General features: G+C 56.3%; 3 protein-coding genes and 2 non-coding genes across 27 annotated transcripts; 4 read left to right on the forward strand and 1 right to left on the reverse strand.

Annotated features, from left to right (window-relative positions):
• The first annotated feature begins 13,888 nt into the window (after positions 1-13,888).
• Positions 13,889-13,982, forward strand: TRNAI-UAU (transfer RNA isoleucine (anticodon UAU)). The gene is made up of 2 exons: positions 13,889-13,926; positions 13,947-13,982. It is a non-coding gene; the product is annotated as a tRNA-Ile (tRNA).
• Positions 13,983-30,126: 16,144 nt separating this feature from the next.
• On the forward strand, positions 30,127-30,220 carry TRNAI-UAU (transfer RNA isoleucine (anticodon UAU)). Its single transcript has 2 exons — positions 30,127-30,164; positions 30,185-30,220. It is a non-coding gene; the product is annotated as a tRNA-Ile (tRNA).
• Positions 30,221-37,750: 7,530 nt separating this feature from the next.
• LOC104151798 (C-signal) lies at positions 37,751-46,824 on the reverse strand. Of its 7 annotated transcripts, none has more exons than XM_068956435.1 (6): positions 44,075-44,293; positions 43,700-43,751; positions 43,097-43,284; positions 42,595-42,753; positions 42,083-42,202; positions 37,751-37,990 (listed from the first exon to the last, which is right to left on the reverse strand). In XM_068956435.1, exons 1-6 carry the CDS (start codon positions 44,219-44,221, stop codon positions 37,904-37,906), a joined length of 753 nt encoding a protein of 250 aa, XP_068812536.1. In that variant the 5' UTR covers positions 44,222-44,293; the 3' UTR covers positions 37,751-37,903. The 7 variants fall into 7 exon arrangements, with proteins under 7 accessions (XP_068812536.1, XP_068812538.1, XP_068812540.1 ...); XM_068956439.1 differs by lacking the exons at positions 37,751-37,990; positions 44,075-44,293 and adding exons at positions 41,585-41,799; positions 46,173-46,824; XM_068956438.1 differs by lacking the exons at positions 37,751-37,990; positions 44,075-44,293 and adding exons at positions 41,585-41,799; positions 45,956-46,337.
• A 10,494-nt stretch (positions 46,825-57,318) lies between these two features.
• On the forward strand, positions 57,319-65,068 carry LOC104151800 (C-signal). Its single transcript, XM_068956440.1, has 6 exons — positions 57,319-57,536; positions 61,092-61,143; positions 62,619-62,806; positions 63,366-63,524; positions 63,839-63,949; positions 64,764-65,068. The coding sequence occupies exons 1-6, from the start codon at positions 57,390-57,392 to the stop codon at positions 64,875-64,877; spliced, it is 771 nt and encodes a 256-aa protein (XP_068812541.1). The 5' UTR covers positions 57,319-57,389; the 3' UTR covers positions 64,878-65,068.
• Positions 65,069-75,068: 10,000 nt separating this feature from the next.
• On the forward strand, positions 75,069-120,050 carry RIPOR1 (RHO family interacting cell polarization regulator 1). 17 transcript variants are annotated; one of them, XM_068955331.1, is made up of 25 exons: positions 75,069-75,493; positions 76,334-76,820; positions 105,732-105,858; positions 108,603-108,752; positions 109,272-109,350; positions 109,710-109,733; positions 110,296-110,349; positions 110,736-110,888; positions 110,975-111,038; positions 111,131-111,174; positions 111,387-111,512; positions 111,937-112,085; positions 112,336-112,465; positions 112,734-112,874; positions 113,840-114,655; positions 114,881-115,020; positions 115,446-115,620; positions 115,835-115,970; positions 116,143-116,304; positions 116,453-116,611; positions 117,057-117,253; positions 117,366-117,449; positions 117,872-117,962; positions 118,223-118,286; positions 119,082-120,050. In XM_068955331.1, exons 3-24 carry the CDS (start codon positions 105,758-105,760, stop codon positions 118,243-118,245), a joined length of 3,198 nt encoding a protein of 1,065 aa, XP_068811432.1. In that variant the 5' UTR covers positions 75,069-75,493; positions 76,334-76,820; positions 105,732-105,757; the 3' UTR covers positions 118,246-118,286; positions 119,082-120,050. The 17 variants fall into 17 exon arrangements, with proteins under 17 accessions (XP_068811432.1, XP_068811428.1, XP_068811436.1 ...); XM_068955327.1 differs by lacking the exon at positions 118,223-118,286 and having other exon boundaries at positions 75,070-75,493; XM_009686818.2 differs by lacking the exons at positions 75,069-75,493; positions 76,334-76,820 and adding an exon at positions 98,740-98,914.
• Positions 120,051-121,896: the final 1,846 nt, after the last annotated feature.

Consider the following 121,896-nt stretch of genomic DNA (forward strand, 5'->3'; position numbering starts at 1 on the left):
GCCCGTGCTGTCGGGCTTTGTTGTCTCAGGCTGCTGTGATTTGTGCCCAGCTGTGATTTTCTGCTCAGGGACTTTCCAGGTGCAAACCTGTGTCCAGCAGTGACCAGCCTCCCCGCCGACCGCCACCTTGCACTCCCTGGGCCTTCCCGCTGCAGGGTGCCTGCTGCCCAGAGGCTCTGGTTGAGGGCCTCGTTCTCAGAAAGAAGGAGGAATGCCTGCAGAGTTGCCTGGGAAGGCTCGGGCTGCCACGGCAATTTGTCTTCCTGACCGGCTGTGGGGGGCTGTGGTTGGAGGGGTTGGTCCCCTGCAGGGCAGGGCTGGTGCCCACCGGTGGGTGCACAGGCAGGCTGGGCATCTCCTCCCTGGTGGTCTAGTGGTCAGGATTCGGCACTCTCACTGCCGCGGCCTGGGTTCGATTCCCAGCCAGGGAAAGGCTTAGGGTTAGGGCTAACCCTATTGCCACAGCAAGCGAGGCCTTTCACCTGGGGGGCAGCGTGGAAGGAAGGGGACCCTATCAGACGCACAGGAGCTCTGAGCAGGCACGAGGAACAGGGCGTTTCCTCTGTTGCAACAACAGCCATCCTGGGCTTGCCTGTGCAGCCAGCTCCAGGGCAGCCCTGTCTTCTGCCAAATCCCCTTGCAGAATACCCTTTCCTTAGGGCTCCTGGGAGGCGCTGGGTGACAGAGAAAAGGTCTCTGGGTCTGCGGGACGTGACTCACCTGCCGCAGGAGCTGCCTTGTCTTTCAGTCCTAAGATCCCTGCACTACCCAGTCCCACAGAGGCAGGAGCAGGCGACTCTGCAGTGAAGCTTTGCTCTGCACATGCCAATGAGAGACCCTTCCCATGCTTCCTGGTGCAGACGGGGCCAGAAGGCCCAGGGAGGAGCTGAAATGGGCTCCTGGGCCCATGGGCAGGGTGTGTGGAGCATTGCTGGTCAGGGCCACTGAGGCCCTCAGGGCCCTGACAGCACCCAGGTGTCGCGTCCTGCTGCTACGCCACAGGGGACTCGCAATAACAACCAGTGCTTAGGCCCTGCTGATAGTCACAGCCTGAGCCAGCCCTTGGTTCTGTTACGTCCTGGACAACTCCGGTCACTTTGAAAGAAGCCCTGGAAACAAGCCCACCTGCCCCCCACACTCAGCCATGGCACAGGTGTTCCTCAGTGCAGCGAGATGTTGGTGCACAAGGGGTGGCGCTTAACGCTCCCAGACCCGATTTTGCATTCGCACGGCCTTTGGCACGGTTTGGAGACGGTCCTGGCGGACTCTTGGACAGTGCCCGGGGGGAAAGGAAGTAGCCGTTGCTGAGAGCACAGCTCACCGAGGCAGCACACAGGTGCAGCAGTTTGAGCCAAAGGAGGCTGTGACCTCTCGCAAGCTCTAACAGGCTCCAGCGAGCTCTGTCAGCCATTCCTGAGCACAGGGCGCTTGGAGCTCTAGTTCCACCTAGAGTCGTGATGAGGGAAGGTCAAGCAGCCGTCCAGCAGGTGCCAGCGAGAGACCTGTACCACAAGCGCTGGGCCCAGTACAAGAAAGACATGGCCATGCCGGAGCGAGTCCAGCAAAAGGCCTCCGAGAGGCTTGAGGGATTGAAGCATCCGTCACACGAGCAGAGGCTGAGAGAGCTGGGATTGTTTAGGCGGGAGACACAAAGGCCCAGAGGGGCTCTTGTCGGTGTGTCTAAATACGCGATGGGGGGAGTAAAGAAGACGGAGCCAGACTCCAGAGCCCAGGCAGACTCCAGACTCCAGAACCCAGAGAGGCTGTGGTATACCTAACCAGCACCAGCCCTTGCTTTGCCGAGGCTCCTCTTTATTCCTTCCTTCCTTTATCCCTTCCTTCCTTCCTTCAGGGCAGAGCTCAGCACAGCCCCTGCGGCCAGCAATGGCAGCGCAGCGTCCCCATCTGGGGCCACCACACTGGTGAGCTCCCCCTCCCCGCCCCCGCCATGGCTCTCGCTGCGCCACGGCGTGGGGTGGGGGCAGCACCCCAAAACAGCCAGCGCAGCTGCCCTTGGCTGAGGTGGGCAAAGCCTGGCAGGGTCTGGGGGAGGGTGTCGCGGGAGGCCTGGCAGCCTCTTGGTGACGCGGGCTGGGGTCACAGTGGGACATGCCGCATCACAGCCACAGCTCCCCTCCCGCCACGGGGCCCCTCCCTGCACTTCCCTGCGAGGCCTGGGCAAGCCCAGCTTTCGGGTGCTGCTCTCGCCACCGCTCTTCTCTGGAGGAGCTGCTTTGCAGCGCAACGAGAGGGCGAAGGCAGGCCACGCAACACTGCTGGAGCCTGCCTGGGGAAGTGCAAAGGAGGAGGAGGAGAAGTTTCCTCCTCACTCTCCTGCTACAGGGCCTCATTGAGCGTGAGGGGGCGCAAAGATGGAGAACCTGTGGCCAGACGTGTTCCCAACGCTCAGGAATCTCAGCCGCTACGGTAAGGCTTGCAGGAGGTATTTCCTGACTGCTGTAGAGCATATCAGCTAGGAGAAGAGCTATGGAAAGGCTGGGCTCTGTGGGGCAGGGCTGGACAGGGCTAGTGGGTGCCACGAGAGACCAGTCTGCACGTCCCTTGGTGGCCCAGCGGTGAGTTTGGCAGCCGGGACTCCTGCAGGGGAGACACCTGGGGCTGCCCTGAGCCTGGGCGACTCCTGTGGGCACGGCACCGTCCTCTCACTGGCGTGGAAAGCTAGTCCCCGTTTCCCTAGCGGGCGGGTATGCCTTTCAGGCATGCCCACCTGAAAGGACAGGAGCCTCGCTTAGAAGTGGGCAGAGGTGTCCTCGCAGCTCAGCTCTGCAGCTCCCGCCACGTGGAGCGCCTTGCGTGTTCGGAATTGGGGTGGCGGTATGTTTCGTCTCACCTGCACCGGTCACCTCCTTGGTGAGCAGGGTGCTGAATGGTTGTGCGCTTGCTGACTTGGATTTTTCCCTTGCTTTCCAGAGATTGTTACCATTTGGGACAGCGTCTCTGAATACATTCTAGAGCACTTGGCAGAGAACAAGGTGGGTCTTGTGGCTCGGTCCTCCCCTCCTGAAACGCTGACGGTTTGCCTTGTCCTGACACCCCTGTGCCACGGCGTGCCGTTGCTTCCCTCCCCTGAAAAGAGAAAGAGCACCCCCGCAGGACACTGTCCTGGACAAATGTGCCACAGAGCAGCTTCTCTGGCACCGGCGGTAACAACGGAAGTCCCGATAAAGCAGAAGAGAGTGCTGGGCACTTTCTGGGCCTTCTCCCTTCTCCAGTGCCAGCATGGAAAAACCAAAGCCTGGCCCCTGTTCCAGGGTTGGTCCCTGCCGTTGGAAACCCCTCCGACTGTAGGTAGGGGAGGAATGTTGGCTCTGCTGTTGCTTTCCCAAAGAGATTTGGGGGGCGAGCAGAGGAGCAAGAGGAAAGAAAGGTCTGGAGTGTGTGCTTTCCCTAGTGCCCCATCTTGCCCTTTGCATGCTAGGGGTGGGCAGGGCCCAGGGCAGCATCCCCACGCTCGGGCAAGCCCTCGGTCCGTTTTTCGTCTCCAGGCTGCTTATGCTTGTTCCTTCTCTCCCGCTGCTGCTCTCAGGGTGTCAAGGTATTAGGAGTGGGGATATTCTATGTCCTTAAACACTACGAGTGCTCCGTGAACGGTGAGCTTTCGATTGTTCGGAGACCCATGTTCCGTATATCGGAGGTTGTTGCCAAGGAATACCAGGCCAGGTGCGCTCAAGAAGATGTTCCTGGTAAGAAGACACGTTAAAACCTTTGCCTGCCCTTGCGCCGAGCTTGAGGCGCATGCAAACTGCTCTGAAGACATGACTGAATGCCTCCAGCTGGCCTGAGAACAACTTCAGCTTGTTCAAGCTGCAGAGGCCAGCCAGGAGCAACTGCTCAGAAAGGCTCCCTGGGTGTCCTTTCCTGGTAATATGCCTTCAGCCGGGTGCGTGGGAGGGATAGGACGCTGGCCCCAAAAGCGGAGACATTTGCTGACTACGAGGCGGTGGGGGTGGGGGTGGGGGTCGGGGTGGGGGTGCGGGGGGGGTAGAAGAACCCTGTGGGCTGCTGTGCCGTCCTTGCACTTTGCTTCTTCCTTGCGTCTACTGACATGGCATAGGCTTAGCCAGAGGGCACTGGCTGCGGGCACAGTCACAATGGCCTGGCACCACGCACTTTCTCATGGGACCTGCACCCGTCTGCCCTACTTGTCCTGCCCTCCGGTAACGTGGTCCTACCAAATGGTTAGTTTCCCTTTTTTATTCCTGCACTGGCAAAATCACTGCTGCCCCCTGAGCACCTCAGTTTGCAGGCTGCTCTGACTCTTCCCGGAAGGGACTCCATAAACCGCTCCTAGGCGCTGTAGCAGAGGATTCAAGAGCCTGCTCTGAGGCAGCGCTGTCTTGCCAGAAAGTGTTGTCGCCTTGTGATTGGAGCCCGCTGCCCTGCTGCAGAGGTGACTTTGTTCCTCCTTTGCTGCTGTCTAGGTGACGTAAGAATCGTCCCTCTGAGGTACGAGGATCTATCCGTGTGTGCCCACATGCCTTTTACAACGGTGCAGTGCTGCATACAGGAGACCGTGATGGCGTTCTTTCGGGCCATCTCAAAAAGACAGGCCGTGGACTTTGTCTTCAAGGCCATTGGCATTCTCTCCGTACGAGACCAGGAAGTGACCATGAGATTTTACGATGACTTCCTCCTCACCGTGGATGGCACTGGAAAGCTGCTAGCAGCTCTGCTCGGGGTAAGTCGAGCACTTCCCCGTGCTACGCCTACTTCTTCTGGACACCTGTCAAAGGACGACTGAACTGATCTCTGTTGGCCTGCCAGGACCTTCCCGGCCAGCGGGGCAGCCACGGTCTCCAGCCACGCCAACTCTCTCTAGCGTCCGTCTCTCGTACGCAGTGGTCTGGGCGACAGAGGCGAACGTAGGACGAGCTGCCCCGCGTTAGGCCAAGGCTCTGGCTGGCCCAGCATCCCACTCTCTGTGCTAGAAATGATAATGGCGAGGCTTTTACGGGCTCAAAAGTAGGCAGTTTCTGGGGAAAGAGTCTACGACGCAGGCAGGTATCTGTGGCGCTTCCCCTCGCAGAAAGCCATGGTTGAGTGCTGGGCCGTCTGCACTGACCAGCCCTTCCCAGTGTCCCTGGCGTCCCACTGCCATGAACGGCTCTTTTCTGCCCCAGGCCTGCATTCACGCTCTGCTTGGGATGGTCACCCTGTCCCAGCCTGTCTCCTCATCCCAGCCCAATGCCCTTCCCCAGCTCTCTCGTGTGGCACTCCCGGTTCTTACCCACTGGGCAAAGGCAAAGCAAGGGCTGGGTCTCTCTCGCTCCTCTTCCATGCTATGGATGCAACCACCCAAATCCTTGGAGAGCCTGTGAGGCTAACACCAGGTCCGAGCCAGGTGTTCTCTTTCCAGGAAGGCTCATAGCAAGCCAACCGGCAAAACCCGGCCCGCAGAGACCCTGGCTAATCGAATGCCTTCTCCTGTGCCTGACTTCTCCACTAACAGAGAAGGCGCGTCCTCGTTGACTGTCTTGACTCTTGCCCTTGCGAAACACCTGGCAGTGAGGTCCCTCAGTCTCAGCTCTGAGCTGTGCATCTTCTGCTTTCCTAGTTGAGGGCTAGCATTTGGAGAGGAAACTTTGTTTCAGGGTGTCCCCGTGGCAGCATCTGCCCTGAGCACAAGAAAGATTTGCTGCCTTTAGGAGCAAGGCAGTCATGTCGCCGGAACGCTCTCACGTACCTCTGTCTCTGTTTCAGGCCCCAGGGACGAGACCCCTGGTGGTTTCAGGAAGAGGAAGTGTGGCTTTTCGCATGGGTCCCGGCAGTGTCTTCGTGTTGCCACAGTACGTTTGTGGAGTAGGTCTCAGCTCCTGCTTGGTGAATAGGAGGAGGGGAGGCGAGATGGTCTCCAGGGGCAGCAAGGAGGCCTGGAGTACACTTTCTCCGCGTCAGGATAGGGAAGCCCTGGCCCAGACTGGTGGGGCCTCTCGTGTGCGCACACGCCGCGGAGGTCTGGCCTGTGCCTCTCCGGTTCCTCAGAATGAGAGTTCTCAAGGATGTTGCGTACTCTGCTTTGGAAAGCTATGGCCTTGGCAGGCCTTCTCAAAGCTCTCTGGCAACGGACTGTGAATGCGAGCGGCAAAGGGAGCGTGGTGCCTTTTCTGCAGCCTGGCGTCTTCTCCTTTCCAGATTTGATTTGACGCTTCCGGCTGAAAAACAAGAGGCGGAATCTCCCTCCCAGGGATCCCTGAAGTGCACTGAAGAAGAAGGGCAGATGGACAGAACAGGTCATGTCACAGCTGACTTGTGAGAGAGAAGGGAGTGTGCATGCGTGCGTGTGTTCATGCGTGTGTTCCCTTTGTCCTCAGCAGTAGGTGGTTGGAGCCCTGGTCAAGATGCGGTGCCTGGGAGAGTAGACTGCCTCTTTGTGCCTCTATTTACCCCTCGCAGCAAATCTCAAGTGACTCTGGATGGCAGGAGGTCTCAGGGTGGCCCAACAGCAACAAATGCAGCTGGTGCCGCTGAAGGGCAGTTTTGCCCCGGGGTGCTGCGCCCTGGTGGATAGCGCAAGCTCCTCTTTCACTTTAGGACGTTTGGCGGCGAGGTGTCTATGCTGGAGGGGAAGGGAGGGGGGGTCTACCTCTCTGACGGATCCCGGGCACGTGAATGTGGGGAGAAAGATTGCCTGGAGATGACTGTCAACAGGCTGCTGGCGTGTGCCAAGGACATCCTAGGGAGCAAGACCTCTTGGAGAGCGTGGCTCCAAGGGGATCAGCCTGTTTGATCCGATGCTGGAGCACATCTGCCTGTCCCAAGTGCTCACAAAGACGCTTGCTGAAGAGCCTTCTCCTTTCCTACTTCCAGGGAGTGCTCCCGTTGCGTGCCTCCTCTCTCAAGAAAGGCCTGTGCCACCCGCGTTATCTGGCGCCGGCCGTAAAAAGCAGAAGGGGCGGAAGAGCAAAGGAAGCAAGTCGTCGGCCAGGTGAGGCTCTTGGAGAAAAGGGCTGAGGGTGCCCTTGTGCTCTTGGAGTTCTTCGAAGGGGTTGCTTCTTCCGTACACTCTGTCAGTGTGACATCTGAAGGGCGGCCAACAAGTCTTTGCATGACTTGGTCTTCCTAGATTGACGGCAAGCCTGTCGCAGGTTTCTGCGAGCCTCTGGTGTCAAGCTTCTCTCTGGTGCCTTTCTTGTTTCCAGGACGGAGACTGAGATGTCGCCTGTGAGACCAGCCTCTTCCTCCAGAGGGTCTCGGAAGGCCGCCAAAGGCCGGGAGGCAAAGGACAGAGCGCATAACAAGCAGACTGAGGGAAAAGGTAATGTCACAGCTGACTGGTGAGAGAGGTGTGTTTGTTTTCCTTTTGGCCTCCGCAGCACAGGGCTGGAGCCAAGCTGAAAAGGCGATGCCCGGCGGAGTAGGCTGCTTCTCTTGTGCCTCTGTTTACTCATCACGGCAGATCTCAGGGGACTCCTCCTGGAAGGGGCTCTCTGGGCAGTCCTGCAGCACCAACTGCAGCAGCTGCCACTGCTGAGGGGCACTTGGCCCTGGGACTCCATGCCCTGGTGTGTCTTGCAAGCTGCTCCTTAGTTGCAGGAGTCTGTCTGTGCAGCAGCATTTAGGAATTTAGGAAGATCCCTCCGCGCTCTGCGCGGGATCAAAATCCTGCCTTGAGCTGCCAGTGGCGGAGGGGGTCTACCTTTCCCAGGGAAGCAGCGCGCTGGAAAGTGGGGAGGAAGACCACGTGGAGATGAGTGGCGACAGGCTGCGAAGCTGTGCCAAAACGTGGCTTCCTTGTGGAGGCTGGTAATTGCAGGCCTTGTGCTGTGCATCTCCCTAAGCATGTCTTTGGGCTGGATGCGCCAGAAGAGCACGTCTGTGCATGTGAGCGCCTTAGAGATGTGCAGGAATCTGTTCCCCTTCTCGTGTGGAACTATGCCCTCCAGCCCGCAGCCGCCCCAAAGGAGAGGGTACCATGAGGTCACCAGCACCTCCCAGCCAAGCCCCGCTTTTTAAGCCTATGGGCTAGAGAAAGCAGGAGAACAGCCACAGTACTCCAGGGCAGAAGGGTGCCCTGCAGAAGTGAAGAGCTGGACAGAATTCTGTGTCAGCAAGGGCCTAAGACCTGCTCGGGAGCAGAGCTCCGAGGCAATCGGGCTCTTTGATCCAAAGCTGGAGCACAGCTGCCTGTCCTTCTTGTTCAAACGCTCACAGAGATGCTTGCTGAAGAGTCTCCGCCCTTCCTACTTCCAGGGAGTCCTCCTGCTGAGCGCCTCCTTTCTCGAGAAAGGCTTTCTCCGCCCACGCTATCTGGGGCCAGCTCAAAGGGAGGGAAAGAATGGAAAACCCGGGCAAACAAGCCAGCTGCCAGGTGAGGCTCTTGGAGCAAAGCATGCCGGTGACCGTGTGCTTTTGGCATTCTGGGAAGGAGTTGTTTCCGTCGCACACGCCGTCGGTATGAACTCTGAAAGGTTGTCAACTCGTGTCACAACGACCGATGTCGATGCAAGAGGTGTTGCAGCAGCTGAGAAGTTGCAGCAAAGCTGTTCTGCTTTGCTAGACATTTCAAGGGACCTCATTTGGTTGCAGCGTAGATGAGAGCACTTCCCAGAGGAACGTGAAAGTCAGACCATCCTCCCCCACCAACAGAGAGCGGTGTCCGTTTTCCCTGGTTTTTAGGTTGGATTCAATTCACTAGAAGCCTCCCCTTTTCCCATTTCACCCCAAAACAGAGTCTTTCTGACCACCTCACGGCCTTTAGTGCCCCTAGCAGGAGGCGGCTAGCGGGCTCTGCAGGCTCCGGGCGTGGCAAATGGCACTGGTTTTCTCCTCGTGCCATCCAGAGAGGGCCCACACCTGGGCATCCAGAGCTTTCCTTAGGGCCTGTAGGGCCCTCACTCTTGACGGGATCACAAGGGCTCAAATACACCAAATGCTCCAGCAGCACTGTCTTGTGCTGCAGAGGCTGGCACGCCGCTGCTTGTGAGCACAAGATGGAGAACGGTCTCATCCGGGACTCCGATAACCTCACCCGGCTTGTGTGTTTTCAGCCTGCTGCAAACAGTTCGGGAGAGCTCCTCTCAGGTGGACGAGGACAGCAAGCAGCAAGAACCTCGTCAAGCCAGACCTCGGACTGCAATTCCTGTTTGCAGGCAGCCAAACAGGGCAGAACAGGTAAGCCGAGGAGTGGAGCCGTGGAGGTCTCCAAGTCCGAGTGGTACTGCTGCCCCCCAAAGAGCAGGCCAGGTGGCCATGGTCTTTCAAGCTTGCCTGCCCATGCCTGGCAGGGAGAAGCTGCTGCAAAAAGCCAAAGGGGAGGAGCAGCAATGTGCTGTGGTGGGGGCATGGCTGGGTCGCCCCCTCCCTTGAACTTGCGGGGAAGAAGGCCAACCACAGGCGGGGCTGTGTTTGCAAGAGTGTAGCCAGCCGAGTGAAGGACGCCACGAGTCCTCTCTCTTCAGCCCTTGGGAGACCTCACCTGGAGCCAGCCCTAGGTCCAGGGTGGGGCTCGACCATGCAAGAGAGGCTCTGGAATGCTGGAGCAAATCCAGCGGAGGCTCCCAAGCTGGTCAGCGGGCTGGAGAACCTGGTGTCCAAGGGAGAGGTGGAGAGGACTGTGTTTGTTCAGCCCATAGAAGAGAAGGCTCAAGGGTCCATCTCCTTGCTGTCTGCAGCTACCCGGGGGAAAGGCTAGAGGTAACTTAGCCAGCTCTTCTCAGAGGCGCACAGTGACAGGGTGAGAGGCACAAGACGTAGAGTTGCAAAAAGGCAGATTCCGGCTAGCTGTTGGGAGGCGCGTTTCCACCATGAGGGTGGTCAAAGTTTGGAACAGGGCCCAGAGAGGCTGTGGGACTTCTACCCTTGGAGTTATTCAACCCTCAGGTGGACACAGCCCGGGCAGCCTGCTCTAACTGGCCCCGCTTGGAGCGGGGCCTTGGATGAGAGTTCTCCAGAGGTCCCCTCCAACCGACCCCGTTCAGTGGTTCCGTGCTGGGGTCTGACTGGTGGAACCCCACGGGAGCGTTTGATTTCACGGTTGCAGCGCTGAAAAACGGTCATTCCTTGCCCTCATTCACCCTGTCACGAGCGATGTCAGCAAGAGAGAATGGAGCCAGCAAGCAACGGTGGTGAATCCCGGCCAGGGTCCCTGCCTGCGGCAGTGCTTGGCATGGGGGTTTCTGAGGCCAGAGCAGAGCAAGTGTGCGGGAGGACGCACAGGCCCCGCAGTTGCTGGCTTCTCCAGGGCTGAGAGGTGAGAGCGCCTGAGGGAGGTCAGAAGCAGCCTCAAATTTGTCCTCTGGCCCCAATGCAGGCTTGGCGGCATCAGGAAACGCTGCCCGAGGTTCAGCCACACTCACCAGTGCCGTGGCTTGGGAAAGAGGAGAGCGCTGCTGCCTTCCTGCCCCGAGCTGAGGAGAAGAAGAGGAAGCCAGAGAGGCTGCCGCGGCTGCGCAAAGAGTAAGTGCGCGCCAGGCCCAGCCCCGGCCTGGAAAACTGGAGTGGCAGCACCTGTCCGAGGTGTGAGGAAGCCCATCTTGGGAGCCATGGGGCTGGGTATGGCGTCCCCTGATTTCTCCTGGCATGGCAATGACCTGGGCTGGACCCTGGTGCCAGGCAGCCCCAAGCTGCATTGCCACTTGAAGGCTGTGGGTACCACCAGCGGGAGCGTGCGTGCAGGGGCTGGTCGAGGGGAGAGGCAGGAGGGCCTCAGCCAGAAGGGGAGAGGGAACTTTCCCTGCTCTTGCAGGCAGCTTTCTGTACGAGCAAGCCACACCCTGCAACTCTTGGAGACTTACCAAGTGCGTCGGGAAGAGTGGAAGCAGAGGGTAGAGCTGAATCGGCAGCGGAATTCCCAAGAGAAGCACTTCCTCTGGTAAATTTCTCCAGCTGGGGGTGCTGTTTCCCCTTCCCCTGCACTGGCCTTCCCTCCACACCCAGGAGCACCCAAGGGGAGGGGAGGGGAAGGGGGTCCGGTCTTTCCCTGGCACCCCTCGTGGGAGAGCAACAGGCTTTGCAGGCTGTGGCCTGGGAGCAGGCACCCTTCCAGCCCAGGGGCAGGGGTTGGGCACTCAGCGGTGGGCTTTCCCTGTGGGACCAGAAAGTTGTGGCTGCCGACGATGAAAGGATTCCTCCAGCGTTTTGGCTCTCCCTTTTCAAACCGCACGCTCCATCCTTGTCTCCCCAAGGCTCCACACCCGGACACCTTGCCCTGTGGGGATCGAGGCCGGCTTGGTGCAAAGTCCCATCCCCGCCTGACTCCTCCGCAGGCTGATTACCGGCACGTGGCACCTTGTCATGTCCTTGCCTTGGACACTAGGGCCCCTGTCCCGTTCCAGAAAGCATAGAGATGCCAGCAGAAGCAGACCCCAGAAGAACCGCCCTGCCCTAGGCCTGCAGCGTTTCCGTGCCCTTCTCCCTGTGCCTAAAACCAAACGGTTCCTTTTTAATGCCCTAGCACTGGGCAGCAGATGGCTCTGCGGGATCAAAGGGAGAGATACCAGGACTTGCTGGCTGCGCAGAAGACGTGTGAACATTGCTGGAAAGTCTGGAAGCGTGGTCCTGAGCCATCTTGCTAGCTGCGGAAGCCTGCCTGGGCCTGAAGAGCGACCAATCCCAAGGCACTGCAGCTCCAGGGCCAAGTGGAGGCCTGTCAGCGTGGGAGCTCCCTCGGCTGCTGTCAGCGTTGTCTCCATTGCGGCCATGGAGCTCTTAGCAAAGGGGATGTTGAAATCCACCTACAAGGGCCAAAGGAAAAAAAAAGTGGCGTGTACTTGTTCACGGCTGGAGTAACCAGCCTGTGCCTCACAAAGGACAGTGCTGCAGGACAGATGAACAGAAGAGCTGTTAAACCCCCCATGTGCTCCTCCACAGTTTTTGTAGCGCCGTAACAGAATAACGCCCGTACACAGACCGCAGCATAGAGACACGCGTGCCACAGAGCGGGTGTGCAAGCAAACCACTGCCTCACTCATTCTAAGGACAGCGCGCGCGCACACACACGCGCCCCTTTCTTCCTTCATTACCCTCCCTAGGACACGCTCAGAGCTCACACCTCTCACTCCCCAAGACCCTCACGCACAGCCAGGACTGCACCGCCAGAGTGCACATGCACCAGCCCAACACATCCCTGACACTGCACACGCATCCGCACACATGCTCACGCTCTCCACACGCACAGAGACACTGCACAGCGGACACACCCCTCACACAGCATGGTGGCCAGGACACACGTACACCTGATGGGCCCACAGCCCCAGGGGTGCTATAGGAGCTGCAGCCCTTCTCCGGATTGTATGGGGAAAGGCTAAGGGCAGAGGAGGAGCTGCTGTGGGGTAGAGCGGTGCGGCAACCTGGGAGTGCAGATGCCTGGCTTTTCTCTGCAGCTGCAGTGCTCTCCAGCCAGGCAAACCTGGGATGGGCCATGTTTGTCCCTGGGCCTCCGTCGGCCCTTGGCTGCTCCTTGTGGCGGCCCCCCCAGGGCTGTGCTCATGTCCTGGTGGGCGCACGGTGTCCCCACCAGCCACCTCCTGCCTGCTGCCTGGAGGTGGACGTGCCTCATTTAGACCTTCCTCCTCTCTTGCCGCATGGCTGCGGTTGGTTTTTTTAGCGCTTTCTTGAATTAGGTTTTCAAAGCAGCACCTAGTAGCTTCTTGTAAACTACAGGCAGCTCACAGCTGCTTGACTGCCCTGTCAGCCTTTTTCAAATCCTGGGCTCCTTGAAGCCTGTCCATGCGCCTCCTCTGACCCGGGAACACAGCATCTCCCTGCCCTTCATCAAACACAGGAAGGGGCTTTGTGGATCCTCCCAGAGGAGCGGGTGATGGCCGTGTCCTTTCGGTCTGTTGCTGGGAGAAGCCTCTTCTTCGGTCGTCTTCCTTGTCCCAGTAACGCCTGATGCTCCAAACACTGCACTCTCCCTGCAAGTGCTGCCTCTTACTAAGCACCTGCTTCACTGGCAGACATTCGGCGTAGTAAAGAGGCAAAGGCTTTGGACCGCCTTGCTGCTGCAGGGACCAACAAATTGCCAAGGAGGTCCAGAAGCTGAGTACTCAGCCAGTACTGTTTTGCCCTGCCTGTGCGCTTAGTTGGCAGCTTTCCCTGGCCATGCAACTCATGAAGTGGTGCTGACCCTGATTTCCAGAAAAGTGCTTGTCAGTTTAAAAGAGAAGAACTGGTTTTCAGTGGGGAGTTGGAAGGGCGACGTTCTGCTGCTTTGGGGGACTGCCCGCTGGCTTTTCTGGTGCGGTGACCCTTCTGTCTCGTCTCGCTCTGAGAGCTCCGTGAGGTCCCTCTTGACCCTCCCTGTGTGGAATAGCTACAAGATGCTGCTGCAGAGACTACTGGACTCTGACAGCCAGGCAGGGGTTAGGCCAGAGCCCAGATGCCCTCAGGAGCAGAGCGCAAAGCCAGAAGCCCGTTGGCTCCCCCACGAGATGTGGTTTGGGACCAGTGTTCCCTGCTGCTGCTCTCCGTGTCCTTCTTGGCTGCCTTAGCCCCTCTCCAGCCTCCACTCCCATTGGCCCAGCATGGCTTTGGCTGCTCTGGGTCTGCCCTTACTCACGGTCCCTGTGGCAGTCGGGTGTCCTTCTTCTGCCTCCCCTCGCCCCCTCCCCCGGCTGTCTTCACTACAGGGGCTTTCTGATGCACTCAATGGCCTCACAGGGCTGCCACAGCAGCGACCTCACTGTCCCAGCCCTGGGTCGCCTGTGGCCTCCCTTTTCCTGCCTCTAGCCAGCTAAACCCTGCCGAGGGGCACTTTGCCCTGGCACTCCGTGCCCTGGTGAATGTTGCAAGCCTGGCACGCAATGGCTGCTCCTTGCTGGACGAGACAAAGAGGAAAGCACTTGAGGTGCCCGGTTAATGCTGAAGAGCCATGGTGATCGCAGGCAACAATGGTTGCTCGTGGGCTCCAGTCCGCCTCTCCAAGCGTGCTCCAGTGGCGCAATGGGCCAGCGCGCAGTACTTATACAGCAGTGCTAAGCGGAGGGATGCTGAGGGTGTGAGTTCAAGCCTCACCTGGAGCATGGGCTTTTGATCATGCACTGCCTCCTCTTCCCTTGGGCGGTGCAGCTTTCTAGCAGCGACATCTGTCTCAAGCCAGACATCCCGGGACCTGCCAATACAGACACCTTGGAACACCAGAAGCGCTCGGGGCCGTTCCAGGCTTGACCTGGGCTCTGCCCGCATAGCACTCGGTTTGGGGCCCCGGAGGCAGAGCTGGGCTCTCCTCCCTTCTCTTCCGCAGAGGATCCAGACCCCACTCAGGGCGCAGATGCTAACATTTTCCTTTGCTCTTCAGCATTTGCCCTCCAGGCGGACACTCTCCCAGCACCAGCTGCCCAGCCTCACTGTGGCAGAGCCTTCCTAGCCAGCCTTTCCCCCTGCAGCCAGGCCAGGAGGAAGCACTCCTGGCTCTCTACACGCGAGCACTGCGGTGGAGCTGCAGGCAAAAGCTGCTGCCTCACAGCGCCTCTCACTCTGCAGCAGGCAAGGGAGAAAGGCAGCTCTGCCTTTCCAGGGAGGGTTTCTTTCCCACAGCCAGCTTACAGCTTGGCCGGAACAGGACTTAAGACTTCCAGCATGGTGGCATAACCTCAGAAAAGTCACACGCTCCCCCTGAAGAAAAAAAAAAAGCGACTTCTTTCTCCCAGGGAAGAGCTACTTGTGTTGGGGGTCTCTATGGCGTGGGATGGCAGTTGCGGGTGGGCTGGGGCTGCAGGGCAGTTTGTGTGTGGAGCTGAGAGTGCCCTGACTGCAACACAGAGAGCAAGGGCAAGGGAAAGGAAAGGTGAAAAGCTGGGCACTTTCCAGGCAGAGTCTCTCAGTTCTCAAGCTTGGCCTGGAGAACGGAGAAGCTTGACTGCTTTCCCAGAAGCAGGGGTAGCTGTCACGGCAGCCCCCCAGCAGAAGACACTGCACGATCACTAGAAACCAGGAAATCATTTTAGGCACGAGCCCACTGAATGTTTGGAACAGAGAGCACAGAAGAGCTTCCTAGGCCATGGCATCTTTGGAAACAAACCCCTTGGCCTACCCTTGCGGGTGCCTCCCGTGTCTTTTCCAACTCTCCTTTTCACCCGGCGGGCTTTGCAAAACCATTGCTGTGACTCGGATTCGGCCACAACGCAGAGTACTAACCACTATACGATCACAGCTGCCCATGTGATTGCCTTTCCTCCTCGGGCCATTTGTCCCTCCTGCCTCCTGCCCTCCTGCCTTCTGCCCTCCTGCAGAGCAGCCAGAGCTGTCAGGTGACGGCAGGCTAGCAGGGAGAAGTCAGAAAATGCGAGTCTGTGTCCTTGCAGAGCAGCACCCGAACAGCGCAAGCCCTCATGTGCCTCCCTGGGAGAGGGGAGGCAAACTCACGCTCTAGATTCACCTTTTCAGAAGTCTCAGTTCTTGGGGATGGCAAAGAACTGGACTGAAGGCAGTTACGGGGCATGTCCAGGGGCTGGCGATGAGGAAAGGACAACTCTGCAAAGAGCGGCCCCGCGTAGCCAGCTGGACAGAGGGTGGTGTAGGGGGGAAGGCAGGTGCATATCACAGGGGATACGAACTGCTCCGTGCCCAGCCCTGGCTCTTTCTGCTCAAGTGTCCCCTCCACCACGCACCCTGGGGTGCAGTGTGAGCCTGTGGGCGCACCTCCACAAAGAGCGACGGTCCTTTCCCCACTTGCTCTGCTCCTGCTGCTGGGAGAGGTCCTGGCGAGAGGTTGCAGCTGCAGGAGTGCTGCGCTGGGTGGCGGAGGTGGCTCAGCAGAAGGGAGCTGCTCCTCGCCTGAGCTACGTTGCAGCCATGCCCGGCCCTGGCTGCCATGCACCTCGCTGACCCTGCCCTTCCCTGGCTGACCGGGCTCCAGAGCTTGGCCTCAGACCCGTCTCAGCACTTTGGACTTGGCTGGCAACCACTGCTCTGTGCCTGGCCCTCGTTCCTGACACTCAACCAGCTCTCCCTTCTTGCTCGGGTGCTGAGGGCCTGTGCCCTGCCAGGGAGGTCCCTGCCTCACTGGCCTTGCTATGTCCCTCGCAGCCTGCTTGCCTGCCCTCGGAAAGCAGCCCGCTCCCACTGCTGGCTGCCACCTGCAGCAAGAGCGTGCTCACGTTTCGCACTGTGCTGCAAGGACAGCCGGAAGGGGCATCGGTCCCCTGGCGAGAGGCAATCCAGACTTCCCCCAGCCCAACCCATGCACCAGGACAGGAGTGTTGCAGTCTGGTGGGTATAGGTGAGTGGTGCAAGGAGCTGGATTTTGGCTCCGGTTTCTTGGAGAGGTGGGTTTGAAGCCCGTGCTGTCGGGCTTTGTTGTCTCAGGCTGCTGTGATTTGTGCCCAGCTGTGATTTTCTGCTCAGGGACTTTCCAGGTGCAAACCTGTGTCCAGCAGTGACCAGCCTCCCCGCCGACCGCCACCTTGCACTCCCTGGGCCTTCCCGCTGCAGGGTGCCTGCTGCCCAGAGGCTCTGGTTGAGGGCCTCGTTCTCAGAAAGAAGGAGGAATGCCTGCAGAGTTGCCTGGGAAGGCTCGGGCTGCCACGGCAATTTGTCTTCCTGACCGGCTGTGGGGGGCTGTGGTTGGAGGGGTTGGTCCCCTGCAGGGCAGGGCTGGTGCCCACCGGTGGGTGCACAGGCAGGCTGGGCATCTCCTCCCTGGTGGTCTAGTGGTCAGGATTCGGCACTCTCACTGCCGCGGCCTGGGTTCGATTCCCAGCCAGGGAAAGGCTTAGGGTTAGGGCTAACCCTATTGCCACAGCAAGCGAGGCCTTTCACCTGGGGGGCAGCGTGGAAGGAAGGGGACCCTATCAGACGCACAGGAGCTCTGAGCAGGCACGAGGAACAGGGCGTTTCCTCTGTTGCAACAACAGCCATCCTGGGCTTGCCTGTGCAGCCAGCTCCAGGGCAGCCCTGTCTTCTGCCAAATCCCCTTGCAGAATACCCTTTCCTTAGGGCTCCTGGGAGGCGCTGGGTGACAGAGAAAAGGTCTCTGGGTCTGCGGGACGTGACTCACCTGCCGCAGGAGCTGCCTTGTCTTTCAGTCCTAAGATCCCTGCACTACCCAGTCCCACAGAGGCAGGAGCAGGCGACTCTGCAGTGAAGCTTTGCTCTGCACATGCCAATGAGAGACCCTTCCCATGCTTCCTGGTGCAGACGGGGCCAGAAGGCCCAGGGAGGAGCTGAAATGGGCTCCTGGGCCCATGGGCAGGGTGTGTGGAGCATTGCTGGTCAGGGCCACTGAGGCCCTCAGGGCCCTGACAGCACCCAGGTGTCGCGTCCTGCTGCTATGCCACAGGGGACTCGCAATAACAACCAGTGCTTAGGCCCTGCTGATAGTCACAGCCTGAGCCAGCCCTTGGTTCTGTTACGTCCTGGACAACTCCGGTCACTTTGAAAGAAGCCCTGGAAACAAGCCCACCTGCCCCCCACACTCAGCCATGGCACAGGTGTTCCTCAGTGCAGCGAGATGTTGGTGCACAAGGGGTGGCGCTTAACGCTCCCAGACCCGATTTTGCATTCGCACGGCCTTTGGCACGGTTTGGAGACGGTCCTGGCGGACTCTTGGACAGTGCCCGGGGGGAAAGGAAGTAGCCGTTGCTGAGAGCACAGCTCACCGAGGCAGCACACAGGTGCAGCAGTTTGAGCCAAAGGAGGCTGTGACCTCTCGCAAGCTCTAACAGGCTCCAGCGAGCTCTGTCAGCCATTCCTGAGCACAGGGCGCTTGGAGCTCTAGTTCCACCTAGAGTCGTGATGAGGGAAGGTCAAGCAGCCGTCCAGCAGGTGCCAGCGAGAGACCTGTACCACAAGCGCTGGGCCCAGTACAAGAAAGACATGGCCATGCCGGAGCGAGTCCAGCAAAAGGCCTCCGAGAGGCTTGAGGGATTGAAGCATCCGTCACACGAGCAGAGGCTGAGAGAGCTGGGATTGTTTAGGCGGGAGACGCAAAGGCCCAGAGGGGCTCTTGTCAGTGTGTCTAAATACGCGATGGGGGGAGTAAAGAAGACGGAGCCAGACTCCAGAGCCCAGGCAGACTCCAGACTCCAGAACCCAGAGAGGCTGTGGTATACCTAACCAGCACCAGCCCTTGCTTTGCCGAGGCTCCTCTTTATTCCTTCCTTCCTTTATCCCTTCCTTCCTTCCTTCAGGGCAGAGCTCAGCACAGCCCCTGCGGCCAGCAATGGCAGCGCAGCGTCCCCATCTGGGGCCACCACACTGGTGAGCTCCCCCTCCCCGCCCCCGCCATGGCTCTCGCTGCGCCACGGCGTGGGGTGGGGGCAGCACCCCAAAACAGCCAGCGCAGCTGCCCTTGGCTGAGGTGGGCAAAGCCTGGCAGGGTCTGGGGGAGGGTGTCGCGGGAGGCCTGGCAGCCTCTTGGTGACGCGGGCGGGGGTCACAGTGGGACATGCCGCATCACAGCCACAGCTCCCCTCCCGCCACGGGGCCCCTCCCTGCACTTCCCTGCGAGGCCTGGGCAAGCCCAGCTTTCGGGTGCTGCTCTCGCCACCGCTCTTCTCTGGAGGAGCTGCTTTGCAGCGCAACGAGAGGGCGAAGGCAGGCCACGCAACACTGCTGGAGCCTGCCTGGGGAAGTGCAAAGGAGGAGGAGGAGAAGTTTCCTCCTCACCCTCCTGCTACAGGGCCTCATTGAGCGTGAGGGGGCGCAAAGATGGAGAACCTGTAGCCAGACGTGTTCCCAACGCTCAGGAATCTCAGCCGCTACGGTAAGGCTTGCAGGAGGTATTTCCTGACTGCTGTAGAGCATATCAGCTAGGAGAAGAGCTATGGAAAGGCTGGGCTCTGTGGGGCAGGGCTGGACAGGGCTAGTGGGTGCCACGAGAGACCAGTCTGCACGTCCCTTGGTGGCCCAGCGGTGAGTTTGGCAGCCGGGACTCCTGCAGGGGAGACACCTGGGGCTGCCCTGAGCCTGGGCGACTCCTGTGGGCACGGCACCGTCCTCTCACTGGCGTGGAAAGCTAGTCCCCGTTTCCCTAGCGGGCGGGTATGCCTTTCAGGCATGCCCACCTGAAAGGACAGGAGCCTCGCTTAGAAGTGGGCAGAGGTGTCCTCGCAGCTCAGCTCTGCAGCTCCCGCCACGTGGAGCGCCTTGCGTGTTCGGAATTGGGGTGGCGGTATGTTTCGTCTCACCTGCACCGGTCACCTCCTTGGTGAGCAGGGTGCTGAATGGTTGTGCGCTTGCTGACTTGGATTTTTCCCTTGCTTTCCAGAGATTGTTACCATTTGGGACAGCGTCTCTGAATACATTCTAGAGCACTTGGCAGAGAACAAGGTGGGTCTTGTGGCTCGGTCCTCCCCTCCTGAAACGCTGACGGTTTGCCTTGTCCTGACACCCCTGTGCCACGGCGTGCCGTTGCTTCCCTCCCCTGAAAAGAGAAAGAGCACCCCCGCAGGACACTGTCCTGGACAAATGTGCCACAGAGCAGCTTCTCTGGCACCGGCGGTAACAACGGAAGTCCCGATAAAGCAGAAGAGAGTGCTGGGCACTTTCTGGGCCTTCTCCCTTCTCCAGTGCCAGCATGGAAAAACCAAAGCCTGGCCCCTGTTCCAGGGTTGGTCCCTGCCGTTGGAAACCCCTCCGACTGTAGGTAGGGGAGGAATGTTGGCTCTGCTGTTGCTTTCCCAAAGAGATTTGGGGGGCGAGCAGAGGAGCAAGAGGAAAGAAAGGTCTGGAGTGTGTGCTTTCCCTAGTGCCCCATCTTGCCCTTTGCATGCTAGGGGTGGGCAGGGCCCAGGGCAGCATCCCCACGCTCGGGCAAGCCCTCGGTCCGTTTTTCGTCTCCAGGCTGCTTATGCTTGTTCCTTCTCTCCCGCTGCTGCTCTCAGGGTGTCAAGGTATTAGGAGTGGGGATATTCTATGTCCTTAAACACTACGAGTGCTCCGTGAACGGTGAGCTTTCGATTGTTCGGAGACCCATGTTCCGTATATCGGAGGTTGTTGCCAAGGAATACCAGGCCAGGTGCGCTCAAGAAGATGTTCCTGGTAAGAAGACACGTTAAAACCTTTGCCTGCCCTTGCGCCGAGCTTGAGGCGCATGCAAACTGCTCTGAAGACATGACTGAATGCCTCCGGCTGGCCTGAGAACAACTTCAGCTTGTTCAAGCTGCAGAGGCCAGCCAGGAGCAACTGCTCAGAAAGGCTCCCTGGGTGTCCTTTCCTGGTAATATGCCTTCAGCCGGTGCGTGGGAGGGATAGGACGCTGGCCCCAAAAGCGGAGACATTTGCTGACTACGAGGCGGTGGGGGTGGGGGTGGGGGTCGGGGTGGGGGTGCGGGGGGGGTAGAAGAACCCTGTGGGCTGCTGTGCCGTCCTTGCACTTTGCTTCTTCCTTGCGTCTACTGACATGGCATAGGCTTAGCCAGAGGGCACTGGCTGCGGGCACAGTCACAATGGCCTGGCACCACGCACTTTCTCATGGGACCTGCACCCGTCTGCCCTACTTGTCCTGCCCTCCGGTAACGTGGTCCTACCAAATGGTTAGTTTCCCTTTTTTATTCCTGCACTGGCAAAATCACTGCTGCCCCCTGAGCACCTCAGTTTGCAGGCTGCTCTGACTCTTCCCGGAAGGGACTCCATAAACCGCTCCTAGGCGCTGTAGCAGAGGATTCAAGAGCCTGCTCTGAGGCAGCGCTGTCTTGCCAGAAAGTGTTGTCGCCTTGTGATTGGAGCCCGCTGCCCTGCTGCAGAGGTGACTTTGTTCCTCCTTTGCTGCTGTCTAGGTGACGTAAGAATCGTCCCTCTGAGGTACGAGGATCTATCCGTGTGTGCCCACATGCCTTTTACAACGGTGCAGTGCTGCATACAGGAGACCGTGATGGCGTTCTTTCGGGCCATCTCAAAAAGACAGGCCATGGACTTTGTCTTCAAGGCCATTGGCATTCTCTCCGTACGAGACCAGGAAGTGACCATGAGATTTTACGATGACTTCCTCCTCACCGTGGATGGCACTGGAAAGCTGCTAGCAGCTCTGCTCGGGGTAAGTCGAGCACTTCCCCGTGCTACGCCTACTTCTTCTGGACACCTGTCAAAGGACGACTGAACTGATCTCTGTTGGCCTGCCAGGACCTTCCCGGCCAGCGGGGCAGCCACGGTCTCCAGCCACGCCAACTCTCTCTAGCGTCCGTCTCTCGTACGCAGTGGTCTGGGCGACAGAGGCGAACGTAGGACGAGCTGCCCCGCGTTAGGCCAAGGCTCTGGCTGGCCCAGCATCCCACTCTCTGTGCTAGAAATGATAATGGCGAGGCTTTTACGGGCTCAAAAGTAGGCAGTTTCTGGGGAAAGAGTCTACGACGCAGGCAGGTATCTGTGGCGCTTCCCCTCGCAGAAAGCCATGGTTGAGTGCTGGGCCGTCTGCACTGACCAGCCCTTCCCAGTGTCCCTGGCGTCCCACTGCCATGAACGGCTCTTTTCTGCCCCAGGCCTGCATTCACGCTCTGCTTGGGATGGTCACCCTGTCCCAGCCTGTCTCCTCATCCCAGCCCAATGCCCTTCCCCAGCTCTCTCGTGTGGCACTCCCGGTTCTTACCCACTGGGCAAAGGCAAAGCAAGGGCTGGGTCTCTCTCGCTCCTCTTCCATGCTATGGATGCAACCACCCAAATCCTTGGAGAGCCTGTGAGGCTAACACCAGGTCCGAGCCAGGTGTTCTCTTTCCAGGAAGGCTCATAGCAAGCCAACCGGCAAAACCCGGCCCGCAGAGACCCTGGCTAATCGAATGCCTTCTCCTGTGCCTGACTTCTCCACTAACAGAGAAGGCGCGTCCTCGTTGACTGTCTTGACTCTTGCCCTTGCAAAACACCTGGCAGTGAGGTCCCTCAGTCTCAGCTCTGAGCTGTGCATCTTCTGCTTTCCTAGTTGAGGGCTAGCATTTGGAGAGGAAACTTTGTTTCAGGGTGTCCCCGTGGCAGCATCTGCCCTGAGCACAAGAAAGATTTGCTGCCTTTAGGAGCAAGGCAGTCATGTCGCCGGAACGCTCTCACGTACCTCTGTCTCTGTTTCAGGCCCCAGGGACGAGACCCCTGGTGGTTTCAGGAAGAGGAAGTGTGGCTTTTCGCATGGGTCCCGGCAGTGTCTTCGTGTTGCCACAGTACGTTTGTGGAGTAGGTCTCAGCTCCTGCTTGGTGAATAGGAGGAGGGGAGGCGAGATGGTCTCCAGGGGCAGCAAGGAGGCCTGGAGTACACTTTCTCCGCGTCAGGATAGGGAAGCCCTGGCCCAGACTGGTGGGGCCTCTCGTGTGCGCACACGCCGCGGAGGTCTGGCCTGTGCCTCTCCGGTTCCTCAGAATGAGAGTTCTCAAGGATGTTGCGTACTCTGCTTTGGAAAGCTATGGCCTTGGCAGGCCTTCTCAAAGCTCTCTGGCAACGGACTGTGAATGCGAGCGGCAAAGGGAGCGTGGTGCCTTTTCTGCAGCCTGGCGTCTTCTCCTTTCCAGATTTGATTTGACGCTTCCGGCTGAAAAACAAGAGGCGGAATCTCCCTCCCAGGGATCCCTGAAGTGCACTGAAGAAGAAGGGCAGATGGACAGAACAGGTCATGTCACAGCTGACTTGTGAGAGAGAAGGGAGTGTGCATGCGTGCGTGTGTTCATGCGTGTGTTCCCTTTGTCCTCAGCAGTAGGTGGTTGGAGCCCTGGTCAAGATGCAGTGCCTGGGAGAGTAGACTGCCTCTTTGTGCCTCTATTTACCCCTCGCAGCAAATCTCAAGTGACTCTGGATGGCAGGAGGTCTCAGGGTGGCCCAACAGCAACAAATGCAGCTGGTGCCGCTGAAGGGCAGTTTTGCCCCGGGGTGCTGCGCCCTGGTGGATAGCGCAAGCTCCTCTTTCACTTTAGGACGTTTGGCGGCGAGGTGTCTATGCTGGAGGGGAAGGGAGGGGGGGTCTACCTCTCTGACGGATCCCGGGCACGTGAATGTGGGGAGAAAGATTGCCTGGAGATGACTGTCAACAGGCTGCTGGCGTGTGCCAAGGACATCCTAGGGAGCAAGACCTCTTGGAGAGCGTGGCTCCAAGGGGATCAGCCTGTTTGATCCGATGCTGGAGCACATCTGCCTGTCCCAAGTGCTCACAAAGACGCTTGCTGAAGAGCCTTCTCCTTTCCTACTTCCAGGGAGTGCTCCCGTTGCGTGCCTCCTCTCTCAAGAAAGGCCTGTGCCACCCGCGTTATCTGGCGCCGGCCGTAAAAAGCAGAAGGGGCGGAAGAGCAAAGGAAGCAAGTCGTCGGCCAGGTGAGGCTCTTGGAGAAAAGGGCTGAGGGTGCCCTTGTGCTCTTGGAGTTCTTCGAAGGGGTTGCTTCTTCCGTACACTCTGTCAGTGTGACATCTGAAGGGCGGCCAACAAGTCTTTGCATGACTTGGTCTTCCTAGATTGACGGCAAGCCTGTCGCAGGTTTCTGCGAGCCTCTGGTGTCAAGCTTCTCTCTGGTGCCTTTCTTGTTTCCAGGACGGAGACTGAGATGTCGCCTGTGAGACCAGCCTCTTCCTCCAGAGGGTCTCGGAAGGCCGCCAAAGGCCGGGAGGCAAAGGACAGAGCGTGTAACAAGCAGACTGAGGGAAAAGGTAATGTCACAGCTGACTGGTGAGAGAGGTGTGTTTGTTTTCCTTTTGGCCTCCGCAGCACGGGGCTGGAGCCAAGCTGAAAAGGCGATGCCCGGCGGAGTAGGCTGCTTCTCTTGTGCCTCTGTTTACTCATCATGGCAGATCTCAGGGGACTCCTCCTGGAAGGGGCTCTCTGGGCAGTCCTGCAGCACCAACTGCAGCAGCTGCCACTGCTGAGGGGCACTTGGCCCTGGGACTCCATGCCCTGGTGTGTCTTGCAAGGTGCTCCTTAGTTGCAGGAGTCTGTCTGTGCAGCAGCATTTAGGAATTTAGGAAGATCCCTCCGCGCTCTGCGCGGGATCAAAATCCTGCCTTGAGCTGCCAGTGGCGGAGGGGGTCTACCTTTCCCAGGGAAGCAGCGCGCTGGAAAGTGGGGAGGAAGACCACGTGGAGATGAGTGGCGACAGGCTGCGAAGCTGTGCCAAAACGTGGCTTCCTTGTGGAGGCTGGTAATTGCAGGCCTTGTGCTGTGCATCTCCCTAAGCATGTCTTTGGGCTGGATGCGCCAGAAGAGCACGTCTGTGCATGTGAGCGCCTTATAGATGTGCAGGAATCTGTTCCCCTTCTCGTGTGGAACTATGCCCTCCAGCCCGCAGCCGCCCCAAAGGAGAGGGTACCATGAGGTCACCAGCACCTCCCAGCCAAGCCCCGCTTTTTAAGCCTATGGGCTAGAGAAAGCAGGAGAACAGCCACAGTACTCCAGGGCAGAAGGGTGCCCTGCAGAAGTGAAGAGCTGGACAGGATTCTGTGTCAGCAAGGGCCTAAGACCTGCTCGGGAGCAGAGCTCCGAGGCAATCGGGCTCTTTGATCCAAAGCTGGAGCACAGCTGCCTGTCCTTCTTGTTCAAACGCTCACAGAGATGCTTGCTGAAGAGTCTCCGCCCTTCCTACTTCCAGGGAGTCCTCCTGCTGAGCGCCTCCTTTCTCGAGAAAGGCTTTCTCCGCCCACGCTATCTGGGGCCAGCTCAAAGGGAGGGAAAGAATGGAAAACCCGGGCAAACAAGCCAGCTGCCAGGTGAGGCTCTTGGAGCAAAGCATGCCGGTGACCGTGTGCTTTTGGCATTCTGGGAAGGAGTTGTTTCCGTCGCACACGCCGTCGGTATGAACTCTGAAAGGTTGTCAACTCGTGTCACAACGACCGATGTCGATGCAAGAGGTGTTGCAGCAGCTGAGAAGTTGCAGCAAAGCTGTTCTGCTTTGCTAGACATTTCAAGGGACCTCATTTGGTTGCAGCGTAGATGAGAGCACTTCCCAGAGGAACGTGAAAGTCAGACCATCCTCCCCCACCAACAGAGAGCGGTGTCCGTTTTCCCTGGTTTTTAGGTTGGATTCAATTCACTAGAAGCCTCCCCTTTTCCCATTTCACCCCAAAACAGAGTCTTTCTGACCACCTCACGGCCTTTAGTGCCCCTAGCAGGAGGCGGCTAGCGGGCTCTGCAGGCTCCGGGCGTGGCAAATGGCACTGGTTTTCTCCTCGTGCCATCCAGAGAGGGCCCACACCTGGGCATCCAGAGCTTTCCTTAGGGCCTGTAGGGCCCTCACTCTTGACGGGATCACAAGGGCTCAAATACACCAAATGCTCCAGCAGCACTGTCTTGTGCTGCAGAGGCTGGCACGCCGCTGCTTGTGAGCACAAGATGGAGAACGGTCTCATCCGGGACTCCGATAACCTCACCCGGCTTGTGTGTTTTCAGCCTGCTGCAAACAGTTCGGGAGAGCTCCTCTGAGGTGGACGAGGACAGCAAGCAGCAAGAACCTCGTCAAGCCAGACCTCGGACTGCAATTCCTGTTTGCAGGCAGCCAAACAGGGCAGAACAGGTAAGCCGAGGAGCGGAGCCGTGGAGGTCTCCAAGTCCGAGTGGTACTGCTGCCCCCCAAAGAGCAGGCCAGGTGGCCATGGTCTTTCAAGCTTGCCTGCCCATGCCTGGCAGGGAGAAGCTGCTGCAAAAAGCCAAAGGGGAGGAGCAGCAATGTGCTGTGGTGGGGGCATGGCTGGGTCGCCCCCTCCCTTGAACTTGCGGGGAAGAAGGCCAACCACAGGCGGGGCTGTGTTTGCAAGAGTGTAGCCAGCCGAGTGAAGGACGCCACGAGTCCTCTCTCTTCAGCCCTTGGGAGACCTCACCTGGAGCCAGCCCTAGGTCCAGGGTGGGGCTCGACCATGCAAGAGAGGCTCTGGAATGCTGGAGCAAATCCAGCGGAGGCTCCCAAGCTGGTCAGCGGGCTGGAGAACCTGGTGTCCAAGGGAGAGGTGGAGAGGACTGTGTTTGTTCAGCCCATAGAAGAGAAGGCTCAAGGGTCCATCTCCTTGCTGTCTGCAGCTACCCGGGGGAAAGGCTAGAGGTAACTTAGCCAGCTCTTCTCAGAGGCGCACAGTGACAGGGTGAGAGGCACAAGACGTAGAGTTGCAAAAAGGCAGATTCTGGCTAGCTGTTGGGAGGCGCGTTTCCACCATGAGGGTGGTCAAAGTTTGGAACAGGGCCCAGAGAGGCTGTGGGACTTCTACCCTTGGAGTTATTCAACCCTCAGGTGGACACAGCCCGGGCAGCCTGCTCTAACTGGCCCCGCTTGGAGCGGGGCCTTGGACGAGAGCTCTCCAGAGGTCCCCTCCAACCGACCCCGTTCAGTGGTTCCGTGCTGGGGTCTGACTGGTGGAACCCCACGGGAGCGTTTGATTTCACGGTTGCAGCGCTGAAAAATGGTCATTCCTTGCCCTCATTCACCCTGTCACGAGCGATGTCAGCAAGAGAGAATGGAGCCAGCAAGCAACGGTGGTGAATCCCGGCCAGGGTCCCTGCCTGCGGCAGTGCTTGGCATGGGGGTTTCTGAGGCCAGAGCAGAGCAAGTGTGCGGGAGGACGCACAGGCCCCGCAGTTGCTGGCTTCTCCAGGGCTGAGAGGTGAGAGCGCCTGAGGGAGGTCAGAAGCAGCCTCAAATTTGTCCTCTGGCCCCAATGCAGGCTTGGCGGCATCAGGAAACGCTGCCCGAGGTTCAGCCACACTCACCAGTGCCGTGGCTTGGGAAAGAGGAGAGCGCTGCTGCCTTCCTGCCCCGAGCTGAGGAGAAGAAGAGGAAGCCAGAGAGGCTGCCGCGGCTGCGCAAAGAGTAAGTGCGCGCCAGGCCCAGCCCCGGCCTGGAAAACTGGAGTGGCAGCACCTGTCCGAGGTGTGAGGAAGCCCATCTTGGGAGCCATGGGGCTGGGTATGGCGTCCCCTGATTTCTCCTGGCATGGCAATGACCTGGGCTGGACCCTGGTGCCAGGCAGCCCCAAGCTGCATTGCCACTTGAAGGCTGTGGGTACCACCAGCGGGAGCGTGCGTGCAGGGGCTGGTCGAGGGGAGAGGCAGGAGGGCCTCAGCCAGAAGGGGAGAGGGAACTTTCCCTGCTCTTGCAGGCAGCTTTCTGTATGAGCAAGCCACACCCTGTAACTCTTGGAGACTTACCAAGTGCGTTGGGAAGAGTGGAAGCAGAGGGTAGAGCTGAATCGGCAGCGGAATTCCCAAGAGAAGCACTTCCTCTGGTAAATTTCTCCAGCTGGGGGTGCTGTTTCCCCTTCCCCTGCACTGGCCTTCCCTCCACACCCAGGAGCACCCAAGGGGAGGGGAGGGGAAGGGGGTCCGGTCTTTCCCTGGCACCCCTCGTGGGAGAGCAACAGGCTTTGCAGGCTGTAGCCTGGGAGCAGGCACCCTTCCAGCCCAGGGGCAGGGGTTGGGCACTCAGCGGTGGGCTTTCCCTGTGGGACCAGAAAGTTGTGGCTGCCGACGATGAAAGGATTCCTCCAGCGTTTTGGCTCTCCCTTTTCAAACCGCACGCTCCATCCTTGTCTCCCCAAGGCTCCACACCCGGACACCTTGCCCTGTGGGGATCGAGGCCGGCTTGGTGCAAAGTCCCATCCCCGCCTGACTCCTCCGCAGGCTGATTACCGGCACGTGGCACCTTGTCATGTCCTTGCCTTGGACACTAGGGCCCCTGTCCCGTTCCAGAAAGCATAGAGATGCCAGCAGAAGCAGACCCCAGAAGAACCGCCCTGCCCTAGGCCTGCAGCGTTTCCGTGCCCTTCTCCCTGTGCCTAAAACCAAACGGTTCCTTTTTAATGCCCTAGCACTGGGCAGCAGATGGCTCTGCGGGATCAAAGGGAGAGATACCAGGACTTGCTGGCTGCGCAGAAGACGTGTGAACATTGCTGGAAAGTCTGGAAGCGTGGTCCTGAGCCATCTTGCTAGCTGCGGAAGCCTGCCTGGGCCTGAAGAGCGACCAATCCCAAGGCACTGCAGCTCCAGGGCCAAGTGGAGGCCTGTCAGCGTGGGAGCTCCCTCGGCTGCTGTCAGCGTTGTCTCCATTGCGGCCATGGAGCTCTTAGCAAAGGGGATGTTGAAATCCACCTACAAGGGCCAAAGGAAAAAAAAAGTGGCGTGTACTTGTTCACGGCTGGAGTAACCAGCCTGTGCCTCACAAAGGACAGTGCTGCAGGACAGATGAACAGAAGAGCTGTTAAACCCCCCATGTGCTCCTCCACAGTTTTTGTAGCGCCGTAACAGAATAACGCCCGTACACAGACCGCAGCATAGAGACACGCGTGCCACAGAGCGGGTGTGCAAGCAAACCACTGCCTCACTCATTCTAAGGACAGCGCGCACGCACACACACACGCGCCCCTTTCTTCCTTCATTACCCTCCCTAGGACACGCTCAGAGCTCACACCTCTCACTCCCCAAGACCCTCACGCACAGCCAGGACTGCACCGCCAGAGTGCACATGCACCAGCCCAACACATCCCTGACACTGCACACGCATCCGCACACATGCTCACGCTCTCCACACGCACAGAGACACTGCACAGCGGACACACCCCTCACACAGCATGGTGGCCAGGACACACGTACACCTGATGGGCCCACAGCCCCAGGGGTGCTATAGGAGCTGCAGCCCTTCTCCGGATTGTATGGGGAAAGGCTAAGGGCAGAGGAGGAGCTGCTGTGGGGTAGAGCGGTGCGGCAACCTGGGAGTGCAGATGCCTGGCTTTTCTCTGCAGCTGCAGTGCTCTCCAGCCAGGCAAACCTGGGATGGGCCATGTTTGTCCCTGGGCCTCCGTCGGCCCTTGGCTGCTCCTTGTGGCGGCCCCCCCAGGGCTGTGCTCATGTCCTGGTGGGCGCACGGTGTCCCCACCACCCACCTCCTGCCTGCTGCCTGGAGGTGGACGTGCCTCATTTAGACCTTCCTCCTCTCTTGCCGCATGGCTGCGGTTGGTTTTTTTAGCGCTTTCTTGAATTAGGTTTTCAAAGCAGCACCTAGTAGCTTCTTGTAAACTACAGGCAGCTCACAGCTGCTTGACTGCCCTGTCAGCCTTTTTCAAATCCTGGGCTCCTTGAAGCCTGTCCATGCGCCTCCTCTGACCCGGGAACACAGCATCTCCCTGCCCTTCATCAAACACAGGAAGGGGCTTTGTGGATCCTCCCAGAGGAGCGGGTGATGGCCGTGTCCTTTCGGTCTGTTGCTGGGAGAAGCCTCTTCTTCGGTCGTCTTCCTTGTCCCAGTAACGCCTGATGCTCCAAACACTGCACTCTCCCTGCAAGTGCTGCCTCTTACTAAGCACCTGCTTCACTGGCAGACATTCGGCGTAGTAAAGAGGCAAAGGCTTTGGACCGCCTTGCTGCTGCAGGGACCAACAAATTGCCAAGGAGGTCCAGAAGCTGAGTACTCAGCCAGTACTGTTTTGCCCTGCCTGTGCGCTTAGTTGGCAGCTTTCCCTGGCCATGCAACTCATGAAGTGGTGCTGACCCTGATTTCCAGAAAAGTGCTTGTCAGTTTAAAAGAGAAGAACTGGTTTTCAGTGGGGAGTTGGAAGGGCGACGTTCTGCTGCTTTGGGGGACTGCCCGCTGGCTTTTCTGGTGCGGTGACCCTTCTGTCTCGTCTCGCTCTGAGAGCTCCGTGAGGTCCCTCTTGACCCTCCCTGTGTGGAATAGCTACAAGATGCTGCTGCAGAGACTACTGGACTCTGACAGCCAGGCAGGGGTTAGGCCAGAGCCCAGATGCCCTCGGGAGCAGAGCGCAAAGCCAGAAGCCCGTTGGCTCCCCCACGAGATGTGGTTTGGGACCAGTGTTCCCTGCTGCTGCTCTCCGTGTCCTTCTTGGCTGCCTTAGCCCCTCTCCAGCCTCCACTCCCATTGGCCCAGCATGGCTTTGGCTGCTCTGGGTCTGCCCTTACTCACGGTCCCTGTGGCAGTCGGGTGTCCTTCTTCTGCCTCCCCTCGCCCCCTCCCCCGGCTGTCTTCACTACAGGGGCTTTCTGATGCACTCAATGGCCTCACAGGGCTGCCACAGCAGCGACCTCACTGTCCCAGCCCTGGGTCGCCTGTGGCCTCCCTTTTCCTGCCTCTAGCCAGCTAAACCCTGCCGAGGGGCACTTTGCCCTGGCACTCCGTGCCCTGGTGAATGTTGCAAGCCTGGCACGCAATGGCTGCTCCTTGCTGGACGAGACAAAGAGGAAAGCACTTGAGGTGCCCGGTTAATGCTGAAGAGCCATGGTGATCGCAGGCAACAATGGTTGCTCGTGGGCTCCAGTCCGCCTCTCCAAGCGTGCTCCAGTGGCGCAATGGGCCAGCGCGCAGTACTTATACAGCAGTGCTAAGCGGAGGGATGCTGAGGGTGTGAGTTCAAGCCTCACCTGGAGCATGGGCTTTTGATCATGCACTGCCTCCTCTTCCCTTGGGCGGTGCAGCTTTCTAGCAGCGACATCTGTCTCAAGCCAGACATCCCGGGACCTGCCAATACAGACACCTTGGAACACCAGAAGCGCTCGGGGCCGTTCCAGGCTTGACCTGGGCTCTGCCCGCATAGCACTCGGTTTGGGGCCCCGGAGGCAGAGCTGGGCTCTCCTCCCTTCTCTTCCGCAGAGGATCCAGACCCCACTCAGGGCGCAGATGCTAACATTTTCCTTTGCTCTTCAGCATTTGCCCTCCAGGCGGACACTCTCCCAGCACCAGCTGCCCAGCCTCACTGTGGCAGAGCCTTCCTAGCCAGCCTTTCCCCCTGCAGCCAGGCCAGGAGGAAGCACTCCTGGCTCTCTACACGCGAGCACTGTGGTGGAGCTGCAGGCAAAAGCTGCTGCCTCACAGCGCCTCTCACTCTGCAGCAGGCAAGGGAGAAAGGCAGCTCTGCCTTTCCAGGGAGGGTTTCTTTCCCACAGCCAGCTTACAGCTTGGCCGGAACAGGACTTAAGACTTCCAGCATGGTGGCATAACCTCAGAAAAGTCACACGCTCCCCCTGAAGAAAAAAAAAAAGCGACTTCTTTCTCCCAGGGAAGAGCTACTTGTGTTGGGGGTCTCTATGGCGTGGGATGGCAGTTGCGGGTGGGCTGGGGCTGCAGGGCAGTTTGTGTGTGGAGCTGAGAGTGCCCTGACTGCAACACGGAGAGCAAGGGCAAGGGAAAGGAAAGGTGAAAAGCTGGGCACTTTCCAGGCAGAGTCTCTCAGTTCTCAAGCTTGGCCTGGAGAACGGAGAAGCTTGACTGCTTTCCCAGAAGCAGGGGTAGCTGTCACGGCAGCCCCCCAGCAGAAGACACTGCACGATCACTAGAAACCAGGAAATCATTTTAGGCACGAGCCCACTGAATGTTTGGAACAGAGAGCACAGAAGAGCTTCCTAGGCCATGGCATCTTTGGAAACAAACCCCTTGGCCTACCCTTGCGGGTGCCTCCCGTGTCTTTTCCAACTCTCCTTTTCACCCGGCGGGCTTTGCAAAACCATTGCTGTGACTCGGATTCGGCCACAACGCAGAGTACTAACCACTATACGATCACAGCTGCCCATGTGATTGCCTTTCCTCCTCGGGCCATTTGTCCCTCCTGCCTCCTGCCCTCCTGCCTTCTGCCCTCCTGCGGAGCAGCCAGAGCTGTCAGGTGACGGCAGGCTAGCAGGGAGAAGTCAGAAAATGCGAGTCTGTGTCCTTGCAGAGCAGCACCCGAACAGCGCAAGCCCTCATGTGCCTCCCTGGGAGAGGGGAGGCAAACTCACGCTCTAGATTCACCTTTTCAGAAGTCTCAGTTCTTGGGGATGGCAAAGAACTGGACTGAAGGCAGTTACGGGGCATGTCCAGGGGCTGGCGATGAGGAAAGGACAACTCTGCAAAGAGCGGCCCCGCGTAGCCAGCTGGACAGAGGGTGGTGTAGGGGGGAAGGCAGGTGCATAGCACAGGGGATACGAACTGCTCCGTGCCCAGCCCTGGCTCTTTCTGCTCAAGTGTCCCCTCCACCACGCACCCTGGGGTGCAGTGTGAGCCTGTGGGCGCACCTCCACAAAGAGCGACGGTCCTTTCCCCACTTGCTCTGCTCCTGCTGCTGGGAGAGGTCCTGGCGAGAGGTTGCAGCTGCAGGAGTGCTGCGCTGGGTGGCGGAGGTGGCTCAGCAGAAGGGAGCTGCTCCTCGCCTGAGCTACGTTGCAGCCATGCCCGGCCCTGGCCGCCATGCACCTCGCTGACCCTGCCCTTCCCTGGCTGACCGGGCTCCAGAGCTTGGCCTCAGACCCGTCTCAGCACTTTGGACTTGGCTGGCAACCACTGCTCTGTGCCTGGCCCTCGTTCCTGACACTCAACCAGCTCTCCCTTCTTGCTCGGGTGCTGAGGGCCTGTGCCCTGCCAGGGAGGTCCCTGCCTCACTGGCCTTGCTATGTCCCTCGCAGCCTGCTTGCCTGCCCTCGGAAAGCAGCCCGCTCCCACTGCTGGCTGCCACCTGCAGCAAGAGCGTGCTCACGTTTCGCACTGTGCTGCAAGGACAGCCGGAAGGGGCATCGGTCCCCTGGCGAGAGGCAATCCAGACTTCCCCCAGCCCAACCCATGCACCAGGACAGGAGTGTTGCAGTCTGGTGGGTATAGGTGAGTGGTGCAAGGAGCTGGATTTTGGCTCCGGTTTCTTGGAGAGGTGGGTTTGAAGCCCGTGCTGTCAGGCTTTGTTGTCTCAGGCTGCTGTGATTTGTGCCCAGCTGTGATTTTCTGCTCAGGGACTTTCCAGGTGCAAACCTGTGTCCAGCAGTGACCAGCCTCCCCGCCGACCGCCACCTTGCACTCCCTGGGCCTTCCCGCTGCAGGGTGCCTGCTGCCCAGAGGCTCTGGTTGAGGGCCTCGTTCTCAGAAAGAAGGAGGAATGCCTGCAGAGTTGCCTGGGAAGGCTCGGGCTGCCACGGCAATTTGTCTTCCTGACCGGCTGTGGGGGGCTGTGGTTGGAGGGGTTGGTCCCCTGCAGGGCAGGGCTGGTGCCCACCGGTGGGTGCACAGGCAGGCTGGGCATCTCCTCCCTGGTGGTCTAGTGGTCAGGATTCGGCACTCTCACTGCCGCGGCCTGGGTTCGATTCCCAGCCAGGGAAAGGCTTAGGGTTAGGGCTAACCCTATTGCCACAGCAAGCGAGGCCTTTCACCTGGGGGGCAGCGTGGAAGGAAGGGGACCCTATCAGACGCACAGGAGCTCTGAGCAGGCACGAGGAACAGGGCGTTTCCTCTGTTGCAACAACAGCCATCCTGGGCTTGCCTGTGCAGCCAGCTCCAGGGCAGCCCTGTCTTCTGCCAAATCCCCTTGCAGAATACCCTTTCCTTAGGGCTCCTGGGAGGCGCTGGGTGACAGAGAAAAGGTCTCTGGGTCTGCGGGACGTGACTCACCTGCCGCAGGAGCTGCCTTGTCTTTCAGTCCTAAGATCCCTGCACTACCCAGTCCCACAGAGGCAGGAGCAGGCGACTCTGCAGTGAAGCTTTGCTCTGCACATGCCAATGAGAGACCCTTCCCATGCTTCCTGGTGCAGACGGGGCCAGAAGGCCCAGGGAGGAGCTGAAATGGGCTCCTGGGCCCATGGGCAGGGTGTGTGGAGCATTACTGGTCAGGGCCACTGAGGCCCTCAGGGCCCTGACAGCACCCAGGTGTCGCGTCCTGCTGCTACGCCACAGGGGACTCGCAATAACAACCAGTGCTTAGGCCCTGCTGATAGTCACAGCCTGAGCCAGCCCTTGGTTCTGTTACGTCCTGGACAACTCCGGTCACTTTGAAAGAAGCCCTGGAAACAAGCCCACCTGCCCCCCACACTCAGCCATGGCACAGGTGTTCCTCAGTGCAGCGAGATGTTGGTGCACAAGGGGTGGCGCTTAACGCTCCCAGACCCGATTTTGCATTCGCACGGCCTTTGGCACGGTTTGGAGACGGTCCTGGCGGACTCTTGGACAGTGCCCGGGGGGAAAGGAAGTAGCCGTTGCTGAGAGCACAGCTCACCGAGGCAGCACACAGGTGCAGCAGTTTGAGCCAAAGGAGGCTGTGACCTCTCGCAAGCTCTAACAGGCTCCAGCGAGCTCTGTCAGCCATTCCTGAGCACAGGGCGCTTGGAGCTCTAGTTCCACCTAGAGTCGTGATGAGGGAAGGTCAAGCAGCAGTCCAGCAGGTGCCAGCGAGAGACCTGTACCACAAGCGCTGGGCCCAGTACAAGAAAGACATGGCCATGCTGGAGCGAGTCCAGCAAAAGGCCTCCGAGAGGCTTGAGGGATTGAAGCATCCGTCACACGAGCAGAGGCTGAGAGAGCTGGGATTGTTTAGGCGGGAGACGCAAAGGCCCAGAGGGGCTCTTGTCGGTGTGTCTAAATACGCGATGGGGGGAGTAAAGAAGACGGAGCCAGACTCCAGAGCCCAGGCAGACTCCAGACTCCAGAACCCAGAGAGGCTGTGGTATACCTAACCAGCACCAGCCCTTGCTTTGCCGAGGCTCCTCTTTATTCCTTCCTTCCTTTATCCCTTCCTTCCTTCCTTCAGGGCAGAGCTCAGCACAGCCCCTGCGGCCAGCAATGGCAGCGCAGCGTCCCCATCTGGGGCCACCACACTGGTGAGCTCCCCCTCCCCGCCCCCGCCATGGCTCTCGCTGCGCCACGGCGTGGGGTGGGGGCAGCACCCCAAAACAGCCAGCGCAGCTGCCCTTGGCTGAGGTGGGCAAAGCCTGGCAGGGTCTGGGGGAGGGTGTCGCGGGAGGCCTGGCAGCCTCTTGGTGACGCGGGCTGGGGTCACAGTGGGACATGCCGCATCACAGCCACAGCTCCCCTCCCTCCTCAGCATGTGGAGGACAAGAAGGTGATCAGGAGTAGTCAGCATGGATTCACCAAAGGGAAATCATGCTTGACCAATCAGATAGCCTTCTCTGATGGAATGACTGGCTGGGGAGATGAGGGGAGAGCAGCGGATGTTGTCTCCCTGGACTTCAGCAAGGCTTTTGACACTGTCTGCCATCACATCCTCCTAGGTAAGCTCAGGAAGTGTGGGTTGGATGAGTGGACGGTGAGGTGGATTGAGAACTGGCTGGATGGCAGAGCTCAGAGGGTTGTCGTCAGTGGCGCAGAGTCTAGTTGGAGGCCTGTAGCTAGCAGTGTTCCCCCTAGGGGTCAGTACTGCATCCAGTCTTGCTCAATGTATCCATCAATGGCCTGGAATAAGGCACAGAGTGCACTGTCAGCAAGTTTGCTGATGATACTAAACTGGGAGGAGTGGCTGACACACCAGAAGGCTGTGCTGCCATTCAGAGGGACCTGGACAGGCTGGAGAATTGGGTGGAGAGGAACCTCTGGAAGTCCAACAAAGGCAAGCGCAGGGTCCTGCACCTAGGCAGGAAGAACCCCATGCACCAGGACAGGCTGGGGGTTGACCTGCTGGAAAGCAGCTCTGCCGAGAAGGACCTGGGAGTCCTGGTGGACAACAAGTTAACCATGAGCCAGCAGTGTGCCCTTGTGGCCAAGAAGGCCCAGGGTATCCTGGGGTGCATTAGGCAGTGTTGCCAGCAGGTGGAGGGAGGTGATCCTGCCCCTCTCCTCAGCCCTGGGGAGGCCTCCCCTGGAGTACTGTGTCCAGTTCTGTTCTCCCCAGTACAAAAGAGACATGGCACTACTGGAGAGAGTCCAGCGGAGGGCTACAAAGATGAGGAGGGGACTGGCGCATCTCTCCTATAAGGAAAGGCTGCGAGAGCTGGGCCTGTTCAGCCTGGGGAAGAGAAGACTGAGAGGTGATCTCATAAACGTGTATAAGTATCTGAAGGGGGAGTGTCAAGAGGATGAGGCCAGCCTCTTCTCCGTGGTGCCCAGCAACAGGAGGTGCTCCGCTGGACTCTTTCCAGTAGCGCCATGTGTCTGTTCAGCCACAGTCTGTGCCAAGACACAGTGTCAGTGGGTATAGCATAAGAGTACTGCTTTCCTTGCTATTTCAGGGTCTACTCCGGCCTTGGCAGGCAAGTAGTGACAGGGAGAATGGGCACAGGGTCAGTTACCCATAGCGCATGTCTCCAGACACTCTGAAGAGCTCATAGGGCTTCTCTTGACACCTTCTTTTCATAGAGGCTCTGGGAGCAGCCAGGATGTGTCTGTGGACCACCCAAGTCAATGCAGGTATGAAGACTGGCAGCCCCTGTCCATTACCTTCAGCTGCAGCTGGAGGGCCTGACAGAGAAAGGGGCTGGAGGCCAGCACTCACAGGCGCCCAGGACTGGAACCCAGAGGCAGAGACATTGTCATGGGATAGGAAAGGGCAGAATAACCAGAATATCAGCCTGAGCAGGAGCTGACTGTGACAGGGGAAGGACAGAAAACAACTGTGAAGTTGCCTGGCTGTGTAAGGTGCACAGGTGGAAGGATGTCATAGCAAGGACAGAGCAAGGAAAGAGGACCAGAGGAGAGCCAGAGAGGGCCAGGGGTCAGAGTATGTGGAGAAGTAGGAAGAGCTGGGTTATTTAGCAAAGGCTGAGCACATGAGGAGTCGGGGTAGGGGGGCAGAGGCCAGACCTGTTTTCCACTGTCTGTGGACAAAAGACTCAGTGGTCAGTACTGGAGAGGGCTGGGAGGGAAGAGCCCAGAGTCTGCTGGCCTCCTAGGGTCTCCTCTTCCTCTTCCTGCCTCCCTCCCACCAAAGTCTGGGAGGCCAGTGAGGCCAGGCAGGCTGGGCAGGAGTGGAAGGCCCTCTCCAGCACAACTGGCTCTCCTGATTGTACAGGGCACAGCAGGTGGGAATGACGCACACAGTATTGACCAGGCAGACACTAGGCACCTACCACCCTGTAGTCAGCCAGCTGCATGCAGGGCCCAGCTGAATGGACTATATGGCTTGGGGCCAGCATCAAACGGCTGTATTACCCAGGATCATAGCTGGGTAAGAACCATTTGCTGCAATAAGCAACAGCCCTCGGCCTCATGCAGGGTAACATCTGAGGGGAGCGGTTGTCTCTGGCCTCACTCACAAGTGGAGCCTGCAAAGGCACATATTGTGTTTGTGGCCAGACCAGGTGACCACAGGGTCTACAGATGTTCCACTGTGGTCCCAAAGCTCGCAGGGCACCAGTATAGAAGCCTGGGCAGTTGGTGGTGGCCATTGGTCTGGCCACATCCTGTCCCTGCAAAGATACAAAAGGCGGTCTAGTGCCAGAAACCCCTGCTGTTCATCATCCCATGCACATAGCATTAGGTGATCCTACAAGTGGGGAGTGGTGTCCCAAGGCCCAAACTAATTTTCTATGCTGGGGAGTGTGTGGAGGACAAAGACTGAATTTTCTGTCTTCGTCCCTGCTATTGTGTTTATCAGAGATGTCCAGGCCTCAGCAGTGGTCTCCCTCTTTCCATGTGACCAGATCCCAGAAAAGGTGTCAGGGCTATGCAGTAGAGGGCTGCCCCAGACTGGCAGTTCTGCTGGTCCTAACCTGAAGAAAGAGAAGGGTACTCCATGGGCTGAGAAGAGCAACAGTACCAACAGACAAGCAACCCAAGGGCATGGGGACTGTGAGCCCTCCTGAGAAGCCTGTGGCACAATGAAGCCACACACAGGGGGCAGTTCAGCAGGGAGCAACACAGGGCAGGTACATAGCATGGCCCAATGCAAAGGCCTGTGGATATGCTCTGAGCCAAGCCTGTTCCAACCAAAAGGCAGGTGAGACGTGACTGCTATAGTAGCATACACATAGGCTGTGCTTCAGTAGTTGGCTTCTGCAACAAAGAACATGCCCTGGCCCATTTGACTGATTAGTCCACATGCACTTGTCAGCACAGATGTACTGTGGCTCTCAAGGACAGTAAGCTGGAAGTAGGATCACTTTGCTCGCCCCCTCCTTGACATTCCCACACATTTCTGCAAAGCTGATTGCCTCCCTCTGTTATGCCTTCATGTGCACAACCTGTCAATGATTGACTAGACAGCTGCCTGTTAGGAAATAGCTTATGCCCAGCAAGGCATCAAGAAGAAATATAATCCTACTGTCTTTGAGCACCTCCTGTTTTGACATTATCAGTACGATACCAATAAACACACACACAGATTTCTTTTAAGGTTTCTTGTTTCAAATCTCGATATCCACTTTCATCTCATTCATATGTGTGTAGTTTTCCGCAACAAATCCCTTGGCAGAGAGGCCTGGAGGTGGACAGCATGTGCCAGCCAGAGCAGTGTTGGTTGCTGCAAGGACAAAGGGTAGAACTACATCTTTGGTGTCAGTCTGGTGCTCAGATTTGTTTATTTTTATGACAGATTGTGGGTGATTCCCCTTGCCCCCTCCCCCCCCCACCCCTGCCCAACCTGAAGAAGCTCCATTCTGCCATCACAAGCTTTTGCGCTTTTACAATGGCAACCTGTTACCACCAGCAGGCTTCTTCTTGCCTTCAGGCGGAGAATTCCCCAAGATAGCATATAACCCCCTGGACGTGACCCAGCCCTTCACTGAGGGCAGAGAGGACTGTTACTCTCCCTGCCTGTTCAGTGCCCAAAATCCAAATCTGCCCTGTTGCTGCGGAGCTATGCCACCTCGCTTCCACATCCAGACACCTCAGTGCTGAACTCTCCCATGTTGGTCCCTCTCCCTCTGTTAGTGTGAGATTGTACACCTCCTCTTGCAAGTTGTTTCTCTGGGTTTGTGTATGCCAGAGAATCTTGCTTTTTCCCCTCTTAGTTGGCAAACTGGAAACTGGGACTTGTAGCAGATAGCGTATTGCAGTAAAGTGATCTTGCCCTTGTCCAAAGGGTGCTACTGTCCCCAAGTGTTCAGATTAGTGATAAAACACAGTATTTCTTTGACATCTCCTATTTGACGTAATCAATCCAGACTTCCCAGGTTCTTTCTTCCTTACTCATTTTGAAAGGAATTCATCTTATCTTTTCAGCTTTGCTGAGCTGCCTTCCCACTGGTCATGAGCACACAGCTCTCTGTTGCAGACAGTCATAGGCCGTGAGGCTTCAATGCATTATTTCTGTGGCAATCTTTGCCAGCCTCAACCAGGTTTATTGTCTCCAACAGCTGCTTGTGTCATGTGTGATCACCAGTCAATCAGGCCCTGTTCCCCCAGTACCCTTTTGACATGAGAAGGTATATCACTGCCTGCACAGAGCCAGATGCCTGGTAAGTTATGGTTCAATAGAAGTAGAATTGGTACAGTAAAGTCAAGCTAATGGACAATGAGCTTTAACAGGTCCAAGAAAAGGCCAGAAAAGCCACCAGAAAGAGTACTGAAAGAGGTAAGGAAGTCCAGATGTTTTAAAGGTGTACATGAGCATGACAAATTCATGTAAAGACATCAAAAATCAAAGCTGTTAACCAAATCAAGCTATTGCTCCAAGCAGGATTTGCTGTTTAACTTCCTGCTTCTACTCATGTATTACACCAGAGCTCATGTTACACTGAGCATAGCACATAACATTGCCTCTCCTTTTGTAGCTCGCTTGATTTAGCTGAATTAAGAGGATTATCAGCGGCAAAGAGTTCAGAGTGACGCAGTGGCCTTTGCCTCAGTGAATAGTTTCTGAATTGCCATTTTTGTGAGCTTTTAGAATCAGCTGCCTGTCTCTGACCTTGTCTGAGTCCACCAACCTCCATGTGTTCTCCTGTCTCATTTGCACCACTCCCCATGCTGGGGAAGGACCACCTTCAGGGCAAACACAGATGTTGTGGACTTTTCTCATCTGTATAACTGGTACTAGACTGCCTGGTGATGCCGAGGCTGTCTCCAAACCTGGACTGGTGTGGATACCTGGGAGGAAAACACATTGAGACCATCTCCTGAGGACCTGGCAGAAGAGACTAAATTGGCCACAGGGTTTTCAGGACTGTGTGCAAGCACTTGGGTTATCCTGGTTAAGCTCCTGATTGGTGTTGACGTTTGGATAAAAGGGATCCTGGTCCTTGCTTTGTACCTGGAGAACCAGAGGCCTGCAGTGGGCTACAGCTAGCGGTGGTATGCTCATCTCTGGTCAACCAGGTTCAGACAGGAGGAGAATGAGCATGTCTATGCAAGTCATGAGGGCAGGTGGGAGTGTATGCTAGTAATACAGTCATTGCTCAAGGGTCCCATCTGTTTTCTCCACAGTGTAGTGATGGGATCATTGTACTGTTGGCCAGATATGGACCATAAAGCATCAAAAACACACCTCAGCCAGAGAGCAATGGAGGAGACAGTGGGAGCAGTGGAAAGATGCCCAGGGGGTCTGGGAGATTGGCTTTTCCAGACCTCTGCAGGCTTTCAAAATCCTGGTGACAGCTTGTAAGGGGGGAATTTAGGCCTGCCAGCTGCTCTGGGAGATGCTTGCCTGAATTTCTGAGTCACAGATGAGACTGGATGCACTTTGCAGTTATCTCCCAGAATTTGAAACCAGTTCCCATTGCTACTAGAAGACCTGACAAAGCCATGCACAAATATCATGTGTATTCCATGTTTTCCATCTTTCTGTTATGTGTGGCAGCAATAGCTTCTGCACGTCCCCTCCCAGAATTGCTGCTTTCCCAAGGTGCCCATTTTGATTCCCTGGTCCCTGCTGAACTATCCCAGGAGTAAGAGCAGAGCTGGGTGCCATGATATATGGTCCTGAGGGGGGCACTAGACTATCAGTTATTACCTAGCAAACAGTGTCCAGGCCTTTGCTGGTTCCCTGCAACAGCTTCTCCCCCCCACAGACTGCTCAGTAACATAAAACCAATGTTAGAAAGTATTTGGGAAGGAACATGACAGAGGACAGAAGACATCACAATCTATCCCATGCTGTACCCACATCTGGAATACTGCATGCTGCTCTGGCTTCCCTCTCTCAAAAGGACAGAGCAGAATGAGGGAGGAGTGTTTGGAAGGGATGGGATGGGGCTTCGCTGAGCAGATATACAGACCGGCCTTTGGAAAGCAGAGACTGAGGATCTAGGTCTCTTCTGCTTGGGAAAAAGATGGAGAAAAGGACATTTGCAGCAATTTTGCCAAATCACACCACTTATAGGAAAGAGAGGTAGGAAATGCTTAGCTCACTTCTCAAAATGAAGTAATGTGTGGATACCCCAGGAAGGAGACCAGGCAAATAAGTTACAGCTACCCAGCAGCAGCCCATCTTCACATAGACCATAATTACATGGCCATGGAAACAAAAAAAGACTGGATAAAGGATGAGAGAAAGCCCTTCTCCCTCAAACCCTCCAGTGCTCATGGGGCAGCCCCTGCTTCATGCATTGCAGTCTCTCTTTCTGTAAGCTGACTCCATGATAGACTGCAGGAGACCTGCCTGTCCCCCAGGAAGTGCTACCAACTTTGGAATTAATAAACAAAATGGTTTCCTCATTAATGAGCCTGCAAATGGTTTTCCAGTTTTCCCTGTACCAGATACAACCTCAAGTTTACCCTTGAAGTGTCTGCCTTGATAGAGAAATCTGCAGAGCTGGGACCTCATCCAGGAACATCACTGGAAAGTGTATGTGCATGAACACATGAGTGGAGACACTTGGGGAGAGAAGAGACAAAACTCCTGTCTTGTAACACTGCTCTTTTTCCTAGCAGACCCATGAGAGAAAAAGGAATACAAATAATTTGGGGATAACACCCTCTGCACCCTCAGGGCTAAGAGCAGAGGCACCTCCTCGGCAGGATGATGGCCACGCCCCCTGGGAGAGGAGATCTGAAATTCACTATCCATTAGAGGCAGAAAGAACTCTGAGGAGTTCTATCAGAGGACTAGCAAAGACCCTTACACTAACTTTAAAAGTTAATAGGAGAAGAAGAGGAAGGCCCAGACAGTGCTACTTACTGCTCAGAGACACAGGTTTATTGATTACATGGACACAGTGCATTGCAGCAGCAGCAGAGGGACCTGCTGCCAGGATCCTGGCACAATGCTGGACTGGTGTCTCACCAGGACACTACTTTCCCTTCCCAGTCCAGGAAAGTCCCGGTATCCTTCTCGGACAGGGTGGAGAGCACATTCAGCATCCCTTGAACGCTCATATCCACTGTCAGTGGGGGCTGCAGGGACAGAGAAGAAATACAACTGTGTTCCCAAGGCCTTCTGAAGGTCTGACCTGGTTCCTGCCTGGGCCACTCTCTGGGGTAAGTGGGGTGAGGAGACACCAGCACTTTGCAAAAAGAGTCCCTGTCTGTCATCTCCTTCTCTCCTGTGCCTCAAGCTCAGGGCATTGTCCAGACAGCTCCACTAGAGCCCACCGGGTCTTAGGATGTTCGGTACACAGGACTCTCTGGGCTCCTGAATGATGAGGTTCTTCTGGACCTGACTCAGAAAAAATCCTACCTTGTGTTCCGCTGTGCTCCCCATGTCTGTTTGCACCCATCCAGGGTGGAGAGCAGCACAGAGGATGCCATGTTCCCGGTACCCCAAGGACTGGCACTTGGTGAGCATGTTCAGAGCCGCCTGCAGAGAGACACCACAAGGATCACGGTGGGGAGGAGAAAGGTCCCCTCCTGCAGGAAACATGTGCAGACCCCAAGGCAGGGGCAGAGGAGGGTAGGTGAGGAGAGCTCCCTGGGATACATAGTGCTGCCACAGTCTCCATGCACAGACACCCAGACCAGCTGAAGGCTGGTCCCTGCATGGCCCTCTGAGAAGGATGCCGGGAACTGGGATACAGCATCTCCCGGCAGGAACAGAAAGGGGCCCAAGAGCCATGAGAGGGAGAAAGGGACTCCCAAGAACTGCTGCAAGTGGAGAGAGGTAGAGGGAGGGAGGGAAGTCACAAGAGAGTTTGGAGGGAATTTTGAAGAGAAAAAATGTGTGGGGTCATGCTCAGCACAGCATGGCAGTACCTTGCTGCAGCGGTATGCGATACATTGCCCATAATCCCACACAAAGACTTCTTCAATGGAGCCAGCAGAGCTGGACATGTTGATGATGGCTGCCTTGCTGCAGCTCAACTCAGAACCCGGGCTCCCCTGGGCAGCCTTCTTCAGCAAGGGCAGGAATGCCTGTGAGGAGAGGAAAGAAGGGCCCACGCAGATGTGGTTCAGGAGAGAGGACCTGCTCCTTCCACAGTGCGCCACGTCAGCACCAAGTCAGCGAGCAGATTCCTGCTCTCGTGGCCTCAGACCACCAGGTTCCTCCTCCTTGGCACTGGCCCATGGCTCCATGCACTCCCCATCTGAGCTGGAGAATGCCGGGACAAGAGACCATTGGGCACCAGAGCAGAGACCAGGCCCTGCCCTTCAGCCCTTTCCAGCTGCCTGGAATGTCCCGGCTTGGGGAGCTGGGGCCGAGAGGAAGGGATGTTCCCTGGAGCTGAGCTGCAGTGCCACAGGTGGGGGTCCTCACCTGGCTCACCAGCAGGGGCCCAATCGTGTTGGTGGTGTAAATCTGGGACATGCTCTCCAGCGTCTCAGTATCTAAAAAGCTCAACTTTGCAATCCCAGCATTGTTGATGAGGAGGTTCAGCCCAGAGCCCTTCAGGTGCTCCCCGACTCTGGCTGCAGCTGCCTGGATGCTGGCGGGGTCGGTGACTTCTGCAGAGCCAACACAGGGGGAGGTAAGCGCCCACTTCCCCTTTGTGGCTCCTATCACGCCTGATCCAGGGGACAGGAGCCTCGTCTGCCCTCGGGGAAGTGCTGGGGCAGAAATCGGGGCAACTGGAGGAAATAGTCCCAGAGGAGAGAGGAGCCCAGGGCCACAGGGCCACTGCCAGGCAGGGAGGCAGGGTCCCAGCATAGCTGGAGACAGGCCGTGGGCAGGAGTGACAGCAGCAAGCCTGTTTCCCCCACAATGTGCTGGGACTGGCACGTTGGCACAGCTCCCACCTCGCACTGGGGTGTACACAGCATCCCAGGCAAGTAGCAGGGCTGTGGGAGGAGACAGTGCTGGTTAAAGAGGGGAGCCTGGGCAAGGGACCCTCACCCCTAGGGCACAGCCAGGAGCACCTACCAAGCGGCATGATGACCAGGTTGGGGTACTTGGAGGCCAAATGCTGTAACTCCTGCAAGAGAGGGAACAACATGGGCACAGAGAGTCAGGGACGGCTGGACAGAGGGCAGCTCTCAGCCTCTCCCAGGCACAGCCACTGTCATTCCTGCTCTGCCCCTGCACTGCCCCGTGCCCAGCACCCTACCCTGGATACCCTGCTCCAGTCAGATGGGGCTCCGTGCCTCCTGCACAGGGCTGCCTTGTGCCCTGGCAACTGGGGAGCAGGGTTGCAGCTCCCCATTTGAGCTCTTACCCTGGCCCCAATAACGCTGTCCTGGCTGTGTGTGCTGTCCTGCACTTCCATCCCTCAGCAAAGCCAGCTCCACTGAGCCTCACCTGCGCTCGCTCTCCCTTGGGGTCCCGGCAGGCTGCAAAGACACACTCGGGAGGGTTTGGCATCTGCAGGAGCTGCCTGACAATTCCAAGGCCAATTCCTCGATTGGCCCCAGTGACTAGAGCAGAGTGGACACAAAGCCCTGCCATGCTGCTCTTCCTGCCTCTGCTCTAACTTGCATAGTTCACTCAGTTCCCTAATGCTACTTATATCTTGTTCAACTGCCACCCCACCCACTTAGGGCTTGCGCAAAGCCTCTGCTCTAGGGTCAGTCTCTCCAGCTTTTCAAACTCTCAAGGACACAGTTTCTGGCTGGGAGCCAGCCCTCATCACCGCAAAGGGCAAAAATCACTTGACTGCTCAGCTGCCTGTAGCTTGGCCCTGTGAAGCAGGAGCAATCAGCTACTCTGCCTAGGAGAAGCTGTGCTGAGTGAGGAGAGAGGGAGCAGCATGTGGAAGGGACGCAGGGTGCCCCAAGGCTCAGGTGGGCTTGAACAGCTTCACAGGCATTCTGCAAGCTAGCTGGGTTTTCTGTGTCCTACCCATATAACACCAGAAGCAGCTTGATCTCATTCCCCTTCTGCTGGTTTCCAGAGCTCCTCAGACAGAGCTGCAGGAGGCTACTCTGCTCTCCCCTGTCTTCTGAGTAAATTTCCCATCCCTGATTGTCCCATAAAAGACCTGCAGAGCAAGCCACTAGCATTGCCTTCTCGCAGAAGGAAGCGGACCCTGCACAGTCCGCACATCACCTCTCTGCTGTTCATGTACTCCATCCCTTTGGATGCTGCCTCCAGCCTTGACTTCCCCTCTGGGAGTTGTGACACACAATCCCAGTGTGAGCGTGCATCTGTGCCATATCAGAGTGCAGAGCAGCTGCTCCACGAGAAATCATACTGCAGAAGCAGTCTCGAGCAGAGCAGTCCTTCTGCCAGGGCCGCAGGAGGACTCAGGTGCCCTGGGTTGTCTTCCTGCAAGGATAAGTGCCTCGGTCAAAGCCCCCCTCTCCATGTTGCCCATAGGAGCTGGGTGCAGATAGCTCCACATTAGCATTAGTGAAGCCTGGTACTGCCACCAGGCTGACTGTGCTGCCCAATAGCTCGGGCCAGGCACTACAGCCAGGACGTGCAGTGCGGGAATGGGGCGGCACACACTTTTTGTGCACCTGCTCCCACAAGTATCTCTGCACTGAGATCAACTGCAAAGAAACTCAGAAACCTCTTGGCAATCCACTCAGCGCTTTCAAGCACTGAGTCCCAAAACCATGGAAGACTGAGGTGCTGGGTAGAAAGGCAGCAGTGGAGTCATTGACACTGCTAAGGTGTCTCCTTCTTCCCCAGGATATCTTGGCAGGAGTGTTAACCAGTTGCACTGCCAAGTGAGTCCTCATGCTCCCACAGCAGCCCCTTTCCTCCTCCCCACTCCTGCCTGCTTTCTGGGGCTAGGCTGGCAGACTCCACAAGTCAGCCAGGTCCTCCTTGCCACTCTGGGGCAATGCTGCCTGGGGTGCCCTCACCAAACCCAGTCAGAGGGACATGGCTTGGGGCCTGAGAAAGGGATGTCCACCAGAGGGTCCATCTCTGCCTCCTACTCAGTCCTACACCTGGATCTGACTCAGTCCTGCTCCGAGCATGCACCCTCATGTTATTGTTGCATTCACCTTCCCCTCCAAACAGAACATCTTCAAAATACTGCTGTGCCCAAGTTTGTTCCTGGGGACCCCACTGCACTGCAGGCCAGCTGCACTGTCACTATGATGCCACCAAAACAGGCAGTCCTGCCACGCTGCACCCATCTCACTGCCCTGTGCACTCTTATTTGAGCAGCAGAGTTGTGGTCTGGATCAGGGAACTGATCCAAAATGGAAATTAATTAGGCTTGTTTACCTCTGTCTCCATAGGCCCCTTCCTTCCTCGCTGCCCATTCTTGCCTTCCCTCCAGCCGTGCTGGCATAGGCCTTGCCAGGAGTGTGGGAGGTCTGTGTGCTCTGGCTGCCTCTAGTTGCAACGCAGAGCGCAGGGGGCTGCCACCAACTACATTCTGAACAGTTCCCAACAACACCAAAAGTACAAGGCTCCATTACCGTGGCAGTGTCCACTATACCTCTTTGTGTCTGACTTGGCATGGTCCAGCTGCCTGAGAGATCGTCTTCCTTTCCTAGCCTGCTTTCTCTAGACTCTCCTCCAGGCATTGGCTCAGGTGGTCACAGTCCATGTTTATCCAGAACACGACAGATCAGTGGGTTTTTTTGAAATCAGCATGGACCTCATTTAGATCTGGACTTTGCACCTTTGACAAATATTCTCAGCTGTAGTGATCAAGTCTCTCCCAGATATGCACATAAATCAGTAAATGTTCCTTTTTCAGAAAGGCATATTTACCAAGTACCATTTAGCAGTTAAGTATTGTAAGGACAACTTTAGCCAGCACAGACATGCCACAGATCATAATGGAAAAATTCCCATTTCAGTTTTGCTGTAGTCATAAAACAAATTCTCGCTTTGGCTGTTTGGCTGTTGAAATATCATCTCCTCGCTGGTGTGGTGAGATAACTGAATTTTGCATGTTCTTTTACAGCATTTCAGACTGATATACTAAATTCCTTTAGTAAACCTGCTCTGCCAGCCAGATCAGGCCCACTCTTCTCTCTCCAGCTCCAAGGGGGTTCTGTAATTTCCCCATCTCCTGGGATACACAAGTTGATGATAGCTCCAGTCTTTTCCTGCTCCCACAGCAAGTTTTGTCACGATATGTTCACTTGCTTTCACATCCTCTGGGTAAAATTTACCATTTTGTTTGCTTACCATAAATCCTAAAATAAATCTCAGATCATGTGGTAGAAATGCACACAAACACACAATGCTTTTCTACAGGAATTTCTGGCATAACAAATGAAAAATAATATTTATCAGCAGCCAATATACAATATTTCCCCTTTTGGACTGAGTGGCAAATGTTTCCTGCTAACATATATGTTTAGTTCTTCTGCTGTTATTCATAAGTCTTAGTGTACAGGTTTCTCTAAGCAATGGCCAGTGAGTGCATGCCCTGCTTCTTGGTCTGAATTCCCAGCGCAAAATACCCTTTCAGCTCCTCTTTTAGCCTCTACCTGAGGCCAGGAAACTTTTCTATGGACACCCTGTAAGATGGTTAGGCTCTTCTAGCCTAAGCTGACTCTTCAGGACTCGCCTCTCTCCTGAAAGACATCTTCTTCACACATTTTAACCCTCTAGCACTTCCGTGAAAGTACTTCTTGCTAACGCTGGAGGGAATATTATGTTTCTAGCGCTGCTTTGAGTACATTTTGTCTTGTACTGTATCAGCATGGTAGGCACTCATGTATTTCATTCACTTAGTAAGACATCCTTGTCACAGTCAAGACTAGAGTTTTACCCTTCTCCCTTCTGCTCTCTGTAGCTTTTTTTTTCATGACAATATCCTTTTTTCTGGCACCACAGTACTTTCTGCACCAGCATCCTATGAACTGTTGTTGCTTTGACAGTCATCAGGTACTGCGCTGTTCAGCTTCTTGGTGAAAAATTCCTCCATGTGAGCATGGCAGTAGCAATTGGATACCTCCCTCCTGTGCATCAGCAGCCTGTATTTGTGAGCTGACAGAATCAATTGCAGATATTTCCTCGTCTCCTTGCCCCAGGTCCCAGCCATCAGTCAGCATGTATTAGTTGTCCTAGCATTTGCAGCTCTGGATCGTTTTCTGTGAATTCTCTCTTTAAGCTCTGTGCATTTCTTTTTTCTCCAGTTTCTGTCCTGAGGCCAGTCAGATCTTATTCTATTTTTCTGATTCTTCAGATTGGGCTGACACTTCTTTTGTCTAGCAAATTCCTACTGCTTATCAACAGCAAGAATCGCTGGATCTTCACGCTGTCTCTCCTCATGAGTTTTGTCTCAGACTGATCTCAGTGAGCGTAACCAGTAATCTCTCACAGTAACCAGTGAGAGTAGCTACTGAAATTTCAGTTGTGTTCACACCCATCTAGATGTTTGCACATAGGGCAATTCCAGTGTTGCTTATGGAAATATGCTGTTCTTTGTTAGCCTGGGGAATGGGTGACAGAATGGGTGACAGAATTATCTTAATTAATATACCATGTAAGTAATAATAAATTAAATATTCAGTTTATTCACTCCACTGTGTATTTAGGGCAATTTGGGGCCATGTCAGCACATAATAGTCACTTGCTGAATAATCAGTAGATAGAAATGAATAAAGAGCTAAGTAGGCGGTGGGGTGGGACTTACCTAGCCCTGCCACTGCCTGCAGCATGAAGCTGGGCACATCACACCCACTCTTTATGACTCATTTCTCCATCGATAGAAGAGGACTAGTGACACCCCATTGTGAAGGGATTTGTCAGTGAAAAATCCTATCTGGGTTTGAGGTTTCTTTTATTTTCATCCACTTGTTTGCTCTATTTGTCATCTTCCAACCCAGTATTTCCCTGCTTTAGAAATATGAGAAAACAAAGTCTTTGAAAGGTGCTATTAGAGTGTCAGGGAGCAGCAGGAGTGGGCTGCACCAAAAAGGCAGGCAAGTGGGACCTGAGGGACACAGCAAGGCTGGCAGGTTAGGGACTTCCTCAACAGGGCACAGGCCCACAGCACCCAAGCAAAGAGGGCAGAGCTGTTTGAGTGACAGGAACAAAGTGGTTCCAGCCAAGTCCAAAGTGCTGAGGCAGGTCTGAGGCCAGTCAGCAAGGGAAGGGCAGGGTCAATAGAAGTGCATGGCCAGGCCCAGGCATGGCTGCAACATAGCTCACGCAAGGACCAAGGGGGAGGGCTGAGTTTAAATGCAGCTCCTGAGCAAAGTGGGGAGGTCTCAGTGAGGCTTCTCATGGTCCTCTTTTACAACCTTGCTGTTTTCCTAGCAACCTGATCCCAGGTTACAATCGCGCTGTATCAGAGCTAGCCTTGAGCCCTGACACCCAAACCCCTGGTAGGGAGGAAAGAGGATGCAAAGCACGCAGGACTGATATAGCAAACAATGTATTGACAAGAAAAGAAACTAAGGCTGAGGTAGGTTTCTGAGTGGCCTCTGCTCTATGCCTTGTGCTGCTGTTTGCCCCAAGCATCATTTAATAACCATCTGATCAGGTAGCAGGGTACACCTACTACAGATCATGTCCCTGCTCTTCCCTGTGGCGACCACATGAAGAAAGGCTTTTGCCTGGCTCAGGAAGCCAGTGAGTGAGTGAGCGAGGAGGAATGGTTTGCTTACATTAGTTGCAAGAGGTGTAAAAACAGCTGGCAACTGACTCTTCCTTAAGTATCTGCAGTGAGGTAGAGTCTGCAAGTGTCGTTCCATGTCATTTTGAGACAGCTGTGGGAATTGCCATGTCTCTAAAGCTCCTGATGGATCTACAGGGAATCATAAGCCATTTTTGTCTATCTTGGGCAGTGTGTAAAGCCATTCCTCTCTTTCCAAGCCCATGGAAGGCTCTCTGGTCCACACTCCTGAGGTCTGAATTCCACCAAAGTTCCTGAGCCAGGGGTTTCTTGTAAGCAGTGCAGGATCATTTTCTTTCAATAACAATTCTAATATGACACTTGTGAGGCTTAGTTATAGGTGCTGTTGCTGCTGCTGTTATGTCTATGGGAATCTCTGATACGGTTTTTGAACTCTACTGCACTTCTAGAAATTTTGCAATATATTAAAATCATGCCAATGTGTAGGGGCAATACAGATCTTTAAAACCAACTTTTCAGTGTCTTTGTAGGGAGAGGGGGGGAGTTCTGCCATATGTAAGCATTCTCTATGATGTAGGGTGGCTAAACTGCATTCAGGATGTTGTAATGATTTAGGCCTATGAAATAACATTTAAAATTAGAGAAGTGGTTAAAGCTGTTAGGTTTCAGTCCGAAGACCTGATGTGCTACTGTTGTGTTCAATTCAGATTTTGTGGCATACATGTTACTTCCTTATGCTTTCAAATAAGATCAGGCTTTTTAACACTGTCATTGATGCAAGATGGACTTTGGTGTCACCTGTCTTTTGATCTTTTTGACCTGAAATGCTTGGGATTTTATTTTCCTCCATAGTAACATGTGTTGCCAACAAGGAAAGCACTAACACTACTAAGAGAAAAGTTTGCATTGGCTTCAAAGTCCAGTTGTAATGTTAATGGTTATGAACATCCCTATATGAGCTTTTGTATCTTTGGGCTTTTATATTTCCTGGCTACAGACTTTACTGAAGCAGTACACTGCACTGAAGATAAAAGTAATAGCTGCTTTTCAATAGACAGTTGAAATTAAAATATGTAAAGTAGTAAAGATTTTTATAAAACTGTGGGTTTGGCTGTCTTGTTAGTAAGCTAATGCCATCTGTGACAGTCTGATTTTTGTTTAGAAGTTCAACCTCTCCAGCACATTATTTATATTTCAAACTGGACGTTTCCACCAAACCCTTAATTAACTTTGATGCCAAAGGTTGAGACTTCATCAAGTGTATCAAGTAGGACTTCAGACTACTGGCATAAGGAGTTAATGATTTATATATGAAGTTCATGACTTTTGAGAGAACCAAACAAAGCCTTTTAAGGAGCTAGGAACCTTTATCTTAACACCAAATCTAGAATTGCATTTGTGAAGGACATATACCTTGTTACTGTACTGGGATTCTACGAGACAGTTAACATATAGTGAGTAATGGAGAAATAATAGGTGTAACTTACTAGGATACTCTATATAAATAACCTCAAAAAATGAAGTAGATGAGTCTGATAATGTATTCAATGATGGCAGTGGTAACGGAGGGGCAGGACTGGAATAGTGTCTAAATGGTATAGCCTTTGAAACAGAGGAGCACTGCTAATTTAGAAATTTATATGGTTCTAACCTAGTGTCTGGGAAGTGAACAAAATAGAGAACAAAGCCAAAACTTTTGCCTTAGCTTTGGAGCTTGTTAAAATAACATGAGAAAACACTCCCCTACCCTACTACCAAGGGATAGTTTCTCATATCAGTCACTTCTCAAGCTGATAAAAATTTTTAGGCTACAAACACTGAAACAGATCTTTGTCCTCCCTTCTCTCAAACAAGTGTTAATATGATAAAAATTCAGCCTTGCATGTAATGAAGCTGAAGTACATTACTGAACATTGAATAACAGTTCATTTATTTATCTAATCCTCCACTTAGCACTGAACTGCATACTGTATTTCTGTAGTGCACAGTCTTAGACTGAGCGGTGAACAATAGGGAAGACACATCAAAATATAAATTTTCATAGTGAGACTCAAATGACTTACAGTAACTATTTTCCCAAAAGGTGCATCATGGCTTTCACAATAACATCTACGTATAGCTAGTACCACTATGGCCGTTAAAAAAAAAAAAAAAAAAAAACGGTTCAGGTAATAAATAACAAATAAAGTATTATTGAAAGGACTGTGTCTTGGCAGCATGGCTTGTTGTACTGTAGAAGATGGCTGTAATGCATCTGGGTTTGGATAAAGAACTCTGTTTTTCTGCTTAAACCATGGCATCACAACGAAATAAAGTTTGAATATGTACTGTGTATATACAGAGAGAAAGAGAGAGAGAGAAACATTTCTATTTGTCTCAAACTAATTTGTAACTAACTGATGAGGAGGTACTGTTGAATTACTGTAAAGCTTTAATGAAATGTGTAAGATCTCTTCACATACAGGTTCTCCAGGCCTTACAGAACCACCTGCTGAACCTTGCCATTCCCTAGAGCCAGGAGAATGGGTGTATATTAAAGTGTTCCAGTGCAAGAATGCCATACAGCCATGGTGGAAAGGACCCTACCAAATGCTGCTAATCACTAACACTGCACTGAAGTGCGAGGACTTGACTAACTGGATTCACACTGCAGTGTAAGAGAGTTCCACCCCCCCAGAAGAAAATAGATCTCTTTTTCCAAGGAACACAGATCACTCAGTGGATAAGTCACCATTTGTATCTCAGTCAACTTACAGAATTTAAGATCTAGGTCTAGATAGTTATTGATAGATTTAAATGTTTTGGTTAATAATAGTTGTGAAGAAAGCTGATGTGTTGCCCAGGTCAAGGGCAACAGGACCCACATATAGGCCCTGTTCACTGTTACGTTTCCAGGCTGCCCAGGGCTGTCAGTCCCAATACTGAGCCACTATCTGCAGAAGTTGCTCTTGGCTAGGGCACCACAGTGGCAATCTTTTTGTCTTCTCCACACCCAAAAGCTTGATTCCATCTCACTCCCATCCCTCACCAGTGTGTCCACAATGCAATATCCAGCTTAGGGCTGAGTGGTGACTTTATATCTGGAAATAATGAGCCCATTGGATGTCCTGACTGGACCATGAGAGATGGAGGAAACTTGCTGCTCCAGTAAGTTTAGTAAACTGTAGTGGCCTCTTCTCTTCAACCTAACATGTGATTCTCCTGTCACTTTTGTATTCCTCTGCCATTTTTTTGCTTCCCTGACTCATTTCTTCTCTCCTCTTCTTCTGGTTTTGACTAAGAAGTGTCTGACTTCACTGAGTGGAGCACGTTTTTCTCTGTGATATGGCAGTCACCAGTGCTTCTAGCCTGATCTTGGCTGATGTTTAACCCTGATGATCTCCTTATATTTGGTTAGAAGGATATTAAGACAAGATAATAGGCCTTTCTTAACCTGATCACCTACAGAAAGGAGGGTTAGGTAACGACATGGATGGAGAACTAGTCTCTTCTCTATGTGTATGTCCTAACTTAATAACTCTTGACTCCATTGAACTTTTGAGCCAAGTTTGGCAGATGGTGAAGGTCCAAGGACAGCTTAAGTCCTAGCATTTAGTGAAAAGATGCAGCCACACAGAAGAGAGGACTCTTAGTGCCTCAGCTGTAAAAAAAACTTTTGCCAGACTTACTTTGCACCTCCTTAGATATCAAGACCAGTCAAAGAAGATACACTAATATGTGGGAAAATTTGCTGCCCCTTCTCACCTGACAGTTTAAAAAATGTTGACCAACACATTATAACTGCTGCCTTTCATATCCCAAGCACAGACAGAGCACAACAGGTTTAGACTGATTTTCAGACAGTGAGCTTGATTCAATTGCCCAAATAGAGATACAAGTCCATTGACCAGGAGATCTTGTGATGTACTGCACTGCCCTGACTGTTTTAACTCTGTCAGGAAAGGTACAGACAGAAAGCACAGAGACAGAGCCTTCCCTGCAAATACAAAGAGAGAGTGCAACAGCTCTGGCTCAGTCACTGCACACGTTTCTCAGGAACTGACTTCTATTGCAAGAGAGAGGAAAAAAAATGGTTTGGGTGCTGTCTACTCTGAACTAGGCTTGCAGAGGTCAGCATAGCCATGTTCCCTGCAGGAGGTCCTTCTGCATAGCTTGAGAAGTCTGTTGGACACATCTGACTTCTGGTCGAATGCCCAGGGTTGGCTGGCATCAAGGATGGCAGGCAGAGCCTTGAACACCCTTGCAGAGATCTCAGCAAAGGCTATGTGGTGATTTTTTCAATTAAATGTTTCCCTGAAAAGGATTTACAGTGCTCAGACTCTCCACACTACCTGACTTAGGCCACAGGATTTGGATCCAGTGCCAGCTAGGAGCCTCAAGCTGGCTTCAGAAGCACTTTTCTGGTGTAAATCCATCTCATAAGAGCAGTCAAGATGCCTCAGCCACCTGCAGGTGGTGGCACAGCAGTGCTGGCAGCGCTGGGAGCCAACCAGGCTGGCAGACACACACACTACCATGCCTAAGAGAATACAGCAGGCTACCACTGGCCTCTTTCCTACCTCCTTCAGGGAGGAATTGGATGCCCTGAGGAGGACCTATGGACAACCTGGCAGGAATTTTTTTCCCCAGTATTATATTTACTAACAGGGATGTCTGAGAATGGGCTCTCTTATGTGACAAAAAGATACACCCGTCTTACAAACACTTACAGCTTAATGACCAGCTTGTGAGTTTCTTGGATGGACATCAATAGGTTGTAATGACAGAACGAGGCAAGGCCAGCAAGAGCACTTGGCATTTATCACCTGATGGATGGTGATGATGCTGGAGAAAAACCTTCCTTTCCAACCTCTCTTCTCTCCTAAAGCCAAAATGTATGACCTTCCTCCTAAAAGTATTTTACCAGCCTCCACTGGCTGGTCAGAGGTGAGAGCCCAAACTCTCAGATAGCAGGACCGAGATATTTAACTGAAACCCTAACTGAAGAACATACCAAAGACAGACATGGAAAAAGCCCTTAAGCCTGTAGTAGGATTTCTTCCTTTGTAGGGAATGGCTCAGCCCCATCTCCTGTTTCTGAGGATCGCCACTTCCAGCAATGGGACAGGATATTAAATCTAAGGTCACATGGACATCAGCGGCTGCAGTGAGAGACGACTCTCACAGTGGGCAGTGAGGGGTTTGTAGAGACATAGCAGAGCTGTGTTCACAGGAAGCCAGTGATCACCAAGATCAGAGAGGGGCTGAGGGTAGCATGGCAGTTAAAGAGGTAGAACAAGTGGTGGAAGAGAAGATGAATTCAACCCAAAATGTGTGCATGCCATTAGGCAGACACAAAAAGACCAATGTCGCAGAGTAGCAAGCTTAGTATCCATAAACTTCAGCTTCAACATAGCCTAGCTTTTAGCAAGAAGTGAGGAACCATGAATGGAGAACAACCGAGGAAGCAATACCCTGAAGAATAAGAAATGAAAATGCTTCCGCTAATTAGCAAGTGGGAAGAAGCTCACCTAGCAAAATAAGGAGGTCCCTGATTAAAGAAAATGTGCCTAAAGAAAATGTTTCATGAAAACAGGAATAAGTTAATAAAAGGACTCAAGATCTCTCTAAGCTACTGTAAAACATAAGTGCAACAAGTAATCAACAAGTTTGACAGTATGTAAAAGTTTAATTAGCACAAAACACTTGTGTACTCTGTGACTATTCTAGAAAATTCCTCTACTCAAGTGGGTCATAAAAAGGTAAAAGGGAAAATCCTGTATTTGCTTTGGGTTTGGGAGGCTTGGGATTGGGGGGGCAGGCTACCCCTGCAGTCTTTTTAATTAAACTTGTGAAAAAAACCTAAAAATGTGCCTTCATATCAAAGAAGTGAATATATAACACAGACAGTAACCCAAGTTCTATAATCCTCTATTTTGAACATGGAGAACTGAAGCATAAAAGTGAGGTAGGGAGTGTCCATGTTGAGAAGTATTCAATTTCAGATGCCTAGATCATGCTTTTTTTCATGGTTCACATTATCTATGTTTAGAACAGAGCCTCTATTGCCCTCAACAGTGGCTATGCATGCTAAGCATTTCTGTACAACAGAACACAGGCAATCCCTGTTTCCAGGGCTCTTCAAAGCGAGTATCTACAAAGAGTTGGTTAATGTGATTTGCCCACAACACACAGGATCTCTGTGGAATAGGCCGCTAAAAACCCATTCCTCAGTGCAGTTCATCAAGACTGTTTATTTGCACCCCTCCTAATTTTCTAAACATCTTCCAGTGTTTGCAACAGATGGAGCAGGACTCCTGGTGACAAGTCACCTAATGCATGGCCTGAGTACATAATGAGGCAGGAAAAGGAGAGCAGGACCTTGATTAAAAACTATAATATAATGAAGGTTTCTGCTTTTCAGTATTCATTGGCAAAATCAAAGACTTCTTTTTAGTAAACTCCAATTTCTGTATAGCTGTTTAAAACCAAAAGGTTCTCAAAGCATTTTTATATCGTAAGGCAAACTGGGGAACAGAGGCACAGCAATGTCACTGAACTGCAGTGGAGCAGAATGCAGTTAGCACAAGCCACCTGATGGTCTTTGCAAATTGATATGATATCATTATTTATTTGCTGGTTTATTTATTAATAACAGAGTTGTTTTGTCTAGTGTTTGTCAAATAAGAATGAAAATCAGCAACATAAATAATAATATTTATAAATATATGCATATATATGAGTTGCTCAGTGATTACTTCACTGTTGAGCTTCTCACTGTACAATCACCATGATGGGATTTTAATGCTGTTCGTGCATGTAGTTTCCCATGTAATAGCTGAAACTAAAACAAAACAGGAAACTCAACAGGAAACTCCACCACACCAACAGCCACCTGGGCAGACAGCAGAGTTAAAACAGGTAGGTCCCTTCCACACACCATCCTCCAACATTGATTCTTAGTCTCTCTTCAGCTCTCCCTTTCCAGCTCTCCTCCCAGCCCTAGTGCTACCAAACCTTCTTCTTGCTTTATTCCTTTCCCTGCCTTTGGTCTACTTTTTGAACCAGGTTCCTGATGCCCATCAGCAAAGGAGGCAGGGAAAGTCTCCCAGAGCACCTATGTCCTTGGACTGCAGCATACTTACTTTATGGATGCACAATCTGATCAGCATGGAGAGGGCAAAATCAGCCCTATAAGAAACAGCTGTGGGCTATAAGAAACAGCTGTGAAATACTGGGTACCTTCCTGAGAAATTGTAAACCCCTGGGTCAACATTGGGACTTTTACCTTCCCAGGAGTGTGGATCTATCACATCTCTATGCCAAAGCTGCTGGAGATACAACCTAGCTTCAATGCTGGAAATTCCCTCCTTCTCCCCTCCATCTCAGCCATGGGAAGATCTGGAGCCCCCTCTAACCTGCTGGGAGAGCTCTAGAAAATCCCAGCCCCCTGAAATTCCCCCAATAAACCATTACTCCTCCCAGTGAGGATCCCAGGCCACCCTGGCAGCTGCTGTTTCAGGGTAAGTAAGGGCAGGGAGATGTGAGCAGCACCAGGACCCTGTTTGACGTGTGGGAAAAAAGGAGATTAGGGCATTATTCAGTCTTTCGCGGGTAGCTGTCTTTGGGACAACAACCCCAGGCCCACATGGTACCATTGGGAAGAGGCAGTAGGGAGGCAGGGGTTGTGGGCTGGTGCTGGGCTCACAGCCCAAGGCTGCATGCCTCTGCCCTAAAGCTATGCTCAAGGCCTCCTCAGGTGATGTTTCAAACTCAGCTTGTCTGTTTCAAACCCTTGTCTTGAGGAGGGAGACTTTGGTCTGGCGTGTCCAGCCGTGGGGCACACGAGGTCGCAGGCTGCACACCTGGGGCACCTGGGCTTCGGGGCTGCTGGGCCAAACCCTGCTGGGCAAACCTGCCCAGCCCGACACCTCCCAGGGCCCTGCCGGGGCGCTTTCCCCTTCCGGTTGTGCCGCGGGAAGCGCCGAGGGGCCAGGCCTCGTTTCGCCTCGCCGAAGAGCCCCAAGCCCCGGGCCGCCGCTCCTCCCTCCCCGGGCACCGCGGCGGGGCGGGGCGGCCCCGGGAGGGTCGTACCCGGCTGGGCCCGCCCCCGGGAGCCGGAGGGCGAGGGAGGGTATGGCGGCGCTGCGGGCTCACACCGTGTTGCTTACCGGCTCCAACCGCGGCATCGGACTGGAGCTGGTGAAGCAGCTGCTGGGCGGGTCCCGGCCCCCCACCTGGATCTTCGCGTCGTGCCGGGACCCCGAGGGGCCGCGGGCCCAGGTCAGTGCGCGGTGCTGCGACTGCCACTGCGGCCCGCTCTGCCTCGGGCCGCGGCCAGGCCGGCCGCCCCGGGGCGGGCAGAGCGCCGCGGCCCCGGGGCTGGGCTCTGGCTGCGTGGGGGGCCACGGGCAGCTCAGTGGGCCCCTGCAGCAGCTGGATGTGCCAGCAGGCAACACCCTTCCAGCGCCGTCCAGCCTGCCCTGCTGCTGTGGGGCTGGGCTGCAGGACAGCCCTGGCTGTGGGACAGGCTCAGCCGAGGGTCGCACTCCAGCTGTGGGCCAAACTTGACTGCAGTTGGGCCCCACCCGTGGTCAGACCCTGCTGCAGGTTGTACTCCAACTGCAGGTCAGACTTGCCTCAGCTGCGAGTCAGACCCCAGCTGCAGGCTGGACTTGGCAAGCCGTGTGTCAGGGGTGCCTCTGATTCAGGGTCAGGCTTTGCCCAGGCCCAGCTGCAGGCCCAGGGTGCTGCATTGCCCTTGGAGCTAGGCTGGCTGCTGTATCTCCTCCCAGGAGCAGGCAGAGGGAAGGGGATCGGGAGCCGTACTGTTAAGCAGCCTGGAGGTGTGCAGAGCTCTGCCTTGCAGAGCCTTGTGCTCTGAGCTCACTGGCTGGATCCAGCCATGCACTGGCTTCTGACCGTGTTGGCAGTATCTCAGGGCACAAGCAGTTGCAATTAGTTACGTGCTCAGATAACTTCAGCAAAAAATATCATGATCTCAGGGGCCTAAAGCGTTGCACAGGAATCTCGTGCTTCCACTGAGTCCTGCCTGTGGTGCATGTTTGGTATGAAAGTGCCTGTGGAAGTGTCTTATGCAACTGGCAGAGGGGAGAGAAGAGAAAGCCCATGCTGTTCTTGAACTCCCCTGCTGAGCTATTTGAGAGCACATTGGCAGTGCCACAACCAGTCCTCCTCCTTTTCCCATGCATTGTGGCCATTGCTTCAGCTTGTGCAAGGTAGAGTCTGACTGTGGCTATTGCAGCGGTCTGATCTCATGAGTCACGGTGACGCTGCTCTTGCCAATTCTGTGATATGTTACCAATCTCCACAAAATCTGGCAGCTGATGAGCTGACAGCCCATGGAGTCTGAAAGCAGCCATGGGACCTTCCCTCCCCTGCTTTCCGCCTCACTGAAAAATGAGAGATGCGCACGTGTTTCAGAAGGAAATAATGGGAACAAAGCAATGATACTTCCAGTTTCCCTTACTTCCACCAAGGCCAGCTTTGTTCTTCCTCCATTTAGTTAGACCTGCTAAAATATCAAAAGAGAGACAACTGCTCTGACAAGGACAAGCTTTGGCTGATTTTTTGCTGCATTTTCTCACAGCTTGGCTCTGTGCAGGGGCCAGCCTAGAGCATGCAGGAAGCACACCTTAGAAAGTCCTTGAGATGGTGTATTCTTCTCATGCTTGCTGCCTGCACTATTCTGACTTGTGGGTAATCATAATGCAGTGAGACTAACGAACCCTGCTGCCAGCCCAGGGGCACAGAACTCCTGCTGCTGTTTGTACGCAAGCTGGATGGGTTAAAGCTAGCTCGGGTCTCTCATTTTTGCCCCGTTCTCTCTCCATGCATGCTGGGCTTGAGCAGTTACTGATGAGAGCAAATGACTTGTTTGCAGGGCTGGACTGGAGCTGATTTCTCCCAGAGGGTCACTGTGCATTGCTCTCAGGCACAGGATGCTTTAAGCCTTGTCCAGCTGAGATAGGGTGAGGGCAGCATTTTCAAGGTGTTACTGAAGTCAGTGACTATGAGGGACAGAGAGTGGGGTGACCCTCCACCAGCTCAGAGCCACGCTCACTCCTTGCGCCCCTTTATGGCTGGATCAGATGTTGGGGGGTGAGTGGGGCTAGATTTACCCAGGGAGCTGTGAGGTCCTTGAGGCCAGTGGCTGGACAAAACACTTCATGGGAGGAAAAATGCCTTTTGGCCACTGCAAACCCTGTAGAAGTATTTTCCATCACTTCCTGTGCCCAGAGGGAATGTGAGAACGCAGAGCCTGATGATGAAGCACAGAGCCCCAGGGGACAACTGAGCTTGGACCACCGCCAGGACCAGTGACTCTCCCACTCCACGCTGGTAGGATGAGCCCCAGGGATCATAGCAGCTCATGGGATGTTGCTGATTTGCATTTCCTCTCTAGCATTCTCTGTGGGTTTGTCTGTTGGAGATTTTAAATAGTTGTAAAAGATAAATCATTTTGGCCAGGTTGAATGTGCTGGTTTCATTTCAGTCATTTAAAACCTGCTATAGTGGAAGAAAGTAAAAAGCTGTTAAGGAACGCAAAGCTGAAAGTTTCATTTTGGGTTTTATCCTTTTTGAAAAGGGCTTCTGAACGCTTTACCTTTGGGCAAAAGTAATCAATAAAAATTTGAAAAGTGCTTCATTTCCCTTGAGTGGGTGAGATGTAGTGTCCAGAGCAGAGTGGGTCCTGGGGTTCTGCTATTTGGATCCAGATAAGACTTCCCCAACCTTTGAGCCTTTTGAGTCTGACAAGGCACTTAGGACAGCGCTCCTACCCTCTTTGGTCAGTGATGCTGAACATGGCAAAACTCAGGGGCTGATGACCTGGGAGCACACAAATCCTTCTTGGTCCAGGGGAAGATCTGTGGAGATCTTGCCCAGTCCTGCAGCTCCCTATTTATTTTAAACCTATTTTCTCCAGGTTTTCACAGACAAACCTTGTCTGTTATACGATAAAATACTGTTTTAATACTGTGTTTTAAGCCAATTACAAGAAAAGGAAGGGGCAAATCTCCAGGTCCATGTAGGGGGGAAGCAGACGTTGTTGTCTGTGTAGTTCTTGTCCCTTCCCCATCTTCATGCAGGTCTGTGTCTGGCATATGTGTGAAGGCGCTTTCGATGCAGGTCCCAAAGCTGCGTTTTGCTGCCTTCGCATTCATCAGCCAGGCCTGGCTGTTCAGCAGGGCCCTCGTGAGATTGGAACGGGCATGGATCAGCACAGCCCCCTGCTCTTTAGCTAAAAATACCTGGATGAAAATGCAGGGTCAATGAGTTGCTAGAGGTAACTATGATGCTTGTGGTGAGAAATGTTGAACAAATAGGAAAGCCAAGGACAGAGCAGTACAGGGGCCAGTCACCTGCAGCAGCAAGGATGATACATAGCGTCAGCGTCAGGAATGCACTCCTGCTCGTTCCCAGACCTGCAACACTTCCAGCAGCCTCTGGGAGACTCTTTTGTCCTTATTCATGGTTGGTTTGCATCATTTCCCGAATAAGCTGGTCCTCAATAATTTGTGCCCATCCTTTGCTGTCAGTCTGGCTGGGTTGTGCATGTAGACCCTCGCAGCCTTGGAAAGAGTGGCCATAGCATCTTGCCGTTGTGACTGCATTGCGCTCTGTGTACGTGGCTATTGCCTTGTGGAGCTTAGGAAATAACCTGAGCACCTAGAGAGGCCCCATGTCCAGCCATTCACAAGTGTTGACTAATCTCCTCCCTCTGGCCTGGGAGGGAAGGCAAGACCCACTGGAAGATGTTTCCCTTAGAGTGGATGATTGCTGGTGCCCTAACTGTTTCCATGTTTCTTTTTGTAGGAGCTGAGAGATCTGGCGTCCAGGCACCCAAACCTGGTCCTTGTGAAGCTGGGTAGGTGCGCTCTGCCTCTGAGTGGATGCATTTGCAGTCACTGCCAGCCACACAGGCCCCATTTCTCCCTTCTCTCCTTCCCCACCTGCAGGCTCTATATTGGTCTTCAGTTTTTAAGAGCTGTCCAACACTTTGGCTTCAAGTGCCATTTTTGAACGCCCTGCTCTTCTGGACCTACCTCAGCCCCTGCATCTCCCTGCCCTCAGTACCCTGCTCCTTGGAGCCCCCTTGTCCTGTGGCCACAGGACTGGGAGGCACTTGAGACCAGTCCTGGGCACCTCCAACTCTGCTAGCAGAGTTGTTGCTTCCTTGTACCATGATGCAGCTGAGCCGCGTCGACCCCAAGTCCCAGATATGCCTGCGAGACCTGGAGGGCTCTGGGAGGAAGGCAGCTGCCTTGGAAAAGCTGTGTGGCTGGCCCAGAGCCTGCACAGGCCTATAGGGTCCTGCAGAGCAAGCCTGCAGTAGGACCCGACACAGCCCATGTCGGGGCTGTTCCACCTTTCGCTCTGCCTCACAGCTCTTCAGAAATTGCTTAAGGAAGGACTTTGTCCACTGATGGGAGGCCATGGCTGCTGGTGCCTATCGTGACACAGCAGGGAAGGCACAGCAGCACTTGCCACCATGGAGCTGTCTCCAGGGTGGCTTTGCCCTGTAGGATGCCCCGGGGGGAGCCCTTGGGCTGATGGTAGTGGAGCACCCTGAGCTCACTCTGTGGGGCAGAAGTGACAGCTATGAGACCTGTTGGGACCTGTGGGTTTCAGAATGCTCTGAGCTGGTTGCACAGCACCATCTGGTGTCCACAGATGGGAGACCACGAAGGTCAGGTCTGCTTCTTCTCCCTTGGGTAGACCCTGGATGCAGACGTTACAAAGATGCCTAGCATTCAGAAATCAGACTTTCCCCAGGCAGGGACAGTGCTAACCACAGTCAGGCCTTTTTCTCGAGCACCCTTGATAAGTCCAGTCAAGATGCACCTGCTCACAGCCAACTGCAAGTGGTGCCAGGAGCAGCTCCTTTTGTCAGGTTGTGCTCCCTCATGTGTGAGAGTGTGCTGTCCTGGGGATTCATTCCTCTGCACCAGGAGTCCAGTTTGGAGCCCTCCCCTGTATGGAAGGGTCCAACCAGCACTGGACAGGCCAGTTAGCATCCTTGGCCTCTGTGAATGGCTCTCCCAGGAGAGCAGGTGTTGCCATAGGACAGGCACTGCTTTAAGACTGCAGCCTGTGCAGCCGACCCAGGGCAGTCTGAGTGTGCCATGGTCTGGCCATCCACCACGGCTTAGCTCAAGGCCAGGCTGTTCCCCCTGCCCAAAAAACTCCAGTCTGAGATTTCCACAGGAGCATCCATCTCTGAGCGTTGTTGGTCCTCAGTCAGCCCCAAGACCTCTCTGGCTCTACAGGGAAATGGAGACACCTCTGCCTGGGGAATATTGGATCAGCCATGGCTCCCAACCCTGTCATCTCTCTCTGCAGATGTTGCCAATCCCTCAGCCATTATCGATGCAGTGAAAATCGTGGAGGGGAAGCTGAATGGCGCAGGCCTGAATCTGCTGATAAATAATGCTGGCATTTATGCCCCAGTGACACTGGAGACGGTAGACTCTGAAGAGATGATAAGGGCATACAAGACCAATGCAGTGGGGCCGTTGCTGATGGCCCAGGTAACCTTGGAGACAGAAGTCACTACAGAGGGGGAATTTGAACCTAGCTAGGGCTGCAGCCTGAGATACAGAGAGCATGGCTGCCTGTGCATCTCTGGAGGAGCACGCAGCTGGTTGAGGCTTGGAGCGAGGCAGCACAGACCATGCAGGACAAACTGCCTTTTTTTCTCTGGTGCTACGGAGCAAGAGCATTAGGCACTGCTCCTCTGTGCTGAAATCAAAGCCAAGGCAGGGAGCTAAACTGCAGCCTTGTGCTTCATCCTGACAGCAGTTTCTTAGTGCAGGAGCTTCCCCTTGGGATTGGAGCCGTTTGGCTGGGAATCTGGGCCTGGCCTCCATTTCCTATGTCTTTGGCCACACATCTCTGTTGTGGTCATGACAGAGATCCCAGATTACTTTGCAAAGGGCCCTGGGAGGGAGGAGGCATGGCCACTGCAGCAAAACACCCGGGCTCCCACTGTTCCTTCTCATCCTTCCTGTTGCGGAGAGGCTGAGCTGCAGTTGCCAGAAGTGGTGCTCGCTCTAGGCACAGGCACCTCGCAATGCTGCTTCTCCCCAGGCTTTTCTTCCCCTGCTGAAGAAGGCTGCCCAGGAAAGCATGGACAAGGGACTGAGTTGCAGCAAGGCAGCCATCGTCAACATCTCCACCGTCATGGGGTCCATCGAGAAAACTTCTGAGTCCTTCTTCAAGCCTGTCATCTCCTATCGCTGCAGCAAGGTATGGAGACCGGGGCCCTGCCTGCCCTCGTGAGCTCAGCAGGAGCAAGAGCCAGACCTTGCCAGGCCTGGTCTCAGGGCAGCACCTGAGCTTGCAAGATGGAAGGCTTAACTGCCAATTGCAGCCTGAGCTCTCTGGGCATCTCCATGCCTGGCCACTGCCCACTGAGGGAAGACACACGCTCTGTGTTGTCTCCTGGAGACCCGGCATAGGTTTTTCTCCTTCGCCTTGAGGCAGACTGTCAGAGTGTAGCCTGGTGCAGGCATTTCAACTGGTAAGCTCTGCCTGCTGCTTATGCTCCCTATGTCTTCTAGGCTGCTCTCAACATGCTCACCAAGTGCCAGGCTCTGACCTATGGAGAGACCGGGATCCTCTGCGTGGCGCTTCACCCTGGCTGGGTGAAAACTGACATGGGCACCCAGGAGGTGGGTTCTGGCTAGGCAGGGGTGAGAGGGCCCCACGTGCAGGATCCAGCCCTGCAAACTCACACTGGCCTCAGGTGGCCAGGACTGCTCTCGGGAGGGGGGAGGCATATGAGAAGGAGCTGCTGCCTGCTAGGCCGCAAGTTCCCTCGGTCTGTGCTGAGCCCCTGCAAAGCCTGTATGCTCTGCCTGAGAAATACTTCACTGCAGAGGCATTCTGGAAAATAGCATCAGCACATGCCCTGTGCCAGGGCAGCACATCTAGGGCTAGCAGGAGGTCTGTTCAGGGGGGAAAGGCTTTGGACAGGCCCAGAGAACAGCAGAGAACCTGGATTCAATGGAGCAGGGATGAGCAGAGAAGCACTTTCTTATCCTGCACCTCCTTCCTCAGGGAGCTGCAGGCCCAGGAGGTCTCTGGTTATCCTATTCACACTGCAGGATCCCTGTTTTGGGGAGGGCTGTCCCTGCAGCCCTGGAGGTTTGAGAAGCCTGCATTTAGCATCACACTTGCAGCAGGATGTTTTACATGACCTCCTTGGCTAAGCCAATATGTGTGGTTACTGTCCCTGCTCGCAAAGCCTGCAGCTGGCTTCCTAGCCCAAGCCACCTCTGTCCGAGCTGCCCATGAGCATGTGGTACCTGCTTTCCATTCACATAACTGACCTGTCCCCCCTCCTGTGGCTCTCACACTGAGTCTGGGCAGAAGGAGCCTTGCTGTGGATGTGCCCAAGCTGAGTGCATGCTGGTGGATGGCCAGCATTGGCTGTGGCATCTCAGTCCTGCTCCTCACCCATGTCCTTTTGCTGGATCATTGCAGGCTGACCTGACAGTGGACACAAGTGTGCGGGGGCTGCTCTCTGTACTGCCGATTCTGTCCGAGAAGCACAACGGGAGCCTGCTCAACTGGGAAGGCAAAACTATTCCTTGGTGAGAGGCAGCACAGCACACACTGCCTGCCCCAGCAAGAGAGCACGCAGTGGCAGGGGGCTCCAGGTGTACTGAATCACCTGCTCTGTGGCCTTAAACCCAGCTACCTGGGATGACCCCGCCCCACCCCACTCTGGTCATGTGGAGCAGTCTGTGATCCCTGTGTTGGAGTTACTAATAAACACAGTGCAGCCAGCCTTTAGTACCTGTGCTTTCTCCCAGCTGCGGTGTCCCTGCCGAGGCTGTCTCTGCCCTGGCCTGAAGCTGCTAGGGAGAGGCCTATATAAGAACCAGGCCTAGAGCGTAGCTAACAGAGACAGCAAACAGACGCAGCAGTTTGCGCAGAAGGGTGCCAGAAGGCACCTTCGTTTCCAATCCTAGTATTGTACGCTTCCTCAAATATGGTAATGACATGCCACAGAGCACATTCCCCAGTAGCTGCTGGAGGCGCTGCATCAGCTGTGTCAGAAGCTTTGACCCAGACAGACCCTCAGACAGCAGATGCTGCTCTACAGATCTCAGGCTGCAGGGAGCGCTTGGGGCCTTTCCGTGAGGCCTGGGCTGACAGTCAGCTCTCCTGCTGAAGGTGTGCTATTGTTAACGAGTTGTATCATCAGGTAAAGGAGTTACGGGAGGAAGGCAGTGGGCTGCGTAGCATCTGAGAAGATGAGCAAGAGATAAACAGGGTATTCTCGGAGACCATACAGCTCCAGGAGTCCAAACCCCCCCACAGCAGTGGAGTTCCCAGATGGCTCTGTGCCATGTGAAATGGTACATCACAACACTATAGAAGAAGGCTGGAAACTGGTCACTTCTCATAGGAAGAGAAAGGCTCTTGCTCCCCCTCAAGACTTGCAGTTGAGGAACAGGTTTAGTGCCCTCCAAGCTGAGGAGGAGATGGGCATGGCTTCAAGGGAAGCAACTGGGCTGACAGACCCCATGCTATGCAGGAACAGCCGGAAAAAGTGGCGAGCGATTGTTGTGGGTGACTGCCTGCTGCAGGGGACAGAGGCGCCTAACTGCTGAACTGACCTCTAGAGAGGTTTGCTGCCTGCCAGAGGCTCAAATACAAGATGTCATGGAAAGACTGCCAAGGTTTGTCCATGCATTGGACTATTCCCCTCTGCTGCTTTTTCATGTGGCCACTAATGTTACAAAGGGCAAATTGGATACCATCAAACAGGATTTCAGAGCTCTGGGAATGGTGGTCAAGAGTCTGGGAGCCCAGGTCATTTTCCCCTCAATCCTGCCAGTGAGGGGGAAGGATGGGAGGAGGAGTAGACGGATTCTGCAAGTTAACAACTGGCTGTGCCGCTGGTGTTGGCAACAGGGTTCTGGTTTCTATGACCATGGGACCCTGTCTGAAGATTGACAACTGATGGGGAGTGATGGGATCCACCTCACCAAGCGGGGCACGTGTGTCCCCTTTGCCAACAGGTTGGCCAGCCTGGTAAGGAGGGCTTTAAACTAGGCAAGATGGGGGAAGGGGAGTGTTATAGAGACAGGGTAGTCAGCAGAACGCGGCTCAAGTCAGGATGCCTCCGGCGAGTGCATGCAGCCAGGGAAGTGCGCACAGGACATGACTATGGAGGACGTGACTCTTGCACCCCTCCTGGGAAACCTGCATGCTCGATTGGCTCTCTGAAATGCCTGTACACCAATGCACACCAGCATGGGGAATAAACAAGAAGAATCAAGAGTTCTATGTGCAGTCGCAGGGCCATGATCTCATTGCAGTTACAGAGATATGGTGGGATAGCTCACATGACTGGAATGCTGCCATGGATGGCAATGTGCTTCTTAGGAAAGATAGGCCAGGAAGGCAAGATGGTGGATTTGCTCTTTATGGGAGGGAGCAACTGGAATGTATGGAGCTCTGCCTAGGGGTGGATGAAGAGCAAGCTGAGAGCTTATGGGTAAGGATTAAAGGGCAGGCTAACATGGGTGACACGGTTGTGGGGGTTTAATACAGGCCACCTGATCAGGAAGAAGTCGATGAGGCCTTCTACAGACAGCTGGAAGTAGCCTCATGATCACAGGCCCCGTTCTCATGGGAGACTTCAACCACCCTGACATCTGCTGGGAAGAGAGCACAGCTAGACACAAACAGTCAAAGAGGTTCCTGCAGAGCATTGTGGATAACTTCTTGACCCAGGTGGCGGAGGCGCCAACGAGGAGAGGTGAGCTGCTAGACCTTGTACTAACAAACAAAGAAGGTCTGGTTGGAGAGTGAAGGTTGGGGGCAGCCTTGGCTGCAGTGACCATGAAACGGTGGAGTTCAGGATCCTGCGAGGAGGAAGCAGGGCAGTAAGTAGGATCGCAACCCTGGTCTTCAGGAGAGCTAACTTGGGCCTCTTCAGGGACCTGCTTGGAGGAATCTCATGGGGTAGGGCCCTTGAAGGAAGGGGGAGGTCCGAGAGAGCTGGTTAATATTCAAGTATCACTTCCTCCAGGCTCAAGACGGGTGCATCCCTCTGAGGAAGAAGTCCAGCAAAGTGGGCAGGAGACCTCCATGGATGAGCAAGGAGCTCCGGGCAAAACACCAACAGAAGAAGGAAGTCTACAGAATGTGGAGAAGGGGACAGGCCACTTGGGAGGACTATAGGGACATTGTCAGAGTGTGCAGGGATGTGACAAGGAAGGCTAAGGCCCATTTGGAATTAAATCTGGCAGGGGATGTCAAGGACAAGAAGAAGGGGTTCTTCAGATACATCACTAGCAAAAGGAAGACTAGGGAAAATGCTGGGCCCGCTGCTGAATGGGGTGGGTGCCCTGGTGACGAAGGATACAGAGAAGGCAGAGTTGCTGAATGCTGCCTTTGCTTCAGTCTTCACTGCTAAGGCCAGCCCTCAGGAATTCCAGACCCGGGAGGAAAGACAGAAAGTCTGGAGAAGGGAAGACTCTCCCTTAGGCGAGGAGGAGCGGGTTAGAGATCATTCGGGCAAACCTGACATCCACAGAACCATGGGCCCCGATGGGATGCACCCACGAGGGCTGAGGGAGCTGGCGGATGTTATCGCTAGGCCACTCTCCATCCTCTTTGATAGGTCCTGGAGAACAGGAGAGGTGCCTGAGGACTGGAAGAAAGCCAGTCTTCCAAAAGGGCAAGAAAGAGGAGCCAGGAAACTACAGGCCTGTCAGCCTCACCTCCATCCTTGGAAAGGTGATGGAACAGCTCCTCCTGGAGGTCATCACTAAGCATGTGGAGGACAAGAAGGTGATCAGGAGTAGTCAGCATGGATTCACCAAAGGGAAATCATGCTTGACCAATCAGATAGCCTTCTCTGATGGAATGACTGGCTGGGGAGATGAGGGGAGAGCAGCGGATGTTGTCTCCCTGGACTTCAGCAAGGCTTTTGACACTGTCTGCCATCACATCCTCCTAGGTAAGCTCAGGAAGTGTGGGTTGGATGAGTGGACGGTGAGGTGGATTGAGAACTGGCTGGATGGCAGAGCTCAGAGGGTTGTCGTCAGTGGCGCAGAGTCTAGTTGGAGGCCTGTAGCTAGCAGTGTTCCCCCTAGGGGTCAGTACTGCATCCAGTCTTGCTCAATGTATCCATCAATGGCCTGGAATAAGGCACAGAGTGCACTGTCAGCAAGTTTGCTGATGATACTAAACCGGGAGGAGTGGCTGACACACCAGAAGGCTGTGCTGCCATTCAGAGGGACCTGGACAGGCTGGAGAATTGGGTGGAGAGGAACCTCTGGAAGTCCAACAAAGGCAAGCGCAGGGTCCTGCACCTAGTCAGGAAGAACCCCATGCACCAGGACAGGCTGGGGGTTGACCTGCTGGAAAGCAGCTCTGCCGAGAAGGACCTGGGAGTCCTGGTGGACAACAAGTTAACCATGAGCCAGCAGTGTGGCCTTGTGGCCAAGAAGGCCCAGGGTATCCTGGGGTGCGTTAGACAGAGCGTTGCCAGCAGGTGGAGGGAGGTGATCCTGCCCCTCTCCTCAGCCCTGGGGAGGCCTCAGCTGGAATACTGTGCCCAGTTCTGTTCTCCCCAGGACAAGAGAGACATGGCACTACTGGAGAGAGTCCAGCGGAGGGCTACAAAGATGAGGAGGGGACTGGCGCATCTCTCCTATAAGGAAAGGCTGCGAGAGCTGGGCCTGTGGAGCCTGCAGAAGAGAAGACTGAGAGGGGACTCATCAATATGTACAAGTATCTGAAGGGGGTGGGGGGATGTCAAGAGGATGGGGCCACACTCTTCTCCGTGGTGCCCAGCGACAGGACAAGAGGCAGCGGGCAGAAACTGAACCACAGGAAGTTCCATCTGAGCATGAGGAAAAACTTCTTCACTGTGAGGGTGACAGAGCACTGGAACAGGCTGCCCAGGGAGGTAGTGGAGTCTCCTTCCCTGGAGATATTCAAAACCTGCCTGGATGTGATCCTGGGCAACGTGCTCTGTAAAGGACCCTGCTTGAGCAGGGGAGTTGGACTAGATGATCTCCAGAGGTCCCTTCCAACCTCAACCATTCTGCGATTCTGTGATTCTGCGATTCTGTGGTCCCTGCAAAAAATAGCCTGGCATTATAGCATTCTGTCTGCCTTACCTTGGGCTGCTCTGAGCACAAGAAAGGCCCCAGGGACTATTTAACTAGCCCTAAGCCCTGTTATCTTCCTTGGCTGCTGAGTGCGTATGGTTCATCCTGGTCTCTGACATGCCTCCACCTAAAGCCTGCCACTGGTACAGCCTCTTTGCTGCAGACGTCTTGAGGTAACTTTGAGCTGGACACAAGGTCCTTGAGAGGGGCTTTGGAGGCTGGAATGAGAGGCCTGTTTACACCACACTCCAGTTTTGCAGTTTGAGGCAGGCAGCCATTCCAGTATCAGAGCCACAACTGGGTGCAGTACCCCTCACTGAAGGAAATCCAGTCCTATTGGGAAGCACAGCTTGGGAATGGTGCTTCTTCTGCCAATGGAGATGCTGAGCATCTACCTTAATAACTGACTTTCTGCAGCAAACAGGGCTTCTGCATGAGTTGCGCAGCCCTGGACTGCATGAATTTGCCCAGGAGGTGGTAGCATCCCCAAAGAAAAGGACTTTGGGGCCGTATTTGATTTTACCAGCTTCAAAAAACTGGAGGGCTCTGCCCCTGCCTGCATCTTGGGGGAAGAGCTTTTGCTTAGGAGGATCTTGGGAAAAGAAAAGGAGCGGGGGGTTCCTTCAAAACCAGGCCAAGTCTCAAGTGGACAGAACTACCTGGATTACTGGAGAGGAAAGCCCAGAGTTCTCTACTGCTGCTTCCTCCAGAGGCTACCACATCTGCTGGCCAATCTTGAGGTGTGGCTAAAGCATTGCTCTCCTGCTGGTCCTGGGCTCCTCTGGGGTCATACCTCACCACAGGAAGGATGGGGCTTGCTGGGCAGCACCAGCTGTACCAGAGTTTTGAGGCCTTGTGCTTCTCTGCACGAGTTCCCCGTTTCCAAACCATGAGTGTGAATGCTGCAGACTCCCCTCACCCAGACTTCACCCTTGCAGATACACAGAGCATGAGCAGCAGATTGCTGGGCTGGGGCCATGACTCTGCCGCGCTGAGGTGAGCTGACAAGCTCTAGCACAGGCTTGCCCCTCCCTCCCAGCAGCCTTGTGAATCACAGGCAGTGGAGAGGTTTTCCTCACTGGCCCCAGTTTCTCCCAAGCCACTGGCAATTTGGCAGACTAACCTTTGGAGAGACCAGGAAGGGGGACAGCATGGATCACCTGCAGCCTGACTCGCAGCCTGTGCCTAGGAACCCAGTGTTCTGCATCCCATGGGCTATCCCTGCTTTGCTACAGGGATGGGGTTCCTGTGGCTGGAGGTAGCAGTGCTGCCAGACCTCGCGGGCTTGTGACCGTGGCTCCACACACCACCTTTCCAGTGGCCCCAGGCAGCCACGGTGCCCAGTCAGGAATGGAAGGAAAGGCGAGCTGCCCCTAAAGAATTCAGGGGTGCTGGCAGCACCCCTGGATGGTGAGAGAGTGCCTTACCTTGCAGGCACTTTCTCTAGCAAAAGGACAGTTTCTTTCTGGAACAGTTGCAGGAGCCAAGAGGCTGTGTTCCAGCCCCATTCGCTCCCAGAGCTGGGGCTCCACTTCCCTATCCCTTTCATGGGGTAATATCAACTCCCACCTGGCTGTGCCAAAGGAAGTCAGGCCCCTGGGCTGTTTCGAGTTTGCTATTTGTCTTCCTGATGCCCAGGCTGTAAATTGCTTTGCAAGGCCTGTGGTGTGCTTTCCAAGGCACTTGGGAGACAGTGCTGTGTGCTGCCAGCAGAGCTTCTGGGAGTGGTACCCACACATGAGGTGCCCACCACTGCACAGAGGCACCCTGGCAGGGAGACACTGGCCTCAGCTTTTTCCTCCTGCCGTCGGCATCCATCCAAGCAAACTGAGCTGTGCCAGGACTCAGAGTAATGTGGGCACCCCCAGCTCAAGGCTGCTCCACGCTCAAGGAAGCACACAGCAGTCTGGCTACCCATGCAGATGCTTGTTCATCTTTGCTGTTTTCCTTTCCAGACCCACCTCATATCTCTGGCCAGAGGAACCAGTGCCCATCTGGGCACCTCTCTGGGCATTTGTAAGTACTGTGATTGCAAAAGGAGGACATGGCTCCTGCAGTGAGAAACATCCCTTGTACGAAACAATGTGGCCAGAGGACTGGAGCATGGGAGGAGGCTTGATCCTGCAGCTAGTGGATATGGCTGCACTCAGCCCTTGCCCAGCACTGGTTCAGAGATGTGGCCAAGCCTTTATCAAGTGCCCCTCGCACCCTTGGGCAGGAGCACTCCTGCCCTAATTGCTCCACACAAGCCAGCTGGAGCTCAGCTAGCCACTTTGGGCTGGCTCAGCGCATATCTTTCCCATGTTTATCTCGCCCTGTGAGTTTTCTCCCTCCCGCCCCATGCCATGTGCTGGGTGCTGGTAGATGGGCTATGCCAGGGATCCCACCATTGCTTGCAGGCAGCTTATCACCTGTGAGTCCCCTCTCCTCCCCAACATCATTGCCAGCCCCAGGAGACAGATGTAGCTGCTCTCCTGGCCATAATTGGATAAATGAGGTTGCAGGAAGGTGGGACAGGCTCCATCAGCTCCACTGCCAGGACTATCTGCAGTGCTGCTGATGGTCTGCCCACTGGGGCACAGGATAGGTGCCCATGTGCCATGGCAGTGGGGGTTTGGCTGAGCTCAGGCCAGATGCTAGAGGCTGGCAAATCTGTGAGCATCTCTGTCCCCAGCCTCTCTGGGAACACAGACATCCCAGCATAGGCAGGTTTCCTGGGAAGTGGGCAGCCCTGTGTGCTCCAGGAGTGCCCAAGGTGGGGGTAGGAGGTATGAGAAGCTGTGCAGATGAAGCCCACTCTTGCACTACTAGAAGCCCAGCCACTAGATATGAGAACAAGACTCAAGGGGGTGCTGTGTGTTGAAGCACCATGAGCAATGGCCTATAGAAAGCCCAGCCCAGCAGAGCCTTCCCTTCCAGCACTTGGACATCCCCTGTGCAGGAGGCTAATTGCCATGCAGTGGCAGCAGGTCTGTCAATGTTGGTCTCAGTTTTCAAGCAAACAGGAGACTGAGGCAGCACTGCCCAGACTGGACCTCTGCCCCCTGTTGTGTCTTCTAGGGGACCCAGAAACATTTTCTCCCAACTGGGAGTCACCTATGGGTGCTTTGTCATCCTGAGCTAGGCCGGCTACTCCCCAAGCCTTAGAGTAGGTTCATCCCAGGGAGTACGGACATGTCCAGAGCTGAGTTTCCAAGAGCTATGCCAGCCATGGTGTCTCAGAAACCGGGGATGTCCAAACACCTTGCTCTGGGATGCATGTTCCCCAGGAAGGCTCAGAAAGAGGCCAGATGGGCAGATCTTCCTGCTCAAATGCTTGCCAAGTGGTGTTGGCTTTTCCTTTGCTTATGTTCCGGGTGTTTGTGCTTTATGCAGCTAATTATCTCCCCATTTCCTCTCCTGCCTGATGTTTCCTGCCTTGCTCACTCCCTTTTCTCCCTTTTGTTGGCTTTGCCCTTTGTATTGGGCTTATCTCACAGCTCTGGGCAGTGTCAGATCTTGGTGCTCCCCTCGCCCGCCCGCAGTGATTGGCGAGGGGCACTGAGGCTGGTCACATACTATGGCCTCTCCACTCAGCTGCGCTCCCTTTCCAGGACAGCAACAGATTTCTTGCTCAGCATGCCCACAGTTTTCTCCTTCATTCATGTCTGCCCTTTCTGGCCCCTGCTGTATAGTGGAAGGATGGCTGGCAGTGCCAGTGCTTTAGTGGCAATGAAAGACAGCAAGGGCCATGGCTGAGCATCCTTGGAAGGCCTACTGCAATGTGCAGCCCCCATGCACCATCCTTTCACAGGAGTGCAGGACAGACACATTAAGGGCCAGCTCCACCAAGCCACCTAGCACTTTGTAGGCACACAGGCAAGCTGGGAGAGAGCAAGAATGGTTCAAGATCCATCTGCTTTTAGCAGCTGAAAGGAGGGTCTCTCTAGCATGTCTCTAATCTGAAGCTACAGGGCGGGTGCAGATTGGATCAGAGTTTTGCCCATCCTCTAATATGCACATCTGCACAGAGGACCCTCATAAAATTCAAGAAAAGCAAGTGCAGGGTCCTGCACCTAGTCAGGAAGAACCCCATGCACCAGGACAGGCTGGGGGTTGACCTGCTGGAAAGCAGCTCTGCCGAGAAGGACCTGGGAATCCTGGTGGACAACAAGTTAACCATGAGCCAGGAGTGTGGCCTTGTGGCCAAGAAGGCCCAGGGTATCCTGGGGTGCGTTAGACAGAGCATTGCCAGCAGGTTGAGGGGGGTGATCCTGCCCCTCTCCTCAGCCCTGGGGAGGCCTCAGCTGGAATACTGTGCCCAGTTCTGTTCTCCCCAGGACAAGAGAGACATGGCACTACTGGAGAGAGTCCAGCGGAGGGCTACAAAGATGAGGAGGGGACTGGCGCATCTCTCCTATAAGGAAAGGCTGCGAGAGCTGGGCCTGTTGAGCCTGCAGAAGAGAAGCCTGAGAGGCAATCTCATCAATATATACAAGTATCTGAAGGGGGTGGGGGGGTGTCAAGAGGATGGGGCCACACTCTTCTCCGTGGTGCCCAGTGACAGGACAAGAGGCAATGGGACAAACTGCAACACAGGAAGTTCCATCTGAATCTGAGGACAAACAGCTTGACTGTGAGGGTGACAGAGCACTGGAACAGGTTGCTCAGAGAGGTTGTGGAGTCTCCTTCCCTGGAGATATTCAAAACCTGCCTGGACACAATCCCTGGCAATGTGCTCTACAGAGGACCCTGGGTGACATACCTCTGCTGGGAGGTTGGACTAGATGATCTCCAGAGGTCCCTTCCAACCTCAACCATTCTGCGATTCTGCGATTCTGTGATTCTGTGACCCAGCTCCAGAGTAATCCAAGAATTTGCCCTCTCAGCTGATAGTTGCACCTGCAGTGCAGAGATAAAAACAAGAGACGATGCTGCAGAGAGTTCCCCAAGCTAGCTGGGAGCACAGACTTTCAAAGCATTTCTGCCTATAATGGAGAACAGCAAAGAGATGATGGTGAGAATCTGGCCTCCTCGCAGCCAGGTCCAAGTCCTAGAGGGGCTGCAGTCACCAGGAGGAGCTGATAGATTTGCAGAGCAGCCTGAAGTTGAAACCGAGGTCCCAAGAAAAACAATCTGTTGAAAGAGATGGACAGTGAGGATGGTACTGCACAGCTTGGTCACCATTACGGGGGCATGCTGGATACAGCATGTGGGGAAATCTAGACCAGATGGTTCCAGAGAGCTCCTTCACATGGAGGCTGTGCAGAGTCTGTCTCCCTAAGCCCCACTGGCATCCTGAACTGAGCCAGCACCTCCATCACTCACCACAAGGCAGAGCAGCTCTGGCTGCCTTCTCAGGGCCTATAGGCCACAGGGGTGTTCAGGAGCAGTCATATGTCTCTGTTCTGGTGAGTCCGGTGCTGATTCAAGGCCCAAGGACTGACTTCAGAGAACATCTTACTGGTAGGAAAGACCCATTTTCCAGGTCTTCCACCAGCTGCCTCCCTTCAGACCAAGAGCCGCTGGCAAAGACCTGTTGCCCCAGGAACTGGGGTCAGAAATGCCCATGGGGTCAGGATTGAAGTAGAAAGGACACAGGGAGCCCCAAAGGAACCATCTAGGGCAGGGATCCAGAGGCAGGCTCTGGATCAGGGCAAGACTGTCTTAGAGAGGAAGCCTCCCATGTGTGAGCAGGGAGAACTGCATGTGGCAGAACCTTTGTGAAAGCAAAGCCTGCTCCAGGAAGAGACAGGTGAAAGAAGAGATTGGGAAATGAAAAGGGCTGCTCCTGTAACATGGATCTGACTGCCACAGCTCTGTGGGAGGTGGAGCAGCAGACGGGAGGAAGGTCAGAAACGGCCAGCACATGAGGAAGTGCTGGGAGACGCAGCCTGGCAGGCAAGAGGAGTGACAGCCAGTGTATCCAGGGCAGCTGCTGGTCTCAGCAGCTCTAGATGCAGCAGATCTCAGCCGGCCAGGGAAGGACAAGGAGCACAGGCAGACAGAGCTGCAGGAACTTCAGCTGGACCTGGAGATCCCACTCACGTAAGACTGCACCTGCTTCCAGCTGGAACAGCTCTTCATTTTGCCAAGGTGTGGGCACTGTCCATAGCATGGGCTAGCAGGATGGGGAGTGTGGACTTCTCTGCACTGGGAGCACTGCACCCTTGTGGCTCAGTGCCCTAGGCAATCGTTCCCAGAGCTGCAATCCTGGGGTCCAGTGGGATAGCAGACTTTCCATTGCTTTAAAGGTGGGCTTGTCCAGGGCCCTGGTGCTGTCTGAGGGTGCCTGATATGGCAGCAATGCTAGGAAAAGCAGAGGAGGGTGCTGGGGCACAGGGCTACCATGACAGCACTGGGACCTGGCCGAGTGCACGCTGCATGCTGCACGGGAGGAAGCACATCTCGGTCCCTGCGGTAAAAGGGCTGCCAAAGAGGCTGAGTGGGGCCAGCAGATAATGTGCTGAGGCTTCCTCCTGCACTGCTGCAGCTGTGGAGCCAGGGTTATTTGGCCACTATCAGGCTCTGCAGGGCCCATGTGCATCCCCTCTCCCCCTCACATATTATTGTTAGCTGGGAGGAAGCAGCTCACCAAATCCCACTTCGAGGTTAACTCCCTGATGCCCAGCCTGCTGCTCTCTGCTCCATTTGTCTGGAGCTGAGAAGGCTCCCTTGCTAACCCGGCAGGACAGTGCAAAGCCTATTGCTGGATCAGTAGCAGAAGCTTACAGCAGAAGTACAGCAGAAGCCCAGCAGCACCCTCCTGGCAGGTCTACCCTAAGCCACGCTGCCTTCCAAGAGTGGGCTTGCCAGTCCATATCCCAGCAAGGATAGCAAGGAAGGATGCTTGCACTGTTGTCTCTCTGGGGGAAGAGGAGGTCCTGAAGGATTAACTCACATGTCTTTCCCTTCTTGTTCATTTCCCCATTGTAGTCATTTGAATCCTGCCTGGTGCTTCCTCTGGAAGCCTCTCTGGCTGGCTGGAGAGGCACCACAGAGGTGACGGCTTTACATTGAGGAGTCCCAACTTTGCACAGATTTAACTCAAATACTTCATAAACAGTTTGGAGAAAAGCTCTTTTGAGGACAAAAATTGCAACACTTCACCTGCTTCACTTAAAGAGCCAGGACACACCTGGACTGTGTGGTCTCTGGAGGAGGTTTTGCTACCTACAGCTTCTTGGATAAACAAAGATCAGATACCATCTCAGCAACTTTCTCCAAGCCACCTCATTCTCCTGCAACTGATCAGTGCCAGATTTGTTCTCCCCTTCTTGTCTGGTGGGGAAGAGGGCTCAGTCCCCGCATCAGCACAGCTTTATCTTCTACGCTGTGGCCGTATCCTCCCAGTGCTGGCCACTGCAGAGCTGTGTTTCTTAAGCATCGGTGTCCGTGTGGCTGAGGCCAGGCAGGAGCAGAGGTATGTCACCCAGCTGCTGGGCCTGGGAGGGTTGTCACAGAGCTGCTCTGGGCTGTCCCACTGCCTCCCCAACAACATGCCAGTGCTTGGGGACTGGATTGTCCAGCCCCACTTGTCTCGCTCACAAGGCCAAGCCTGAAAGCCTGAGTAAGGGAAACCCATGTGGGGCAGCTTGCCTGAGTCTACATGCAGCTGAATTGCAAGCCATGAGAATGGTCAACTTCCACACAGCTGAATGTGGGCATTAACTCTGAAGTTGAGTTATGATCAAGGCAGCAGCATCATAGCTGAACTTCTAGCTAGCATATATGGGTTGCAACAGGGTATTTGTCCTCCCTCACACCTCCTTTCACAGCTAGAGGCTCCCTGGGAGGCTGGCAGAGCTGGGCAGAGCCATGCCGTTGCCACTGGCATGCTAGCACAGCCCACAGTGCCACGAAGTGGGTGATGCTGCTGGAGTGGGCCCTTGGCATCCCCTCTTTACCCTGCCGGCATCACAGGAAACAGGTTCGCGCTGGCAGACAGGCTGGCTAAGTCACTGCTGGCACCACCATGGGGTGCTACTCCCAGCGCTTACTTCTCTGTCACAGCTGAGAAATTGCCTGGCTCCAGGACTGGGGCCTGCCAGCTCAACCCTTGTGACCCTTGCTGGCCCACATAGCTGAGCCGCCCTGGATCCTGTGGCCAAGAGCCCTCAGTGGTCTGGGCTGGGATGCAAGGAAGGCCCCAGAAAATGGCTCAGGCCCTGGCTTTGGCCCGCATTGGGGGGCTCCTGCTTGGTAGAGCCTGGCCCTGCTCTGTAGGGTCCTGCTGTATAGCCTGCTGCAAGTCAGCCCCTCCCCATGGCAGCAGAGGCCCATACAGGGCACAGCAGTGCAGTTCTCTCCCGTGATCCCTGGTGCTGCTTGTCCCCCAGCACTGGCCAGGCCTGAATTTCCTGCTGTCGCAGAACAAGTTTCCGGGAGGCTGCGCCCTGAGCTGGAGGTGTGCCAAGCTGCCAGGGTGCCTGTCATGAGCCATGTGCCTGCACTGGGGGCCATGTGGACAGGGGACAGGGATAAATCGTCCAGAGCACGCCACAGGCTGAGACAGCCTCCAGGCCTCTCGCCTGCCAGGGCTCAGCCCCAGAACAGGACATGGCCCATGGAGTCAGGGCAGTTCTCCCCATTGCATATCCCCCTCCGCATCCCTCAGTCCCCAGCACATCACCACCCAAATGCCTCTGTGTGACCCCTCTGGAAACCTGTGGACTGCACAGATGTTCCCAAAGACTGGGGTACTCACCTGATGCAGCCTGGCACCTGTCCAGACGCATGGTTTCTGTCACAGCCCTTTCGAAGGCCAAGGAGCAGCACAACAAGGCAGCCAGGAAGCCACCCAGATTGTTTGGCCCAGGACGTGAGCCCGGCAGTACTGCTGCTGCCCAGCTGGCCTGCCTCTGTGTTCAGCCCTGCTCCCCAAGAGCGTTTGTGCCCACCTTCTTGGCTTGTTGGCACTCAGGAAAGGACTGGGACCCAGTGGTGGCAAGGAGACATATGCAGGGGTTGGCATAACCAGTTCCAGGATGCCCTGCCGTCACTTCACCCAGGTCAGCATCTCCCACCCTAGAACGCTTCTCTTCTCCCCCTGCAAAAGGCCCTGCAGGGTGGGCATGCTGGCACAAGGCATCCTCTCTGCCTTGTCCCCATGCACCATGGGGTTCAGCCCTCTTTGCACAAGGCTGCTCAAGGACCCAGGCTGACCTCCCTGCTTTGCAGCCCAGAGTAGGGGTGTTGTGGCACTTTCTTGAGTTTAGGAGTTGCTTGGCCAGGTTTTCATTCCCACTAGCAGCACAGCATTTCAGGAGCTCAGATCAGCTTTCTCTATAGTGTCACCCTGCTTGGAGCCAGGGAAATGACTCTGGAGAGGAACTTGGCTTCTCCTGTTTGTTATTACAGGATAAAATTACTCTTTAAAGTGGAGCCAGTGCTGTCAGGGCTGCATACCATCCGGGAACATCGCTCGTTCCCATCAGCTCCAACACGCTCCTTGTTATTGTGCTTGCTCAGTGCCGCTGCACTCCCAGCCCTTGGCACAGCGAGGGGGACACAGATGGGAGGGATCTAAAATGGTGCTTAGAGGCTTTCTTCCTGTCCTGGAAAAGCTGAAACCAGAGGCAGAAGACCTCTCTCCAGAGAAGGAGAGCTCTCCTAGCTCTGGGACACACAGGGAAGGAACAAACAAAAAACAAGGCTGGGAGCAATGGGATGGCAGAGGAAACTGGCTGTGCCCAAGGTATGCTGGAGGTCTCTGCTGTCCTCCAGGAGAATGGCTGGGGATGCTGCCCTCACTGGGACTTACCGCGGGACCATTTCAAGGGAACACTGCTACTTCCCACCAGGGAAATTGCTATGCACAGGCCAAGTGGCAGTATGCCACTAGCACCCATCTCAGCACTCTGGCTGCTGGTCTGGCATCAGCTCACCAGGCAGAGCTAGCTCTCGAGAAACAGCCAATGGGACATTTGGCCAAAAAGAGGGATTGTTTCCCCTTTAGAGCTGTAGTCCCCATCTTTGGTGGTCCCAAATCCAGGAGACCTTCCTTCCCAGTGACCTGACAGGGTCTCAGCCTCACTGCTCTCAGAGGCTTGCACTCATCAACTGCAAAAGCTTTCCACCAGATTGGCATGCTGGCTGGCAGCAGGCTCTGGGCACCCCGCCGGCGTGCCAGCAAGATCCCTTTACATGTGGTTAGCAGGAATGCTCTGCGTTGGCTTGGACCTCCACGGGTGTCAGGGAGCCCTGACCTGCCAGACAAATGGCTGCATGGAGGGGAGGTGCCTCACCATCCTTGGACTTAGCAGACATGGGAATTCCTTGGCAGTGCCCTGGCAATCCTGGCTACTCTCGACCCTCCAAAAGGGGATGAGGGCTTGCAGGGCTTGCTCAGGGCTTGACACCCCTATGCTCAGAAATGACGTGTTTGTCGGGTGGAGGGGAAGGGAGCTGGCCCAATGGAGCCGAGCCAGGGAAAGCTTCCTGGCGGGGAGCTCTAAGCTCCGGTGCCTTTTGCACTGCTGCAGATGTCTCCGAGAGGGATGGAAAACAGAGGCCTGTGCAATCCATTTACAGCTGTCACTATGCGCATTCCCCCAGCCCACGTCCACCCGCCATGTGCTGGCCTAGGCCTCCTGGCAGCTCTGGAAGGAAAATGCCAGCTGGCTACGTAGCGCCAGTCCCCTGACACTTAAACCCCAGCGGGGTGACAGAGGGAAGCATGAGTCATCCCTGGCAGGAGAATGTTATAATTACACATGTAAACAGAGAGCTGGCTCCAGGACACCAGCGCATGTGATGGATAGAGGGGACTGGCTGGAGCCACAGCCCTGGCCTGATGGCACTGACACATGTGTCAGAGGCATGTGAGAGGGGGCAAAACCTGTCAGACTTGTGGAGAGCTGTTTCCATCCCATCCTAGGGCCCAGGGGAACAGCAATTTGGAGGGGGGATATGGGGGCAGGATCCGTGCTACTGGCACATCTCCCTTGTATTATCCCTGTTCCACCAGCAGCTTTCAGTAAGTGACTTTGTCCCTGGTCTCTGTATGTCTGGATGATGCCACTTTCCTCTAGGGAGGCCCTTCCCAGTGGTAACCAGTGGGGCCTGGCAGGGCAGATCACTAGGTGCTTCAGTGTCAGATCAGCTCAGGGGCATGTCACAGGGCAGCTCCCTGGGCCCTGAGGTCTTGGGCCACATGCCACAGGGCAGGAGAGCATGCTGTGTCAGTAGGATGGTCAAACAATGAAACAGGTTGCCCAGAGAGGCTGGGCCATCTCCTTCCTTGTACGTTTTCAAGAACAGACTAGATAAAGCCCAGAGCAACCCAGCCTGACCTCAGAGCAGACTGTTCTTTCAGCAGTAAGTCCCTTCCAACCTGAATTATCCTAAGATCCTATGATGACTTCAGGGATTAGGGCTGAGAGGGGTTAGGAGGTGCATCTGAAGACAAAAAGATCTGGAGAAGGATGGAGATAGGGGAGAAGGATGGTGACAGCGGACAACAGAGAGCACTGTGCAGTGACATGTTCAAGTCGCTGTTGCTAACTTGAAGGGGGTCGCAGGCCATCCCTGTGGGTGATGCAGGCCAGTGCTAGCCCTATTGGGTGCAACCAGTGGTCAGGGTGGTTCTTGTGCTTTTTAGCTGGTGGGAATCACAACAGAAAGTTTTGTAGTATATATGTAAGCGTGTGTTTGTAAGCATGTGTTTAATGCAATGGAGGCTTAAGAGAACAGTATTGTACAAAATAAGAACAGTATCAGTTATTCATTATAAAGATTGTATCATCAGTATGAGAATATTTAGTTGCTATAGTCTGAAAAACAGAAAAAATGGCCATTTCCTTGTAAGAGACTTTGTAACCTTCTCCTGTGTGCTCCTTCTTAAGCCCAGCCCGCTCTTCCACATGCCCAGCCCATGAACTGGGGGGGGGGGGGGGGGAGGGAGGAGAGCCCCCCAAGGGCAACTGCACAGACCCATGTTCTCACAGATCCCATGGGTTGTGCTGCCCAAGCTGCTGCCCCAGGAGGCTGGGAAAGCCAGTTCTTGGGGCTGAGCGTGTTCTCTCATTTGTGTTGATGCATGGATTCAAAGTGTATGAGATGAGTGCTGTCCTGTTAGAGGGCCACCCTCGTAACCCTGCCTGCCCAAGGCGTGCAAGGCCGCGAACACCAGAACGCGTGGCAGAGTTGGGCCCCTCCGCGCAGCCCTGAGGGCTGGAGCACCGTGGGGATGGGTCTGCCCGAGCAGCCCTCACCGCCTGCATTGCCGCCCTCCTGACCGCCGGCACCGAGGGCGCGGCAGGAGCCAGGGGCAGAGGCTACGTGGCTCGTGGCCGCTGTTCACCGGTAGCCGTTGCCTCTCGGATGGGACCTACACGGCTCCCACCTGTGCCCAGAGAGGCAGGCGGGTGGCAAGGCTGGGGCGACAGGCCTGGCCTGGCCTGGGGGCCTCCACAGGGCCGGGGCTCGGCCATGGGGCCAGCCAGGCCAAGGCCCAGGCGGCGCCGGGGCGAGCCGGCGGCCGGGCCTGGGGCAGGGGGGCCGGGAGATGTGCGGGGCTGGGCTGGGGGCCGGGCCTGGCCGGCGGGGCCGGGCGAGCCGGGCAGGGCCCCACCCATGGGCGGGCGGCGCTTGCTGGCTCCTCCTTCGCTCCGCGCCGGCCTGGGGAGCGCGGCCGGACGGCCTGGGGAGCCGGACGGTCCGGGTGGCGGCGCTGGGACCCTGCGGCCATGTGAGTGCGGGCGGCGGCGGGTGACCGGGCTGGGCCGGCCGCGGGGCCGCGGCCCTCTTGGAGTCCGGCCGTGGAGGGGGTGGGGGTGCCCCGGCGTGTCCCCCGGCCTCGGCCGGGGCCCTGCCGCGCCTGGCTCGGCCTCCTGTTCGCCCCGCGGAGCCCAGGGTCGAGGAGGTACCGCCTGGGCCCCTCGCTGGCCCTCGGCGGCTGCGGGCCCGCGGGGTGGTGGGTCACTGCAGTCCCCACGGCGGGGCTCTGCGGGCTTCCCAGGCAAGCCCCGGGCACAGCGGGGTCTCGCAGGCCAGGGCCTGGCAGCGTCGGGGGTGTCACTGGGCCCTTGCTCGGCTTGATGTCGCGGATGGAGTTGGGCCCATACCCTACCTACCCTACCGCGCCGTGCCTCGGGAGGCCGGGCCCTCTGTCACGCAGGCCTTAGTGGGGGCAAGCAAAGGCTGGCGGCAGGGATCCAGCCCTGGGCAGTGCTCACTTCCACCCAAACGTATTTGGTCCAGACACGGGGCAGGAGAAGATATGGAGCCAGCTGGCCAGCCTATCACCCTCCTTCCTCTTTGGTGTATAAATAGCCACTCTGAGAATTATCTGGGGAATTTAGTGCTTCGGGCTGCATGTTTCGGGACCGTCCTTGAAGTAGCCAGCAAGCATAGCGAAGCTGAGAGGGTTTGCTCTCCTGCAGCCCTCTCTCTCAGCACGCCGTTGAGGGCACTTAGCCACAGCACTGGGTGGCACGCCTTGAGGTCTGGCTGTGTTTTAAGATCAGCCCCCCACTGATCCCTCTGCCTTCCCTGTCCCTGCCATGTCCCAGTGAAGCACTGGGCCTTGAGGGATGAAGCAAGCTCCTTCTGCCAGCTCCAGGCACTGGCAATGCTGTGCCCTTCTCTCTGCACACTTCTCTGTCCCTCTGCTGTGGGAACCTGCTTGCTGGTGGGAGCTCTGACGGGCTGTATTGAAGACTGCTTTCCAGGGCATAGGAAAAGCCTTGCAGAGCTGGGGTGGTGGCAGGGCCCACCAGGCCAGTGCAGGCATGAGTGCTGCTCTTTGAGCTGGTAGCCTGTTGTCCACCCTGTGGTGGTGACCAGCCTCCATGCAGGAGAAGGCAGGGCAGCATGTAACTGAAGCCACTAAGCAGCTGCAGCGTGGTGGAGCTTGGTGTGTGGAATGTTCAACTCCCCTTTGTCCATGGGATACTAGTCTCTGCTGCAGCAGCCAGCACATCTGCCTCCTTCACACAGAAAAGCAGAGTATGAAGGCAGAGCTCCTGAGATGCCAGATGTGTCCCATGGTACCAGGTTCAGGGAGAATTGGGCAGCTTGCCGTGGGTCATCTCGTGGTGTCAGGAGGGGCCTCCATGCATCTTAGTTTCCACAGAGTTGGGGTGAGCATGGAAGTGGCCAGGTCGGTGTGCCAATGCACCTGAGGGTTGCTGGGCACCTGCTCCCCCCATACACTTGGGATCACTCAGGAACCTCTTGTTCTGTGGCACGGTCCTGAGCACATGATTTCCTCCTGGGTTTTTATGTGCCTTGTTGTGGGATCCAGGCTGGGAGAGCTGTGGTCCAGCAAGGAGATGATTATAGCCGCTTCCTATTGCTCTGCAGCTTGCTTACCCTGCTCATCCATTTTCATTTCCTTAATCCATGTCCCAGTATTTTCTTTGTTATTTTATTCGGAGAGGAGGAGTTGTTTGCTGAAGTCTGGAGATTGCTGCAGAGAGCACTTTCACACGTCCTTGTGGGCTCTGGGAGACCAATTTGGGTGCCTGCTGGCTGCCACTGCATAGAGAAGCTCTGTGGTTTGGGTGGAGTAGGAGCAGGTCTGCTTGCGAGGAAGCTGAGGATCCCATCTCAGCTGCCCCCGGGAGCTGACAGTGGATTAGGATATATGTGTGGACCTCTGTGCTCTTCTGGGAGGGCTGTAGGGCTGTGTTTGTAGGCATTTGCCCAGTGGCCAGTCCAGTACTGTGTGGCTTTCCTCTTCAGGGTGAAAAATTCTGTCCCTCCAAAGCGCTCTGTGCTCTGATTTGGCTGTTCCTCTTTCATTTCCCATGGCACTGACGTCTCTCTCCTTGGCCAGCTTTGGGGCAAGGTGTTCCTGTAGTAGCTGGTGCAGTGAGCTAAGTCTTACCCAGGGTGATCCTGAGTTCCCTGGCATGCAATGCAGCCTGTGCGCTGCAAGTCTAGCAGAGCAAGCCTGCCCTTCTGTCCCTCTATACCAGCTTCCCCATCACTTGCTCTGGTTGTGTGTGGCTGAGCCATGTTCTGGACTTGTTGCTGGACTTGTTCATGACCTCAGCTTTCCTGCTCAGTATCAGACGGTCCCTTAGGGCCTGCAAGAATCTTGTGAATCATGAATACTTTTGGAGTGATTACTCCAGGGTGTGCATGAGATGTTTCCTACAGTGCTGGGGTGGGGACATGTGCCTGGTTCAGGAGACAACGTTGTCCTGGTGTATGGTCAGTTCCATGCCTATCCTCCCAGGCTGAGCTGGGGCTGGGGTTCCAAAGGCTACCTGTCCTCTTCCCAGCGTGGAGGAGGAAGGTAGGAGAGGGGAAAGTAAGATGCTCTTGGCTGGCAGCCTACAACTGGAGAGTCCAGGCAGGCCCGCAGTGTCCCTCTGCAGCTCATTGTCCCCCTCCGCCCACTCTGGGGGCTGAATCTGATGCAGTTGCAATCTACCAGCTCTGGGCTTTCTCGGTTTGCTGCAAAGTCGTGGCTTGGGTGTCTGCTTGCCAGCCAAAAAGTCTAGGTGAGCTAACTGGCACCCTGTGCCAGCAAACACTGCACAAGTTTGTGGCTGCTCTGGTTTTGCTGACATTGGTCGGGTTTTCTGGAACTGGCAAGCAGCTGTACAAGGTGGCTGGTGGTGGCCTACTGGTGGTGGCCTGGCTGGGCCTATGCGCTTGCAAGAGGGGTAGGAAAGGGGCTGATGTCTGTGAGGAGACAGTGAAAGCCTGGGCCTTGTGATTGCGCTTCGGCAGCTGTCTGCTTGCCTGCAAGCAGAACTGGCAGCTGCAACGAGGGGGTTGCTCTCCCTTTGGAGGCAGGGAGGAGCAGAGCTGGCATCTCTGATCTTTGCCAGGGAATTGTACTGGCTTAAAGAACAGCAGGAGAGCAAGCAACGTGTGATGGAGAGCAGGCCGGGCTGGGGCCGGGTGTATCCTTGCCTCCGTTCTCCTGACTTTCCAGGTATGCTGCAGGGGCAGGCAGCTCTGAGTGCCCTACAGAGAGGGCTGTGGTTGGCCAGGGAGCTACGAGCTGTCGGGGCTGTGCCCTAGCCTGCTGCAGATGGCCCTGAGCACTCTGGGGAAAGGTTTCCAGCATGGCCTGGAGGACCTGCTGGCATGATCTTTTGCTGCTGCAGGCGGTTCTGAGAGCAGCTGGGGCATTGGTGAGTCCACTGGAGGTGCAGGTCTTGTTGCTTATGCTGCACCAGTGCTGCCTCAGCTCTGTTGACTCTTTCCCAGGCTGTGCTCCTCCAACACTCACCCAGAGGGGTCAAGGAGCCCAGTGCTAGGCCTGCCAAGCTGCAGGTTTAGCTCTGATCTGGAGGGCTGACGGGCCTGTGTCAGGGACGCCAGCAGGCCCTGCTGAGATGAAGCGCTTTGACTGCTCTTGGGGATGGCCAGGGCTGAATGGAGAGAGTGCTCAGCATGCATGGCTGTGCGCTGTCCTGGTGCAAGGCTTGGGAAACCTGAGGTCAGGAGCACAGTGGGCCAGACCACGGCCTGCACTTGCTGTGCTGCTCTGATGCTGAGCAGGAATGCTGAGCATGTGGCCGCTCCAGGGTGTACGTGGAGGGAGGCAGGCCTGGAGCCAAGGCCTGGACTCGTGCCCTCTGGAGAGAGGAGAAAGGAAGAACTGAAATGGCTCTAGGCCCAGCCTTGAGTGAGAAGAGCAGAGATTTGGGCAGAGACCCAATGTGAAGAGGAGGCTGTGGGGAGGGAACAGTGATGTCTGTGGTGTGCAGCAGGTCCCCAGGTAACCCAGGCCTTTCTCCTCTTTGCACAGAGCCAGCCAAATGCTGGTGGCCAAGACTGACAGCCAGTTGCTGAGGCTGCCAGGGACAGGGGAATTGTGCTTAGGGCAGCCTCAAGTCACTGGACTCCTGCAAGGTATTGCTATGTCCCAACAACCCCTGCTGGGGAGGAGATAGGTGATCAGGGGCTGGCACTGTTGCAGGGTGCCTGACACATCTCTCTGCCCTGCAGTCAGGGACTCCTGCCTGCACGAGCACCCAGCTTCCCAGCTCATCAGCAGGGTTTGCTGGGAAGCCTCCTCCTGTGGCGAGTGTCTGGGCCATATGCACTGCATGTGCTGGATGTGGCTTTGCAGGTTATTCCCTGAGCGTGGGCAGGTGCAAGTGTCATGCCTCCTGAAAAACAGGAATGGTGCTTTGGAGAGCAGTCAGGCCAGGGGTTGCTGTGGAGACTCAGGTGGCTAGTCTGCCCTTGCTTTGTTCGCAAAGCTTGTCTGAGTTGAGCAAACTCCGGGTGACCTAGAATAGCCCATGCTCTGCGCCAGCCACAGCCTTGGCAGAGGAAACGTTTAGCTCAGTGTACCCAATCTGGCAGGGCAGGCTTGTGGCAGCTGAGAGAGGAGTAGTAAGGCAGTCTCGTTTGCCACAGCCTTGGTGCGATCTCCTTCCCTGAGCTGTGGGGCTCAGAGCCGTGATGGGCCAGATGGCTGCTCCCCAGCCTGGGGGGCCAGGACTGGTATTTCACTTTATGATGGTGGTACATAGATAAGTGGAGACCAGGGTATTGTGGGATAGGACAGCAGGCTGCGTTGGGTATGCTGCCTCAGGGCACCTCAAATGTTCAGTGCCTAAAGACCCATCTTACTGGGGGGAAGTTGGTAAAGCTGAGCGCTGGCATGGCCAACTCAGGGGTCTTGATTGGTGCTGGGGTGGGGGGACCCAGACATGCTATGGTGTGTATTAGCCAAGGCACTGAGCTGCTGCTAAATCGCAAGCTAGGGGCAAGAGGAGACTTGGATGCACCCACGCAGAGCAGGCATGAATGCTCTCAAATGCCTGCTTTGTGGGGCATGCCAGTTGTGGTGTTCAGTGTCTTACCTTCCCATGTGTAACTCTGCTCCCTTTCCCACATAGCAAGTCCTGGCTACGCTTGAAGATCTTTCGGGGGAGGGTGTGGTGGTGATGCCATCCAGAGTTTTGTGTGGGATCTGGCCCCCACTGAATCCACACAAGGTGCTGTCACAGCTGGGCCCTGCCTCTGGCACTGCTTCAATGACAGCAGCTGGCGTGGTGGTGCTGACCATGCCACGCAAAGTGGTGGGCCATCTTGGTTAGGGGTATGTAGTGCTGGCTTCAACAGGTGGGTCGATGTGTCCACGCACTTCCGTTCAGCCCTCTCTCTGTGTTTGTCCATGCTGGCCTCGTGGCTTGCCTCTTCTCTGGTAGCCAAGGGGCCTGCTGCACTCTGTCCCATTTTTGCACTGCTGTTCTTTCCACATAACCAGGCCAGCCTGGAGAGAAGGGCTAGGACTTAGGACACCTGGGTTCTCTCAGAGTGTCCTTGGCAGAGTCCCTCTGCCTCAGCATCTCTGCTCTGCAGCAGTGCTCCATTCTTTGGTGTGGCCCCAGGAGAGCAGCAGCCATGCAGTGATTTCCTTTTCACCAGTATTGGCCTACTCTGCTGAGCTCCAGGATGTTACAGTGGTCTAATTAGTGTTCTTCCATTGCAGGGCTTGCTAGAGCACTGTGTTGTCTTGTCCTTGCATTGAGGACATCTCACTGGGGCCGGAAAAGCATCAGTCCCATTTAAAACTAGGTCGATTCAATATGATCTAGGGCAGGTAGGAGGAAAACAGCTTGGGAGAAAGGGGAGGAGCAGGGTGCGTCCTCTCCAGAGTGCTGGAGATGTGTGGCTTACTCCCTGCCCTGGACCCTGAGCTCTGGGGTTGGTCCAAGGTGTTGATGTTTAGGGCCTGGGCTGTCAGGGCAGGGTCCGGTCCAGGGCAGAGCTGTTGGGGAGCCATGATGCTCTATGAGGAGCACATAGACACAGAGCACACAGGATGTAGGCTGTGGCATTCATTGAAATGGCAGTCTGGATTCACTGCAGGGCTATCTGTCCCTGGGGCTGTTGGGAGACTCCTCCTCTGATGAGGTTGGAAGCTGATGGAGACCAGGAACTCCTGGCAGGTCTGCTCCTACACTTTGCTCCTGGATTCTTCCTGCGGAGCCCGGATAGAGACACTGTTCAGGAGCAGAGAGCATGGTCTCTGTGTGGCTCCTGCCTTCCACAGTCAGGGTCCAGAAGTGGGAGGGAAGGTAGCATGGCCCATGGTTAGAGCATCAGGCTGGGAGCAAGAATGCCTGAGTTCTGGTTCTGTTTGTGCCACCGACTGACCCCACAACCTTTGTCATGTCGCTTCCCTTCCCAGAGATGCTTTCCCCAACAGTGATCTTGGTGTGTAATGTGCCTGAAGTCTTTTGGGTAGAGCCAAAGCCCAGGGGCTTGTGGTAGCCTGGGGAGAAGCCTGGGGCGACAGCCCCGCTAGCTGTTTCATTTCCTGGGAATGAGAGACTGGGCATGGATATGCTGTGCCCCCGCAGGAGTTGCATGCCGTCAGGAGGACAAGCAGTCCCAGGTCCCTGATCTTGAGGGACTAGTCCCATCGGACCCAGGGCAAGCGGAGCACAAACTGTATCCACAAATCTGCCTGCACGCAGCAGGCAGGGCTGGGAAAGGGACCCAGGCATGCTGCTCCCAGCTGTCACTGAGCTAGGCTGCATTGTGCCTCCTGGGGAAGAGGCTGGTGAAGCTGACAGGAGCAAAGGGGTGGTGAATGCCCATCCAAACCCCCAAGGGAGCCTGTCCCGACCCCCAGGTGCTCGACACACTGGCAGCCTGCAGAGCAGGCTAGGGCACCCGGGTCCTGGCCCTACGTGGCGGTGGTCCCAGCAGCAATAGCCGTGGCTGTGGCTGTCTCCTCCTGGAGAGGGCTGGCGGGGGAGGCGCTCCCTGCCATTCGCGCTTGCTCTGCCCCCGTGGTTTCCTGCCGAAATCACATGGCTCTTGCCGTTTCCATGGAGAGGGCCAGGGTGGGCGCTGCCAAGTGCCTGTAAGAATTCCCTGTTTGCTCCCTGTCCATGGGAGTGGAACAAAGGGGATGCACCAAACCAGGCCTGCTTTCGCTGTGCACGCCGTCCCCCGCGTCTCCCAGGACATGTGAGTGCCCCCAGCCCCTGGTACACCCCGGACAGCCCTTCCTGCCCCGGGAAGCCACTGGTCATGGGGGGAGAGGGGACAGGGGCTGCCGGCTCAGCAGGGCTGCGCTGCATTCCCTCTCAGGAGAGCCCCGGAGGGCGTGTAGCTCGCAGGGCCGTGTCCCGGGCCTCGGACGGTGTCCCCTGCAAGCCTGCAGCTGCCTCATCTTCACCCACTGACAGGGTGGGCTCGTTGCCATTCCTGCGAAGGGCACCCAAAGCCATGCTGGGGCAGTTCAGCAGCGGCAAAAAACAGTCATGCTGGGGAGCAGGGGCATGCTGTGAGCCTGTCCCCAGGCCAGCTGTGCTGCCTGATGGGTGGGGACCGGGACAAGGCTGAGGGGCCCTGCTCCTCTGTCCCATTGTTCTGCAGGTGCAGAACGATGGGTGCTCCCAGACATTGTCATCAGCTGAGGTTGCGAAGAGAGATGCCCAGACAGGGATCTGTCTGACTGGGGGATAGAGGTCAGCCCCCCACCACCATCCCATCAGCTCCATCCCCTCCTGGAGCTGATGTCTGGGGTGCATGGGCTGAGCTGGGCATGGGCTCCCTTAGTTGCTGAGCTGGAGGCACCTGCTCTGGCCACTTTGCATGTCAGCCCCTATGTTCTGAGTGGTGATGTTGCTTGTTTTATCCTGCGGAGAGCCTGGCGATTTGAGCTTAGTGGTGCCCAGCCCTGTCCCTGTTGGGACAGGGAAAACCTACCCATGTTGGGCAAAGGTGCTGAGATCTCCCAGCCCCGCTCCAGGAGGACAGGAGGCAAATGAGAAGCTGAGTGTGTCCATATAGGGCTCTCCCTGAGTGTTTGCAGGAGTCAGCAGCTCCAACCCCAGCTGCCCTCAAACTCTGAGAGGTGTTGCTGATGCCAGAGCAATCAGCCCCGTGCCTGTTCCTGAGGAGGGGCTGCACTTATCTCCCTCCACTGCCACCACTGTTGCCCAGTGCTTCAGAGCAGGGCACCTGGAGAGGGGGGAAGGCTGCTGAGGGTCCTGGGTGCACAGCCACGTCAGCTGGGTGCTGCCTTCTCCTTGGCTACAGGGCTTTAGCAATGGAGGAAAAAATGCTTGGAGGAATTAGTGGGACAGATCTTGCTTTGTTGCTGGCCCGATCCTCCTATCTCCCAGCCCTCCAGAGCCTGCCAAGTAATCGTTTGAAAGCACCATTAACTCTTTTCCTGCTGCACTTTGGGGCCTGGCTGTGCCCTATCCTGGTCCAGGAGATCAATCCATGATGCTCCCAATACCAGCAAAGAGGTCTAGTGACCTGCTTGCCAGAGCCCCTGCCAGAAACTACTGAAGCTAGAAATCCTGACACTCCTATAAATCCCATGCTAGCCGAGGATCTGTTCCCTAGCTGGTTATGATACCAGCACTGCACAAAATGGTCCAGCACAGGGGTCATTGCTGTCTGTGTTGGCTGAACTCAGCCCAGTGAGGACCCTGATGGTTTGCCTGGGGGTGCTGTGTCCCCTGCATTTGGAGGAGCTGGGTAGTGGGAGAGCCCACTCAGAGGACATGACTCCGTGGGGCTGACAGAGCCGTGAGTGCTAAGGCAACCGGCCCTTGGGGTAGCGCTAGGCTGCCCAGGCTGTGCCAGTGCAGGGCATGCTGTGCTGGAGGGGCAAGTTCAGTTCCCCTCCTTGCTAGCCCTGCCTATCAGGATGGATGGGTACTAGAGAGTGCACCTGCCTCCTCCACACATTCTGTGTTACTCTGATGGGTAGCCTCTCTCCTGGGGCATCCAGGCCTGCCGGGCAGCTGGTGGGGTGCTGCTCCCTTCTTGAACCAGGAAGGTATCCATCCACTGTGTTGGGATGTAGCCAGCAGCTGAGTGCTGAGACCTATGGCAGGTCTGGGGAGGCTGGAGGCAGCCCTGGGAATGCAGTTACCTCTTTTCAAACCCTGGCCAGTGCTCTTGCTCTGCCCGGTAATTTGTGGCTTCAGTTGCCACGGCAAGGCCTCCTGGAATGCCCAAGGAGAGGAGCCCCAGGGTGCATCCCCATTCAGGCAGGCAGTTGTCCAACACCTGCTGTTACCCCAAAAGGAGCTGGCCAGGGGCCTGGGGACTTGCAGGAGGTGACGGGTGGCTCCTGGGTCATTTGTCCTTGCAGTGCTCCTGGTAGGGGTTCAGAGGCCCTTTTCTCCCTGGTGTCTGTAGGGGATTGCTCTCTGGAAGGTTAGATGGGCCCTCAGCTGCTGGTGAGCCCACAAAGGGGTTGCAGGAAGGCTTTGCGTCCAGGAGTGCATGGGCGAGAGAAGCTCTCTACAATGTCCCCAGAGGTGCCCCTGTGGCAGGCTCCAGTCCACACGGTCAGTAGAGGCCAGGGTGGGGATGTTGGAGCTCTGGTTCTGGGGTTACTCTGACTTGGAGAATGAGGCCTGGGGCCTCAGAGACCTGTCACGGGCAGGGAGCTGGTGCTTTAGAGGCAGGGCAGCTGCACAAAGTCCCTGCACTCCCCAGGGGAAACACAGGCTGCGGAGCCAGGTCAGGCTTTGTGTGAGCCAAGGCCATCACCAGGCTGGAGCAAGGCGGTGCAGGGCTGCTTCCACTGCCCCTGCGTCCCTGGCTTGTGCTTTGAGGCTATTTATAGGACTGCCATTTATATCTGTTCTATTTCTGCCCTGCTGTCGTATTGGGAAGATGCAAGGAAGTGACGGGGGAAGGCTTGAGCCTGCTACAGCCTCAGCGTCCAGCTGGGCTGCCCGGCCGCCTGGGCCACGACAGCTGTGTCACTTCCTCACCCACCTTCCTCCTGCTCTGTAATGCCCCAAAGCCTCGTGCTGTGGGCAGAGGAGCAGTATCTCCCAAGTCCTGCCAGCACCACTCCTCCCTGAGCAGCTCAGGGAGACTGGTAGACCATGTCAGGAAAGGACCAACACTGGACTTGGCAGCTGCCCCGCTGTTCTGGGCAGTGCCCACGGGCTGATGACAGAGCCTGAAGTGGGGCAAGAGGAGAGCCCAGCAGACATGGGGTGACCTGCCCCACTAAAAGGAGGCTTCCCTTGGTGTGGGTGCCAACCTTGCCACAGCTAGGGTACTAGAGAGTGCCTCACTTTGCACAAGGACTAATTCTTCTCCAGCCCTTGGTGCAGAAAGCTGTGGATACATGATGCATAACTCTGCATATGATCTGTGGCGTTGGGCTGCTATGAGATCTTGGTATTGGACTCTCTGGTTGCTGTTTCTGCATTAAGTTAGAGGTGTTGATTGCCTTACACTGTGGGGAGGAAGGCAGTCTGCAACCCCAGGGGCTGGGACCAGGCTCTCCCAGGCCAGGACTGGTCTTTCCTAGCCTATACAGAGACTCTTGCCTGCCCACAACTATCACTCCCTCATTCACCGTGGCTCCCTTTTGAGCCATGGCAATGTTTTTTGTGGCCAGAAATGTCACCACTTGCCCATTTCTGGGTTACTCCCATGGCCATAAGCTCCTTTGCCCCTTGACAGGCCAGTGCCGAGGTGCTGACACTTATCTCCCCATCCTCTTTTAGACATCAGTCACTTCTGTCCCAGCCTTGTCGTGCATATGCCAGGCTGCGGGGTGCCTGTTGTAGGGCGGTTGAGCCCTTTAGTGCTGAGTTTCCAGCTATGGTGACATTTCCAGTCATGTGAGGGCAGGCAGGCAGGTGAGTGTCCGCATCTGGGGAGTGCTCATCAGGGAGCGGCCTAAAATAGCTCCTTGATCTCCTTGGCCTTTGTCTAATTAGTGCTTATGCCCCTGGGGAATGCGCTCCTGGGGCAAGTGGCTTCTCCAGTGGCTGAATGATGCAGGGTGGGCACAGCCTCAGAGCCTGGCACCTCCTTGGTTTACCACGAGGGTCCCGGGGCAGCAGGGAGGCTTCAGGCCAGCCAGGACACCTCTCTGGGATTCAACGCTGCCAGGGTATATGGTCTCTGGGCAGCTACTCCTGTTTCCCACAGGGGACAGGAAAGTGGGAATGTCTTCTGTGGCATCTTGATTTTCCTTCTGCCTGCTAGGATTGACTGGCCATGGCTGTACCTCCACCAGCAACACATGTGTCTGAGCATGGCGGCCTGCAGAGGGGTTTGTTTGAGTGTTCAGCTCTTGGGGTTTTTCTGCTGTGACTTAACTTTGCATCTGGGGTGAGAAGCGATTTGACATGGAAGAGCCATGTTTGGAAAAAGCCAGTCTGGGGTCTTCAGAGGGATCCTGGCCAAAGCTTCCCCTCTGCCCTCCCAAATGTAAGTTTAGTCGCTGAGGACTTGACATTTTAAGGAAAAAGATCTTAGCAGAGATAAGAAGAATAAACTTGCGTGACTCTTGCTATGGCCTCTGCCTTGGAGCATGTGGCAGGGCAGGGCAGGGAGCATGTGGCAGAGGCCAGCAGCTTTCCTCACTGTTTAGAGACCAGGCAGTGTCTAGACACCTCAGCCCAACTGCAGGACTGTTTCCTGGGTTCCCTGCTCACCTCCAGTTCCTGGGGGGCTGAAAGGCCATTTCTGGGGACTCCCAGGCCTATCCATTTGCCTGGCTCTGCACAGCTTGCCCTGTGAAGGGCAGAGTTTGGAAAGGCTCTGTTGCTGTATTTCTGGGCATTGCCACCTGGCCAGGGTTTTGGGAATCACCTGCCTTCTACAGCTGGGAGGGAATCTTCACCCTGCAGCAGGACTGGGAACATGGCAGAACCGTCTGCTCAAGTCTGTGGGTAGGCAGTGCCAGGAATGCCCTTGCTGTCAGAATGATACCAGGCTTAGCTTTGGCATGGAGGAGACTTGGGGTAGCTCTCCAGGCCTGGGGAGAGGAGCACATGACAGAGAGACCTTGTAGAAAGTGTGTGTTTCAGCATTAGGTCCAAATCCCTGCTGTGTTGGAGGGGCGGAGGCAGTTGCCCTGGCTGGTTGGCTCAGACCCTGGGAGATGGGCATCTAGGGAAGCTCAGAGGGGTTCTCCTGCACCTTCCCTGCATGCTTGGCTGCCCCCTTCTCAGCACCTGCTCTCCACACCCTGGTGGACAGGGCAGGCTCTGCGGGCAGATATTCATTTAACTCAATTACTCTGCAGGCTTTCCCGGCAGTGCTGCTGGCTCAGCTTGTGCCCTTTGCCCGTGCTCTCCTTGGCGAAGTGTCCCTGCTGCTGGCAAGTCCTGCTGCCCACTGCGGCCTGTGCCAGGCAAAGCACCTTGAGATACTCAGAGCAGAGCTCCAAGGCTGCATGCCCAAGAATCCTCTGAGGCCTTTTGAATGCACATCCCCACATCCTGTTTTCAGCAGTGGGTGATGCCCAGGATGATACTGTGCCATGCAGAGACCTTGCCTTCAGTGCCCAGGGTGTGGGCTACCCCCACAGCCCTAAACAGCCTTTTCAGGGCTCTAGGCAGGATGAGGAGAGGCAGGGTCCCTGCAAGCACTGCAGTGTGGCTGCTGGCTTCTCATCTGTAAGGCTTGGTCCTCCTTTCACTCTGTGTGGCACTGGGGAGCACCTCTCCCAGCGTGCCCAGCAGCTTTAGTGTAGAATTCTTGTTAAATTTTAATGAGAACAAACAAGCTGGCACGGGACATAGCTGCAGGCATGCTGCCTGGACATGGGCTAGGCGCTGACTCCACTTCGCTGACAGCCGCTCTGGCATTGTGGGGCTTTCCAGAAGGCTGACCGGTTTCACCTGCATCTGCAGCCCCAGCAGAGCCATGGCTTCCCTGTTCCTAGGACTGGGACTGATGCTGGAGTGGCATAGGCTTCTCTGGTGCCAGCTCTGCAGCCAGCAAATGCCAGGATGAAGGGTGCTATTTTGCCTCCCAGTACCACTGCGTCCTGCTCCATAGCTTGTAGCTTGTGGCTGGTATTATGAGCCACAGCCAAAGCGTTTGCAAGAAGCTGGGCCACACAGCACTAAGGGACGGGGGTGCAGGCACCATTGCATGTCCCCATCTTGCACCCAGAGTGAAGCAGAGCTGGGGCAGTGCAGGGAGGGCTGCTGTGGCCAGTGATGCAGGGCTTGGGTGAGCTCTGCTGCCTGTGCTGGGTCTGTCCTCAACCACAGGAGCCAGGGGCAGGAGGAGGTCCGTTAGCAGACTAGCAGGGTTGGGAGTGCCTGCAGCTGAGGAGGAGGAGCCCCAAATCAAAAAGCTGAGTGAGCAAACTTGCAGCTTTTGGGAGAAGCTGCAAGGGGTGAAGCGCTGGCTGGTGGCACTTGCCCGTGGCGGCTGAGAGGATGTGACTCTACCCATTGGTGAGGAGAGCTCCTGGGATGCCACCCCTCCAGGCAAGGTGGGGAGGCCTGCTGCTCGTGCATGGCCTTGATGGCTGTGAGGAGATGGGGTCCTGCGCAGTGCTTTTGGGCTGTGCTAGGCTGCTGGCTCTCTTCTATGCTTGCAACACTGGCTTGCCACTAGAGCAAACACTGCAGGCAGGAGGGCTGTGAGCCACATTAGACCTGTGGCTTCCCCATTCCCAGGACTGAGGGCTCCCAAAGGTGGAGCCCTCAGTCAGACATCCTCCACGGCAAGTGCTGCAAGGTTCCCCAGGCCACCAGCTGCTGCTCTGGGCCAGGAGGGTGCCATTGGACTTGGCACTCTTTGGTGGTGGCAGTGCAGCCCCTGGCTCGCCGAGCCCAGCTGCGGTAGGGTCTATGGCTGTGCATATATGTATGTGCGACTGGGGAGCCATGTCACTGTGCAAGGGTGGCCCTGGCTGCCCCACAAGCTTCTGGCATCCTGCATTGGGTTGATGTCCTTCTGTGTACAGACTGGCAGGGAGTGGGCCAGCTCTGGGCTGGGAAGGCAGCCTTAAAACTGGCTCACCATCTAGGAAGGAGGTTATCGGTGCTCTGGAGAACCCCATCTCTGGGGGCATCCCATAAAGACTCTGCCTGAATGCTTTTCCTCCTGAACCTTGCCCTACCTCACTTAAAAGCAGCAGCAAACAGGAAAGGAGCCTGAGAGGGAGGTGTCTCTTCCTGCTGTGATGACGGCAGCCATTCCCAGGCTGGACGGGGCTAGGCTGCTCCAGCCTTTTCCTTCAGAGCCTGAGTTAAGGCATAAAGAAGGCGAGGACTGTGGGGGAGCCGGTCCTGTGTACCCTGGCGCCTGGACCTGTGCAGGGACCTGCAGTGTGGGAGCCATGTCTCTGACACAGACAGGCTGCAGAGTCCCCCTGTTGCTTTGGGACTCCCTGTGCTTTCCACCAGGTGTAGGGCTGGGAGGTGACTCTGGGTGCTGGGATTAGTATGTAGGGCACAGCAGTGGGCCTGCTGCAGGGTCAGTGTGTGGGGATGGGGCTTTGCCCAGGGTGGGAAAGTGTCTGCCTCGCTTTACCCAGGAGCTTTACCCTCTCCTGCTTGCTCCCTGCCTCTGCCATGACAGGCCCAGGCCTCAGCCCTCCTCTGGATGAGAGCTGGCATCTGCCCCAAAGTTCTCTTCTGCCCCAAATGCTGCTGGCTGGGGGCTTCCAGGATTGACAGCTCCTTTGCTGGAGGTCCCGTGGATGCTCCACACAAAACTGCTCTGTCGCTGTCTGCATGTGTCCCAGCCAGGGACAGGGACCCAGGTTTATCCTCCCCTTCAGTTCAGAACAGCAGAAAAGCTGTTCAAGGGAGTTTTCCCTGTCCTTAAGCCTTGCCTGCCCTTTGGGAGCTGGACACCCATGGTGAATGGGGCATCCTCCGCGAAAAGCTGGTCATGGTCTGACTGGCTCGTCAGTCATGCCTTGCTGATTTTGTTAAGGCCATACTCCTACGCCTACTGAACAGGCAGGAAAGAAAACCCTCTTTGTTAAAGATTCAACAGCCATTCCTTTTGGTTGCCACGTGAGAATCACACCCATCATATTTTCAGAGTCCTGCAAGAAAGCCTGGACCGAAACCAGGCTCCCAAGGACTTTGGAGACCTAGATGACATGAGCTAGGAAGATCTGAACAAGGAAGTCCTTTTTCCTAAGTGGCTGCTAGGTAGTAAAATAACAGGATGCTGCACAGGCATGCCATGGGATTCCCTATGCCAATGCCTGTTGTGCAGCCTGTAGCAAAGCAAGGTGTTTTTTTTTTTTTTTAATAAAAGAAAAAGAAAAAGGCAATCCAGAAGAGAGAGCAGCAGGTCTGTCCAGACTGCTCTCCATCCCCACCGTGGCTGTGAGCTCTATCTGCCTGGGCAGAAGCCTGCTGTGCTTCGTGGGTTTGTGCTCACCTGGAGTGGAACTGAGTCCACGGAGCCAGGAGTGAGGGGCTGTGACTGGAGCACCTTCCCCCCTGACAGGGACTGGCTCTGGCTTCCGGCTGACGACTTGTTCAGAGGGCAATGTTTGCTCTCTCTTGCTCCTGGCCTGCCCTGGGTGCTAGAGGCAAGGACCTCTCTGGGGAGAGCAGTCTCACAGGAGTCTGGCGCGAGGCTGATGTGATGGGCTGGCAGCAAACTGGCTGTTTGTGCTGGCATGACGCAGCCCTGGGCTTATCAGAGCTGGTGGGAGAAGGCTGTGGGGCCTGTCGCAGTCTACAGACCACATCATGGATCATGCTGGAGCCCAGCAACAGCAGCAGGGCTGGCACCCATGGTGGCAGCGGGAGGTAAGGTTGGCCATGCTATGCAGTGGCTCGGAGCCCGGGTGAAGCAGAAGTGGTGCTGACGTCTACCAGCATGCTTGGCTCTGCAGCGTAGTTTTTTTCATAGTTTGGACATTGGTGCTCCTGCGCTACGTGTGGGTAGGGTCCCTGGCCTGCAGCTGAGCCTCAGTTTCCCTGCTGAGGCAGTGGGGTAGAGGTGCCTGGAGGGAAGGGCAGAAGATGGAGTGCTCTGAGCCAAGAGCCTGGCAGGAGGGAGCTGTGCCGGGGTGGAAAACAGGCCGGAGTATATGTGAAGGGGCAATTGGAGGAGGGAGGGCTGCCAGTAGTGGCAGGGGCCCGCCCTGTTCCTGGTGTAGTCAGTGCTGGCGAGGCCCCTTCCCTCCAGAAGGGAGAGCCGTCCTCCCTTCCCTGGGCCTTGAAGCAGGGCTGGAGATGCGGTGCTGGGTAGTGATGTCAGCCTTCGGGCAGGGGAAGTGTGGGAGGAGACAGCTGCCTGGGGAGTCCTGCCTGCCCCGGCCTGGCCTGCGGTGCAGGAGAAGGCATGAGAAAGAGCAGGCGGCAGCTGCTTATCGTGCCCAGGACGCCAGCCCCAGCTGGAGGGGGACACACCACCGCAGCCCACTATGAACGGCAAACACAAAGGTACTGAGTGCCAGCAGCATGGGGCCCCTCCGCTCATGTCCCTGTGCTGCTTCTCCTGCTTTGCTGCAGTTTCTCCCAGCTGCAGAGTCACCTGGTGGGGACTGGAGGTTGTGTACGGTCCTTCTACACACCAAGACGTGACTTGGAGCCCAGGGGCTTGGGGCTGTGGCTGCAGAGCCTGAGCGAGGTGAGGGGGAGGTGACCTGGGGCTTATTTTCTGTGTGTCTTCCTGGCCAGGAGACACTGAGGACGAACTCGGGAATGCAGAGCACCAGCATGAGCTGCTCCACATCCCAGGGAAGAAGTGAGAGTCTGTGGAGATACCAGCTCCGCTCCAGTCCCCGCGGCCCTGGCAGATCTGGACTCTCCCTTCTGCAAGTTCATGCTGATGTGCAGTGGATGTGGTGCTTGGGAACATGTATGTCCCCACTGCTTGGCTAGGGCAGATGGTGATCATTTGGGGAACTGCAGCTGTTTGAGGTTTACAGGGCAATGCAGGCTGTCTTGTGCTAGGGGCAGGAGGCTGGGCACCCAAATTTTCACTGGGGGTCTTCTTTGGATGAGTGACTTCACTTGCTGTGCCCCGGAGAGGAGAGTTCTCTCTGTCAGAAGCATGACATCTCTGTCAGAGATGGACGTCTGTGGCCTGCAAGGGGCATTGAGGGGAGGCTGTCACCATGGTGTGCAGAGACACAGTACAGGCTCTGCATCTCGAGCCAGGACAGGGGCACATGGCACCCTGGGGCTCCAGGGTGATGCACCCTTGGATACCATAGCAATATGTCTTTCCTTGGCAAATTAGTTTTCTCCCCCTCACATCCCAAGACTCTTCTGCTACAAACTGCTCCATAATGATAAGGAGAACAAACAGAGCCCAGATGCCATGTCAAGTGTCCCTGGCATTGTGGCCCCAGGGAAAGTGGGCAGAACTGGGGTGTCCTAGGGCTGCTCTCCTGCACACGAGGACCAAGTTCCCCTGGCATGATTTGCAGGAGAGCTGCTGGTACCTGACAGAGCATGCTGGAGATAAGCAGGTTGTGGGGGGTGGCATTTGGGACCTACTCAGGGTTAGGCCAACCCCACCAGGGTCCTTTCGGAGACACTTGGGAAGCAGAGCCCCAAGCAGTCTGCTGGGCACCTCTGAGGAGGTTCCTAGTCCCCGCAGGATCAGAGGTCTGATGCCCCTGGATGGGCCTTCTTCTCCTCTGGCTTGGTCTGTGCCCTTGTCAATGGAAGACTAGTCCTCTGAGGAATCCAGCCTGCTGAATGCAGCCACCTTCACTGTGGCCACAGTGGTCCTGGGCCATTTCATATGAGCTGTCCTAGAAAATAGGTCATACTCAACTCATTTGGGCATAGAGGAATTACCCCAGCCGTCTATGGTGACTTCCTCGCTGGGTACTAGTTTGGGGCTTGCATCCCGTGCCGGCAGCAGGCTGGGACCCCCAGGTGCCCCAGGCCAGGCAGCACGATGGGAGCCCATAGGCACCCTGGACTGGGTGACAGGGTGGGAGCCAGTGGGTGCCTTGGGCTAGGCAGCTGGGTGGGAGCCTGCAAGCCCCTTTACAGAGCATACTCTGACTGTCTCCCTGTGCCTTGCACTGCCCTGCCCTTCCTTGGGGATACTCCAAGGGGTAAATAAGCACTTCCTCCAATTCTTCTCATTCGGAGCGCCTTCCCTTTCCTGCCGCCCTCCCATTCAGCACAAGGAGCCAGCCAACGTCCTGCGAGTGCAAGGGCGGACACCCCCAGCACTTCCAGCGCTGTCCAGGCTGACGTGGGGCCAAGGGAGCAAGAACGCCTGGAGCCTGGCAGGGGCTGTCTGGCAGTACAGATCGATCATCTCCAAAGCAGGACCGTAGCTTTGGGCAGCCCTGCGGGTGTCAGTGTCGCCAGCCCCCATCACGGAGCAGCCAGACCAGCGTCTGCTGTCTCAGTGGGGGGCTGTGGCCTTATCACTGGGAGTTTCTTTCCCTGGTGAGTCATGGAGAGCTGTGATGAGGTTCAGGGTTTTTGACTCATCTGACTCCAAAAATGATCCCGCTCCTTGCCTTGTGTCGTGGCTCAGCTGGGGGCAGGCAGGGAAGGGGCCTCGCTTCCCGGAGGAAAGGCAGAGCGTGGAGGAGGTCAGAGAAGAGGCGGCTCCCAGGCCCTGTGTGACCAGGCAGCTCAGTGCTAATCCCCGGATGCTCCCATCCTCTGTGCTGGCTGAGCTGGGAAGGGAAGGAGGAGGGAGAACTGCTCCAGTTTGTGCACAGCACCGGCCAAGCGTTGTCCCAGGGCCGGAAGAGGCTGGCGGGGGGCTGGGGTGTGCATGTGGGTTAAGCCAGCAGAGATGCAGCTGTACAAACAAGGATGCAGCAGCTCGGGTAGGGGGAAGAGCACCAAAAGCTTGAGCTCAAGGGCTCTTCCTCGACAGGTTTTCCCTGTGGTTGACCCTGGTAACAAAGGCAACCTTACCCAAAGGTGTAGGGGGTAGCACTGCTGGCACAGGGCAAGAGGACTTCTGCTTGCCACAGCCACCTGGCCTGGCCTGACACCTCAGGCATGGGCAACTGAGCAGTGAGCAGGACAGGCTGGCCCCAGGCACAGCGCCAGCGCCGTTGTGCTCTCATGGGGGGGGCATACCTGTGCCCAGGGAGGTGGCTGCAAGCAGGTCACCATGTGCCATCAGCATGGGGGCAGTGGCTCAGCTCTGCCAGCCCCTTCTGGAGAAGCCTCTTGTGTGTCTGCCTGTGGCACTCCTTGTTGCTGCTCTGGCCCTGCCATGGGGTGGCTATAGGTCCTGCTCCTTGGTCGTCAGGGCATGGGGTTCTGGAGGGTCCTGTGTTGGGCACCCTTGGGTGTTTCTGGCCTCAGATGCACCTGTGACATTTCTGGACATGCTGGTCAGAGCACAACTCCCACGGCTGCAGGGCTGGGGGTACGGAGGGAGCCTGTTTGGGCTCTCAAGGCGTCGCCAGCTCCTGCAGTGTTGATAAACCCGAAAGAGCGACCTGAGGCTGGTGTCTGAGTGTCAGAAACAGAAACCAGCTGGGACCAACCCAGCCGGTTGGACTGCCCCCCCTCCCATGCCGTGCGCAGAGAGGAAGCTGGTAGCAGCATTCTTGGTATCCAGATCATCTTGAGAGCACCAAGCACAGGAGAGGACAGGCTGGCATCCGGGCTGGAGAGCCCACAGGGCAGATTCCAGATGTGAAGCCGTCTGCTCAGCTGGTAACATCTGGTCTCTCTTGGCTGCTGCTGTGGGCATTGTTGGCTGGAGCAGGGCAGACGGACAGACAGTCAGACGGGCAGGCTCCAGGGCTGCATTTCCCCCGCTGTGTCTCTGGAGGGCTGCAGGCAGGCTGCGACCAAGGCTCAGGAAGGTGCTGCGACCAGCAAGCTTTCATTAGAAGGTAGCTTCATTAGTGGTAAACTTCTAATTGGGGGTAGGGGGTGGTGGTTTCAGGGGGTTGGCAGGGGCAGGACCTTCAGGGCACAGGGTCATGAGGCTCAGCCTGCCAGCTGCTCACCTCTGGGGCTCTTTCTCGGCTGACCACAAGGTTGGGGGGGGGGAACGTGCCCCGGGTTCAGCTGGCAGCAGACACGTGTGTCAGGGCTCTGTTTGGCGCTGGCCTCCCTGGGAGCCTGGTGAGGGGCTCCTTCTCAGAGCCTTGGGTGAGATGCTGCTGCTGCTACCCCTCTAGGAGTGCGCCTTGGGCCCCGCTCACCGCCATGGCCAGCCGCGGCGGTACCAGGTACCTCTTATCTTGGTAATGTCTGGAATGCACCACGCCGCCAGGAGTGGAGCGTGCCTGGAGCAGGACACCCAGCACTGTTCCTGCCCAGCCTCCTCCCAGGAGTGAGAGACCCTGTGCTGTGCATGCCCAGCCTCCCACCTACTGCTCCCCAATATCCGGGTTGCTTCCCAATGTATGCCAGGCTAAAGCATCCCTCAGCACTTGGCAGGAAGGCAGGGCCCACTCGGGGCTCTTGGCAACATCGAAGTGATTTAGGGTCTGGCAAGGAGCTGGGCTGCAGGGTATCATGGCCCAGGGCACAGGCTCTGAAGGGGCTGGGGAGGGGGGTGATAACCAGGGGTGGTTGTGGAGGGGCAGCATATGGCACTGGCAGCCTTGGGCAAGACCTGGCAGTGAGCGGTCAGTCCTCCAGGCCAGTCACTGGGCTAGCTGGCAGCATGTGCCAGGGCTGCGTGGTCCCTTGGTGCTGGGCAAGGCCTGTCTTCACTCACTCTTACAGCAATTCTGCCTCACAGCATGGTGCAACTTGGGGTGTGTTTGGGGGAGAGCCTAGCAGGGGGAAGCTGCTGGTCTCTGGTCTGGGACAGGAGGACACAGTCCTCTGGGGGTCACAGCTCATCACAGTGCTCCTTGTCTTGAGACAATGGCCTCAGGCAGGCTGGAAGCATGTTCCAACTTGGCCCACCTAACTCCTGGAGTCTATGAGACATCTTGGGGGAGAGCCTGGGGCTCTTTCTGACTTTCCAGGGATTCAGGCAGGGGAGGTGCATTACTCCTGTGGTGATGCCCTCAGCATCCTTATCCCCCACCAGTGCCCTCAGCATTCCTTTCCTCTGTGATACCCTCAGCATCCTTCTGTCCCTGCAATGGCCTCAGCATCCTCCTTAGTGGTGCCCTCAGCATCCTTCTCCCCCAGGAACGCTCTCAGCACCTTCCCTAGAGATGCCCTTAGCATCCTTTTCCCCTGTGATGCCTGGCACCATTCTTTCCAGCAGTGCCCTCAGTATCCTTTTCCTCCTGCTTGAATGGCCCTTCTTAGAGCCTCCTTGTGCCCTCAGACAGCGATAGGGGCTGGGGAAGGATGGGCTGGGAGGGCTGTGCTCTCCCCTGAGGAGCTGTGCTGCTCAGGGTGACCTGCCCCGCACGTGCAGATCCCACTGCAGCACTGGTAGGTGCTTTCCCTGCAGATTAGGCACCATAACACCCCGCTGGGGCAGCAAGCCCTGCTCTATGGGTCTTGCTCGCTTGTCAGGGAGCTGATTAAACAGCCCTGCAGAGGGTAATCTGCCCAGGCCCTGCAGGTCAGCCAGGCTGCTGGGGATTACAGCTCCTGGTAATGAGCTTAATTGGGACAGCGTTGTCCTGGAAACTGGAGGGGCTGGCACTGAGCTAACTCTGAGGCAGTGGGACCTGCAGACCAGTTTGGTTGTGTGGTCACAGGCTGGGAAACAAGTGCTAAGAAGAGGGGACAGCTGGGCAGCAGGACTTTTGCGCAGTGTCTACTGTGCCCCAGCTCCACTCAGCAGGAGTTTGTCTGTGGCAGCAGCCTTTGACTTGTAGCTGCCTCAGTGCAGTGGCCCTGGCTCGTCCTGGGCACTGTGTCAGGGCCACTGGAGCTGGGCTACGAATGCCCAGGCCTCAGCCGGGTATTTGGAGAGGAGAAAGCTGTGGCATGGCTTTGGGGCAGCGGGGAGCACGGCACCGGTCACATCCCCGTCAGCAGTCAGGCAGGTGCGTGCCGCGTGGCGAGCGATTTGGGTGCTGGGCTCTGGGGTGCTGCTGCTCTGGGGGAAGGAATGGGCTTGCTGAGGAGGCGGTGGTCCATGACTGGGAGTTTGCTTGGCCACCACGGACAGGCTGTGAAAGGAGGCTGGGGAGCCCAGCTCCGGGACATGGCTGCCACTCTGTCAGGAGCAAGCCCAGCAAGGGGAGGTGACCCTCTGATCTTGACTGTGCCATGAACATCTCTGTGCCACAGGAGCCTTGGCAGCAGCTGCATCCCTGTGCTGCCACCAGTACCACTGGGAGCTGGGGGGACTCACTGTCAGCCATATTGACGAGAAGGAAAAGCAATGCAGGGAGTGGGGAGCCAGCTCTGACTGGGGTAAGCTCAGCCCATTCTGCCAAGTGGGGGGCTGCATGTCCCTGGGGCCAGGCACAGCCTTCCCCATTGGGGTGTGCGACCACCAGGCACCACATGGGCTCATCCCCAGTGGCAACTGGCTCCCCAGCCTGCAGCTTAGCTCTTGGGGCCAGCGGGCCAGAGGAACCGAGCTGGTAGCAGTGGTGGCTGGGATAAAATAGAGCATCCAGTGGGCCCCGCTGTGGCTCCTGCCCCCCTCCTGTGGCTGCCCAAGGCCCTGTGAACAGCAGCACAGTCAGCCCTGGCAGCAGGAGCTGATAGGGCAGGAGTGGGCTCGGCTCCTCTGTGTGACCAGATGGCATTGCTGGGGGTGGCAGGGCCAGAAGGGGCCACAGACTCCTCTGCTCTTTGCTAGTGGTTTTGTCTGCCCTTTCTGAGCCTCTGACAGTTCCTGGGGATGCAGAAATTGCTCTCTGTGATGTGGGGTGGCAGCCAGGTCAGGGCAGCGAGACTGAAATTTGGACTGTCCTGTGCAGGGTGAGTGGCTGGCATTAACAACGGTGGCTGTCTTGGGGATGGGTAGGCACTGGAAGCAGTTTTGGGGTTCCTGGCATTGTCTGTCTGACATCGTGCTACTGGGAGCAGAGAGGCTGTGACAGTAGGGGGCTTGGGCACGTGCCTGCTTGCTGTCCCCATCCTGGGCACTGTCTGTGTGGACTTTCCAGGGTGCTGCTGGAGATGGCTCTGCCTTCCCAATATAGAGCTTCTGGCTAAGGCTGGGGACTTTCCAGAGTGCTTTGTTGTCCGTGGGTTTCCATCCTGGCTGCTGGAGCAAACGGAAGCGAGCTTGGAGACAGCAAAGGGCTGGGCAGCCAGGTCCGGCCCTGTGCCCTTCCTGCCCCTTCAGCGGGATGTGGGCAGGGATGAGTTGGGATTGGGGAGGAGATGGCCAGGCCAGGGCATGGGGGAAGATTTGCCATGGGCAAATCCTGAAAGGACTGTGGTGGGCCTTGGAGGTCAGTCTCTTTCTGTGGCTCCCATGGGGCCACGCTGGGACACGTCCATCTGTCTGTCCCCCCCTGAGCACTCACAGTGCCTAGAGCCTTGTTATGGGCCGTGTTTCACCCAGGGCAGGGCACCGACACCACCACTGGGGTCAGCATGGGAGTCCTGCAGCCATGGCCCCAGTGCTGCATGAGGTGGTTCACCAAGCTGAGGGGGACGGGAACCTCCCAGCCCTGTACCAGGGCTCAAAGGGGTGCTGTGTTTGCCCCAGTCCCTGGGTGCCATGCCCACCCCAGTTCATGTATGCGGCTGCCCTCATCTGTGGGTGCCATGCCCACCCCAGTCTTGGTGGCAGTCCTGCCTGTGTGTTGCCACAGGTGACCCCGTTGTCTCATGCTCTGCAGGGAGGCCCTCCAGGTCACACTCGACAATGTCGCTGTCTGTGCGGCCGCAACGCCGAGTCCTTGTCGCCAAGATCAATAGGAGCCAGTCGTTCGCCGGAGTGAATTCAGCCGTGGACCGGCCTTTCAGGTAAGAGCTGGGTGCTCATGCTGCCTGTTGCAAAGGATGGGGACAGGGACGGGGTCTGTTACCCCAACACTCAATGATGCCATGTCCCAGCCAGGAGGAAGGGCTGTCCCAGACTGGACGAGGGCCGTGCAGCCCAGCCCTCCTGGAGTATGGAGGAGCAGGTACAGTGCTATCGTCCTCGTGCTCCAGCCAGATCTTGAGGGCTTCCCCATGTCCAGCTCATCGCATTCAATGACTGTCAGTGAAGGAAGATGAAGGGACTTTAAAGCTTTATGTCTTGACTGCCTTGACGTCCTGTGGCAGCAAGTTTCTCAGTTTAATGGAGTGCTGGTGTGAATCAGGGCTTCCTTTGGGTCATTTTAAGCCTGTTGCTGCAAGATTTTATTGGCTGTCCATTAGTTGTGTTGCAAGGAACAGTGAGCAATTGTTCCCTACCCATCCTCTCCAGCTGCTGGCAATTTTCTCCTCCTCTCTGCTGAAACTCACATCGACAGGAGCCACTCCATGCACTGCTCATCCCTGCCCCTTTCCTAGCTCGTGGCTCCCCTTTCCCAAGGAGCTGCAAGTGTCCCTTGGGACATGGGCATGCCATGGATTTGGGCTGTTGAGTCATGGCATTGTAATGCTTTCAATCCTTTTTCCTAGTGCTCAGCCAGGCTCCTTACCTCCTAATGCACTCAGCATCTCCCAGGCAAGAGAGAGATCTCTCAGCCAAGCAGGTGGGGAAAGCAGTGTCATGACTGAGCCTGGCCTCAGGAATTCCTCTAGCTGCCTTGCCAGGCTATGGACGCCTCAACTGTGGGGGCACAAGCCCAGCTAGAGCTTTCCAGTGCCTAGGAGCAGATTGAAGTCCTGCTCGGCGTGCTCCAGCTGCCCACAGTGGGCACACCTCCAGATCTGACTGTCAACATGGCTCATGGTCACTCAGAGAAAGGAATGTGGGGGGGGCTGGATGGACTCCTGCAGCCAAGTGGCTGGTGGAGAGATGCTTGTGGCATCCAGGGCCCTGGAGGATGAGGATGAGGAGGGATGGCTGTGGAGAGCAAGCACTTGTTCATCACCCAGGCTTGGGCTGAGGCAGAGATGTTCACTTCCTTCCTGCCCTCAACAGAGATTCGGGGAAGTCTTTTGGCTGCTTCTCCAAGAAGCCACACAGGATGGGAGGTCTGACCTGAGACGGTCACTGCTGGGAACTGATAAGCGCAGAGCGTCTTTTAGGCACTGGTGGCATGGCAGTGCATTGCAAGAGGAAGGGAAGAGCCAGTCTGAATGGGGCATTGCTGGTTGGGCTGGGTGGTGAGTCCATTGCACAAGGAAGAAGGGTGGTATTCAGGTCCCAGCTGTTGGGTTTGCAACTGTTTGGGTGCACAGCCCTCCTGCAGCTCCCCAAGGCAGTGGGACAGGCAGAGGTACTCGTACTGCAGGCTTGGTGATGTCCAGAGAGGTGTAGCATCAGCGCTGTGTCCCTACCCTTTGTCACTGTGCTGAGGGATGGAGTGACAGGGCTCTCCATCCTCAGGATGCACCCATGCTGATGCTGGCTGGGATCCTTGCCCGTCCCAGGGGGTGTATGGCAGCAGGCCAGCAGTGGTATGCATTGCCTTGCCATCACCGCGCTTGGACTACAGGTAGCATCTCCATGCTCCTGGCAACCTGGGGTGCCGGGGACGGAGCAGAGCATGGTGATCCTTCGGAGGGTGGTCAGGGCTGGAGACAGTCATGTGGGCACTCCAGGAGCGTGGCCCAGCTGCAGCTGGAGCAAGGTCAGCTTGCCCTTGCCCTCCCAAGAAGCATGGGGCCCTCACACCTCCACAGAGAGTATTCCACAGCTGGCCTCTCCAACCACTCTGAGATGGGACTAACTCACCTGCTGTTCTCCATTGTGAGCTTAGCAGGTTGCTCCCTGCACTTCCCATGCCAACTATGGCTTTAGGGCAGCCATACGCTTCTTGGGGGCTGATCTCATCCCTCCTTGCATCCCTTTCCTAAACTAAGCAGTGCTTTCTACCTCTCTGCAGAGGTTTCATGGACCCTTGTTATGCTCCCTGCTGTCCTATGGACCCTTCATCCTTGACATCTGGGTTCCAAGTTTGTCCTGGGGCTGAGGTTTCACCAGAAGGGCCAGCAGCGGGATAAGGGGCCACAGTGCCTGTGGATCATGCACTTTTGCGAGCCCCAGCTAGCCACTCTGCCTTGCCGGGTGCATGCGTTGCTTCTCCTCCCTGCATGCAGGGTGTTTACACTTGTTGCTGAACTTTCACATCAATCGCTTTGGACCTCGTTCATTGTCTCTCCCGCTCCCTCTGGCATGTAGGAGGCTGCAAAGCAATCCCCAGCTGCTCCTGCCTTGTATGGAGCATGGGATGCACCGTGAGGCCTGGGGTAGTGGGCTTTCTCTGCCCAGAGACAGTGAGAGCCAGCAGGGCTGGTGAAGGCGCTGTGCTCACTGACTTGGGGCCCTGGCTGTCGACAGCAGGGGTACACACATGGGATAGGCAGTGCTGCCTGGCCCTGCAGCCACTCATGGCTCCATCTTGCCTGGCCCTGCTGGCCGGTTAGACTGGCTGGCCGGGAGTTGTAGGAGAGACAGGCAGGTCTGGTCGGAACACTCCCAGGACCTGGCCTCCTCTCTGGTGCTCCCTCTTGTCTTGGGCTGGGGTGACAGGGCAGGCTGGGATGCCCAGGGTGGACTCCAACTCTGGGCTCACCCCGGCCATGCTGGGTTTGCCTGCTTCTCTCCGCAGGAACCTCTCGCCCTTCACCCCTACTGTCTCCCGCAAGGCTGGCTCCAGGGTCAGTAGGATGTTCTCAATGTCCCACAAATCCCCACCGCCCAAGGTGCCTCAGCCCAACCGCCTGGATGAGGTGTATGAAGCACTAAAGAAGGGCCTGACGTAAGTGCTGGGGCTTCCCATGGCTGGGTGGTTGCAGTCAGAGAGCTCCAGAGGGCACGGGAACAGCTTGGCCTGGGTTGGCTGGCCCTGGGACAGGATTAGCAGCTCTCTCCTCTCAAACGACAGTCATGTCCCAGGTGCCTTGGGCACATCCTGCTTCCGCATAGTGCCTCAGGGTCCTGGAGCAGTGCAGGGGAGGGGGTGCAAGTTCCTGAGGTCACACAGGGCAGCAGGAGGGCCAGGATTAGACCACCTCCCTGAAACTGTCCCCAGCTGGGACATATCTGGTGCTACAGAGTTGGCCCTGGTACTGTCCTCTGCATCCTACACAGAGGTGCCCATGGGCTCCCTTGCCTGGGTGCCGAAGGCCACTGTGATATATGGGGAGTGGGACATGGGAGCGCAGGGCCTGACCTGGCTTGCTGGGCACAATGTGGACTGTGGCTGGCAGGGGCCACGTCATACATGCCAGGCTTGGCATGGCATCTCAGCCTGACCACTGTGGTGCTGTCGCCCCAGAGCCTACCTGGAGGTGCACCAGCTGGAACTGGAGAAGCTCAGCACCCAGATCCGCGAGTCCAAGAGAAATTCACGCCTGGTGAGTGTCACAGCCCCCAAGGGCAAGCTGGCTGTATTTGGCCCAGCCTGGGTGCACAGGACAGAAGGACTTTATGGGGAGCAGCGCTTTGCTTTGTGGTCGTGTCTGGGGCAGCTCATGGTCCATCTATGCCTCAGGGCAGAGCCTGCTCCTGTGATGGCATTCAGGGCCCTGCCAGGCTCGGATGTTGGGCTACATAGGGTTCTTGTTCTACTATCACGTGCATCCCTCCGGCCCTGGCTGGGTGCTGCATATCTGCGCTGACATGCTATGGGTGGTGGTTGCGCGACATGCCGGGTCTCTTTGAGTGGGCAGAGCTGGCTTTTCGCTACATCTTATCCTTCTCCTCTCTCCTCCAGGGCTTTCTCTATGACCTGGATAAGGTAAGTGGGAGCAGTGTCCTGTCACCCTTGCCTCCCCCATCCTAGGGCCAGGGATGTGCTGCTGCAAGCCCCTTCTCTGCTAGCAGTGCTCCATTGCCTAGTACTTGGCCTCCCTCTCCCCGCTTGGCAGAGTGCCTGCAGCCTGGGATCGGGGCTCTCTGGGCAGGGTGGGCAGGGGATGAAGCAGGGACAGGCAGGGACTTGTAGCCAACTTCTTGCAAGCAGAAGCTGTGGCTGGTGAGTGCTCGTCTTGGGTTAGCTCTGAGCCTAGGTGAACATGGGAGAAGAGCACCCTGCAACCTGGTCTGTTCTCCTGGGAGACTCTGCAGAGCCGGGGAGGCTGTAGGATGCTGCCAGCTCATGGGTGCAAGCTCGGCATCTGCTCTGCTCACCACCAGCTGCCCCTCTGCAGTGCCCTGCACACAGCAGGACCAAATACCAGGGCATGTCCCAACTCATGGCATGGGCATGCAGCAGGGTGCCTGCCTGGGCACATCCTGGCCTATGGCCCCTCTCTGGAGAGTTTCTTTTGCCTCTGACGCTGTCTCCTCTGCAATTCCAGCAAGTTAAGTCAATTGAGCGCTTCCTGCGTCGCCTGGAATTTCATGCTAGCAAGGTAAGACCTGGGCACTGGGGTCAACTTTGTAGTCCAGTGGACTTCCAGCTTCCTTGCAGCATTGGGAGCGTGGGGTTCTTCCCCACCTCACATCATGCTTCAGCAATACCAAGGCAAACTTGTGGTGCTAGGCCCAGCTCAGCCTGCTCCACACTCATGTCCTGGCACAAATGCAGCCATGTGCTGTCCCACCAGGCACATGGTCCTGCGTGAGCAGGATGCCCTGGAGACTGGCTGAAGAAAGCCTTACGGCACAGCTGCCGGAGCGTGCCCGGAGCCAGCAGGTCGGGGTTGGCGAGTTGGCCAGGCCACAGTCCCTGCCTGCTGTTTGGCCTTCCCAGCACAGCACCCTGCCCCTCACCACAGCTTTGGGCCTGTCCTTGCAGATAGATGAGCTCTACGAGGCCTATTGCATCCAGCGGCGGCTCCGTGATGGGGCCCACAACATGGTCAAGGCTTACAGCACAGGGTCACCGGGTAGCCGAGAGGCACGTGAGAGCCTGGCCGAGGCCAGCAAGGGGTATAAGGAGTACACAGAGGTGAGGTGCCCATTTTGGGGTAGGTTGGGAGGGTGCTGAGCCTGGGGACTGCTGCTGACCGGTACTCCCCATCCCTCTGTTCCCAGAACATGTGCCTGTTGGAGAGCGAGCTGGAGAGTCAGCTGGGCGAGTTCCATGTCCGGATGAAAGGTAACACATCCCCCTCCAGCCTGGCCCACTGACCACCTCATGCCAGTCATGGACTCAGCCATGCACTGACACACCTCCATCTTCTCTTGCAGGACTGGCAGGTTTTGCCCGGCTGTGTGCTGGTGACCAGTACGAGGTTTGTGGGACCTTTGGGGTATCCTCCATCCCTGTGGTCCTTACGGTGCCTGGGGGGTACACAGACCTGGGGTACTGGTGCTGACTGGGCTGGCGTGTTGTGGGTCTGTGGTGGGTGGCATAGGGCCCTAGATGTGCCCTGGGAGGTGTGGAGAGCACCCACCATCCTCAAACTGTGTCTACCCCCACCCCCATGCCTCTGCCCTTCCCCAGATCTTTATGAAGTACGGACGGCAACGGTGGAAGTTGCGGGGGCGCATCGAGGTGAACAGCAAGCAGGTGTGGGACAGTGAGGAGATGGTTTTCTTGCCTCTCGTCACCGAGTTCCTCTCCATCAAGGTACGGGACTCTGTGGCTAGAGCTGAGAGGAGGCAGGGACAGGGTGGGCTGGCAGGCACTGCACCACCCTTCCCAGCCAGAGCTGCCCTGGGAGCTGTGTAGGGGAACAGCAGCAGAGGTTATGCCATGCCCTGAGGGAGAGCTGTGCTCTGAAGACATGTAAAAAGCCATGGGCTGCCTGTGGGAGGAGAGCACGCTAGGTGCAGCACTGAGAGCCAGTGGGGGTTCTCTGCTTGCTGCAGCCCAACTACCACATTGTATCCCTCCAAGGATTGCCTTCAGGACCTAAGCCTAAACCTAATCCTCACTGGGGAGGGTGGAGGGGATGATGTCCCACAGTGGTGGCTTCCTGGCAACAGCACGGATGCTGTGTGCCTAGCAGTTGGTGCCTTCATCTCATCCTCTCTTCTCCCTCCTTCCCCAGGTGACAGAGCTTAAGAGCCTAGCCAACCATGTCGTGGTGGGCAACGTGTCGTGTGAGACCAAGGACCTGTTCGCAGCTCTACCCCAGGTAGTGGCTGTGGATATCAATGACTTGGGTACCATCAAACTCAGCCTGGAGGTGACCTGGAAGTGAGTACCTCAGCGGGCATCCCTGGCAGGGCACAGCAGGGCTGGGGATGTCTGGCATGGCATGGCGAGAGCTGGCCTGCCCTGGATTCTCCCCCATCCCAAATCTGGGCTGCAGTTATGGGGTGCCAGAGGGGGACTGAATAGGGCTGCAGGGCCCTGCCTGCCCCAATAGCCTTCCTGCTCACTGCAGAGCAGGGTCGGGACTCCATCATCTGGCTTGCACCCTTCATCTCTCTGCTCTGCTCACCAGCCCCTTCGACAAGGATGACCAGCCCTCGGCAGCCAGCACTGTCAACAAGGCCTCCACGGTGAACAAGCGGTTCTCTACCTACAACCAGAGCCCCCCCGACACACCATCCCTGCGGGAGCAGGCTTTCTATGTAAGTGCAGTGCGAGGCACAGCTGCACACTGTGCGAGTGATCTGGCACACAGAGGGGAGCATGTAGGGATGTGCCCGCCCAGCCACTTCGTCAACTTATGTGTGCCCCGATAGGTCCTGCCGGGTAGCACAGCTCAGGGGAGGTGGAAGGGGGCAGCCCCTTGTCCCTCTACACCCCCTGCTTCGTCCATCTGGCCACGGCCTCCCAACACCAGCCTGTAAGCCCCTGCTCCTCCCACGCTCATGGCTCCTCTTCTCTCTGCTCAAGAGCCCAGCGCGGGCAGCCGACAAGCATGGCTGGTCCTTGTTGGACATCTTTCGGGAGACACTCTTCGAGAAGCTGTCTCAGAGCTGTTCCTGCGGCGACGTCTCCTCGGTCGAGCTCAGGAGATGGCCGCAGCAGGGCTGCGTAAGTGTGAGGGCTGGAGCTGGCCTGTAGCTTAGCCCAATGGCTTGGCTGTTCTGCAGTAGTGGTAGCCACTCCTTGCCTCCTACTCACTAGCCCTTTCTGAAGCCTGAGGTCCTGATCCTGCCAGCTGGGGGCCTGATCCTGCCAGCCAGGGCCCTGGCTGGCATGAAGGGATGGAACCACCAGGGATGCTAGTGCAATGAGCACTAGTGTCCTCAGCTCCCACTGGACCTCATCTGCAAACTCAGGGAGCACTGGCTGTATGGGCTGGCCCTGCTCCTCCATCTCTGTGCCCTCATGTGAGGGCTAGACACTAGTGAGTAGAAGGTGTGTCCGTGTCCCGCACTGGTGGCATTGGCGTGGCATTGGTGTGACGTGGCGTGCTGGCTGGTGCTGCCCCCTGCAGGCTGGTGGTGGGGCCATAGCTGCCCTTTTAGCTGTGGCGTGTGGTGTGGCTGCGCTCTGCACTCTGTTTGTGTTGCACCTCCTCCGTACCAGACCTCTCCATAGCACCTGGGGAGCGGCCAGCATCCTACGATGGCACCTAGCAAACCGGGACACGTGTGGTGGGGTCTGGGCAAAAGGACTCCTGGATTCCTCCTCAGTGTGGTGGGGGATCTGGGACTTGAAGGGGAAGCAGCACATGGGCAATGAGGCACTGGTGTGCCAGGCCCTCGCCTTCCTCCTTGCTGGGCCTGTGGAGCCAGGCTGGGCAAGAGGGATGAGCCAGCAGCTCCTGGGGCCCAGGCTCCTGCAAGCAGAGGAGATTGATCTGTGCTCTGGCCCCATGAGATCCCCAGAGCATCATCCCTGAGGGTCTCAGCAGCCTCAGTGCTTTCTGGCTCAGGCATATCCCAACCCCCTGGATGGGAGGGGAAGGCAGCCCAGGTGAGGGGAATGTCCCCGAGGAGCTGGGCAGCGACCAACGGTGCCCAGCTGATGCATTGTGTCCTCTCCCTTCCCAGAACATGCTGCGGCGCCAGGAGGAGCTGGAGAATGGCACAGCCTGGTCCATCTCCTCGGAGTCATCAGATGATTCCTCGAGCCCCCAGCTGTCAGGCAATACCCGCCACACTGTGCACAAGCCTATTGTGCAGCCAGAGGTGCAGGCCTCGGCCCCTGCCATCGAGATCTCCTTCTCCCAGCAGCAGGAGGCAGGGGCTGGAGCCAGCATCCCCGCCAGGCCAGGGATGCCCGACCGGCCAGAGGAGCAAGATAGCTCCAAGAAGGATGTGGTGGCCAATGGGCATGTGCCCTACTCTCGAACTCTGAGCCACATCAGTGAAGCCAGTCTGGACACCACAGTGGAGGCCAAGGCTGTGGAGAGCACGTGGGAGCCCTCTCCAAGCCCAGAAGACTCTGGCCCAGGCGAGCCGAACACAGACTCCCTCCCCGGTGCCTCAAATATGTTGCCGGCAGCCTGGGCAGAGCAGGACAGAGGCCTCGAGGCCAAGCCCCGCGCCATGGTATCATGGGCTGAGTCCTGCGAGTCGGAGGCCACACAGGTAGAGCCGGTGGTCAGCCAAGTGCCAGCGCAGGGTGACTGTGACACCACGGCCCCCACACAGGCCCCGGCCCCGGCACACACCTCCGTGGAGATGCCCATCCACACCCCACTCCTGCCTGCCGGTCCCCCTGAGGTCCCACGAGTGAAGGCCGTGGACTCAGGCCTGGAGGAGGCCATCAGCCTCTTGGGTTCAGCCCTGGATGACTATCGGGGACAGTTCCCAGAGCTGCAGCCCCTCGAACGGGAGCTCAAACACCTGGAGGAGATCCTGCTGGTGAGGGGGCCTCAGAGGGAGTCCACAGCGGTACCTGGGGATGAGGGTGGTTCGGCCATCCCAGCTGGTAGGGCACAGATATGAGGGTGCTGGGGCCATCCCAGCTGGCAGGGCCTGGGGACAAGGATGGCAGAGCCATCCTGGCTGTCAATGCACAGGGATGAGGGTGCCAGGCCATCCTGGCTGGCATGGCAGGGTCTGATGAAGCCATGCCCTCCTCCACAGCACAAGCAGGGTGTGTTCCTCAGCCGGGCCTCCAGCATCAGTCTCACGGTGGAGCACGCGCTGGAGAGCTTCAGCTTTCTCAACACCTCCGACATAGACGACTCAGAGGGCTCTGAGGAGGAAGCCATCCGGGATGAGAGGTGCGCAACAGTGGGGCTCAGGACAGGGTGCAGGGCAGGATGTGGCCCTGGGGCAGCTGGGATAGGAGTGTCCACCTCTGCAGTACCTCTCTGCACTGGTGGCCCCAGCATGGTTAGACCAGCCTGTCTCACCTTGGGGCAGGCCTAGCTTGAGGAGTGGTGGGATCCAACCTGTCTGGGGAGCACAATGCCACTCCATATCTCTCTGGGGTCTAGTCTCCATGGGGGCTGGGTTGGGAGACAGCCCGTGTGCCCCACACTACGGGGATCTGCTCCTTTGCCCAGCCCTGAGCAGCCCAAATTAAGTAATATTGTAGGTCCTACAGAAACTCTGCCCAGTGTTCCTCCTGCAGCGATGGGTGGGGAAGGGCTGGGTCTGGGTTACCTGCACTAGCCTGATGGCTCGGTCTCTCCTTGGCTCACAGGAGGGCTGGCAAACCCCGGCGTGGGAGTGGGGCTCCCAGCGCTGGTGAGATGGGGGCAGACGACACTGGCTTGTGCAGCTGCTCCGAGAGCAGCACGGACCCCATGAGTACTGGCAACGAGTTTCTGGATAAGTCCCTGGTGCTTCATCTCAACAACTGCAACTGCCTGCTGCTGGTGAGAGCGGGGGCCAGAGCACAGCAGTGAGGCATGTCCTGAGGCCGGTGGGCACTGGGGTGGGCTGTGGGACCCCAGCAGAGCCTAGCAGATTGGGTAGCTCCAATAACTCCCCTCAAGACTGCTCTCACCACAGCCTGAAGGGCCATGCTAATGCTGTGGTCTGGGTGCCAGGCTCTGTCCCTAAGGTCAGCAGTTTACCTGTGCCTTGCAGAAGCTGGGCACCTTCGGACCCCTGCGGTGCCGGGAGATGTATGCCCTGGACAGGTTGCTGCGGGAGGCACAGGTGCTGGAGATCGTGTGCCAGCTAACAGAGGAGCGATCGGGAGCAGCCAGCTCTGCTGCCGAAGGTAAAGGCATGTGGCAGGGGGACCCATCTATGCTGCCCCTCCAGGGCTGCGTTGGGCCTGGCCCTCTCTTGTGGGCCTGGCTTGGCAGCAGGGGGCTGTGCCAATGGGAAGGCAGGAGGGGCCTGCCAGCTGCTGGGGCCCAGAAAAGGCTTGACAGCCTGTATCCCCACAGTGGTGCAGTTCTCAACACAGAAGGAGGGAGTGCTGCCCCTTTGGGACCTCTGCGTGGAGGTACCCAATGTCTACACCTGCCCTGTGGAGCGGTTCCTGCAGGTCCTGAGCACCCAGTATGCAGCGCTTATCAGTGAGCGGCACCCTGGCCTAGCTGATGCAGGTGAGTAGGCACCCAAGGGTGCTCAGGAAGGGAATTGCCAGCACCTCTCACTGAGCCCAGCTGGGACCTTGTGGGTGCCAGGAGCCCTGCAGAGACCAACAGGGTGCCAAGAGGTGCCATGCACACTGACTTGGGCCCTTCCCTACAGTGTGTGTGAAGCTGGTGGAGGACGTGCTGAATCGACGGCTGCCCCGGCGACCTGGCAGTGCCCAGAGCGAGCAGGTCACCATCTTCCAGTACTGGAGCCACTTTGAGTCACTCGGTGCCCTGATGCTGGATGCCTATGTGATGGAGCTGGCGGAGGAAGGTGGGTGCCCTCCCACTCTTGTGAGGCCCTGGCATGGTAGTGCACAGCCGTGAGCAGGGGCGCCAGAGGCTGTTGCACCCATGCCGTGGAGGATAACCCCGTGGCAACTCCACAGCCTGCCAGAGGAGGCTCAGCCATCCTTGGGGTGGGCACTCAGGCCCAACACATCCCAGGTGTGCAGCACACTCCTATGTTTCCTTCCCAGGCTCCCTTGGGTCTGTGCTGTCCGCACATCCCCTGGCACTTTGGCTTGGGTGCCCCTGCAGCCCCATGCTGGGAAGCGTCCCTGTGAATGCCCTGCGTGGGGGGCTCCCTCTGCCCAGTGTGGTTGCAGGGTGCCCAGGGCTGAGCTCCCTGCACCTGAGCAGCCCTGGGAGGAGGCAGGGGCGCACAAGCAATGCCACTGGGCTCTCAGCACCCTGGCTTAGCAGGCCATTCCCTGCAGTGCTGCTGGCGCAAAACCTGAACTCAGACGACCAGGACGTGGTGCTGCGGGCCCTGAAACGCATGCCTGAGGGCCGCCTCAAGAAGGAAGGACTGAAGGCACTGAGTCTACTCCTTGTGGAGGGCAACAGCAAGGTGGTGAGCGCTGTGTCAGCCCAACTCCGCAGCCTGGCTGAAAACCCTCGCTTCCGCCAACGGGTATGTCCCAGGCAGGCCTGAGATGAGGTGGGCTGGTGGTGCTGCCCAAGTAGTGCTGCCTCCCACATCTGCCGCAGTTGAGGGCACAACACTGACACCTGCTCTCCCCCAGGCCCTCGTGTGTTACCTGGACCAGCTGGAGGATGAGGAGGTGCAGACACGTGTGGCAGGGTGTGCAGCGCTGGGCTGTCTCAAGGTAAGAGGGCTGCAGGGAGAAGCTGGTAGTGCCTAGATGCTTGTGCCTGTTGAATCCCAGGGCTGAGCTGGCTGCAGGGTGGACAAAGAGGAATCGGATGTGTCCAAGGGCTGCCTGGCACTGCCCTGGTGGTTGCTGCACATCCCTCTGCTCCTGAGATAAGGGAGCTGGTGGGGCCTCAAATGCAATGGAGAACTAGGCAGGGGCAGGCCCGGAGCGGAACTGGAAGGGAAGAGACAGAGCCAAGGGATTTTCCTGTCCAAGGCTGGGCAGGAGGAGGAGGAAGAGCTCTATGGGACCTACCCATGCCAGCCTGGTACCTGCCATGGGGCTGCAGCAACCTGTTCTGCCTTCCCTTTTGGGCTGTGCCCATGTTGCCAGGTCTGCCAGCCACATTTAGCCCTTTGTCCCCGCTCCTGCAGGCCAAGGAGAGCATCGAGCAGCTGATTTACCTGTGCCAAACTGACAAGGAACCCGTGCGGGAGGCAGCCAAGCAGAGCCTGATGCTGTGTGGTGAGTGCCCTGCTGCACTGCTTTGCTCCCTTACCACTCAGGACTCCCAAGGGGCATCTCCCAGTGCTGGCACTGCCTGTGGGAGAAGGGTGTCCTGGGCTGGTCCCTGCCTAGCCCTATGTGCTCTGGCTCATGTCTTCCCTTGTGCCAGCACCCCAAGCTCTGCCCAGGCAAGAGCAGGTTGGTGTTGGGCATCGAGGGCTGGGAGCCCCCCCCCCCCAGCCACAGAGCGCTAAGTGTGGTTGTTATTTATTTGCTAGATGGCACTGAGAGAACCATCTGAGTGGGTTACTAGGCCTCCGGGTCATGACAGCTGCTGCACAGGTTGGGACACGTGAGCTGTCCTTGTCCCTGGTCCCTGCTCCTGTTGCTTTGCTCACAAGTGTCTCGTCTTAGAGCCTGTCAGCCATGTCACTTTTTGGAGTCTGTGTGTCTTGGCTGTTTGTAGAGCCCATCCCTGTGACACACCTGGCACATGTAGGCACCTTGTGTCCCGTTTTGCAGCAGATTGTCCGTGTCACAACTTCCTGCTGGGAGATGGCTGCTGTGTGCAGATGTGTGTGGGGGGGGGGGGGGGGATGCCAGGGCAGGGATCTCCAGGCCAGCTTGCAGCATGGGCATCTTTGTCCCTGCATGTATGCAGGGGTCCCAGGGAGTTTTCGGGATATTGGTACAAGCACACACAGACATGCACGACTGTTTGAGCTATGCTGCCACTTCCTGCTGCATCTGGTACAGCCCAAGCTCTGGCCCATTTGCCCTGCCTGGGCTCTCTGCAGGTTAGTAGGGTCAGCAGCCAGCACTTTTGAAGCTGCGCTGTGGGCAATCCCTGCCTTGCATGGGCATGGTGCAGCAGGCAGCTGGAGAACAGGATTTACGATGTCTGAATCAAATACAAGAGCCCTGGGGACTTCGTGAGCCTGATCCCAGCTGGGACCTGCCCAAGGGTGTGCTAAGTGGGGCAAGAGTGGTTTCTGTGCTCTGTGGCCATGTCACCCAGGCTCAGCTCCACCAGGCATTAGCCACATTGCCCCTTCCAGGCACGGGAAGGTGGCTGGGGATGAGCAGGGGGCCAGAGCTCCAGAATTTTGGTCCACCAACCACAGCCTGTACTTGCAGGGGAGGACGGTAAATTGGCTCACCGGCGGCTGGAGGAGTCCCTGGACAGCCTCCCGAGGATCTTTGCACCAGCCAGCATGGCCAGTACAGCTTTCTGAGACACCACACACACCTGCCTGCCATCCCTCAGGGCAAAGGCACCGCTGGGCTGACTGGGCTTACATGGACTGGGCCAAGCCAGCACCCAGAGGCTCCCATCCTCAGCAGCACACTGCAGTATTACCCCTACCAGCAGCTTGCCGCAGCCGCTCACTGCCTTACAGAGCACCGCTTCCCCTGCCCCTAGACACTGGCCATTTGGAGTGCCCTGTACACACCCCTGGGCAGGGGGGCTCGCTGCACCTCTCACCCTTTGATTGGTATTTAAATTGCTGGGGAGCTTGCCCTACCCAGCCCTTCGTTGGCAACAGCTGCTGAGACTGGAGCAGGGCAGAGATGTACCTGACTTCTCTGCCACTTCCCTCCCGTTGTGCGAGGGCACACGCCCTTCCCCAGAAGGACCTGCACTTTGGAAACGATGCTGTTTCTTCCCAGGAGTTTCCTGGGCTGTGGGGACTGTCACCCTTTGCCATCTGGAGTCCCCAGGACTTAAATAAAATGATATATGAGATATTAATATATTCTGCTGGCATTTCTTCTTTCCAGCTCCACATGCTCCTGTCCCTCCCCAGGCCTGGCTGTAGGGGGGTGCAGTGAGATACGGCCCCAGCCCAGAGCCTTTCCCAGTCTCTTGGGAAGCACTGTGGAGGGCAGGGGCAGGAGGAGCAAAAGACAGAGGGCTGGACAGACGGATGGACAGAAGCTGCCACTTTTTTTGGTTTTATTTTATTTTTTATTTACAGATTTTTGCAGAAAAACAAAAGCAAAAAATTCTTTTCTATAATGTCTCTATAAATCTATATATAATGTAATTACAGAGAATGACTAATTTTGATTTTAAACCAGAAATAAAAACAAACCTTTAATGAGGGATGGTGTCATTGTGTGGGTGTTTCTTGAGCTCCACTCCTGAGGGGCAGTGTAAGCTAATGGTTAGCATGGCTGACTGGTGGGCTGGAGGATTGTCATGGGATGCAACTGTGATTTCTGGCATGGCCTAGCTGCAGCTGGGTGCACTGAGCTGTGCTGGGCAGCTGGCTGCAGTCCTCCCCCTACACCTCCGCTGCCAGCCATTCCTGTGCCACAGCTGGGCAACACAAAGGGCAATCGGTGTGCCAGAGACCTGTGCCATGGGGTTGCTGAGCTGGGCAGGCAGTGGCCAGCCCTAGCCTGAGCTTGCTCTCAGAGCTGGCATGCACCTTTTGCAGCCAGTTGTGCAAGAGAAGAGGCGACCAGGTTGCTCCCCTCCAGTATAAGGCACAGAGGTGACGTGTGGGGCCAAGCAGGAGTCTTGGCCTTCCTGGCAGAGCTCAGCCAAGACAAGAGAGGATTACCCCAGCAGTGCATAGCACTGCACGGGCCTGAGATGTGCCTTTGCTGTCCTGCCCTCCAGGGATACTGACATTATGATGACTTGATTGCCATTGCCAGCGCTGTCCTTCTCAACGTGCCTTGATTCAGTGGTCCGCAGAGAAACTGGATTGAGTGTTGGATTGAGTGACAAAGCTAGACTCAACTGGGTGTGTCTCAGGCGTCTGAAAAGCCAGGGATTGACGTTCATGGTGGAAACTGCCCGTAGCCACTGTGCGGTAAATGCAGCAGGTCCTCACCAGCCTGCTCCTACAGTGCCTTTGGTTTCGCCAAAGAGAGCAGGAAGCTTTTTAAGCAGTGGAAGGAGTTTCCACGTTCTCTGGCCTTTGCAAGAGTTGCTAAGATGATGCAAAAACTTATGCAAACCCTTGCCTGCTGGGCATGGGAACCCTCACTCAAGCTGGCATGAGTTGTGCATGCTGAGACCATGCTGTGGGGCTGCTGCCAGACACTGCAGGATCCCAATGTAGCCGGTGCCCAAAACAGAGTACAAGGTTTGCCCTCAGAGAAGGGAGGTGATGGCTGCCTGCGCAGTGGGCTTGACAGCAGGCTTAAGGATGTCCCCAAGCAGTGGAAATCAGGATGCTTCCCTGCAAACCTGCTATTTCCAGGACAGCCCTAGTGTCTACTCTGGTCCATGCCTGTGTGGGAATGCACCATGGTGCCGATCCCAGGCAGTAGCAGCCAGAGCCAGAGCCAGAGCTTGCTGAGGTGAACTGGTTTTTGAAACACATCCCCACAGTGATTTGGCACCTCTTGGGTTTTTCTCTCAGTGGCAAGAACAGTGGATCTGGCTGCAGTGGCACTAAGCTGCAAAGGACCATAGAATCACACAATAGTAGAGGTTGGATGGGACCTCTGGAGATGGTTGTCCATCTCTCTTGCTCAAAGCAAGGTCAACTAGAGCAGGTTGCCCAAAACTGTGTCCATTTGGGTTCTGAATACCTCCAAGGGTGGAGATGCCACAACCTCTCTGGGCGACCTGTTCCTGCCCTTCATGTGCTGCTTGTTCCAGGGAGAAGGCAAGCCTGGGAACAAGAGACAGCTTACCAGTGCTGGGAAGCTTCCCTGCTGGCTCCAGGCAGGGGCCTGACATGGCCCACGCTGCCAAAAATGTGGTCCAGCTGTAACAGGAGGATCAGGCTCTTTTGTTCTGCTCTCTGCTTTGCATGGTGAGGGGCTGCTAGCAGAGGTGCATGTCCCCTTGTTGGGGATGGGGTTCTGCAGAAAGGATGACAGCGTATCCTGGTGCACCAGCTGTCCCAGACAGGGTAACGCCCTAGCGTAAGATTTCGGGAAGTACCCGAAAGTGGCAGTGAGGGGCAGCACCCAGGCACTCCCCCAT

The sequence above is a fragment of the Struthio camelus genome, chromosome 10 (assembly GCF_040807025.1).
Source record: "Struthio camelus isolate bStrCam1 chromosome 10, bStrCam1.hap1, whole genome shotgun sequence".
Lineage (NCBI taxonomy): Eukaryota > Metazoa > Chordata > Aves > Struthioniformes > Struthionidae > Struthio > Struthio camelus.

Bases quoted from the DNA above. Each gene is read 5' to 3' on its own strand.
- LOC104151798 (XM_068956434.1), bottom strand. From the start codon at position 44,221: ATGGCAGGGCTTTGTGTCCACTCTGCTCTAGTCACTGGGGCCAATCGA. The intron at 43,752-44,074 runs GTGAGGCTCAGT...CCTCTCTTGCAG, and splicing joins CCAAGGGAGAGCGAGCGCAG to GAGTTACAGCATTTGGCCTC. The intron at 42,203-42,594 runs GTACTGCCATGC...GTCTCTCTGCAG, and splicing joins TCGCATACCGCTGCAGCAAG to GCGGCTCTGAACATGCTCAC.
- LOC104151800 (XM_068956440.1), top strand. From the start codon at position 57,390: ATGGCGGCGCTGCGGGCTCACACCGTGTTGCTTACCGGCTCCAACCGC. The intron at 57,537-61,091 runs GTCAGTGCGCGG...TTCTTTTTGTAG, and splicing joins CCGAGGGGCCGCGGGCCCAG to GAGCTGAGAGATCTGGCGTC. The intron at 61,144-62,618 runs GTAGGTGCGCTC...CTCTCTCTGCAG, and splicing joins CCTGGTCCTTGTGAAGCTGG to ATGTTGCCAATCCCTCAGCC.
- RIPOR1 (XM_068955325.1), top strand. From the start codon at position 98,758: ATGCAGAGCACCAGCATGAGCTGCTCCACATCCCAGGGAAGAAGTGAG. The intron at 112,875-113,839 runs GTAAGTGTGAGG...CTCCCTTCCCAG, and splicing joins GATGGCCGCAGCAGGGCTGC to AACATGCTGCGGCGCCAGGA. The intron at 115,971-116,142 runs GTAAAGGCATGT...GTATCCCCACAG, and splicing joins AGCCAGCTCTGCTGCCGAAG to TGGTGCAGTTCTCAACACAG.